Source organism: Thalia democratica, chromosome 4 (genome assembly GCF_965202585.1).
Source record: "Thalia democratica chromosome 4, ktThaDemo2.hap1.1, whole genome shotgun sequence".
Taxonomy (NCBI): domain Eukaryota; kingdom Metazoa; phylum Chordata; class Thaliacea; order Salpida; family Salpidae; genus Thalia; species Thalia democratica.
Window position 1 is genome coordinate 41,080,277 of NC_139168.1, and position 115,353 is coordinate 41,195,629.

General features: G+C 25.6%; 4 protein-coding genes and 1 pseudogene across 4 annotated transcripts; 2 read left to right on the forward strand and 3 right to left on the reverse strand.

The window, feature by feature from the left end:
- Nucleotides 1-3,876: 3,876 nt before the first annotated feature.
- LOC145833365 (cytochrome c pseudogene) lies at nt 3,877-5,084 on the reverse strand (annotated as a pseudogene).
- A 6,025-nt stretch (nt 5,085-11,109) lies between these two features.
- LOC145834558 (succinate dehydrogenase assembly factor 2, mitochondrial-like) lies at nt 11,110-18,566 on the reverse strand. The gene is made up of 4 exons (XM_082942011.1): nt 18,412-18,566; nt 14,216-14,355; nt 12,048-12,194; nt 11,110-11,435 (listed from the first exon to the last, which is right to left on the reverse strand). Exons 1-4 carry the CDS (start codon nt 18,547-18,549, stop codon nt 11,372-11,374), a joined length of 489 nt encoding a protein of 162 aa, XP_082798137.1. The 5' UTR covers nt 18,550-18,566; the 3' UTR covers nt 11,110-11,371.
- Nucleotides 18,567-38,157: 19,591 nt separating this feature from the next.
- Nucleotides 38,158-69,838, forward strand: LOC145834178 (DNA topoisomerase 2-binding protein 1-like). The gene is made up of 35 exons (XM_082941551.1): nt 38,158-38,258; nt 40,360-40,462; nt 40,997-41,169; nt 42,738-42,919; nt 44,243-44,436; nt 45,153-45,278; nt 46,732-46,821; nt 47,491-47,572; nt 48,081-48,284; nt 50,449-50,546; nt 50,932-51,103; nt 52,255-52,439; nt 52,774-52,898; nt 53,406-53,531; nt 53,700-53,856; nt 55,564-55,705; nt 56,437-56,645; nt 56,863-56,972; nt 57,177-57,305; nt 57,489-57,632; nt 58,786-58,912; nt 59,086-59,409; nt 59,822-59,889; nt 59,973-60,077; nt 60,298-60,453; nt 60,716-60,795; nt 61,004-61,058; nt 61,604-61,742; nt 62,025-62,170; nt 62,514-62,642; nt 62,706-62,859; nt 63,324-63,487; nt 67,394-67,561; nt 67,945-68,146; nt 69,285-69,838. Exons 1-35 carry the CDS (start codon nt 38,181-38,183, stop codon nt 69,434-69,436), a joined length of 4,998 nt encoding a protein of 1,665 aa, XP_082797677.1. The 5' UTR covers nt 38,158-38,180; the 3' UTR covers nt 69,437-69,838.
- Nucleotides 69,839-73,710: 3,872 nt separating this feature from the next.
- On the reverse strand, nt 73,711-75,351 carry LOC145833366 (uncharacterized). Its single transcript, XM_082940546.1, has one exon. It carries the CDS (start codon nt 75,349-75,351, stop codon nt 74,359-74,361), a length of 993 nt encoding a protein of 330 aa, XP_082796672.1. The 3' UTR covers nt 73,711-74,358.
- Nucleotides 75,352-97,082: 21,731 nt separating this feature from the next.
- On the forward strand, nt 97,083-99,882 carry LOC145833754 (calcium homeostasis endoplasmic reticulum protein-like). The gene has a single exon (XM_082940927.1). The coding sequence runs from the start codon at nt 97,105-97,107 to the stop codon at nt 99,490-99,492; it is 2,388 nt and encodes a 795-aa protein (XP_082797053.1). The 5' UTR covers nt 97,083-97,104; the 3' UTR covers nt 99,493-99,882.
- The last annotated feature ends 15,471 nt before the right edge of the window (nt 99,883-115,353 follow it).

Below are 115,353 nucleotides of genomic sequence, written 5' to 3' on the forward strand. Positions count from 1 at the left end.
AATAAAACTAGATATCATTCATCTACTACTTTATGTCTAACTTTTTTTTGTAAAACTAGTTGTTGTTTAAGATGGATTAGAAGAAAAACGTTCGTTTATATAAGGTAATTAATAAAAGAATATGATAGTTCTGAAACATTAAATTATAATAATACAATCAACTTGTTGATTAATACTTTTTTAATTAAGTAGCAATGTTTTGAAAAGCTGAAACGTTTTTGTCACCATTGAATAGTTACTAGACTGCACTGCACGATCAATAACAACAATCCAAACTTTGTCCTTTGCATTTAGGTATAAAAACTTTTAGAATTAAAAGTTAAAAAATATGTACAGCAGTAACACAATAAAGTTACTTTTGCTTAATAACTAAATAACATCAATCATAAGTAGTTAAAGAAATGTATTAGTATTATAACGGTTCCCCGTGTTAGTTTTATGATATAGCTCTTCAGAATTAAAATCGGTCACAAATATACTCAAAATATATGTTAGAAAAATTATAAACATACGTTTTTGCAGCTAACAACCTATACAAACAAAACATTACTAACTATGATGTTTTTACAAAAGTAAATAATTAGGTGATCAGCTAGTAAAAACCAGTATTAAATAGATATTAAATCAACTAGCAATAAACAAATAAATGTGTGTTGTTGACTATGTATATTCTAATTTATTTTAGGCAACTTTTTTTTAATTTAATGCAGTATTATCACTTAAGAATAAGATAATTTAATACAACAAAATATTCAACTACTACTTTTTGTTCAACCTACAATGCTTCGTTGTAATGACAGCTTATCAGGGTGTAAATAACATTTTTTTAGATAAGAAAAGCTGAAGTGATTAAATATAAACAAATTATAGCTAATCAAAACAAAATAAATCATTAATCATTTAATATTGCATTATAAAATTAAGTTTAAATAATTTTCTTAAAAAAAAAAAAGTTAATTAATACATTTGGCAAACAAAAATAAAAATACAACAATAAAAATTAATTATAGTAACTGATAACATTAATAACATTAAAATTATTAACTGGATAGTGGTGTTGGCAATAGAGGCTAGTTCATTTCTGATGTTTAGAGATATGTTTTTATTAGATTCAAAAATTGCCATTATTTCCAAAAAAAATAGTTGAGGACAAATCAGGTTTTTTAGGTATGTTTCGTTAACCTTGTTTAAAATTGTCCAAAAAAAATTTTTTCATCAATATTATTATTGTTTACAAAATTAGGTAAAGTTTTTTGAAACCTTTTGCTACCATTTATACAATGCTAGTACTTTTATTTTATACTTGAGTTTTTAAAATAATAATTTTTGCTATGATAGAAAATTCAAGCTAGAATATTAAAGGCTTTTTTTTGTCTAATTATAATTAAAAAAGTTAGACTTATAAAATAAAATTTTGTGAACAGTTACAAATAAAAAATATCATAAGGTGTACACACTTGATTAATAAGTACTTTTATCTTTTTACTTGTTAATACCTTAGTTTTGATAAGTTGTATTTTCTATGCGGTATTAATTCTAACGCTATATTAAATTTGTTATTAATAACAAATTTTTGTAAAATTTAACACTTGCTGGTGATTTGATATCAAATGTGTTTTAAAGAGTTTGAAAATAATTAAAAAATAACCTAAACATTTTTTTCTCGTTGACAAAATGTTTTCATAGCACATAAAATTTGAATAAAAATAGACTAACAAAGAACTTAAGAAAAAAATTATTTTAGCTGTACTGAAACCAAAGGAGGTTGGAATGCCAACTTCCAAGGGTTTGTTTAGAAGGGTAGGGGGGTCAATGGTTGACTCATGGCTAAGAGGTCTTCGGCTCTGAATGCGAGCACTCTTAGCCCGAGTTTGAATCCTAGTGTCTGGAAGACACTCTGGATTTGGACTGACCCGTGACATAGTTTAAATATACTTTAACTAAAATTATTTAATAATATAAAATACAAAGCAGTTGGGATAAATTTATATACTAAAAACTTAATAGTAAACCAATTTGTAACAAAATATAAAAAACTTAAAATGAATAAAGTAGTTAAAATTAGACAAAAATTACAATAAAAAACTCAGGTATGAAAAAAATAATAAAATTTTATAAACTGTTATAAAATTTTATACAATGTTAACAAAATTCAAGAAAATACTTAAATTTGTCTAAAAACAATTTAAGTATCTTGCTTATAAAAAAAATCAATAAAATTAGTCACTAGCACACAGGAAAAGGTGGTTCTACTGGAAGACAATAAACTTCACTCCAATTCTTTCCTCAGAACTCAGACTACTCTCTCTAACAATGCCCCAAGCTTACAATAGTCCTTTCTTTGACTGATGACTGTTGTTATAGCAACAATTTCAAATTTCTTGTACTATAACTTGTCAACATCTCATTTGTTGTTGTTTTTAGCTTTCCCAACAAAAAAGTGTTTCCAATTAAAAAATAGAAAATTGTAATTAAATAACGTATCGTTACAGTACATTTTTTTTTTTGGATTTGTTAACTTAATAGTTTTCTACGTAAGAAATATTATTCATAACTCCCATTAGACAATAAAAAATCATATTACATCTTTTATCAAAAATATTTACATATAAATATTTGTTAATATATGATAACTGTTTGCAAATCGTTTACCATAACTCTCTTCAGCTGCGACTGACTAAAAAGTTTCAATTAAAATTTGTTGTCAACAAATTAGGATCTGGATAATTCAATCTTACCTAAGTAACTAATCATGAGTTATACTCATAACAATTTTTCTTTTTGTTTATAACCTACCTATTATTAGATTCTTACTAAAAACTAGATAATTTAGTCTAATAATTCATGTTTTACTATTTTTTAGCTCAATCAACTTTGTTTTAAAACATTTAATAAAGTATAGGAAGGTAAATTTGTCTAAGTGTACGGACTTTAAAAGTACAAGAAAATAATGAACAAAAATAATTTTTAGTCTGCTATAAAATGAAGGAATAAAAAATGCTCTAAATCAGTTAACTTGTTTTATTACTCTTTTAATTAGTAGAACATATGCCAACAAAGTACTAATTGTAAACTTACCTTTTTTTTAGTTAAATATTTTGTAGCTTCTAACTATAGCAACGAAAAAAAGAAAATTAACCTTTACAAGTCATATTCTATTTTTGGAGCTACTTAATCGTGTAGATTTGTTTGTGCTTGGTAGTTTGCTCAGAGGTTTTGAATTTTGTTAAAACATTAGTGTTATTACCTTTTTAGATTAGAGACCTTCCGGTTATACATAAAAAAGTTTAACATGCTCTTGTCAAACAATTGGACCCGTAATATTTTTCCAAAATAAGATCGGACCCCATCTGGTTGATTAGTAAAGTAAAACAGTCTTTTGAAAACTTGTGGTCCGTTGCTTCGAGTAGTGACGCAACACTCCATTTTTAATACTACTATTTGAATATTAAGCCCGATATTATATTTGAGATGCTTTCCATTTATATATAATCTACCAAGAAAGAAAACAAAACTTTAAATTAGGTGTGATTTTGTTAAAGTGTATATGACAGGCGAAGTAATAAAATGTTTTATGGTAGACTATTTTACTTTTACTCTATTTTTTAAACACTAATAACTTGCAAAACATTTATATAAGTTATTTTAACTTCTTTAATTTTATTGTTATTAAATATAATTAAACTAAATGTACTACAGTTTTAAATGAAATATGTTCTACTTTTTTTTATCAATTTGCAACTTAGTTATCATTTTCTGTTGAAATTTTCTGTTAATCAAACATAGTATTATCAACTCATTTATATAAAACATACATATTATATCTTTATTTTGAAAACAGTTTCTTTTAATAAACTATACGCCACTTTATTTTAGTTACAAGTCATTTTTTCCTTTGTTAGTCTTCAAAAACTCAATCAGGTCTGCCCTTTCCTGTTTTGTTTTCAACCCCTTAAACCACATTTTTGTTCCAGGTATGTTCTTTCTTGATTCGCCCTTCAAAAACTTTGATAGTGTTTCCTCGTTCCAAGTGCACGAGTTTTCGTGCATTGCCTGTAAGTTGAAAGCTGATTTTTATTTTTTCCAACATATACCATTGATGAAATTGCTTGAATTTATGAAATGCATTTATGTAATAATTTTTTTTAACATGTGGTAAGAAATGCCACAAATTATAAAAGTAATTGGAAGTAGTTTACACAAAGTAAACATAGCAATTTACTCTGTTTTTGTTTGAAAACTATTTTAGGTATTAAAATAATGTTACTATTATAAGACTATCTTTGTATTTGTTTAATGTCTTCGTTTTTTTATTGGTATATGTACATATACTTCCGTTCATATAACTGTAATAAAATTTTACTAATGCTTTTTGACGCATCAGAGTAAAAATTGAGTACAAGTAAAATTTAAATCGATAACTTTTTTGAACTTGATTTTTATAGTTAACGTTTTTTTTCCTATAACACCGTATAAAATAAAAGTATTAAAACATATAAAAAACTATTTTGTTCAAAAATTTAACGTGTGAAATATAGTAAAGTAGTAAAACATTAACATTAAACTTAAATTGTTTAACTACTGACGCTAAATATTTTAGCTTATGCATGTCGTATATGAAATTATTGAATGAAAACAAAACGATTAAGCTTTGTTATAAAAAGCGAAAAAAACACGTATTAATAAAAAATTGTTTAGTATAGTGTTCTTATTCAGTTTTTTAGCATACTTCTTTAAAAAGTTAACAAGTTAGTTTTACTAAAATTATACTTTTAATAACAAGCAAAAGTTTTTGTTGACAATAATTTGTCAGTGTTTCAGCAAATCACTTTACCAGCTGTATGTATGTATAGTTTTATGATTATTAATTTAACAATAACCTCGCTATAATCGTAATCTGTGCGAGAAGCAGGCTTTTTACCAATTATATCGAACAAATTCGGTCCGTTTTTGTGATGCTCTCCGTCTTTTTTATGAGTGTGACAGTTGGCACATTTCTGTTTGAACAACTTTTTACCCTTCTCTGCAGATGGTGGTTCGATACCAATTGTAGGCATACGTGGTTGAAATGGCAACTCGGACATATTAACACAGTAATGACAAACAGCAACAGAAATAATAAACTAAATGAACTACACAAAAATATACTGACAATTCTGCAGATTAGAAATACGTCATAGAGTAAGTTTAGACATTTAAAAAAAATTGTATCGAAAAAATTTAATAATAACAAATTATACAGTATCATTCTTTTATTACACTAACACATGTTTCTGTGTGTTAACGGATTAACACACTTCAACGGAGCTCTTTAAAAAAATAAATACTGTAAGAAAGAATAGAAGCTAAAGTAGGTATATAGTAGGTATATATAAGTAGGTATATATACTATATACATGTGTACATTAAAAATAAAAGTAATTGCTATAGATTTTTATAGGTAAATGGTTAATAATAGATAAAATACTTAACATTAAATCCGACTGTCGGATATAAAATTAAGTATTTTATCTATTGTTAACCATTAACCTAATCCGACTGTCGGATATAACATTAAGTATTTGATCTATTATTAACATTAAAACATTATTAACATTATTAACATTAAAACCTATAAAAAAAAGATAAAAACTCGAAAAAAAACTGTAGAAAAACTAAACAACATTTTTTTCAAGTCCTGTAAATTGTTACAATGATTGATTTTAATAAAACCATATTTTTAATTGGTCAACATATAGAGTAAGTACTAAAAAATCTTGATATTAACACATTTAATAAATATGTGTTCAAACTAAAGCTAAATTTGTTGAAAACGAATAAAAAACACAAATTAGGTTATTAATGATATTTTTTGAATAAGCTTTTTATTTTAAGATTATTTGTTCTCAACAAAAATTGTTAATAAAAATCAAAAAAAAAAATTTAATAAATAACCTACAACTAAGTTACTAATAATCTCAATTTTAAAACCTTTTTGATTTTTTAGTTTTAAATTACTTTTTATGAATAGATTTATGCTTCCCGATTTGCTGTTTACATAAACAATAACAGTAATAAAATTTAATAAGCAAAAAAACTTACAAGAATTTTTTGACAAATTCATAAAAACAATAAACTTTTCAATCAAACAGTTTGTGCCTTTAACTAAACATCACAGAAAATCAGAAAATATAAAACATTAATATAAAATAGTGTTGAGAGAAAAACTAAAACTCTATAAACAGTGTAAATCAGGTAAGCAGATGATACAAAAATACAAAAAAAATTCAAATGATTTTTAAAAAGCAGTTAAATGTTTACAATGGAACATGAAAATAGATTTTCCGGAACATAAATGCATCAAAAATTCACAGCTATGTAAAATCTAAGCTTATGGTAGCACCTGCTTTTTCTGTATTGCATGATGAAAACAACGCACCAATAGTATCTGATTTTGATAAAGCTTTTTATTTTTTAAAGGCCTTTCAAAAAGCATTTTTTAAAGACGAAAACATAAATTTAGAACTTATTAAATATAGACTGTCTAGAAATGCAAAAACTTTTATAAGCGATGATGAAATAATTAAATCTGTCAATAATTTAAAAAATAAAATAACAAGAACACCAGATATTATTTCTCCGTTTTTTATTAAACGTACTATTTATTCTATATTTTTTCCAATAAAACTAATCTTTAATTGTTCTTTGTCTACATCTTTTGTACTAAACAATGGAAAGTTCATATGTGATACCAATATACAAAAAAGGTAGAAAATACAACCCTTTAAATTACAGACCAATTTCTTTGACAAATGCTTTTGCAGAACGTTTGAATTTATAAATTCTATAAAACACTTGATCATCTTTTTTTAAGTAACCTTATTTCACCTAAACAATTTGGTTTTCTCCGTAACCAAGCATCCTGTTTTCAATTATTAGATTTCTTACAATCTTGGTTGGTGTCTTTTTTAAACAATAAGTCAACTAAAGTAATTTATTCAGATATCAAAAAAGCTTTTGACTCTGTCTCTCATATTAAATTAATTAAAACATTATCGCAATAGAAAATTCATAGCAGTCTAGTTAGTTGGTTCAAAGAGTTTCTAAACGATAAAACTCAAAAAGTAGTAATCAATAACACATTTTCAGGTTTTTTACTTATTCTTAGTGGAGTCCCTCAAGAAGGAGTTATTGGCCCACTACTATTTATTACTTACATAAATGATCTAGCTTCAGAAGTTGATGTTCGCAGCAACATTAACCTCTTCGCAGATGACGCAAAAAAATTTAGCCAATCGAGCACAATTTTACAGAATTCCTGAAATAAAATTCACAATTGGCTAAAGGAAAGAAAATTAAACTTAGGCCCTAGTAAATATTATAGTTTATTGAACAACAAAAAAAAGACGCTCAAAATATTTGGTCCTTGGACCTGGTGCAAGTCGCACACCACGGATACCATTTAACGTCTTGTCCAGGATTTGATTTTAAGTTATAAATATTCTAAAAACACTACTATCTCTACTTTTTACTTAAAACTAAACAATACAAACTTATCTTCAACTAAAGTTTTAAAGATCTTGGAGTTTTTGATACTGAAAATTTAAAATGGAACCACCATATTAATTACCTTTACCGAATTGCATCAAGTACACATTTTCAAAGTTTAAAGAGCTTTAAGTTTACGGATATAAACATCATTAAAAAGTTGTTTCTCATATACATTCGTCTTAAGTTGGAATATAACACACTAATCTGATCTCCATACTTAAAAAAAGATGTTAAGAATATATTCAAAGAAAATATATTAGATTGATCTTAAACCGCTGCAATATTTTTATACGATTACCTTGATAGACTAACAAAACTTAATATTAAATTTTTAGAATACAGGAGACTTGAATTCGACCTCATTACTTTTTAAACTAGTTAATGGTTAAACTACAATTAATATACAGTCAATTTTTAAACCTTATAGAACTAATTACTTACTGAGAGGTAATAGAAAAAAATACATGCAAACATCATTTCAATAATGAGGCTTGGCATAATTTATTTTTTTATTGGTCAGTTAAAATATGGAAAAAACTTCCAAATGAATTAGTTTTTTGTAAAAAAGTTAAACAGTTTTGACAAGTTAAAAAAGTTTGATTAAAATAAAATGTGTTCTAGTAAAATTAATATGTAATTTTTTTCAACTTTTTATTTGATTTTGAGATTTAGATTAGTCCATAGTTCAATTTTGATAGCGGCGCCTTTCCTTTGATGAGTCCTTTTTCAATATGTTTAATGATTATTTATCTGGCCTGTCTATTGTTAATGTGCTTAAAGCTTTAGGTTTTTTTTGTTAGTCAATGCATTTAAATAGGCATAAGTTTGTGGTTAAAAGTTTTGCTTTTTATGTTAATATAATTAAATTTTATATGTATTATATGAAAATATGTTTTTGTTTTAAAAATGAACTTTTCATGTTATTCTTATTTTTGATTTATTTTGTTATGTGTCTTTCTGTTTAAGTGGCCTAGGTTTTGGTGCCCAGGTCCATCATATGCACAAAAAACTAGCAATAAAAATGATAAATATTTTTATATTAATGAATTTAAGGTAACTTTGTTTAGTATTCACAATATTGACATAAATTTACATCTATCAAAAGAATATTTTTAGTTGTCTAGGTTGTTTAAACTGTAAACATTTATTTAAGATGCATAAAGTTTTTCAAGAACAAAATAAAAGAGTTGCTTAATAAGAAGTTTTTTAGCGACTATAAGTTATGTTTATAATAACACTTGCTAAGTTTGAATCAACTAATTTATCATTTTATAAAAATAAAAAGAACACTGACTTATAGTTTGTTGTATTTTCAAAAAAAATTTAAATAACATAAACCTTGATTTCATAACCTAATAACAAATTTAATAATAAGTACTTTTTAGCACAGAATTTTTAATATAACTAGCTATCAAGTTTTCTTAAACATGGTTAAATTTTTTTGAACCATTACACATAAAAATATTGAAACCACCAAATATTTTTATACTAGTCGCAATTTTTTTAACCATCACAAATTTCAGCTTTTTTGATGATTTAGAACTTATTAAAGATAAACGTTTCACTTAATATTTAGTGTTTTGAACATATTTCCAACTCTACGGTAGAAAAAATGCTATTAATTTAACATTTGCCGTCATTAGATTAATTTAATGTCACCTGTGGTTTACTGTATCGGTTAAATAATCTTTTTAAACTAGCAGTGTAAAACTAAAGGGTCTGTGATTACGGGAATTTTATGCTCTTAAATGCTGTGGTCTTAAACTGGTCTGCGTGCCTTACAATACAAAATTTAAAAATAATGCGGGTTTTACTTACTAGGAACTTATGGTCATTAATACATAGTGACATTATCATACAATTTGTTAACAAACTAATAACTATGATAAGTGATTAGTCAAAGATACTGTTATATATCACTGCAAAAGTAAAAATAAAGTTTTTAAGATTATAAAAACAAACGACTAACAATTTCGACAAGCTAGTTGTTATGAAAGACCTCACGATGATTGTTTTACTTACTTAGAGCAGGTTCATAAAAATAATTAAATGGTCGTTTGAAAACCTAGATATTTTTTTGACTTACTCGGTAAAATATTTCGATTTGAAATCAAAAACTTCCTCATATTCAATAGTATTAAAAACTAACCTAACAGCACACCGGGCTTTATCAACTTGTGATGCGTTTACAAACGCCAATATATACGCATTGAAAAGAATGTTAACTCCTTACTTTGAAAAGCTTTACTTATTAAGACAACTCGTCTAAGAAAATTTAAAAGCTGTGTTTACTTGTTCCGTTATTTTTAGCTTTCTTTTAAATCTGTAGAAATAGTTAAGCATTACCAGCAAAAATTCGGCTACCTCAAAAGAGGTTGCAAAATGTCGCGTGAGATTGTCTTTAATGGTCGTGCGGTGTAGTCTAGTGCTTATTGCATGATGATAAATCATCTCTTTTCTGTTGAAGACTTCCGAAATATTGCTACTGGTTAGTTTATAAAACAGACATTAACTGTGATTCCACATTTAAATGTCTGGGTTAGCAATGCACGACCCGCCAACAAAAATACTTTGCCTGCGACGTGTATTTTAGTTTTAAATTCAACTTGTGAATATCAGTAAAGTATTTAAGTATAATATATTTTCATTAGTGCTCTTAGTTTGATTTTTACAACTCTGTAGTGTTTAAAACAAATATTAAGTAATAATTTCATTGTAATGATTTTTTTAGTATGTACAGTACAAATAATAAATTTCTAAAAAACTAAACTGCCTGCTAGGACTGTTTTTGAATAAGTACTGCCCGCAAATTATTTTTCTTGTAGATCTAGTTTGCCTTTTAAAAAATTTTCCCACCCCTTAACTAGATGTTGAGTTGTGAACGATTTAGTTGTGTAAATTTTTTACTGTACCCACAAACGGATGGTTCAGGGCTAATGTTCTTGATTCCGCTAGATTAAAGTTTAACAGCCGTTAAATTTGAATATATCTGTTTAGGGAGTCCTAATAAGGACAAAACCAGGTCGCATAATGCCACAAAAAATTGTTTTGGATGGTCGTACATGGCAGTCTAGTTGTTAACGCTTTTTATCACTTACCTGTTTCTGAAACATGATTAATTTTAAAAACTATATCCACTTAGGTAACACACTTAATTAAGTTGTTAAATTTTCTTTACCAATAAATGGTTTTGTGTAGATCTATTTAAAAAGTTTTAGATTTAACAATGTTTAAGCATGATTTAAACTTTGATTTTATTTATTACTCTACAATACTAATTTCTAGAAAATCTGTGCACAGTAGATCACTAAAAAAACTAAGTTGTGCGCCCACTAGATTATGTTTTAACAATTATATTAAGAAAAGTTTCAATAGAGTTTTGTCACGCCTAATTGAAACCTTATTTAAGTCAAAGTATGTTTAAATAAAGTTTCAATTAGGCGTGACAAAACTCTAACACAACTTTTTCATGTGATATTAATTTTAATTAAGTTAAAATATGTTTAATTAAAATTAATATCACATGAAAAAGTTGTAATTATTATTCTTTTAACTTAAAAAACAACAATAGTGCATATGAATAAGTAGTACTTTTTATTATAGGTTGTAAATAACTGGGGTGCACAGGTTTACACCGCTAACACCACTGATCTAAATATCAACAAAGTGATTTCTTTAAAATATAAAAACATAATAAAACTTTAACTGGTAAATAAAGAGGTTATTTAACTTAAAAAACATAAACTAAAACTGAAGAAACATTTTACTTATATACAAGATAAAAATTTACTGTTCTATTAAAGCTTAAAAACTATATCTAACTTTTTATTTTTTATAAAGCTTAACAATTAATCATTTTTTCAGGCAAGTCTGGTTGTTTAAACCTCTTCTCTCTGTCTTCATTTCTAAAATTAAAGAGTATATTTTACATACAGTTGTTTTTTGTAATTTTTTCTTAAAGTTTCTTTTAAGTAAGTAAAACTTATAAATACGTTAGTATTACTTTCATACTTTACTTTTGTGAGATAAGTAAGCAATAATAAAACATAAGAAACCTTAAAATAAACAATAAAAATATTTAAATTTATTAAATATTATTGATGAATTCAAAATATAAACTCAAAATATTTAGAAAGATAGTATGAAATTTAAAAGCTATGTAAAAACATAAAACATATTTACTTGATTGTAAACAGTATCATTTAAGCCTTTTACTTTAATAATATATTTTAATTAACTTATTGTGTTTGCTTAACTAACTTATGATTAGATATATTTATATGTACTCGATCAAAATAAAAGTATGAAATAATTCATATTCTATGCTTTATAAACTTTTATAAGTTTATAGCTTTTTTTTTTAAATATGAAAGTATTTCAAACCAAAATGCTAAAAAAAATGTAGTAAGTTATAAAATATTCTTCTTAATAAAAAGATTTAAAAAGTGTTACAAAACTACATATCTTGATCTACAATTACACTAGTTTCATTCAAAATACAAGATATAAAAACTTACTGCGCATGTTTTATAAGCATGTCCATTATATCAGTTTGATATGCTTTTGGAACTTCTTTAGTTCCAACCATCCAATAATACAAATCCCACTCATTCAAATAATCATTCAATATTCTATCATACGTAACTAATTGCTCATCATTCAGTCTATATATGAATGAAAATTAGTTTTAAATATCAAATTTAATTTGTTTAACTAACTTTGAAAAGTGAAAATAAAACAATATTCAAGGTTGCCAAAGGTTTTTCGTGATTTTTCCAGGTTTTTAAAAAACATGTTTTTTAGTTCATTTTTAGTACAAATTTAAACTTAAGTTAAAACATATATTTTAAACAGTATAAAAACATAAAAAAGATACTATGTGTTTTCGTATAATTTTTCTATGTAATCTTTATGATCGATTTTTTGTATCTAATCGAATTTCCTTATTTTACATGTAAAAATCGATTAAAATTCCAGGTGTTTCCAAGTAGTTTTTGCCAATAATACAAAATTGTCAAACTTAAGTTTTTCCAGGATTCCAGGTTTTTTGGCAACCCTGAACATTAAACAAACTGTTAGCTAGATAAATGAAATAAAATTTGTAGTATTGAAGTAAAAGCACTGTAACTAGAACATAAACATTACAAAGTATTACTTGTTTCATTTGGTTTCACATACCACAAATTACCTATAATTAGATAGCTTTAAGTTAGCAAATTAAAAAGTAAAAAAAGACTAATTCATAAAAATCTATCTGCTAAAAATAGTTTAGAAAATAACTGTAATACAAAATCGACCAATTTTAATTTTACATGGATTTTCGTTTAATAGTTATTATCAATGTGAATATTAAAACAATTTTTAAATAATTAATTTGTCTATTAAAAAAACATAAACAATAAAAGGAAAACTTTAAAACTAAGAAAACATACACAATACCTTTTTATCTTAGGAAACTTAAAAAAATTTATGAAATACATAACTATAAAAAAAAACGTTCAGTTTGTTTTTATTGCTCAAATTAATTGTAACAAAAAGTTTTAATTGTTCTAAAAAGCAAAAATTCGATTAAGAAATACAGTGTTTTATCATTCTTTGATGAAAAAGTTCTAATTAAAATAAATCAATGAGTTTAAACTTTTTTGTTTACTCCTAATTAGAAAGATGTTTAAAGTAACCACTAGTTAATAACATTGAAAGTTCAACTATATTAATAAAAGATAACTAAAAACTTATTGTATATAATACAAGTTGCTTTTTAGAAAGTATAAAATTTTGTATAACTTTTGAGATATAGTAGGCTTTATAAAAAGGATCCACTATAAATGTATGACATTATTTTTGGCAGTTTCTCAGAGTTTTAACAACAAATAAAAATCTATCTTCTCTTACTATTTTGAAGAAAATTAATTCAAACTTTCAAGAAATGTTCATTGTAATATTTAAAAAAATTGTTGAAACAAGTCTGAAAAAGAGAAAAATTTTAAGACAAAAAAAATTTAACAATAATTAGTATTTTCTTTAAATAAGTATTGAAAGCTGTGAAAAGGTAGATCAAAAATTGTTACAAATTATAATACTTCAGCCAGATTGTAACTGATCTTCTTTTTCAAATGTTTTAGAGCATTGAAAAAAGCTGTCGAATTGAAATATACCAACAAAGTTAATTAAAGTTTCGTAGTTTATTAAGACATTATTAACAAAAACAGATTATTTAGATAGTTTACATTTAAAAAAATATTCTAGTTGGATACACTACTTTTCATAGATATTGTCTTAATAAACGACGAAAGTTTTGAATAACATTACTAGGTTTAATTTTATTTAGACAGTCTGTTTTAAAGCTCTCTAAAGCCTTTTCAATTTTTTAATTTGCTCAGTTAAAGTTCTAACGAATTGTTTAAAATTCTATAAAGTTTAGACTGAGAAAGTTTGAAAACAAGAAAACAATTTTATAAAAATAGTAGGAGAAAATTAATTTATAGTGAAATATTTTTAAGAATTCTTACTTTGTGGCTTTCGTATTAAAACTTTTTATTTTGATTGCTCACCATGTCATAAGAAATGAATTTTGAACAATCATAAAATGCAACTGGTAGCTAAGTAAGTAATTTAAAAGATAAAACTAAATTTTTCTTCCTAATAGCAACAAAAATTTGAAAAACAATTTTAATTTAAAACTTACGTATCTAAATACTTTTCACTGAAAGTACCAAACAACAAGCAATTTTCAGCAATTCCACGTTTTCTGCTCTGCCATAACAACCTTGCTCTCTTTTTTTCTGGACTTTCATTAAATTTCAAAACATGTTGCTCGTACTGTTCCTACAAATATATAAAACTATTGTATAAGTAATTAATAAATTAAAGCATTTTTATCAACTTCTATATATATTATTAGGGGAAAAATATCTGATGTATTGAAAATATTTAACTATTTAATTTAAAAGCAGTCATTCAAAATTTACAGTAAATGAAGATGGTATCTTTTAGAAGTTTGACAAAAACTCAGCATTTGTGGTACTTCCTAAAGCAATTTTTTATAAGTAACCTTATTTAACTGCAAGTACAAAGTTTTATATTTTTATAAATTTAGATAAACATGGTTGCCATGCCACTTTTTGAGTCAAAAAACCTATACTGAATGGCTAAAAACTGTCTCGAATGATCGGAAACTATTCTGAGTTATCTCAAGTTTTTTAAATCCTTAAAAAAAAACTTTTTCATTGGTACAAACTACTTAATTTTATGTTGTTATTCTTTATAATAAAAAGAAAAGTCTTATATTTAATTACATAATAAACAACAGTTTTATACAGCTGTTTCATATGTAAGATATTTCTATCTCATATAATCCTCAGTAAAGCTTTAGTTTATAAAACTTGTTTTGTAGAAATTTAGTATTCAAAAATTTTATGAAGTAGTAATAATGAAGGTTTTTGTGCAGTAAGTTAAGTTTGAAAAATGCGCTGCTTTTAGTTTTTTAATTGTTTAAGAATTTTTGCATATTAAAAAGTTTAAGTAATAGATAAATAAATTTTGTAACGTATGGAAAGGAAAGATTATATTAGAAAAATGTTTTAGACTGCTCGTGTTGCTACTTATTTTTACTTTGATTTAAATTAAATTAGGTTTAATTTTGCTAAAAAAGAATTTTTGGTAATGAATGCATATATTTTGTTTTTTGCTTGTCTGGTTCAGTGTTATAGTCTTGTCTGGTTTATAACTTCGATTTTTTTTAAGTTAAAAAGTCTGCAGCCGAATTTAGTACAAAATTTTGATTTCTTTTTGTTTAGTATTTCCAATTTAATTTTATAGTCTTTGTTGTTATCTTTTAAATCCAAAATATAGTTTGCCAGTTCTGTTGTATGTCTTTTGCTAATGTTGTTAAATAAAGATTTGTGATTCCTACATCTTTCTTTAAAACTGTTTTCCGTAAATCCCACAAACTGTTTGGTTGATTTATTGATGCTCTATGGATTATATCAAAAATTAGGCATTGGTTGTTTAAAGGGTAGGTTTCTTTGCAGAAATTGAAAAGCTATCTTTTGTGTTACTTTTATGGTTTTATTGTTTTTGTTTAAAATTTCATTGTTGTGTGCTATCATTTTCCTTTTAAAATTACTTGTACAACTGTATGATATTTTAATTAAGCTACAGTTGAAAAGTCTTATATATGCATCTACAATTGATGCTTACTAAACTAATAATAAATACTGTTTTCAAATATCCATCGTTTAAAATCTAAATCCATTAAGAGTTTTTAAAAACACTATAAATATAAAAGCATCTGCAAAGGCTAACTAAAAAATTCTCTTTAAAGCATAATATTTCATCTACAATTTCAAATATTTAACATCTGAAATAATGTTATCTGAAAGTGCCAAGTTTACTTTTTTGATGTGCTTAATCTGTTCAATTTTAAACAAAATCTATTTGAAAATAATGAATAGAAAGAGTAGTGAAGAGCTAGCAGCAAGACTACAGATTTTTATATAAATAAAATTAAGTTTTTGAACAAATTGTTTTATTCATAAAATAACAAAATAATGAGACTCAATCAAGCAAATCTCAATTAAAATATATCAAAAACTCAAGAAATGAAAGCTATCCTGAGTTTTCACAAAAAGAAAAAAAAATCCTGAGCTAGCATGATTAAAAAAGAAAACCATAATATTCTGAGTTGTCGTGGGTCATCCTGAGATTTTCAAAACGTTTATTATACCCAGAGTTATTCTGAGTGAGTGGCAACTCATGCATAATTAAAATATTCTTTACTAATTACTAGTTTTTTTGCAAACAAATGACATGCACAAAGAAGCTTTAATAATATAAAAATGATGTTATTAAACATTAAAACATAGAATACAATACTTTAAGTATTTGAGTCGGTTAATGAAACATATCACAGTAGACTAACAACTAGAACTTGGAAAACAATTCGTTTAAAAATTTTCCCTTGAAAACTAGCAGTCAAAAACGCAAAGATTCTTAAAAATTTAAAAATTCAAACTTATAAATCCCTCAATTATAGAAGATATTCCAATTAGCATGACGCTATATGTTGAGTTTGAGATTAAGTGAAATATGGATGGCTTTATAATTAAAAAAAGTAAAAAGTAAAACAGTTTTTAAACTGCTTTCAATTTAATATATCTAATTTAATTATAAACTAAAAATAAGATTTATAAATAAAAACATATTTAAAAATTTTGTTTATTGTTTAATGAGTATAACTAGTAAAAATTTTTTTTTCAAAATAATGGGGTTCTTCAAAAAATGTTGTGTCCAATTTAATATCTTTAATTTATTTATAAACTAAAAATAATATTTATAAATATAAACATGTTTAAAAATTTTGTTTTTTAGTTTAATGAGTATAACTAGTAATTTTTTTTTCAAAAAAAAAAGGGGTTCTTCAAAAAATTTTGTGTCCAGTTGCGCTTATAACTAGAAGAAACAATGTAGCCTATTAGTTTAGCTGTAATGGTGTAGCCTATAAAAAATTAGTATTTTTAGTAATTTTTCTATTTCTTTAATTTAAGTTATTTAATGATCTATAGCAACTGAAATATATTTTGAGAATTTAAGTTTCTGAAACTTGAATTGTTATGTAAGTGCTACAAACATATTTTATTTTCACAGTGCTAGGTCCCTTAATCTTAAAACAGCTTTAACTACAGCAACACTGATACTTTTACTTTATAAGACACCCCTGTCACTGATTAATATAATACTCACTTTTTTGAAAATATTCCATGAATGCATCAAAAGTACATTACTGGTTTTACCAGTAGTTTTTTCAGTCTAAAATCAATCTTAATTGAATATTAAAAAAAAAATAATTAAACTCATCTTTTATAAACACTATCTAATTTTTAATATCATAAACTATTTGATACAATTGCCTAAATTGAAAAAAAAAAAATTATAAAGAAATTTGCAATTTAAAAATTAACCAAAAAAAACAATCATTCTCTTTTTTTTTGATAATTGAGAAGTTTTAAGTTATTTGAAATGACTAAACCTGACATTTTGCAAAAATTTTCAAAAACTTTAATTTAGCCTAAAGCATAAGAAACATGAAAAAAAAACTTCTGTTTTTTTATTCTCAACCTAGTAAAACCTTTAAATATTGTTAAAAATCAACCAACTGATACTTTATAAGTATATATACTTTGAAATTTTCTGGTTTTTTAGTTAAAATTAAAAAAAAATTAAAACAGTATCTATTAGCTGTTTTTGAAGAAAAATTTTTACACTTTTTATACTTTTTTAGCCCATGTGAAACCATATACACCTTTTGTTTAACTTTAATCTTAAAGTTAAGTTAAACTTGTTTTTTAAAATGAAAGCTTAATTTCACAGCATCTACAAGCTTTTAAAAAAATTAAACTACAAGTTTAGAATGTTTCTTTCAAATTTTTCATGTGTTAAAATCTATATAATTAATAAACAAATAATCAATATCTAATAAAAACTTGATGACCTTATTTTTAAATATGATTTTTTACATGCCTTAACAACTTTAAAACAAATTGTTAACTTAAAACCACATGAAATTAATAATAGAAATTTTGACTAAAACTTTTAAAAAATTTTGATCTAGTTATTTAAAAAACTGGTTAGATTTAAAATATTAAATCTCTATTTCACTAAATTCTATAAACTGTATTTACTTCTAATGAAAAAATTCAACTTTGGCTATTCTCTGCTGTTTTAGAAATACGTTTAATGCATTATATATCTAACAGAACAAATAAAATAAACAAGTTAGTATCTGCACAAAATATTTAATAAAATATTAGTTGTTTATAAAAGAATATAAAATAACAATGGAGTTCTCTATATCTATTAGTAAATCATAAAAAAAATTCTTACTTGGATTCTTTGTTCAAGCTGAGCAGATTCATCATCTATTTTGTTGCTATATGATTGTACTCTTACTGTAGAAACTGGTAGTTTTAATGAGTGTCTAGTTAATGAAAATACAGACTTAAAAAGTTTTTGACAATTCATTTTACTATTTTTATTTAAGAGCTGTAAAACAATTGTTAAATTTTAAAATATCTTTAAAATAATACACCTTTAAATAGTTAGTTAGTGCAAGTCAAATAAGCAGCACAGCTGATTTTAGTGAATTATTCTTTTTTTCAGTAGTTGTGTTTCTATTTTGTATATTATTTTTATTGTTAAATACAAACTTTTTTTTACACCAAACTTATTTTTTATTGGTGTTTTTATTCAACAATCAACTAATAAAGTGTTTTTACACTATATTAGATTTTGTAAACTAATTTTATTGGGCAATAGTCATTTCTTGTTATTAAATAAAAATGAGTTTCACACAGCATACTTTATTATAGTTTATTGAACGACAAAAAAATAAAGCTCAAAATATTTGGTCCTAGGACTTGGTGCACAAAGAACCTTTTGGTTATGAAGTTGCACACCACGGATACCTTTTAACGTCTTGTCCAGGACATACATACCAATGATTGCATGGTAAAGCCACCAGGACCATCATACTAAAGTATAATTCTTAGCAGACTATCAACTTAGTTGCAAGCACTGCTTGTTGAAGACAAATAGGTAAAAACTAATAACTGAAAAAAGGGGACAAACTACTAATATTCTTCAAAATTTAATATCATAAAAATTGTGTATAAATATGCAACGTTACATTATGGGAAGCCTATTATTGATCTGAAAAAATTGATAGCTTTTAAATATTATTTGATGAAACTACTAAAGAATTATAAGTTATCATATAAAGATAATAAAATCAAAAGAATAGACTAAGAAGGAGACATGAGATTAAGGTATAAATTTATTGAAAAGAAGTTTTCAAATAAAGCTAAAAACTTAATTCAAAAAGAAAAAAAGATATCAATAACTGCGAAAAATTGCAAGTATAACGTTCTCTAAAATTTTTTTTTAAATGTAACTCCTTGTAAAAAAATTTTCTACATGTTTGTATAATACTTGTTTACGATACTTAAAAGTGACAACTTAATGATATTTATTTTTACAAGAAATTTAATATTTATTTATATTCTTTAAATTTATATAAAGAAATGTTGATTTAATTACACTATTATTTTATGAAGGTTTTTTTTTTTTTGTTTTTAGATGATTAGCCAAACTGAAAAAAACTTCACAGAGCCTCTTTACAAAGTTTTTTATTTAATGTTCACCCTAGTGGCCACTGGTTTTTTAGAAATTTATTCAAATTTTAAGTAGAAGTTTTCTTTTCTCTATTAAGTAAAAAAATATAGTTAGGTTTTTAAAAATTGGTAATTACCTAGAATGATGTTGCACCAATATCAAGCTGAAACTATATTAGATTTGATGTCTTTTTTAGCCATAATTTTAGGCTAAAAATTTATACTTTGTAGATAGAAAAATAAAATTAAACTAATTTATTATAAACTAATTAAACTTAAAAATTTAATTACTTTTATTTTACAATATTAAGCAATTATATCAATACATTAATTTATATTAATTACCATATTGTAAAATAAGATTGATTAAACATTTTAGTCTATATAAAATAAATTTAATTTATACTGTGTATATATATGGTTTGTTTAAAACAAAGTATCTTTTTACATGATACATATAAGGCTTAAAACATTGATTTTTAGCTCAAAACTATGCTTAAAATAGACATTGAATATAATATAACTTCAGCTTAATATTGGAGCAACATTATCCTAGGTAATTACCAAGTATTGAGATTGGTTTAACTATAATATAATTAAACTGGTCATTTATAATATAACTGTTTAAATTTTCAGTTTACCCTTGAATTAAGTTTTTTTTATACTCAAAAACTGTCATAGTCGTTTTTTCGCTGGACAAAATCTGACTGGACAAAATTTTCAGCTTGATATTCGGCTAAAACACAGTGAGTTCAAACAAACTAAACTGGACAATTTTAAGAAGGACAAAAAACTCACTGGACAATTTTGGAAAGGACAAAAATCTCACTGGACAATATTGAAACAATAAAGCAAAATAAAGAAATAATAAAAAAAAAATTGTTTGTATTTTTTATAATATTTTAAAGCTTAAATAACGTAAACAATGTTGCAAATATTGAAAAAAAATGTTATTAAATATTAATAATGTTAATAAAAATTTTAAATAATAAATATTAATGAAAAAACATTTAATAAAATTTTTTTAGATTAAAAAATATTAAAAATACTCAACTAAACAATTCGAAATTTTGTATTTGTGTTTTACAAGTGTTTGTCTATGCGCGATCGAAGTGAAATTAACTCAAACTTATTTACTTTTGTAATTAAAGACACTTAGAATATTACACAATAACACTAGCATAGTCCTTTTTCGGTATAAAAGCATATCCTATATCTCTTCTTAAATCTAAAATACTCAACTAAACAATTCCAAATTTTGTATTTGTGTTTTACAAGTGTTTGTCTATGCGCGATCGAAGTGAAATTAACTCAAACTTATTTACTTTTGTAATTAAAGACACTTAGAATATTACACAATAACACCAGCATAGTCCTTTTTCGGTAAAAAAGCATATCCTATATCTCTTCTTAAATCTAAAATACTCAACTAAACAATTCGAAATTTTGTATTTGTGTTTTACAAGTGTTTGTCTATGCGCGATCGAAGTGAAATTAATTCAAACTTATATACTTTTGTCATTAAAGACACTTAGAATATTACACAATAACACTAGCATAGTCCTTTTTCGGTATAAAAGCATATCCTATATCTCTTCTTAAATCTAAAATACTCAACTAAACAATTCCAAATTTTGTGTTTGTGTTTTACAAGTGTTTGTCTATGCGCGATCGAAGTAAAATTAATTCAAACTTATATACTTTTGTATTTAAAGACACTTAAAAGATTACACAATAACACTAGCATAGTCCTTTTTCGGTATAAAAGCATATCCTATATCTCTTCTTAAATTTAAAATACTCAACTAAACAATTCGAAATTTTGTATTTGTGTTTTACAAGTGTTTGTCTATGCGCGATCGAAGTGAAATTAACTCAAACTTATATACTTTTGTCATTAAAGACACTTAGAATATTACACAATAACACTAGCATAGTCCTTTTTCGGTATAAAAGCATATCCTATATCTCTTCTTAAATCTAAAATACTCAACTAAACAATTCCAAATTTTGTGTTTGTGTTTTACAAGTGTTTGTCTATGCGCGATCGAAGTAAAATTAATTCAAACTTATATACTTTTGTATTTAAAGACACTTAAAAGATTACACAATAACACTAGCATAGTCCTTTTTCGGTATAAAAGCATATCCTATATCTCTTCTTAAATCTAAAATACTCAACTAAACAATTCCAAATTTTGTGTTTGTGTTTTACAAGTGTTTGTCTATGCGCGATCGAAGTAAAATTAATTCAAACTTATATACTTTTGTATTTAAAGACACTTAAAAGATTACACAATAACACCAGCATAGTACTTTTTCGGTATAAAAGCATATCCTATATCTCTTCTTAAATCTAAAATACTCAACTAAACAATTCGAAATTTTGTATTTGTGTTTTACAAGTGTTTGTCTATGCGCGATCGAAGTGAAATTAATTCAAACTTATATACTTTTGTCATTAAAGACACTTAGAATATTACACAATAACACTAGCATAGTCCTTTTTCGGTATAAAAGCATATCCTATATCTCTTCTTAAATCTAAAATACTCAACTAAACAATTCGAAATTTTGTATTTGTGTTTTACAAGTGTTTGTCTATGCGCGATCGAAGTGAAATTAACTCAAACTTATTTACTTTTGTAATTAAAGACACTTAGAATATTACACAATAACACCAGCATAGTCCTTTTTCGGTAAAAAAGCATATCCTATATCTCTTCTTAAATCTAAAATACTCAACTAAACAATTCGAAATTTTGTATTTGTGTTTTACAAGTGTTTGTCTATGCGCGATCGAAGTGAAATTAGTTCAAACTTATATACTTTTGTCATTAAAGACACTTAGAATATTACACAATAACACTAGCATAGTCCTTTTTCGGTATAAAAGCATATCCTATATCTCTTCTTAAATCTAAAATACTCAACTAAACAATTCGAAATTTTATATTTGTGTTTTACAAGTGTTTGTCTATGCGCGATTGAAGTGAAATTAGTTCAAACATATATACTTTTGTCATTAAAGACACTTAGAATATTACACAATAACACTAGCATAGTCCTTTTTCGGTATAAAAGCATATCCTATATCTCTCCTTAAATCTAAAATACTCAACTAAACAATTCGAAATTTTGTATTTGTGCTTTACAAGTGTTTGTCTATGCGCGATCGAAGTGAAATTAACTCAAACTTTTTTATTTTTTTAATTAAAGACACTTAGAATATTACACAATAACACCAGCATAGTCCTTTTTCGGTAAAAAAGCAGATCCTATATCTCTTCTTAAATCTAAAATACTCAACTAAACAATTCGAAATTTTGTATTTGTGTTTTACAAGTGTTTGTCTATGCGCGATCGAAGTGAAATTAATTCAAACTTATTTACTTTTGTCATTAAAGACACTTAGAATATTACACAATAACACTAGCATAGTCCTTTTTCGGTATAAAAGCATATCCTATATCTCTTCTTAAATCTAAAATACTCAACTAAACAATTCCAAATTTTGTATTTGTGTTTTACAAGTGTTTGTCTATGCGCGATCGAAGTGAAATTAATTCAAACTTATATACTTTTGTCATTAAAGACACTTAGAATATTACACAATAACACTAGCATAGTCCTTTTTCGGTATAAAAGCATATCCTATATCTCTTCTTAAATCTAAAATACTCAACTAAACAATTCCAAATTTTGTATTTGTGTTTTACAAGTGTTTGTCTATGCGCGATCGAATTGTAATTAATTCAAACTTATATATTTTTGTAATTAAAGACACTTAAAAGATTACACAATAACACTAGCATAGTCCTTTTTCGGTATAAAAGCATATCCTATATCTCTTTTTAAATCTAAAATACTCAACTAAACAATTCGAAATTTTGTATTTGTGCTTTACAAGTGTTTGTCTATGCGCGATCGAAGTGAAATTAACTCAAACTTATTTACTTTTTTAATTAAAGACACTTAGAATATTACACAATAACACCAGCATAGTCCTTTTTCGGTAAAAAAGCATATCCTATATCTCTTCTTAAATCTAAAATACTCAACTAAACAATTCGAAATTTTGTATTTGTGTTTTACAAGTGTTTGTCTATGCGCGATCGAAGTAAAATTAATTCAAACTTATATACTTTTGTATTTAAAGACACTTAAAAGATTACACAATAACACTAGCATAGTCCTTTTTCGGTATAAAAGCATATCCTATATCTCTTCTTAAATCTAAAATACTCAACTAAACAATTCGAAATTTTGTATTTGTGTTCTACAAGTGTTTGTCTATGCGCGATCGAAGTGAAATTAACTCAAACTTATTTACTTTTGTAATTAAAGACGCTCTTAAATGATTGCTTAAATTGATGCTGTTGGTTTCACCGTTAGTACGGTTACTCGACCAGTACGCCACGTTGAGGCCAGCATCTTGTACTTGGTTAACTTTTTTTATAGTGGAGTGTCACTTATAACAATATAAGTCCTATAATCCACTTGTACACGTTTAAATACATAATCCACACTCATAAATTTTAACTTGAGTGCAATTCTTCAAGCAGGGAAGATGAAAATATCTTTCGCATTTTCCACAGCCATGCTAAAAAGTTGTTTTTTTTTATGTAAAATAAAGGTAATAAAATGTAAAAAAAAAATTTCACTCACCCATTCTATTCCTTTTGTTGAATTTACTGACTCAGAAACATCATATTCATCTGTGCCACACGAAAAACAAAAGTCTGATAGTTTTGATTCATTTGTACTATAATCCCTAGGTCCTATATGTATACAATAAGGTTATAATTATTTTATAAAAATTTTAATTAGTATATTTCGGTAACCTCCTCTTTTTAAAATATCTTCAGCAATTTGAAGTTTGAAACTATTGTAATCTTCTTATTATTGTAATAATGATTGTGAAAAAATTAAATATAAAAGTTAATGCTCAGTATTACTTATAGCATTAAAAAAATTCTATTTTTTCGTTTTTGTAAAAAGAAAAGAAATCATAAATATTAATTAAATATCAAATAAACTTGTCTACCTTATATAAACAGGAGTAAATTTAATTAAGTTCCATCTCAAAACAATAATAAATAGCTTTTTAGGTAAACAAAGAACTAAAGAAGCTAACGTCTAAGGTAAATATATAAACAAAAACGTCAGTACTAATATAAAGAGGTTTACAACCCTAATTTATAAAAGCCAGGAAAAAAACACTAATAATTAAGTTATAGGTTTAATTTATTATTTAATAATATATGTTACAGAAAAATTATTACTTGTTCACATATAATCCAACAATACACAAGAACTAACCAGTAGATAGTGTTATTGTGTAATATTCTAAGTGTCTTTAATTACAAAAGTAAATAAGTTTGAGTTAATTTCACTTCGATCGCGCATAGACAAACACTTGTCAAACACAAATACAAAATTTCAAATTACTTAGTTAAGTATTTTAGATTTAATAAGAGTTAAGCATATGCTTTTATACCGAAAAAGGACTATGCTAGTGTTATTGTGTAATATTCTAAGTGTCTTTAATTACAAAAGTAAATAAGTTTGAGTTAATTTCACTTCGATCGCGCATAGACAAACACTTTTCAAACACAAATACTAAATTTCAAATTACTTAGATTAGTATTTTAGATTTAAGAAGAGATATAGGATATGCTTTTATACCGAAAAAGGACTATGCTAGTGTTATTGTGTAATCTTTTAAGTGTCTTTAAATACAAAAGTATATAATTTAGAGTTAATTTCACTTCGATCGCGCATAGACAAACACTTGTCAAACACAAATACAAAATTTTGAATTGTTCAGTTGAGTATTTTAGATTTAAGAAGAGATATAGGATTTGCTTTTATACCGAAAAAGGACTATGCTAGTGTTATTGTGTAATTTTCTAAGTGTCTTTAATTACAAAAGTATATAAGTAAGAGTTAATTTCACTTCGATCGCGCATAGACAAACACTTGTAAAACACAAATACAAAATTATGAATTGTTTAGTTGAGTATTTTAGATTTAATAAGAGTTAAGGATATGCTTTTATACCGAAAAAGGACTATGCTAGTGTTATTGTGTAATATTCTAAGTGTCTTTAATTACAAAAGTAAATAAGTTTGAGTTAATTTCACTTCGATCGCGCATAGTCAAACACTTGTCAAACCCAAATACAAAATTTCAAATTACTTAGTTAAGTATTTTAGATTTAATAAGAGTTAAGCATATGCTTTTATACCGAAAAAGGACTATGCTAGTGTTATTGTGTAATATTCTAAGTGTCTTTAATTACAAAAGTAAATAAGTTTGAGTTAATTTCACTTCGATCGCGCATAGACAAACACTTTTCAAACACAAATACAAAATTTTGAATTGTTTAGTTGGGTATTTTAGATTTAATAAGAGTTAAGGATATGCTTTTATACCGAAAAAGGACTATGCTAGTGTTATTGTGTAATATTCTAAGTGTCTTTAATTACAAAAGTAAATAAGTTTGAGTTAATTTCACTTCGATCGCGCATAGACAAACACTTTTCAAACACAAATACAAAATTTTGAATTGTTTAGTTGAGTATTTTAGATTTAAGAAGAGATATAGGATATGCTTTTATACCGAAAAAGGACTATGCTAGTGTTATTGTGTAATATTCTAAGTGTCTTTAATTACAAAAGTAAATAAGTTTGAATTAATTTCACTTCGATCGCGCATAGACAAACACTTGTCAAACACAAATACAAAATTTTGAATTGTTTAGTTGAGAATTTTAGATTTAAGAAGAGATATAGGATATGCTTTTATACCGAAAAAGGACTATGCTAGTGTTATTGTGTAATATTCTAAGTGTCTTTAATTACAAAAGTATATAAGTAAGAGTTAATTTCACTTCGATCGCGCATAGACAAACACTTGTCAAACACAAATACAAAATTTATAATTGTTTAGTTGAGTATTTTAAATTTAAGAAGAGATATAGGATATGCTTTTATACCAAAAAAGGACTATGCTAGTGTTATAGTGTAATATTCTAAGTGTCTTTAATTACAAAAGTATATAAGTTTGAATTAATTTCACTTCGATCGCGCATAGACAAACACTTGTCAAACACAAATACAAAATTTTGAATTGTTTAGTTGAGTATTTTAGATTTAAGAAGAGTTAAGCATATGCTTTTATACCGAAAAAGGACTATGCTAGTGTTATTGTGTAATATTCTAAGTGTCTTTAATTATAAAAGTAAATAAGTTTGAGTTAATTTCACTTCGATCGCGCTTAGAAAAACACTTGTAGAACAAAAATACACAATTTTTAATTGTTTAGTTGAGTATTTTAGATTTAAGAAGAGATATAGGATATGCTTTTATACCGAAAAAGGACTATGCTAGTGTTATTGTGTAATCTTTTAAGTGTCTTTTACTACAAAAGTAAATAAGTTTGAGTTAATTTTACCTCGATCGCGCATAGACAAACACTTGTAAAACACAAATACAAAATTTCAAATTGTTTAGTTAAGTATTTTAGATTTAAGAAGAGATTTAAGATATGTTTTATACTAAAAAGCGACTGTGCTAGTATTTTTTGTAACATTTTAAGTATTTCTAAGTTAAAAACACAAATACAAATGATAAAATGGTTTATTAGATTTTATTTTAACTTGAGACAAATTTTTATGTTATTTAATATTTAACAATATTGCGTACCCTCTTTTATTTTCTATATTTTAAAAATATAATAAAAGTTTTAAAAGAGTTTTTATTGTTTTCTTTTAATTCCAATTACCTCTTACACATTTGCAATCTTAAAATAATTTTTTTTTTTTTTTAAACACTTATATGTTATTGCAATATTGCGTATTTATACAAATGTATAAAAATTTTAAAATCAGTTTTTACTATTTTAATTTGTTTGTATTTATTATTTACAGAATTATAAACTTAAAACGTTTTTTTTTTAATTTAGACGGTTTTATTCTTATAAAATGTTCTCATTACTGCTTACGTTTCTTTATAATTTTTTAAGTTTTTAATTTTTGTTATTTTTTTTTTAATTTTGATTTTTTTTATTAATATTTTTGTACTATTGCTTACGTTTTTTGAGCTTTAATAAGTTTTTAACTTTTGTTTACTTTTTTTTTAATTTAGGTTTTTTTTTTATTAATATTTTTTTATTAATATTTTATTAATATTTTTTTATTAATATTTTATTAATATTTTTTTTATTAATATTATTATTTAAAATTTTAATTAATATTATTAATATTTAATAACATTTTTTTTCAATATTTGCAATATTGTTTACGTTATTTAAGCTTTAAAATATTATAAAAAATACAAACAATTTTTTTTTATTATTTTTTATTTTGCTTTATGGTTTCAAAATTGTCCAGTGAGATTTTTGTCCTTTCCAAAATTGTCCAGTGAGTTTTTTGTCCTTCTTAAAATTGTCCAGTTTAGTTTGTTTGAACTCACTGTGTTTTAGCCGAATATCAAGCTGAAAATTTTGTCCAGTCAGATTTTGTCCAGCGAAAAAACGACTATAAAAACTGTCATAGCTTATTGATTATCAAGATAAAAAACATAAATGCTTAACTATGCTTTTTTTTAAACCTTTTAGTTCTGATTCATTGCTCTGTATTTAACAACCTAGTACAAACACAAAGCAAATCAAACATATTAGGCAAACATACTATTCAATTAATTCCATCATTTTCTTACATTGAAGTTTGTAACATTGTAAAGAGTTATGCAATTAAAGAGAAATTAACCTTATATGAAACTATTACTACTTGTGTTTATTAAAAGTTGTACAACACCAGGGGTTGGTAATTGGTATGGTACTTTGTAGTCTTTCATGAGGAATCTCAAGATTTAATGGTAAAGTATTTTTAAGTTTTTTAGCTTAAAAAAAAATTTAATAAATAATTACTAAAAAAATAAAAAGTTAATGTAGTTTAATATAAAATACAAAAATTTTCAATAAAAATTTTCTTTGACAAAAACGTAATATAAAAAAATTATTAAAAAAAAACAAAACAAAGTATAATCCTTAAGAATATAGAGCTTGTTAAAGAAACTTATGTTTTTTTTTTATCAATTGTAAAACTTATTAATTAAGTTAATTGATTATAAATATTCAGACAAAAATCGAAAATTAAAAAAAAAAAATTTCAAACCTACTGAGTCAGTTTCAGTTCAGTACTAAAAAAACCTATTCTATAAAAATAAAAAAGACTTTCTATAAGAGAACTCTTCGATCAAAGGTTAGATCAAAGGTACTTGGCAGAAACACATTGAAAGCTGCATTTTAGTTAAATGAAACATTTTCTTATAAAATTTTACTACAAAATAATATTTAGTTTATTATACGATTAGGTAAAATTTAGACTTACTATGCTATACGAGAACGTTAAATTTTATAAGAAATGATAGCTATTTTTGTAAATTTTAATTTTTACATTAAGAAAATTCAATTTTAAAATGACAAGTAAACTTTTTTTCATCGAAAAATAACGCTTAAAAGAAGAAAAAATGAACTAAATATCTCTTAAAAACAATAATTTTGGTAACTTCAGTTAACTTTAGTAACTATTTTAGATTACTAATTAGATAAATAATTAACTTTAGTAACTGTTTTAGGACATAATATACTAGAAGTTGGCAACGTTTTTAGTCAGCTGGCAAGAGTATTTTCTTTTTTTTTTATTCACGAAAATTAATCAATTATCCAATTCATTTCGACAAAGTAAAAACATAATCTAACTTTTTTTTTACTGCTATATCAAGTCTCAAACGCAAACCTCACGTAAGCTGTTTTAAGAAATTTTGGCTATTCATTTCAAACCCAAAAAGATCTAACGCAAGTTTCAAAATTTTGTTTAGTTGGTCAGATTTAGATGCTCGAGGGCCGTAGTTTTATTTATTGAGGACTAATCTCCACCTAATACAAAATTGTTTTCACTCCGTGGGCAGGATCCGGTCCACGGGATGTACATTGCCCACCATTACAACACGCTATACTAAATTGTATTAAACGAACATTTATAACCGCTGTTTTGAAAGTATTAAAACAGCATAAAAACTAAAACAGCTAAAAAACATATATTAATAATTTTGCAAAGTTTGTAATAATTACAACAATATTGTAGTATTCATAAAATTCAAACTATTGACTAAGTATAAAAATTCTATTTTTAGAATGTTTTTTAATGAGCTAAATGACAAAAATAAAGGTTTGCTGTACATACTATACAGATAATAACTATTTTGATTTAAAAATGTTTCTTTTCATCCGATTCTTAATGTCATCATTGAACGATTTTTGAAATATAAATATTAATCGAATTGGCAAGCCGGTTAGGCAGTTCATACTTTAATCAAAATTATTTTATCTGTAAGATGAGTGGTATGATTTTGTTCAAAAACAGTAACTAGTTTTATTTGTTCGCAGAAAATATTTGATATAGTACATTGGTTGGTAACAAAATATTGTTTCACGTGCTGATTTTTGATCTGCTTTACATAAAATTTCTTAGTAATGTTTCATTGAAGCAAATGCTTGCCCTGTATATAGCATTAAAAAGTAGCCGTAAGTCGTAACTCGTAGTAAGCCATTCATATTTATTTTTTTATTTGTAATTATCGTTTAATGTGAATGTTATAAAAACAATTAGAATAATAGTAAGTTAGACATAGAAACATTGTATTTTTCCAATGTTTATTTTATAATTTTGCAGCATAACTACTAAGAAACATTCTAGCAGAAAATTTCGAAACCATGAAAATAAGGCTGCAATACCACGTATTTCTCTTTAAAAATTAAAAAGTTACCTCCGTATTTAGAGGTCGATGAAGTGTAGAACTATCTATAGTTTCGTTTAAACATCTGTGATGATAATTAAAACAATGGTTCTAAAAATAAGTAAACAATTATGGACTGAATACCAAAAGTTTTCTAAAACTAAAAAACTAAAAATGATAAATTTGTTATCACCCCTCTTAAAAATTAACAATTTATAAAAAAAAAATTCTATTTGTTTGTGAAATGAAGTAATGAGTATTAATTCTAAGTATATATAAGCATTGAGTTGGTAACATCTAATCTACGTAAGAACCACAGAGCTAAATAAAAAGGGTCATTCAAACATTGTAAGTTTTCTTAAAAGACAACTGTTCACATTAAAAATTATAAATATACTTAGTTAAACTTGTTTGTAAAATCAGTTTACTTACTGTTATATTATATGAAAACTTTTAATCTATTGTTTGTAAACTTTTCAATCCAAAAAACTTAAGTAATTTTTTAGAGTAACAATTTAATTAACCTAATATTTAATTTTTTGTAGCTATATACTAATACTCAAATAAATTTATAGTAATGATGAATTATTTTATCTACTGAAAATTGAAACAGTAACTTTTAGTTAATGATAAAAGAGTTAAATAGGAAAATACAAAAACATTCAGAAAAAAGTGTCACCCAAAGAGAAAAAATATATATTTTACAAGTAGTAGTAAATATGCTGCACAAGGTGGCTTAAAATGACTGTTTGAGTTAGCTTTTTGTTTTCGAAAAGAATCTCTTTTTAAATTTTAACCATTCACACAGTTTTTTAAAACTTTAAACTGTTACAAAGTTAAAAAAAACTACCGAGTTTAAATAAGCATTTGAAAGCATGTTATAAATTGTCAAAAGGTTTATTGTCGACGTTTGTATAGAGACTTCTGTCTCAATTATTAAGCCTCAGTATCAGAATTCAGAAGTCTGTTTTTCACCACTATTTGTTACTCGTCTGTAAGTGTAATGTTTTAGTAAAGAGATTCGTTTTATCAAATTCTAATGTCTAAATTTATGTTGCTTTTAAGTGGATTTTTTAAGTCAAAAACTTTGCTAAATTTGTTTAAAATATGTGTTTTCAGCGCAGAGTATTAGAAAACGCATTTCATTGTTATCACAGTTGCGTTTACCAAATTTAATTTGAAGCCCTTATAAAAATTTAATAATTGTACCTAACTAAGAGTTTAGTACTTTAAATAATGATAATGAATAATAATTAAAGATTGTTGTTGACCTGGCTTCTCAATAACTAAAAGGTTTTTTAGTATATTAGGTCTTAGGACCAAACATTTTGAGAGCTTTTTTATTGTCGTTCAATAAACAATATCTGTTTTCATGTATTTGAAAAAGTTTTTGTTTTTGGAACTGAAATTTTTAAATTAATTTTCGTGTCAGGGGGTTACATAAGCATAAAATTTGAAAGTGCATCTAGCAATGATTTTATGATGTTAAAGATAATAAAATACCAGCATTAAATTAGCTTATTTAGCATTTTTTTACAATTTTTAGAAATGTGTATATTTCTTTTATGAGGGATTTCATGTTCAATAATAAAAATTTAATTATAAAGTGCATGGGTTACGTCTTACTAAAAAACAGCTTAGATAAAAAAAGATGCATGGTCCATTTAAAATAGTCATAATTAAGTGTATTAAAAAAAAGTTTTTTTTTTTTGCTTCTGTGACGGTTGGAAAATTGAGGTTCTTTGAAATTTACAATCGGGTATATTAATATATAAAATTAAGAATTTCAAAAACAAATAACCAACCCATGAGAACACAGCATAGTAAGAATATTAAAAAAACTTATATTTTGGCTAAAACATTGGTTGGAGTAAAAAATAAAATAAAATTTTTTTTTCAAAAGGGCACCACACAAAAAGTCAAACGGCAATACAATGAACTTTTTTTTTTTTAATTTAAGGCAAATGAGCGTTCTCTAGAATAAAAAAAATCTTAGTTATTATTAAAGATAAGGAAAATAATTGGTTTGAAAGTTAAGACATTAAAAAAAAAAATCCTAGTCAAGCTAAGTTAATGCTCGGTGTAAAAACTGTATTAAATTTGTAAAAAGTAAAATAAAGCCTTGAAGAATAGTGGCTGTGAAATTATTTAGATAGATTTAATGTTTAAACTAAGTTTAATGACAAATTTAAACAGTACTCTTTCTTTATTAAGGAAACACATGTTTCTGTGTGTTAACAAGTTAACACACTTCAACGGAGCTCTGTAAAAATAAATACTGTAAGAAAATAATAGAAGCTAAAGTAGGTTTATATATGTGTTTATTAACACACTTAGTATAAATCTGTTTTTTTATCAACTCAGGATAACTCAGACCAGTTAAAAAAAAAAAACTCAAATAGTTTTAAGATTTCTGTAAATCTCAGAGTATTTTTCCAGATTTCAAATAATTTTTGTTTGATTTAGTTTCAATATTTTGTTATTTTATAGCCAATTTTGTTGAAAAACCTGACTTTAATTTTAAAATGTTAAATTGCTTTTTTGATTTAAAAAAACCCTGGATGATTCAAGACAGTTTAAGGTCATTCAGGACAGTTTTTTGACTCATATCATTTGCAACCCTAATGATATATACAATAATACACTGTAGAGTTTCTTGATGAAAAATGAATCAACAAAGTTTGAATAAGAGCATAAACTATATTTATTAAGATTTTATGATTTCAATTTTAATTTATAACATGTGGAGAAAATAATAAAAGGCAAGAAAGTGTTTCATATATACCAATTGTTAATGCCACTTTTTTCACAACTTTATATTATTTTTGTAGAGTTTTAACAAAGCTACAAGTTAATTTTTACAGATTTTATAAATTCAAAATATTTTTTGAGATATAGCAGGTTAAATTCAGAGAATATAATATGAGAGTCCCTTATGTAGTGATCCACAAGATCCACAAATTTTTCATATGGACAGATTGAATTCTGAATATTAATTTTAAATTAAGATCTAGCTGAATTGCAATCCCTATATATTTTTTAAACTGAAATCAAGCAAAATCTGGATCTGGATATTTTTTTTGCAAACTATCCAAATTCATATATTTTGTAATTGGGTTAAAATTCCTTGTAATGGAAATGTAATATAAGCTTACTATGATAGAAAATAGATTAGCCAAAAATTCAAGCAGCAAAAAACTATTTGACAGTATAAAAAAAGAATATAATGAAGCGTTAAAACTAAATGGATACAGTCATGACATAAATTATACAAAAATAACCAATGAAACAACTGTGAAAAAGAGAAAAAGAAAAAGAAAACGTATATGGTTCAACCCACCGTTTTGCTGTTCAGTGAAAACAAATGTGGGAAACAAATTCTTAAAAATAATAAAGAAGCATTTTAGCAAAGAAAGCAAACTAAATAAATATGTCAACAGCAACTGCATAAAGCTAAGTTACAGCTGTATGCCAAATATCGAAATGACAATCAAAAGCCACAACAAAAAACTGTTGAATAAAGAAAAAATCACAGATGAGACATGCAATTGTAGGGACAAAAATAAATGCCCCCTGAAAGGTGGCAATTGTAGAACTGAAAATGTCATATATGAAGCTTCAGTAAGCGCAAAAAACAAAACCAAAACATATATTGGAATAACAGCAAACCAATTAAAGAAAAGAATCTCAACGCACAATACAACAATCAATTGCAAACCTGACAACAGAAACTACAATAACTACGTTAATTCAACAGAACTATCAAAACTAATTCACAAATTAAAAAACGAAGGAGAGGATTACAAATTAAATTGGAAGATCCTAGAAAGAGTAAACAAGCACCAACCAGGAAAAACAACATGCAAGCTTTGCTTGAAAGAAGCCCTCAAGATATTACAAGCAAGTAACAACTGTATCAACAAAAAATCCAAACTTATGGGCTATTGCAGACATAGGAACAAATTTCTGTTAATGAATTGGAAGCAAGCAATTAGCTAGTATAACAAATGTTCAAATTAGGGTTTTGAATTTTGAGTTTTATTTGTTTATTTGTTGTTTTTTATTATTTTGTTAAATGTTAAATATTCCGTTTCAACTTAAATTCATGCATTGTGTTTAATTATTACTAGTTAATATGTTGCTTTTTAATGTTTTGTTTTATTTTGAAGTATATTAAGAATTAAAGCCAATCCTTTTGCCAAAACCTTTAACTATAATCAAACATTCTGATATTATTATTATTATAATTACAATACAATATATTTTCTAATTGCTAACTTAATCTAATCAAAACAATTAACAAAAAGGATTTCTACTTTCTCTCTCTTTTTACTTTCATTTACTTTCTTTTTACGCATGAATAGCAGGGTTGCCACTCGGTCAGGAAAAGTCAGGAAATCAGGAAAAGTCAGGAAAAATTTAAAAAAATGACAAAAGTCAGGAAAAGTCAGGAAAAAATGGGGGGTTTTGAAAAAAAGTCAGGAAAAGTCAGGAAATTTGATAAAATTAAAAAAAAAATCAGATTTTGTCAGTTTAAATTTACAATATTCCTTGTTTTCCAAAGTCTTCAAATGGTAAAAATTAATCAAAAATCCTTTAAAGTCAGAAAAGAATTCCAAAATTTTCCTGGAAATTACGAAAATATTTAATTTTGTTTCCAATGCCTTCACCTGGTATAAATTAGTAAAATATCCTTTATTAAACTGCAAAAATTTTCTAACATATTAAACAAGTACCCTACTTGAACAAGCAGATTTTGTAAGCTTTTTAGTATTGATGATCTGTAGCAAGGACACTTCCATAGTGAAACTGTGATATATACACAAAAGTTTATCCAGCATAATTTTAGAATCAAAGTGTTTTTTGTTTAAATAGTTGAGTTCTTTATAACTAAGCAGTTAGTTTAGTATTTATGTAACAAGATGTGTATACTTTACCTCTTTATAGTTTTTTCAAAGTTGTTTAAATTTATAAATTAAGTTATAAGAGAGGTATATGCCAAGATTAAGTTTACTTATCGTTTGTATTTTTTGTAGAGTAACTTAAGTTTTTAAAGTAAATAAGAGTATATTTACTTGTTACAAATTTTATGCTAAATAATAAGAGGAAATATTTTATACAACAAATATATAGTTTACTTTTTTATGTTTTTTTACAGTTACTTATGTAAATTCTTTTTTAATTGATTTTTATTTTAAGGATTTTATATTAAATAGTTTGGGTAGTATTTTATTATACTAAGTGAACAATTTATATAAGTAAAACTGATTTAGAAAAGTCAGGAAAATTTTGGTAAAAAGACAGGAAAAAGTCAGGAAAAGTCAGGAAATTTTTCTCAGCTTGATCAGTGGCAACCATGGAATAGTTATTTTGTATTTATTAATAGTTGCCTAAAACGTGCTTATTCTTATTTTGTTGAAGCCTGAAGAGATTGACTATCTGTCTTTCGAAACAGCTGTTGTTAAACAAAATAAACTATAGCACTCTATTTGTAATATAAGCTTACAAATAATGATTATTTACTATACTATTACTTATTTAGTAAAACAAGTTTGATCAATAGTTTTAATGTGTTTATAAATAAGTCCATTGTTATTATTAGAAGCGTTTATTAAAAAAGTATTAGTAAGAAGAAAATATATCAAGCTACATACACATTATTGGGGTTTAAATTTTTTGAAATGCATGCAGCCACAATAACAATAAACTTGTATTTTTGTTATTGAAGTTCAGTAAAAGAATCAAATTATTGACTTTAATAAATGCTTGAAATAGAAAACAAAGTTTAAATATTTTACTCTCAACTTAAAATTAAATTTTACTATTACCACAAAGAAATTAGAACATTTACTTTTGCAAGTATTTAAAATTAAAAAAAACAAAATACAATTGAAAATAACATAGAGTTGTCAGATAATTAAAATATAGTATTAACTATAGTTAAGGCCTAAAATAGAATATAAACTCTAATTGTAATAAAAAGTCTTTAGATTCTGTTTAGGATTTAGCTTTCATCATTACAAAAAAGAAAAGTTGCAATGGAGAAATAAATGTTTTTCACTGAAATTTGTAAGCAATAGATTATGCTTTTGCTCGTATAAGTTACCAGCTTCAGATAATAATCATTCAGAATACACAGAAAATGATACTGGGAAAAATATTTCCTTTTAAAGCTGGCAAGATGCGGGTATTTTGTTTTGTTTAAGTTCCATCAATTTAAGACTTTAGCGTTTTCAGTTTCTGCCTTTAAATTTTCTTCTGATTGGTAACTGTGTTTGTTTCTGTTTTAAACAAAAATTAGTAATTTGAAAACTTCAGATCAAAATATGCAAAAGGTTTTGGTTTTTAGATGGCAATATAGGATGATCACTTGTTTGATTAGGCTCACAACAAATATGCATTTTAAGATTTAGTTTTAGCACTTTAAATTATTTTAGAAAAATATTTGTTAACTTTCTTATTATTTTATTTCTAATAAAATCCAAAGTTGAAAACTGTATCTAAACTTGATATTTGTAATGTTTTGAAACTATATAAAATATATACTTTTAGTTTTTAGTTACCTCCTTTCTTTCCAATTTATTTGAATCTGTAAAGTTTTTTTTATAGCATATGTATTATTCTATTAAATACATTATTAAAAATTTTTCTAATTTTTAAAACTGTAAGATTCAATAACAAAAGTGATTTTTCAACTAATAAATTGAAGTATCTAATTAAAGTGCAGTAAAGACTTATACACTCTAGAGTTTTCTAAGCTATAAAATAATAACTTAAGTATAAAAAGTCTAGTGATCTGAATCGAAACACTTCTGATCTGGTAGATCACTAGTTATAATATTGCTATCACAATATAAGTATAAGTGTACATATAAAATTATTTACAAAATTAGTGTATTCACAAAATTAGTATTAAGTTGTTAGTATTATTTTATTAGTCATCTATGTACATTTTTGTTTTGTCAAAAAATGTTTGAAAAACAATATCTTTCAATAAGCTATTTAGTATAATAAAAACATTAAAATTGTTAAATTTAAACGATAGTTAAATAGACATAAACTATACCTTAAAACTAGACAAATAAGACAAAAGAACTACAAGTAAGAGACAAGAATTAGAAAAATAAAAAACTCAATAATTATTAAATGTTAAATTTTTGACAGTTTGGTGGTTAAATATTAAAAATTAAAAAAGATTATTTAAAAATCCTTGGTATAAAAGATCTAGTATATAATACCTTTTGAATAAAACTTGAAAACTAAATTCACTTAGTTTTAATTAATCACACTTAAATATTATTATTTAAAATTTTTTAATGGAATATTTACTGGTCTTAATAATAGTAGTATAAAAGTATCTTTAAATGATAAAACAACATAAAATATTTCACGTAAGCAGTTAATTTAAATAAAACATTGAATTTTCACTATATTGTTTTTGTGGTCAAGTAGTTTAAATGACATGTTCAGTTTTTGTAAACTTTGTTTTTACTATCTTTCTATATAATTTTTTTGCTCATATTCAATACAAATTTCTAATTTTGTCATAAACCTTGGACTCTGGCTGGCTTTTTTGCCTAAAAGAGTGGCAACCATGTTTAATGTATATTGGCATGTATTTATAAGTTAAGGTTTTTACTTTTGAAATTTTTTCAGAATTTTAGAATTTAACTATAAATGCTTATGGCTGGAAATGAGCTTCGACTTTTATGTCTGAATGAAGAGTACAAAAGCAGACTTTGCAATACTGAAGAGGTTTTTTTCAAGCTACTATATATATTAAGAAAAAAACTGTATTATGAAGGCTATGTATAATCAAATTGTTGAAAATAAAATTTTGAACTTATTTTGATTACATATACTAAAATATTATTTATAATAGTAACATTTTAAATATAGGAATTAAATATAAGTCCTCTTTGCTATATTTTACTTCATATGATAAATATTTTTAGTCTTTTGTTTAGTTTTTCGATTTATAATATCTTTTACTTATTTGTTTGACAAACATTTTTAGATTAAATTCATAATTACAGTGCTCCACTAAACGAAACATTTTATTGTAATAAATATCTGGTAAGATACAATTTTATAAGTACTAAAAATACTAAATAAACTATCTAACATACATGTTCAAACTTTTTAGTTTTTGCTAACTTTTTGTGTGTAATGTTTAAAAAATGATTGCATAAGTTGCTGGTTTTTGAAAAGTTCTAAGCATTTCTTTTACGACTGAAATTTGTTTTTTTGTTGTTAATTTTGTAAAAAGTTTCTGATACAAACAAAAGCAAACTTGTCTTTGTTAATTTTTTCAAGTTCATTCTGTTTATTTAAATTCTTTTTGGTTTTTAAAGTTAACAAATTTTGAAAACCTTTATTGCAAAACAACTATGACAAATACATAAATAAAAAAGCTTTTTTTGACAAACAAAAAAAAAGTTATATTTATATACTATTTCTATTGTTTTTAAAATTTATTTTCAAACAAAAAATATTATATATCAATTTTAATTATTAGAATAAGAAAAGACAGATAAACTTTGAAAACAGTTGTGTAAAAGTCTATAATGTGTTGAACATGTGTTGGCCATGGGGGAGGGTCCAACACTTTTTTTACAAAAAATAATTTTGGTATTTATATGAAAGATTTAAGTACAAACTACAAGCCAGTTTTTTTTAGAACTCAAAAATATAATTTAAATTTTGAGATGTTTTATTTTATGTAAAAAGAATCTGATACAAACAAATGGACCATAAATTTTTTGAGGTCAATCTTCTCAGAAATTTAAAAAATCACTAAAAATCTATCTTCTCCTTCATTTTTCAAGCAATCTTCTTCAAATTTTTAGGAAATGTTCCTTACATTACAAGATAAAAAACTTTACTTATGAATTTTAATAATTTTGAAAAGTAAAACACTAATGAAAAAAAAAAAAATTAAGATATTTTTACTTAAAGTTTTTTAAGTCCAAAGTAGCGTTTTTTTAATATAGTATACAAATTAGACTGTGAATGTTTGAAGAAGATTACTTGAAAAATGTAGGAGGAGAAAGATTTTAAATGAAATAGTCTTTTTTTGCTGTTTTAGTTTTCCCTTCTGATAGGGAACCTATTATGCGGCCTAATTTTGACCGGTCATATCTAGAAAGCTAATTTGAATTTTTCAAAACGTTAAAAAGCAACTTAAAGCTTAGTAAAAACTCTATAAAATAAGATCAACTTGTAAAAAACATGGCTTACCTTCCCTATGGCCTTAAATTTCTTATTTTGCTTATTATAATTATAGTATATTAAACAAGAAAAAAGCGCTCAAAATATTTGGTCCAAGGACCTGGTGCACAAAAAAACCTTTTGGTTATCAAGTTGCACAATTAAATAAATTCCTTTAACGTCCTGTCCAGGACTATTTGATTTGCTCTTACAATAAATATGTTGAACTCTTTAAAATTGTACCCTTATTAATTAGCCTTAACTATGGTATGTAATTTGTTTATATTTAGAATAATTATGATTTCGTATATTCTCTGTTAATTTTATATTAATCTTACTAAAAGAAGTGTTTTCTTATTGATATATAAACATCACTTCTTTTAGTAAGGTTAATATAAAATTAAGCAACAAAATATATATATAAACTTTATTGTTTCTTTACAATCAGTAGTTTTCAAGCTTTTTTAAATACTAGAAATTAGTTAAATTTACTTTTTCTGTAATGAACAAAATTGTTCAATTGCTTTTAAAAATTATATTAAAACTATAAAATTAAAAAAAACTATAACTACTTTTTAAATATGTAGCTTTTTACTCAAGTAGATAATCAGTCACAGAAGCAGATTAATATAATATATTTTTAAAGCTATTGAAGAAGACAGATCTAAATTATAAATGGATAACAAAAGAAGAAGCTAAAAGTTGTGATTATGAAAATGATGTAATTTATGTCGTAGAACCAACTGAAGGTTTGTTAACTCGCTTAGCTTAGAATCTTAAAACTGTTCATAAAGTCTAATTGTAAACCCTGTAACTTTTGAGTTTGATTTGTTTTATATGATACAAAAAACTAACGCATGGGATTTTAGTTTCATATATAAGTTTCATGTATGTAATTATTTTGCTTATTATGTTATATATATTGTTTAAACAAAATAGTAAAGTTAGGTAACTCATTTTTTGTTTAATGCTTGCATCTTGTTTAGTACTAAAAATACCTATGAAGTAAAGTTTTGTTTTAGCTAATTTCTTTTGTATAAAATTACTACTAGTTTTAATGACCTAATCTCATAAGCTTTAATCAGCATTTTTTATAGAACTCTGTTATTTGTAATTGAAAAAATAAGTGAAAATAAGTATAAATAAGTATTTTTTAAAACTTTTAACATATTTACTTCGTGACAGAAGCATAGGTGATAATACATCTTATACTAGCATTTGAATAATTGTCTATAAAAAAGACTTAAACTACTTGCTATGTAAAATCAAAAATAATGTTATAGGAATCACAGTTAAAGTTTTAGTCGAAAAAGGATGTGCAGTAATGAGTAGCCATTGTGTCTCAATGGTATTAAACAAAAAAGTTCAACTTAACAGAAGTCTTACTTTTCCACTTGAATCGCTTGTGATGATTGACACATTCATTTGTTTTTCTAATATTAAACCAAAAATAAGAGTTAGTATTGAGATATGTAACAAAATTAAAAAATTATATAACAAAGTTTAAGTGTTGCAATTTATGTTTTTCTAAATTGTGCTAATGAAATAGAATTATTTATATTAGACAGGGTGCTAACTTTGCAGTATCTGTATAACTTTAGGCAGCAATTTACAGCTTTCATCAGCATCAAATTAAGGCCATAGGGGGGAGGGGGGTCCAGCTTGATTTTTAAAAGTTTAAAATTATTATGTATCGTTTTATTTGAGCTATCAGACACTTTTAAACGCTAAAAGATCTTAGTAATTTTTGAGATATAAGCGATCAAAGTTTGGATGTTCAATAGGTTTCTAATGAAAGACGCAAACTAAAAACGCCAAAAAATACTATTTCAATAAAAATCTATTTTCTCCTTCATTTTTAGTCAATTTTATTAAATTGTCACAGAAAGTCCATTGCTATTATTTATATCATCTCAATGCATACTTTCTTTTTAGCTTTGAAAAATAAAGTTTTTGTCAAAAAAAACTGTTGTTTTTTTTTATGTAAAATTTTAATTTTTTCAAATCCCATAATAGAAAGTCTTTTAAAATATGAAAGGGATGTTTCCTAAAAGTGTTAGGTCTCTAGCTCAAAAAATGAAGGATTAGTTAGATTTTTAGTATTTGTTTTTAGTTTCTTAGAAAACTAACTTTAACAAACTTACAATCCATATGCATGTATCAAAAACTTTTTGCAAAAATTACAATGTCTCAAAAGATAAATAAAACTTTTAAATTATATAAAAACAAGCTTGTAAAGTTTATACTGAAAGCTTTCATATAAGTGCCAATGTTATTTTCTATAAAAAAATGTTGGACCCCCTTATGGCCTTAATAGCGCGTTTTTTTATTATCATAAAAAAATGTTGTTATTTTGAATCTGGCCTTGTGGCTGTAGTTTGCTGACCATTAAATTATTGTATTAAGTCCAACTTTAAACTAAAGATAAGAAATAATATCATCATTAGAAAAAATATACCAAATTTATCTTTTAAATTGATAATAAACAATGGTAGTATTTATATTGGTTCATTAACTTGTCTGTTATTCATATGAATTTTTCTTTTTTTAATAAAAGTTTATAAAACTATGTTATTCTTTGAAATTTTTTAGCTAAAACTATATTTTGTGCACGTCTTTATTAGAATAACGTTACATTAATAGAAATATTTACTAATATTTTAAATAATTTTACTCTTACAAAAAACTATTGAATTGTTCTGAAGTAGTATTAGGCTATATAACAAAAAATTTGACTCTGATATGGGGCTGAGCTCTTTGTAATAAGATTAGTATATTGACTTCTATAAGTGTAAATTTAATTAAAATTTCAAATGATCTTACAACATTTTTAGATTAAGTCATTTGGTCTAAATAGAATTTTTTAATAAATGTTAAAGTATATACTTTTGAATGATAAGAATATGTAAAGTAATCTAAACTTCTATTAACCTATTATGTTTGAAATTTTTTTTGATTTTTTTAAGTAATCTCTTTGAATTATATTTACAACAAAAAAGTAAATTGTTTTATTTATTTTACTAGAAAGAGCTTATAAGTAAAGTGAAAAGAATGGGCGGTCGTGTTGATCAAGAGCTTACTTCTTCTATAAGTCATTTAGTAGTTAAGGAAGTTGGTAGTAGCAAGTATTTTGGTGCTTCCCGTCATAAAATACCCATCATGACTGTCGAATGGATAGAGCATTTATGGGAAAAGGGCAAGAATATGTTGGTTGTTTTGTTTATATATCTTAGATTTTACTTTTTGTTTATTCTTTAGAGGAAATATAATCAAAATTAACAGATAGCATATGCTGCTTTTTTTGCTTAATTTAACTGTAGATAGATTTATTGTTTAGTTTTCTGACTACTTTGGAAAAACTTTAAAAATAATTGTAAATGTTACTAAAATACTTGTTAGGTTTTTGCTACATTTTTTAGTAGTTTAATTATTTTAAAAAATACACAATAAAACTTTAACATTTTTGTTTTGAAATCTTCCATTAAGTAAGTTAGGCCATAGGAGGGAAGGTAAATCATATTTTTCGTAGATTAATTTTAAATTATCATTAGTTTTTACTGTTTTCAAAGCTTCGAAGTAATGATTGAAATATAAGCGACTAAAGCTTAGTTTTACAGGTTTTTTTTATGGATGGTGAAAACTAAGAAGCCAAAAAAGACTATTTCACTAAAAATATGTTTTCTTCTACATTTCTTTTAACTTTTCAATTTATTCTCAGTGTAATCTCTACCAAAATTTTAAAACCGCCAGAAGGAAAATTAAACTATTTTTTTAATAATCAAAATTTTTTTTTTTTTGATCATGATTTTTAAATTTTTTTTAAAGTTTCTTAAAAGCTTTAAAATTTCAAAGAATATTGACAATAAAAAAATTGAGGTCCAATTTGTATTATAAATTTAATACAAAAATGAATACATATCAATAGTTAATTTTAATTTTTTCGTGTTTCAAAAATTGATTTACAGCTTTCATTTATAATCCAATTTTGATTTTTATATAAATGAAGTATCACCTTCCTCTAGCATTTGTAAAATAAAAGTGAACTTTACCTTTACAAATCAATACGATAGGGTTGCTAAAAAACCTCGAATTCTGAAAAAATCATGGTAACTGAGAACTTCTGAAAAAAATCTCGATAAACCTGGAATTTTGAACAAAAATCACTAAAAAAACCTGGAAAAAATTCGTATTTTAAAACAATTTTTTACATGTAAAATGATGAATTTTTGATAAATACTTCCTTGTTAAGTACAAAAAATCTATCATATAAAATAACTTTTTTTGAATCATCTAGAATAATATTTATTATAAAAGACATTTAAAGTAATATTAAACTATCTTTTCAATATTTTTATACTTTTAAAGAAAGCTTTTATTTTAAACTTAATTTATGCTAAAAATTGATAAAAATTTGTACTTTCAAAACCCTTGAAGAAATTTAGAACACCTTAATATATTTTTTTAAACCTTTGGCGACCCTGCTAAAACTTTTATGCAATTTTGCTAAATGTTAATAACTTTTTTTAAAGGTTTTTATCGGCAAAGGACCAGAATTGGGATGCCTTCAGGTGTCCGATGTTTTTAGGTTGCCATATCACTGTAACTGGGTACAATCAGCAAGAGAGGAAAGAAATAGAAAAACTGGTTGTGAAGAATGGTGGTAAGTACAGCGGTTCAATGCACTTGAACGAAACAACTCATCTTATTGCTCTACGACCTGAAGGTATGTTGGTGTTAACAAGTACTTTTGTTGTTTGATATTACAAGTTACCATTGTTACAACATATTTAAGCTTGTAGATAAAATTCTACCAAAGCAAGCTGCTTGTAGACTGCAATGAATAAAAATAAATCGATACGCTATTGAATAAACTTTTACGATTAAAAAAAAAATTGTTAGTTTACTTTTAGGTCAAAATAGATAAATTAAAAGTAAATAAAACTTCAAAAAACAAGTTCGTTGATTTTGTTTGACAGGGTAGAGAATTTTCTTTTTAAACTTAAAGATAATGATCTAAATAAAATAGTTATGTGCTCTAGTTTGCTGCTACAATTCTAGCTAGAACATTACTAATAGTTAAAGGTCGTTAAAATTTAGGTCATTTAGTTTTTTTCATAGATTTTCTGATTATAAAAACTAAAATAAAGGCACAGTTTAGAAAATCAGGAAACTGTGGTATTTTTTGTTTGTAAAAATTTGTAATTAAATAGTTAGAAGTAAACGTAATTTTATAAAAACCCCATAAAGTTTTTTAATTTTGTTTAACTAGATGAAGATAATGGAAAAGTTTTAAGTTTTTTCTTCTATTTTAATCTAGCTATCTTTTTCAATGCTTGTACTTCAAAACTTGTAAAAATACCTTTACATTATATAACTGGAATATATCAGACTGTTAGCTTATAATACACAATAGCAGTAATAATACGTTTTTGAACGCAGGACAAAAGTACGAAATGGCAGGAAAGTTTGGAGTAAAAGTTGTTAGTAAAAGGTGGTTTGTTGATAGCATCAATAAAAAATACTGTCTGGATCATAATAAATATCCTGTGAAGAAAACTGAGGAAAGTTAGTTTAATTTCTATTGTTAATAAAAGGTTATGGTTAATAAAGATATAAATTCTTATGTCTGAAGGATAAAGTGTAATAAATTTATTTATAATTTACTTTTGCAGTATTTTGCAGAAAGAAAGAAAAAATGGTGTTTTTTAACATAGAAATTTGATATTATACATTTTTGTACAGTTTTTATAATGTACAACTTAACCAACTCATATCTCAATTGCTATTATTATAAAATAAACAGTTTTATTCAACAAAACTTGGTAAAAATCAGGTAAAAAAAGCAAACATATTCTATTTAATTTTTGTTGATTAAAACTTAAAGATATTAATGACCAAAAATTTTCAGTTCATCATGAACAACTATGAATTTTGTATTCTTCATTTAGTTTGTTTAATGTGCTTTCTTCAAGTATAAGGATAGGTTCATTGTTAGTTTAACTTTAAAACAAATACTTGTTTAACATACATTTCTTAAGGCCATATGGGGTCCACCTTGTTTTTTACAAGTTGATCTTATTTTGTCTAGTTTTATCTTAGCTGTCAGAGACTCTTAACTGCTTAACGAAGTTCGAAGTAATTTCTGAGAATCTAGCGTTCCAAGTCAATGAGTTCAATAGGTTTGTTATAAAAGGTCCAAATCAAAAAGACGGAAAAAAATATTTCACAAAAATTTATATTCTCCATTATGTTTTAACCAATATCTTCAAGTTTTTTAGTAAGTCCATTACTAATATTTTCAATGTTTTAACTGTAGGATAATTATCAACTATAAAAAACAATATTTTTTTCAGATTTTTTTTAGTGCAGGTTTATTGTTTTTAATATTTTCAAAATTTTAATATTTAAGGTTTTTGTAACTATATAACAAATGTTTCCTAAAAGTTTGAGGTATCTTGCTCAAAAAATTAAGAAGAACATGGGTTTTTAGTGAACTTTAAGTTTTAAAGAAAATTGACAATGAAAATTTTGCAGACTATACTTTTGTATGGGAAACTTTTTACAAAATAATAATACTTAAAAAGTTAAATAAAGTTTTTTTGTCTTTTAAAAACAGTTTTATCGTTGTAATTTGAGCTTTCAAACAAGGGCCAATGCTAGTTTTTATCAAAAAAATCTTGGACCTCTTACGGCTTAAAACTATAGATTTGTTTATCATTTGTTGTAGTTTTACACTTTTAACAAAATCTGTTTACTAATGACTTAATGACATAGAAAAATTTAGTAAAATGACATCAAATCAGTTTAAGGCGCCTACATCAGGCAAATCTTTAAGAAGGGAAGTGGTTTAATAGATGAACCCCTGAAGTTGAAATATTCCTATCTTTAAAATAATTCTGACTTTACACTTTTATTTTTATTTCAAATTAAATTAATAAATAAGTTAGACTAATCTATTGTATAAGGTATAGTTTTTTAATTATATTGAACTTAAAAAAAGCAAAATATTTGTTATTAGGTAAGGAAAATAATCATAGAGCATATCTCAATTCCACACATTCATCCCAATCATCGTCACAAGCCAGAAAACACGCCCAAGCAGCTATAAGTAAGTTATTTTTATTTATTTACCTCTCTTTTTAAACATAAAATAATTTAAATGTTTTAATTGTCACTTTTTGTTTATTTTAAGTATCAATTCATAGTATTCTATTTCATTACGCTGTTACTCGTAGAAAAATGGTTTGTAAAGATTATGTGTTTTGATAGTAATGAATATTTTCATAAAAGCGAAGGCAAGGGTAAATTTGAAAGTTACAATTATTACTATCTAGCGTTGAAGTAGATCCAAGCTCTTTACTAATCGTTTAGTTATATTATTTGACTTAAAACTAATATGTTTTACTTCTTTTAGTGTCAATTAAAGTAATAAAAGTACCAATAAATTTAAATTTTAAACGAAATGTGTAAAATAAATAAAATTTGTTAATTCTTATGTTTTTTCTATTCCTCAAACTATTTTTCTATTTTATTGTCTGTTCTGTTTTTAAACTTAAAAAACTATTTAGCTTTAATAAAAACAGTAATAATTTTTAAAGATATTATGCATAAGAACATTAAAACAAGTTAGCACTTATTACTAAAGTCATTGTTAGAAATATAGTGTCTTCAACTTTTTAATAGATTTCATAGTGTGATTGATAATTTTAAAATATAGTTTTTGGAAATTATGTTATATAATATGGGAAAAATTGTTGTCTTATTTGAATTTTTACAGTTGCAGATATGAGTTGTATCAGCATGGTAGCTGTAAATGAGACTGAGCAATCTATAAATGTTTCCAACTTTCCTACTCAAAGGTAACTAAAGATTTCATCTTATGTTAAATATTAGCTTGTTTTTGTTAAAATATATATGCCAATTTAGGAGTCAAATATTGTTTTGTTAATAATAAACTGTAAAAAAAATATTAGATATATTAAAAACCTTTAAAATACATATTCCAGTCAAAAATAAAGTTTAAGTTTAGTTACTATGTATTTTGTGACCGTTAGTTTCTTAAAACTCGACTAAAAAATTGTAAAAAATCAAAATTTCTATAATGCTATTTGGGCTATTTATTAGTTATAATAATTACTTTATTATAATAATATTACAACAAGGTTTTTTATATAGTAAGAAATTTTATTACAGGTCTATGCTTAGTCTTCCTAAAATAATAAAACCGCAAAAAACTTATCAATTTCTTATACCCTAACAAATTCGATTATAAGTTATTTTATTACTTTAAAACTTTAGTTTATTAAAATATAAAATAACATACAAAACTGTTTCCATTGTAACATTAAATTAAGCTTCTAATTATAGAGTTTCTGGTTTCCAAATGAGTCAGAAGTTTAAAAACTTAAAACCTACCAACAATCGCGATCCGAAGTTAGAGTTGATGCAGTTTGACTTGTCCAACGTAGATGAGATACCAGATTTTGACAACATTTGCGTGTTTTCTGCAGGCTTTACATTGGTTGAAAATGAAAAAATAAAGCAAATACTTAATTCTGCTGGAGCTACTAGGTTAACATTATATTTTTATTTTTTCTGATTACATATTTTAAAATGTAAACAACTGTATGACTTAATTATTGTTTTGCTTGTTTTTGGAAATAGTTTAGATGTTGTCCTTAGATTAATATGAGAAAAAAGTCGAATGATATATATGATAAACTACAATTTTTAACTATTTTTTTATAATTATTAATGTTTGTAGTGCAGTTGTAAACAATGTTTTGTAATAGAAAAACAATAGAAACATTTAAAGTGCTTTTAATATTATTTAAATTATTGACTTGCTAAAAATTATATGGACTTTTAAAGTAGTCAGTACATACTGACCTATAAAAATACATATAGAAATATAGGGAACGGGTCACTTTTGCACGAGAGGACACTTTTGCACAAGTAAAAAAATTTGCACAGTGACTCTTTTGAATGGAGGGTCACTTTTGCAGGAGGGGACTTTTCTGCACGGCCACCCTTTTTCACTTTTGCTTGAGGGACACTTCTGCACGGCGACTGTCTTGAACGCAGGGCCACTTGTGCACGGCAACAATTTTTTCACGACAAAATTTTTGCACGGCGTTACTTTTGCACGAGATCACATTATTACGGCGACATTTTTGCACGGAACATCACTTTTGCATGCAGGCCGATTAAATGTTTCTAGCTAGTAACGAATCTGTTACAAAAAAACATCAAGTAAAATCTGAAATACCTTGAAAATAAATTAAATAAACAAGTTTTTTATTTAATAGTTATTTAATTAAAATAAATATAAAATATTTTTTAAATAACTATTTAATGCTAATTTTAACATCGAGAGAATATAAGTAAAAATCAGTCTCAAGATTCGTGTTTTAAAACCCTACTAGATTAAGTTTATATTTCTGTTTAAAAGTTAACAAAATTCAGTTTGTTTTTATTCAAAATATTTAGATTTGTTTTAATTAAAAAAAAAGGTAATTATCTATTTTATTGAATAAAATATGATTAAAGTGATTCGTAGTACGTTGTTATATTGTTCTAAGTAAAATTTCAAATAAAAACTTAACGTTAAAATTTCATAAATAAATCACATTTATTCTAAAATAATTTACGTTTAAAAGCGAATTTCGTTTAAGTTGATGAAAATTAAAATTTATAGTTAATTTATTTAAATTTTTATTTCAGAAATAAAAAATTAAAAACGTGCAAAAGTGAAGCCGTGCAAAAAAGAAGCTCTATTCAAAATTGACCGATTGTTCAAAATTTTTGCAGTGCATAAATATTTCTGTGAAAATATATTGCCAAAGTGACGCCGTGCAAAAGTGTCCCCTCGTGCAAAATAAAATATTTTAAATATTGTAAATAAATATAGTACTACTATCATTATAAAAAACCTCTAAAATACGTAAAGTATTAAATAGCCTAATTGAGTATAACAAAGCTAAATTATTAATTAAAAAAATGCTACATTAGTTGAAGATTTATATAAGGTGTTTTTTTAGCTCTGGTTTAACTTCATGTCATACATCATACAACCATAAAGTATTATTTTATTTCAGTCTTTATTTCGCATAAAAATTAAATAATGTTTTATTATAGATATACGCGAAAATACTTTCATATACTTACTAAATAATAAAAGGGTTCCCACTTCCCTATAATGCCCTAGAAATCTCTAGAAACTTGCAATATTCAGAAAAATCCTTATAAATCCCAAGAAAAAGTTTAAAAATATTTCAAAATCCCTAGTAATTACAATTTTTTGCTTGGTTATTGCAATTCGAAAGCCAAAACAGCTACACCGCGTGGTGAAAAAACACAAAAAAAAATCTAATTATTATCTTAACATCAAAATAATTGTAATTTCAGAACAAAACTGTGACTCTATTGTACCACCTAGCGGATAAAAAATTTAATTTTCTAATGCAAAACACAACATATCTGAAGTTTGCTTATTTAACTAAATTAGAGCTCAAAAACCCTCGAACTTTCGTAAACTTCTTATTAAAACTGTGCTTATAAACGGTTAATGACATATTTTATTTTATGTACCTTAAAAATATGTTTAAAACGTTTAAAGTTCATTATTTTTTTCTGAAAATTTCTCTATAGATATGCTTTATTTTAAGGGTTTTCCTATGATTTATTTTAAAATTTTAGTTGGAACCCTGTAATAAGTTTATAGCAAATTTTATAGATCGACATTGTTTACAACTCAAGTAACCCATGTTCTGATAGGTGATTTCAACCAAATATTAAAGAACGATGTTTCAGAAATTAAAAACAAAGTTGAAAGTTTGTTTTCGTTTGTTGTTTTATTTTTGCACTGTAATAAGCTATGATTGATTTTCCATATATTATTATTAACATGGAGTTGATCAGTAAAATAAATTTAAATTAAAAGTTGTCTTTTTGAATTATTTAATTGTATACTTATTTTATAGGCAACATCTTTAAAAAATTGTTAATAAAAAAACTTAAGTATAAACTAGTTAATATGTTACAGCACTTTAAGTAAAACATATTCACAAGCTTTGTAAGTACGATTAGTACTAAAAAAATATACCTTATTGTTTTATCTAAATTACTGCTTTTATAACCTTATACAACTTAAATGATACAAACAACTTTTCAAAAAACTATCTTAGTTATATTTTGTTAAATTGACGTTAACACATAGGTGGTGAAGAAATTCAAGTTGTAACTTTCAATTGGCTTTTGGAATCGGTACGAGCGAGGTCAGTGGTGGACGAATGTCACTTTTGGCATCCTAGTTTCGGAGACAGACCCATATGTAACGATACTGTTGATATGGACCAAACGCATTGTCCTGACCAATCTTTTCAACAACAGTAAGTTAACGTTTTTTTTTCCTATCAGTAAAGTTGTATAAGTATTACTTTAGCATAAAAAATTAGACGGTGAGAAGATACAAAATATAATTTAGTATTTTTATGTATGTAAACAAGTTTATTTGTTATAAAATGGCTTTTGATTCATCCTTTAAGTTATAGTAGTTGGCGGCAGAGAGTTTGTTGTTTTGGTTTTTACAATTTGTTGCAATAAAAAAGTTGTTAGACTTATATTTGAAAAAGATTTTGAGAATTATAATATAATAGTATTTATTATTATTAGTATTACAGTGCGTCCTCGCTAATCTGGTCGGTTCTAGTCGAGAAGTAAACTTAATGAACTGAGCTAAAGTCAATTTATTCGCTTAAAAAATTAAAATCTTGTGTGCAGATCGAACAGTGTGAAAAAAAAATGAACAGTGTGCTGATTATAAATAATATAACTAATGCTATAACTTGTTGTAAAACCAATTGCAACTTGCAAGAAGGCAAAAAATTTTGATTAATGAAAGCAGTTTATACTTACCTTATAGTTCTAATACTTTTTTAAACTTAAAGCTATAATTCACAGTTATCACTCAGTTTATATTATTAAATAGGTTGATTAAAAAAAGACAATTTTTTGCTTTTATCCGTCCATAGGCTAACTTGTCTATAATTACAAAAAAACTTTTCCAACATGGCTGCATTAAGTTGGTTGTACAATACTATTGCGATTATTAATTGTAATAAATTAGTTACTTTATAATTTTTCACTGGTACTTAATTAAGGTACTTAATAAGTAAATGATATTGTTTTAAATTAACTATGTAATATGTATATTTGATTGAACCATAAATCAGAAAAATTCAGGCATAGTTTTGAACTTTAAACGCTTAAAGTGTTTAGCTAAAAAAGAGAGGTCAAATCCCCCTAAATACTATTAGACGGGACCAAAAAATACTTCAATAACAAATTAACATTTAAATTAAATTAAAATAAAATAATCTTTCATTTTTATTAATTTCTTATATAATAGAAAGAATAAAAAACGCATTTAGTTTTGGTCCTGGTTCAAATTTGATGAAAATAATTTGGACTTTGTGGTGAAATTGTTTCTCCAATAAAAAACAAATTTGAAGTTGAAATAAATGTTTTATAAATTAATCAGAATTCAATCTGTGCAAGAGACGAAAAGTGCAGGAGATTTACCACCCAACTATAAATTTCCTGCAATACCGGACAAACCACCTTCGAACTTCCATAACCTTCCACCGATAGAAACTGGCACGATAGGTGATTCGACACTGTTGAAAAACTACGAAGAAGCTGAGTGCGAAAACAAAACTGCTTCAGGTTTGTAATTTTTATGTTTGTTTACTTTCTAAAAAAAATATAACATGTTTTTATCAAATGTTTATATATATTCAAATTTTTATAGGGTTAAATTTGTTGTGTAATACATATATATACTAATGAAAAGCTTGAGTGTACAATTTTGACCAAAGTTTAAATTAAAAATTTAAGTATTTACACTTAGATTGTCCATTTAGTCTAAAATTTTATTTGCAAGAACTGAGTATTTAAATTGTGTTAGAGTGATATAAATGTGTTGTATCTCAACATTGAATAATTTTAAATTATGTATATAGCAAAATAAATCATGTACATATCAAGTTTAATTAAACAGGCGTAGAGTGTAATGAGACGACCGTAATGGACTGCTCTAACATTTCACAGTTTCTTAAAGGAAAAACATTTCAAGTTGTTAATTTATCACCGACTCGTAATGAGTTTTGCTGCCAAAAAATTGAGGTATTTCATTAGAAATATTTAGAAATTAATTTTATCGACCAAAACAAATGAACTGTAATAAATCTATTTATATAAACTACTTTTATCGTTTAGTTATATTTTAATATATTTTCTGGACGTAATATACACATTTGAAGATTAAAAAGTTCAGATATGCTCATAACAACTTTTAAAAGCATTTTCGAGATATAGTATTTTATTAAAAAAATTTCCGTACAAGCTGAAAATCAACCAGAGATATATATATATATTTTGTAAGTTAGTGTGTTTTTGTAAAATCATTTGAGCAACATGTAGAATTAAACATATTTTTACAGCTACTTTTCAATTATTTTGATTAAATATACTATTATATTTTATTTACTATACTATATATAAAAACTTAAACTCTATAAATTATAAACTGAATATTTTTTATATTTATTCAAAGCTAACTCGTAATTTATTATTACAATTTCACACATATGCGGTGCATATTGTTGTTTAGTACTGAACAATTTTACACAGATGATGGGAGGTGTTTTGGTAGAATTTGCTTGTAACACTGATTTTCTTATCGTTCCTATTCAGGGACTCTCGCCTGACCAACTCAGCAAGTATAACTGTAAAAATGTTGTTACTGGATTTTGGTTGGTAAGTTTTTAAATTTTTGTATAAAAATATTAACCATAGTTTGTGTTTTAATTATTACTACTTTCAAACTTTAGTATTTTTTTAGTAAAACATCCATGAGGATTAAAAAATTGTTTTAAACTTTTTTTGTTTACTAGTCAAAGTGCAAATCAACACATTTTGTCACAGGATATGTGCTTGTTGCACGGGAGAGTGGGATTAGATAGCCATCCACTCAACACACCATTTCAATCTAATGGCTTTCCATTATCCGGTTGCTGTGTTTGTTTGAGCAAGTACGATGAGAATGAGAGGTTTTATTTAGAAGAAGTTGTGCACTCTCTAGGTACGTATTGCAGATTTGTTGAATTAGAGTTGACGATGATCTTATAAAATACTAATTTGTACTAAAATATAGCCAAATTAAAATACTTATGTATACAGAGTTATTATTTGTTCCTACCAGAGTAAACAATAGCAACTACTTAAGTATGAAACATATTTTTTAAAGTTCATGATTTCATTTAATAACAAAAAATTTACAAAGTTTATAAAATTTTACTTCAAACAGCAACAAAAATGAATGAAACAGGTTATGTTAAGTATTTAGCTGTCAAAAATGTAGAAGGTGTTTAAGCAAAGTTAATGGTATGTATTACAAACTTTAAGCGTTTGAAAATTACATAGTTTCTGTAGTAACATTAACTAGCTATATACCATCAAGTCTAAATAGTTTGTATCCAAAATCGTTTAAGTTAGTTGAAGGAAAGAAAAGGATTTTACATGAGAAACTCCATGAGGTATGATAAAAGTTTTTTGCTTCCACTTACAAAAAGCATTTGACCTTTAATGATTTATTACATAACGAAAATTGTGTTTAGTACAATAAGAACTCGTTCACAGCTTATAGGTTGTTTAAAATATAGTAATTGAGCAGGACAACGTTTAACGTTTAGGATCACCATTTCAAACTTGTACAATCTGGAAAAACTTACGGCCTAACAATAAAAACTAAAGTCTATTAGTAGAAAAACTAAGTGATTTATTTTTTAATTTCCATAAAGTAATAATTTATTAAGCGTTAATGTCTATTTAATATTTTCTCGAAATAGTTCTTGGCTAAAATAATATAACTTCTTTTTTAATTTGTTTAATAATAAGGTTTTGTACTTTGTATCTTAGTACTCGTAGAAATTTACTATTAGCTTATAGTTAATACCTATAACTGTCAAAGTAAGTGGGATTTAAATAGCTACATTTTTTCTATAAATAAGCAGTAATTTAGATAACTAAACCTTTTGCGTTGAAACAATGGGTGTAAAAAAAAGTATTCTGCAAACCACTTAAAAAAGTACACCGTATTATTATTGTATATAATTTCAACAAAAAATTTTTATATTTATTGTTAACTGGTTTATTTAAATTTTAAAGTTAATAATGTGAAAATTTACAAAAAAAAGTTAAATAAATCTTAATTAGCAACTTTTACCTTTTTTTATTCATGCTTTGAATATTCGAAATCTGTATTGTATTGGTATAAATAACTGTACACAAACTACTGTGCACATACCTTTACTTTTAAAATATTTTGATAAAGTGTTAAGATGTTCGCTAAAACTTTTGATACTTGATTATTGACAGTAGATATTTTAATGAGTTAATAAGTTGAATTATTTAATTTGAAGTGCAGAATCGTCAAAAAATATATACAGTAAGGTCTATAGTTTTTTAAAGGATTAAAAAAATGTTTAACTGTTCATCAATAAAGAAGTTGGTCACAAAAAAATAATCTAAAGTTTAAGTGAAAAAAAATCTTAGCCACTATTATAGTTATATATTATATTATCTCAAATGTCGTCTAGTTATGTAGATTTCAATCAAACTATTTTATAGCTTGTATTGATAAGCTTTTTAAGAAACAAAAATTTTCTTAGTTGTATTTGTATGCTGAAATTTGAACCAGGCAAAGTGAATTACAGGTATATAACAAACGAAAATACAGCCTAATGACATTAACATTTTTTTTGTTGTACTTATTGGTTATAAAATGCAGGAGGGAAAACGCAGTCGAATTTAGTTAGAATGGATCTTTCCGAGGACAATTTAATTGCAACTACTCATCTAATTATAGAAAAAAAAGTTGGTGAAAAATACGAAGCAGCTAGAAATTGGGGCATAGCCACTGTAAATTCAAAGTTCGTTTTCTAGTTTTAACTTTAAAGAAAAAATTCAAATAACTTTTTTTTTTAGTTTTTAATAATTTGTAGTTTGTCTTTTAATTATTAGGAAAATTAATTTGTTTTGAGAAAAAAAATTGCAGATTTTTTATGTTATATGTAAAAGGTAATTATACAAATATTTTACTTAAATGTCTTTATTTCGATGACCGAACTGTATTTCTGTACACCAGGTTCTTTGACAATATTTTGAGGTTCTACTTTTTATCGTGTTTAATTAACTTACTTACTTGCTAGCGAAAAAATTATTGTATGTATCATAAACTATGGAAGTTTTTTGAATTCATTTCGTAATATATAAATTATGATTTTTATAACAATCTTTTTAAAGCTGAATATTTACGGTACTTTTTTCTTAAAGCTTTAAAAAGTTATGGCTTTTCATAAGTTTTCAACTGAAAAAAAATTATTATATAATTAGTTTTTTAGATACAAATAAAGTTCTTAAAACTCAAGATTAACAAACTATAAAAAAACGTTTTCTGCAGGTTTTCAAGTTAATGTATTATTATCACGACACCAAGTAAATTTTAAAACAACTTATTCAAACATTTATAATTGATATCTTTATTTTATCTTATTTTTTTGTTAATATCATCAAGTAGTATAATAATTTATTGATGTATGTTCATTAGATTACAAGTAAAATTTCAGCCTAATGAAAAAAGTTTAATTTTGACAAATTTTAGATGGTTGTTTGATTGTGCTGAGCAAGGAACTTTACTTGATGCTGCAAATTATATTCCTTGCACTTTACAAGCAAGTTCGCTTGACGATCAGCAATCAAAAACTGCTGATGTTACCCACATGTCATCTGTTGTAACTCCTTGCAAAGATAAACTTTTAATGGCCCCACCGAGCTCAGCTGGAGTAACTAAAAGAACTTCTTCGAAATTATGTAAGATATGATTTAGTTTTAGTTTACGAATAAATGCTTAAAAAAGTGATTTTAATTATAATACATACTCGTTTTTATACATTTATTATTACTTTCTTAGTCCTTAGATTAATAACTTAATGAAATTTTATTTTGAGAATGATCATATAAGAAAGTTGAAAAAGCAAAAATATTATTTTATATCCAAAAGTTTCGTTTACTATGTTATTATTTTTAGTTCCAACTGCATCTAATACTGCCTTAGAAGTAACACCAATAACTAGAATTAGAAGACATTTAGAGGAGGGCATAAAAATGAATGCAAACGAGACACCGTTTGTTGAAAGGGTGACTTAAATTTTACTAATTTTATTTTTAGTAGTTGCTTAAGGTGGTTTTTTGAATATTTGAATTTTTGTAAGCTAAACAAAAGGTTAAAATTACATGAAAACTATTTTAAGTTTAGCTCTAACTAATTTATTGTCAATTTGACGGTTTTTATGAAATCTTAAAAGCTTTAAAAAATAATGTTTCACGATTTAAGTTTTTCAGGTGATAAGAGACGGAAATCCAGGTACTCCTTCAGGTTATTTCAGAGTTGAATGTCCTGACGTTTCATTGGATCTTCAATCTGTTATGGATATGTTACAAAATGATTCTATTAATGACGATTCGTTTGTAGTAAGTTTCAAATTATAACTAAAGATATGACTGCGTTTCCTATGTTAACTGAATTTTTATACAAATAAATTATAAAGTATTTTGTACAAATTAAAATATCAATATATTCACAGTTTAAATAGTTCAACAGTTGTAGTGTGACCACTTATTTAAATGACCACCTTTCATCTGATAAACTTATAGGCTGAGAATTGCAAAACGCTGAGACATACTGCAAACACTGCATCTAATAGTGATATTGATCTTAGTGACATGCTTGAAATGCTACAAACTCCACAGAGTCAGCGAAATAAACTGCTCACTCATATTTCAAGAAATCCTTCTACTGTTAGTGTTTTTTTTTTCAAAATAAACTATCAATTAAAGTAAATTCAATTACATTAACGGATATGTAAAGCTCATTTACATGCTACATTTGTCAAATTTATCATTAGTTTTTTGTTTTCATAGTTTATAATACACATATATAAATTTCTTCACATTAAAGATAGACAAGGATAAATAATAATTTATCAAATTCATTATGAGTGTATTTGAGTTTATAAAGTTTTATTATTTTTTCTTATAAAATGTAGTTAAAAAAATTGTATACAAAGTTTAAACTAGGGATTTGTTTACATGTTACAAGCTTATGAATATTTATTGAGTTTAAATTAATTAGAATACTTTTTATAAATAATACAATAAACTTACTAATGTTCAAAATCTTTCAAGTTAAATTATTTATAAAAAAGTTATATTTAAATTTTATAATTACTGTTAGTTGAAAACAGTAGGTAGCTATCGGTAATTAAAACTTACTAATACGGATTTGATCACATTATCAGATTATATTAACTAATTTTTAACTGTAGAGCCACTGGTTAAAAACTTCAGGATGTTTTTTATTTTAAGCATCTTAGAAACTGACAAACTATATATGTTTTTTGAAGCGGAAAAAGTTTCAAAAATCAGTAACATGTATTTTTCAAAACAATTAATAACTGTTTAATTTTTCAACTGAAGATAAAAGTTTTTTTATGATGATAGATTTATAAATATTATTATATATTTTAATTATTTTAGTTAAAGGTAAGGTAAGCAAGGTTAAAAAAAAATTGGCAGCAATATATTCTTTACAAATCTAATTGAAAAATCATATTATCTTTAATTGGTCTGTAAAACAGTTGGTACTTGAATTTTTTATCAGAATTTTTATTTATAAGTTGATAAGGTTTTTTTTAGATAACAATCTACAGTTGAAATAAGGTAAAGCACATATTCAAGCTTTAAAACTAGTTCAAAAATTTTACTTAAAGAGCTTTTATTAAAAAAAGTTTAGAATAAAAGAAGTAATAAAATAAAACAAGTTCTAAAAAAAATAGTTAGGTATTTTTTAAAAGAAGATTAAATGTTAATTTTTTATAAACTATTGTTAAAATTACGGTAATTAACGTTTTACTGACTATTTTTTGAGGTTTTGACTAAAATTTATTTGTAGCCGCTCAGTGTTTTTGTACGCCGTTTCCACCAAGCTGTGAATTTGAAACCTGAGCTACTAAATGATAAAACTGCTGTTTGCAATTTAAGTGAGAAGTTCAAGCAACAAATAAACGATCTTCCTCATGGTTTGTTGCTATTTATTTTTACTCAAGCTAAAAATGAGGGTATTTTTTAAAAGTATTATAAGGTAAACTGGATGTTTAAACATATCACATGCAATAGATCACTCATAGTTTTTAAAAGCTATTACTAGTATTACTTGTGCTGACATCTCTCATTACTTTTGTTACAAAAATAGATGAGTTTTTCACCAACAAACCGTCTTCTTCCAAAAACGAAATGAGTTTCAATGGAAGCTATTGCCAAAATGTCGAAGCTGGTGAAAATGAATCTGAAACATTATCTTGCACGGGAGGTCATGTTGGTGATGGCAAGTCCATAGCAACTACTAAAACATACGTAAATGATGACGTAACAAAGGATGAAATAACAGTCATCGAATCAAGATGTGAGGATTTGATTACTAGCAATGTTGTTCGTCATTTGGAAAACGTTGACTTTACAGAAGCTTGTGATGATGAGCTTTTGGATAAAACTAAAGTCGAGAAAGAAGAAAATAATGGTAGTTGATTTTCTTAATTTAGTTTTATTTAGTAAACATAACCTTGACAAAAAAAGTATTATTTGTTAAAAGGTCTATTTTAAGGTTATTTTTAATTTAAAGATTTGTTATGATTAAAACATTATTTAGACTTATAAAATAATTATAAAAAGTTAACTAGCTGAGTTGTTGAATATATTGTAGTGAACTGTATCTTTCAATAAGGCGAGTTAATTTCAAAATAGGTACTAAAGTTATTTGTTTTCAAAAGTTTCAATTTTCTAGGAAGAGAGATAGATTAAAGTAAGAATATTTTAATTTCATCAAGTACTTTTAAAAATTAGTCTTAATGCTAAAAACCACACATGATAACGCGACATAGACGTACGGTAATTTTGTTTTGTAAAAACTGCTTAGAATAAACTTTTTTTAGATGTGGAAAACGAAAATAGCTTTTTGGCTGAGAAACCTTTCAATGAAGTGTTTACTTACATTGCAAAGGTAAGTTTTATTTTGTAAGAAATAAAGCTGGATTAAAACAGTTTTGATGCGCTTATGTTGTTAGTTTAAATATTACTTTACAGAAAATTCAAAAAGAATGCAATGATTTACCAGAAAAAATTATAGGTCTTGGTGGTGAAATTGTTTACTCTTTGGATGACTCTAAGTGTACTCATTTCATATTTACCGTTAGCATTTGTTATTGAAATTAAACTGAAACAGTTAGCACTATGTCAAAAAATAAAAATAAAATAAACCTTAGATTTTTTTTAATAAAAATCATGTAGTTAGAAATAATACTTATGTATTAGGTTTTAAATAACTTCTTAAAAAAAATTTTAACTTAATTTTTTTTATTATATAAGACTTTATAAATTCTAATTCACCAACTCCGAATAAATTAACCAGGGAAAAGAAAAAGACATGAATCGTGAGTTTCGAGCTGCAAAGAAAAAACAAGTGAAAATAGTTTCACCCCATTGGGTTAACCAAAGTTACGAACAACACAAATTGCTCGATGAGCTACAATATCCACATAATTTTGATCCAAATAAATCAATCGAAGTAAGTTTTAGTTGTTTTTTTATTAATATCATGTATATGTTACAAACTGATGTATTTTAATTTCTACTTTTAAAGTATGGTCTTTAATGACATTAAATGGTTTTGAATTTTTGGAAAAACTAATAGCTGAGAAAATACAAAAAATATAAATTTAAAGTCTAAACTTTAGTTTTCAGTCTTCTTGACTTAAAACAATTTTATATTATCTTAAAGTTTTTAAACATATACATAAATAATGCTAAGTTCAAAAAACATCTAACAGATGTCTGGATTAAGCCAATTGTCGTCAGTTTCATCCAGATTTTCTCAAAAATCGAGAATTTCTAAAAGAAGTTCAAGAAGGTTACTATTTAGACTTAAAATATAAACTATGATAAAAAGTTTAGGTTTTAGTAACATTTAATTTAAAATAGATCTTTAATTTTTGTTTTTCAATGTTAAACAAAACAATAAATTTAAAGCTATCTTTTGCTTGAACAGGTTTTAAGTCTTTATTGTTGTTCTAAATTACGATAGTGTAACTTTTATTTATAATTGATTATATCTTTAGCACAGCGCCTGTTAAAAAGAACTTGTTGACTAAAGAACCTTCCTCTTCTATGCTTGTTAGTTGATTAAACTATGTTTTCAATACTAATGTTAAAACGATTAAAAATTTATTAGTTTAGATCAAGGTTTCCTAAACTTTTTCTTCAAAAAGCCCCCTTTAAAGAAATAAAAAAAGCTATGCCCCCTTCCAACTAGATTTATCAAAAAAATACCATTAAAAACGCCTAAGACCTTTTTTTTGCTCTTCATCGTCAACTCCAGAATTTATAGTGTGAGTTTCAAATTATGGCCTTGTGGCTCCCCTTTTACGGCTTGTGGCCCCTATAATTTCTAATTTTTCCCCATAATAAAAAAAAAATAATAATAAAACTGCCATTTAAAAACGACTAAGACCTTCTTTTGTATTTATTTCTTTTTGTCGTTATCATCAATTTCAGAATATCTAGTGTAAGTTGCAAATTAAAACCCCTTTTGGCCCCTCGGCTGCTCATGACCCCCTAAATTTCTGTAATGACCCCCAAGGGGACTTTTGGCCCTGTTTGGGAAACCCTGGTTTAGATATCAAGGTAAATTTGGTGTTGATCTTTTAATTTTATTTCAGAAAACCGAAACCGCTCTTGAAATTATTAAAAAAGGAAAAATACCTGAAAATGAATCTCAAGAGGCTAGGGAAAATATTAGAAAAGCGTTGCAAAATGCCCAATCTGTTGGGCAAAAGCTCAAAGAAGAAAGACAAAATCGTTAGCTCTTAAATGTGATATTTAAAATAAAATGATTTAGTTTATAATTATTATATGTAGATTTAAAGCATTTTGTATTTACTACAACAATTATCAAATGAATTAACGTACAGTAAACAAAACGTCAATACCAGACCGATCACAAAATAGAATGATGTGTAGTTATAATTATAGCATATATATTTGGTTTTATGAAATGATATATAGCAAAGTATATATAATGCACTAGTTCAAATAATCGAAACTAACTTTTTTTTCTTAAATGTTGTTATTTATTTTCAGTGAAGCGGCCTTCCTCCTCTTTTGTATCTCCACCAAACTCCAGCAAAAAGAAAAGGGAAGAAACTCCTGATACCAACAAAAATGCAAACAATCATCAAAATTCATCATCAAAGAAAAGCACTACCGCTCCTTCACAGCGAATGCAGGTAACATTTCTTTTATAGACGTTGCTGTAAACTTTAAAAACAAAATTATTGATATTAAAACCAGCCACTGTGTAACGTACATTTGTTCAAAAAAAATCAATATTGCAAGTGTTTCAAGTTTTTTACGCCTTAAAAGTTAAAAAAAATTGTATGTAAAAGTTTACAAAGTACTTTAGGATTTGAAAAACATTTAAAACTTTCTATTTAACTAATTATCAAATAAGTGTAAAATTTTGATAAGGTTTTTTTGTAATGCAAAAAAAATTAAAGGATGTTTTTTTTTTGTTTGTTATCATAAGAAATATTTTTGATAATTTTCTTTACAAAGCTTATTTTGTTTAAGGTACTATATGATGACCCAATAGCTCGTCAAGAACGGGAAAAGCTTATCAAAGAGAACAGGATTTCTTTGAGTGGCTCTCTTATGGAAGATTCTGATTCTATGGCGAACCTTGTAAACATGTCCACACAGGTTTTTTATACCTTTTCTACATCAATGAACTAAGAATCTAACACTTTGCAAATAATTTGTTAGATGGAAGTTTCAATGACGGAAGCTGAAGAAAACCTTGAGAAAGATGATCAATACTTATCACAAATATTGAGAAGAGGACAGAAGCCAAGATTTATTGTTTCGTCTGTTGGAAACACATTAAAAGCAGAGTTTGCAAAAATAATTGAAAAATTAGGTTGGTATTTACGTTTTAAAGTTATCATAGTTTTTTTGCTCTTATATTTTTATTTCTAGATAGTTTGTTATGACAGATTTGACTTATCAGTAAGTAGTTAGTGTAAACAGAAAAACTGTTTTATTTTTAGTTTTTTGTCATAAATTTTTTTTATTTTTTCAATATGTTCTTATAGAATTTTTTAAATGTGCAAAGGAACGTTTCCTAAAAATTTTGAGATATTTATCTGAAAAATGAAGATTTTGATTTATTCGCTATTTTAGTTTTCTTCTCCCACGAGTAACCTATTGTACTCGTTTTATACTTTTTTGCACAAGCTACTTTAAGTAAAAGTTAAATTGCTGGCTAGAATATTCTACTCGGCAAGCCATAATTTTCCTAACACGCTTTTAAACTTTAAAAAATATAAAAAAACAGTTTAATATTATATTGAAACTAACTTCAAAACTCCATAAATTTTTGAGGTGGTAGTTATCTGAACAAGGACTGCTTTGACGAAACTTGCACTCACCTGATAGTTAATAGGCCATCAAGAAATGAGAAATACCTTGCATCGCTTGCCAGCGGGAAGTTTGTATTGTCCTCTTCATATATAACGGCGTGCAAAAAAGCAAACAGACTTGTCAACGTATGTTTATTTTTCTTAATTTGGTTGTTCTACATCTTAAAAGTTCTGGTTTTTTTCTTTTATGTCAGTAGTTTTAAAATTTTATTACTTTTGATTTTTAATATACTAAGTCCACCAATTTTATCAACTATATTATTATGGGTTACTATGATTTCTAATCCGTTCATTTTTAACCCGATCGTTTTTAACACGATCACTTCTAACCCGATCATTTCTAACCCGATCATTTTTAATCCGATCATATTTAATACGATCATTTCTAGCCCGATTATTATCGTATATAACCTGATCAGTAAAAGTTTGTTGTTTTAGGTATATTTTTATCAGTATTTATTTTTAAAACTAACAAATGCTAACAAAATTGTTATAAAATTAAAACATAATTTTCTTTGTACTAACCAAAACTTAATGTTTATACAGTTTTAATTAAAATGAGTTTTTGTTAATCAATTTATTTTAACTTATTATACTTTTAAATTACTTTCCTTATATTGAATTTTTTTTCTTTATATAAATCTGCCTAAGCCAAGCTTTATTTTTTTATTGAAAAAGATTTGACTTAAAAGTTGAATTGTTACAAATGTAATATTCAGATACAAAGATCCTCATTTTATAGTCTAGATCAGGGTTTCCAAAAAACCTTTTTGCAAATGGCCCCCTTTAAATAAATTGAAAAAGCCATGGCCCTTTCAACAAAATTACTCATAAACTATGATAAAAAACACCGAAAACCTTTTTTTTTTGCTCTTCATATGCAACTCAAGAACATCTAGTGTAAATTTCTAATTATGACCTCATGCAGGGTTGCCACTCGGTCAAGAAAAGTCAGGTAATCAGGAAAAGTCAGGAAAAATTTAAAAAAATAACAAAAGTCAGGAAAAGTCAGGAAATTTGATAAAATTAGAAAAAAAGTCAGATTTTTTCAGTTTAAATTTATAAAATTCCTTGTTTTCCAAAACCTTCAAATGGTAAAAATTAATTAAAATTCCTTCAAAGTCAGAAAAAAACTCCAAAATTTTCCTAGAAACTTGGATAAATATCTAATTTTATTTCCAATGCCTTCATCCTTCTATAAATTAATAAAATATCTTTTATAAAACTGCAAAAAATTTCTATAAACATATTGAACAAGTACCCTACTTGAACAAGCAGATTTTGTAAGCTTTTTAGTATTGATGATCTGTAGCAAGGACACATCTATAGTGAAACTGAAATATATACACAAAAGTTTATTTAGCATAATTTTTGTTAAAGTAAATAATTGATTTCTTTATAACTAAGCTGCTAGTTTAGTATTTAATGTAACAAGCGTATATACTGAAGCGGAATGCAAACCAGATGAAGGAAACCATATCTTCATTAGATGAAGAGGTTGAAGTGCTAATAAAAAAACGGAAAAATTAAATATTAATACATACACTTAAAAAAAACAGTATTTGATAAATTTCTTTGTTGTTTTAATGTTTTAACCGTAAAAGTTCGTTATTGTTTTAAGGTTTGAGTTGTGAAAGTTCCTTGTTGATTTAAGGTTTAATTGTAAAAGTTCCTTATATGTCGTTTCGTTTATTTAGATACATTTATGCTAGGAAATTCTAAAAAGTTGTGTTCATTATTATTTTAAGGTTTCAACTGTAAAAGTTTGTTATTGTTTTAAGATTTTAGTTGTGAAAGTTCGTTATTAATTCAAGGTTTTAATTGCAAAAGTTCCTTATATGTCGTTTGTTTATCTAGATACATTTATGCTAGGAAATGCTAAAAAATTGTGTCTTTTTTCAGACTAGCTATGTTTATAAGGTAATAATACAGGTATTTTGCTGATAGAGCTGTTTAAAACAAACATAAATCATACACAGATGGTTTAAGTGATGTACTAGAAGTTCAATGATAGAATTCAGCAAAAAACTTGTTTTTAACCTGTATTAAAATTAGATTGAAAGCTTTATATAGTTTCAAGTGTTAGATTATGTATTTTAGAATAAGTTTAATTTAAGAGTTTGATTTAGAAAAGTCAGGAAAATTTTAGTAAAAAGTCAGGAAAAGTCAGGAAATTTTTCTCAGCTTGATCAGTGGCAACCATGCTCATGTCATGGCCACTTTGCTCATGTCCCCTCCCCTCTTACCCCTTTGCTGCTCGTTGCCCCCTGAGTATCTGTCATGGCCCACTTTGGGAAACCCTGGTCTAGATGCTATGCTGTAAGTCAAGCGCTAGCGTGGTATAGTTGTTGACTAATCTATTTTATTGTCGGTAAATTTCCACTTCAAGCTAAAAATCTTGCACTAGTTGTTCTACAACTTCTACAGACCCATTTAAATTATTTGAATTTAAACAAACATTAAGCGAACTTAAACACTTTTGTTTTATTTATTTGAAAATATTTTCTTTTAGATATACATATTAAACAGACTTGTTTGTTATTATAACAAGCCCGAGAGTTATTAAATATCGGCTAGTTAATCTTCATAAAAACTTTTACTTAAGTTAATATTAATTTAATAGTATTTAAAATTTTTAATTACGACTTAAATTAGTACTTAAGTTGATGTATTTATTATTTTACAATTAAATTTACTTTATGAAAAAGAGTTTTAACGAGCATTTCTTCGTAATTATACTTAATTTAACCAGAGAATTTTTTTAAAGCTCGTTTTTCTTTTGCTGAAATTTTAATCGTGCTTACGTTGCTTTAGCTCTTTTTAATGACTCGTATTAATTTTTTCTCACAAACTCAAGCTAGTTTTATGTAAATTAGGCTTTTCTGTTTTGAGGAGTGGCAACTAAGAATAAATTCATAGCGATTGTATTTAAAGTTTTTTTTTAAGATATCGTATCTAAGAAGACAGTTTTTATTTACAATAACTTTTTTACCTGGAATATATTAGCATTATCATCTTAGTTTAAATTTTATCTTATAAAGCTTATCTAATTGTTTTAACTCTTTATATTTATCTCAATCAGATTTTTTTTTTAAATAACCGATGTAACAGACTAAATTTTTTTTATTGAAATTTGTGATATTTGAGCTAAAAAATAGTTCTTAATTTAACTAGACTAAATTTACTTTTATTAATTCGATTAACTTTTGTTTAATTATTTTTCATTATTACTTAGATTTGATTTCATATAAAGCTGTAATCTAAAGGAGTGGTTATAATGGTAAGTTAGTTATTTTTAGGCTAATGGGGTTTAAGCTGTGGCCTGTTGTGTGTGGGCTTTGCTGCGGGTGCTGATAATATTGCTAATATTAGAAACACTTAGCGTTTTGATAAACAAAATATAAATATTCAACAAAAAGTAATATAAAGTAAGGTTACTAACAGTACTCAAAATCTTTATGAAAAGTAAACAAAATATAACCTATAAGTCTTTAACGGTTTTGTGCCAGTATAAAATGATAAATAATACATCTCCGCCTTAAAAACTGCCTTTAGGGTGTATCTCACAATGAGCCTTACAAAACACTGACTTCACCTCGTAAAAACGATTTCTTTTATATATGTAATCACAGGTGTTTTTTTATATGTTTTGTTTATGGATTTTAAAAATGTCACTTACGTGCTTGAAAACATGTTTTTACTATCTTTCTAAATTTTGAATGAAACAAAAGTATGGTCTATAACAAAATAAACTAAACTTAATAATTTTTTGGTTGACTTTTAGGCTAGTTGAATTATTTAAACTAAATTAAGTTAATTTTTTCTTGTAAACAAACAAAATGTTTTAAATATCTGTATATCTTTTACTCATAATAATTTTAATTTTCCTACTCCACTTATTACAAAAATAAACAAGTTACTTCTAATTTTTTTAACTACTGTTAAAGTTTACCCCTAAACTCCTGCATTTACTGCCTAAAAGATTATAAACCTCTATAGAGACAAATACACTTTAAACTTTTGTAATCGTAGGAAGACGAATACGAGTTTGGAAATCCGTTGTTTTGCGAGCAGATTCAGCCTCGGGATGAAATGGAAAAGAGAATATTCGAAGCTCCGTACAGATGGAGAAACCGGTTGTTCCAACTGAACAAAGGCAAACGCGATGATGAAAAAATTCTTGCTTTTAGTGGATGGAAGGTATTTATTATATGAGCACTAAATAAATTTAGTTATAACATTTATAGAATTACAAAGAATGTATAGGTTGTTTTTTTTTTTTTTTTGTAAATTTTTCATTTACTATCTATATAGAAAAACTTGTATATAGGAAATTCTTAGTAAACGATTTATGTTTGTAAAACTCTACAAGCTAGTTCACATTTTCTTGTTCTTAAAATTTGTTTTTCAATGCAAAGCTTTCTATATCATTAATGTAAATGAAAACTACAAACTAAAAAGCTGTCTAAAATTAGCACTTCAAAACTTTTCTGTGTCTTTAATAGATTTTGATTTTTTGAAAACATTACTTATCTTTTATTAATTTATGATTTTTAAAGTTTTTCATTATATTCTTGCAACAGGTTGACGTGTTAGCAAGTCCTCGAATAGCTGTCAGTTTGATCCGCATAGTGGAAAGCGGCGGTGGAAAAATTTGCAGCGTAATGAATGATGATGACATTACTCATTACGCTGTTACTCAAGACAAGTTAGAAATGGTGGACGACCAAAAAGTTAAAAGTTTAGTAATGAAAGGAGCTCACGTGTGCTTTACTGATTATATTGGTTCGTTATAGTTTTTATTTACTTTTTTTGAGCATTTTTGTTAAAAGTTTTAAATCACAGTAGACTACCGCTTAAGTACGCAAATTGAACCCGACCAAAAAGTGCGTACTTAGCACGGGTAGTGCGTACTTTTTGACCACATAGTATAATATGAACTTTAGTTGTTTGTTTTCATTCTTACAACTAGCCACCAAATAATTAAGCCAAATGAACAAGTCTTTTTATTTTAAATAACATTTAATACATATATCTAACCTGCAAAATTTTTTAATATATTTTTAATATGATTTGTTTTTTCTATAAAAAGTTTCTACATAATTAATACATTTAATACAGAAAGTCAATGTCAGTCAACGATATAAAAAAGGATATTAAGCCATATTTTCCTTATTTTTTTTGTTAGAGGGAAAGTACCAAACTACATTGTGTTTACCAAAAATTTTGAAATTATCAATGTGTGTACATTTAAATTGAATTAACTATGTTATGTTTGTAGGTTTTTTTAACTTTGTCATCTAGATTTATTTATTTTATAGTATTACAGTTCAAATATAATTATTTTTTTCACTTTTCTGCAACAACTACATAAGTATTTAGTTTATTAACATTTAATAACAGGGCTGTCACAATCTCAGGCCACTTAGACTACTCAGAATTACTCACCCTAGTTTAAAAGTTGTGAAAGTATTAGGCTAACTCAGCAGGTTGGCCATTCTACCTGGAAACATAAAACATATAAAAATTTATTAATTTATTTTGTCTTTCTGGATAAGTGCGTACTTAAGGCGGGGTGCGTACAAAAAAAAAGTGCGTACTTAAGCGGTAGTCTACTGTAGTTATTTATGATTCAAATCTTGCTAAAATTAAACACAGTTTACGTTTTGTGTTGTTCAAAGATAATTTAAATTTTAAACTCATATTTAAGTACAAATTTTATAAGTTTCTAGATTTATACTTTATTTTTATCAAAAAACAGGATTTTTAAAATTTTATTGATAAGATTATTATTGGCAATAGTTATGCTAGATAATGTACTAAAACTTGAGAAAATTTAAACTGTACGTAAAAGAACCTCTTGCAAACATATTTCATTTTCATGTGTTTTTTACTTATACTGACATCAAACAAAAATTTGCAGCTGAATTCTTACTGGTAGACCCGACACCTCCTCCTCAAAACAGATACATTCCCTCCGCAAAAAATTATTATGAAGAAGTACTCCGAAGTAATAGTAACAATAAAAATGAGTTGAGGAGAACAACTAGGAGACGAACCGCAAAAAAATATTAGTTGAACACGATATATTATATATGATTACAACGTATTGAAGTATTTTCATCGGTGTGTTTAGTTTTAAAATGGTGGTAATGTAATTCATTTAAGAAAGTTATCAAATTAAGGACTGTTCATTATCTCTATTTTTATTTTCCAGGAGTGTATTTAGTTAAGTTTATATAATGAATTTTAATTTAATGGTTTTTAAGATTTGTTTCTTAAACTAATTATAACAAGTAAAGTTATCGAAAGTTATGTAACAAGGTTTGAACTTTTTTTTTTATTTTTGTGTTTTTTAACTTTGAATTTAAAATTTGCTTCCCTACATTAGGTCTTGAAGATATTTTACGCCTGAATTATTTATTTAACAAACTGAGTGTTGATTTTTTTAATTTCTATCAAACGTTCGTACTCAAAGGCACCCAATTTATTTTCTGTTTTAGTAGTATTTTTTATTTAAAAGAAAAAAAACTTTTTATTCTCTAAAGTAAGATATATAGTTTATATTTTGAAATACTCTATGTTATTGTCTTATAGTTATAAAAGTAATATTAGCTTATTTTAATAGTTGAAAAATGGTTTGTTATGAACACATGTCAGCATTCTATACATACTGATATATAAAATTTATTAACTTGTGTTGTAAAACTGTCGATTGTTGTCAAATAATAAGTTAATTAAGTTGTGTTCAAATGAGCTTTTGTATTTCTTTTTTACTTACTATTTTATTATTTTTACAGATTTTCCAATAAAAATTGGTTTTAATAAATGTTGAAATACAAGCTTATACTTGATTCATAGGCGCTTAAGTTTACTAATAAAACTTACATTATAATTACTGCTTCGTTTAACAAAAAATCTGCAAATAATTTTTAGTGTAGTTTATTAAATGTTAAATTACTTAGCTACAACATAATTATTAAGCTTTAGTAGTTTGGTTGTTGTACATAAACTTAGTCTACAATAAAAACTACTCCGCTAAGATTTGTATTAATAAGTTTTAAAGAAATTTTTAAGTAATTAAGTAGATAGTTTACGAGTTGATAAATTTTTTTTTTTATAAAGCTTCCACAACCAATTAAAACAACAGGTGTCCTTATACTATTTAAATATGTTTTTATAATAATACAAGTTTTTATAATACTATTTATAGCGTACCACTATTAAAAGTAGTACATACTTTAAATTAAAACTAATATTTATATATGTTGTTAGACTTCTTACAATTTTAAAGGCAAGTATAATTCAGTTAGTCATAATATAACTTTGAACTTACTGAATTAAGTTGTTGATCTAAACTTAAATAAATACGAAAAAAATTATTAGATTTTTACCAGAATTCACATAAAAACAGATTGCAATAAAAGATAAATGATTCATTTAATTCCACAATCAAGACTAGTAAAAATCTCAACTGTTTAAACTATGGCAGTATAAACAGCAATAACTTTAGATACTAAGTCCAAATAAAGTGTACCAGATATATTTTGAAAGTTTTGAAACATGCTATAATTGTTTGTTTAGTCGCTTTTAGATAACATATTTTAAAGTGCTATTGTTTTCGAATACTTGTTATTATTATTGGATTTTACGGAGTGGCTTGATGGCATAAAATGACGGCTTTGGAAACTCTCTGGTTTGAATGTTGCAAGATCAAAACCGAGTGGTCGACAAAAAAATCTTTATTTAATCTTTGTGCTGCTTTTTGTTAAGGTCATAAGGGGTAAATCACCTTTTTCACAATTTAGTCTTATTTCATTTAGATTTAACTAAGCTACAAGTTGATTTTTACAGATATTTTGAAATCAAGATAATTTTTGAGATACAGCCGGTCAAAGTCGGAGACTACAACAGGTTTCATATGTGAGGCGCAAACTAAAGAGGCAAATAAATAGAAATTACTAAAAATATATCTCCTACGTTTTTTTAAGATAACAACTTCAAACTTTCAGGATATGTTCATTGCAACACTTAAAAAACTCTGTCGGACCAAATTAAAAAAAAAACTTAATAAAAAAATAAAAATTTCGATTTTTTTCAATATTTTTTTTTTAAATCAATTCCGACTGAATTTTCTGAATAATTCAAGAAACGTTTACTGAAAGTTTGAGGTAGTTATCTCAAAAAACATAAGAGAAGATAGATTTTAAGTGGAATAGTCTTTTTTCGCAGTTTTAGTTTGCGCCTCCCATAATGAACCTATTGTTGCCTCCGATTTTGACCTGCTATATCTCAAAAAATATTTTGAATTTTTTAAACCTTTAAAAAGTATGTTGTAGCTTAGTTAAAACTCAATAAATAAGATCAAATTGTGGAAAAAGTGATTTACTCCCCTCTCCCTTAACTAATTCAATGTTATACTTTATCAAAATGGTCATTGATAAGTTGTTAGTTATTGCAAGAAGTTTGTAAATTGTTTAGTAGCTTCTTTTAAGCAAGCGTAAACACATTCTCAGCTCCAATTTATAAATTGTGTGTTACAGAAGCTGATTTCATGTAACATAAATACTGAGACTTGTAGTTAGTTTTTGCAAAAAAGCGTATCTTAAATTTTAAAAGATAGTTTTATTAAGTTGCTCATTCTCCATCTATTATTTACTTTAAAAATTTAGACACTAAACACACCTACAATTATTTTCTTAATTTTTAGTAAAAGTGGGTACTGTTGCAAAGTTTGTTACAAAGATTTATTCTACTTTGTAGAAATATAACTTTAATTGAAAACAAAATGATTATAATATCCAAATTTCAGGTAATAAGTTGAATGCTTTTTTAAAGTTTTTTGTGATTTTAATGATCAGGAGGTTTATTTTGTATTCTAAGTTCTTAGTCCAAATTTTATTATTCATTTTGTTTTTTGAAGAAACATTTTATTATGTTGTAAACAATTGTCAAGTTTTATGATTAAAATTTTTCAAGATATATATTTTCTTTTATAGTTAATCATCGACAGCGAATATTTTCACAACATCTTTAAAAAAGTGAGTTTTGAAGTTGGTACGTGTTGCATTTTTCAAAACAGCGTTCAACGTCTAATCTGCCAAACTAAGTGTTATAAGCATTATTTATCAACATTTTTACATTAAACGACTAATAAATCGGAAGTACAATATTCTTTACAGAATAAACATTTACTTTACAGTACCCTGCCACAAAACTAGAAAAGTTAAACCTACAGGGTTGCCACTTTACCTGAAATTCGACAATTTAGGAAAAAAAAAAACCTGGAATTTTGATCAAAAGACCTGGAAAAACCTGGAATTTTTAATAATTTTAACATTTTCAGTACTAAAATTTCAATTTGATACAAAAAATCTATCATATAAATAAGATTTTTTTGTCATCATTAAAATTTTTTTTTATTAAAAAACACATTTAAAGTAACTTTACAGTATCTTTTAAATGTTTTGTACTATTTAACAGTTTCTTTTAGAGAAATTAACTTAAAACTAAAAATAGACCCAAAAATGTTTACTTTTAAAAACCTAGAAGAAATTTGGAAAATCTGCAAAAATTTTAGAAAAAACGAGTGGCAACCCTTCACCTAGCAAAAGAGCGTGGTTTTAGTCAACCTAAATATTTCGTTATAAAATTATGTTCAACAGACTTTTATGCCATTTTATTACCAAAATACATTTTATTAATAAAAGTTAGAACATAAAAACTTTTTTTCCTACTAGTAATAAATATATTTATTTTAAAAACAAAAACAGTAGATAAGAATTTAAGTTTGCAAAAATAATTTTTTTAATAGTAAAAGTTACCATACAAATCAATAAATACAATGTATCATATGAAATTTTTATATTCTAGAAATATACTACACGACTTAAGAAAAAAACAGTCTTATATCATAAGTGATACAAACAATATTTAAAACCTAAAGAGATAAACTATCATGTTAGCACATACAGTTAATAATATTTTTAATAACAATAAAACAATAGTGAACATAAATCATGATTACTTTTAAAACTTGATTTCACAGTGTTTCGAATTACTGTTTAAAAAAAATAATGGCGGAAAAAGTTAACAATTGTGTAAGTATCTTTTTATAAACATAAGTTGTACCAAAAATCCTGAAAACGTCAATTTAAAACATGACAAAAAACCAAGGAAAAAATACAATAAATATCTTAATAATTTTGTTAGTACGACATTTTTTAAACACTTTACAATATTTACTTGTATACCTCAAAAAAAGTCTAGCCTTGAAAAACTATTTAAGTATTACTTTTTAATTAAAATGATAAAGTATTAAAAAAGAAACTTAAAGAACTAGTTGTTTGTCAAGTAGTAGAATACTAAAAGATTATAAGCTAAACGTGTTTTTTTTTATTAACTGAATTTCTATATCACATCTAAATTGATTTTAATTGTTTAAAAACAAGTTTAGGAAAAGTTAAGTTAAATATTGATACATTTTTTAGTTCAGTAAAGAAGATTTTAGAAAAAATTGTAAAATATATTTTTAGATACTTAAATTTTTCAAACGGATTACCAAGTTTTAACTTTATATTTTATAAAACCATATACTACAGGGTTTCTTAAACTCATTTTCATAAACGCCATTAACATTTTAAAATGATTGCCTTTACTTGTTAAAAACCCAAGAATATCTAGTGTAAGTTTTAAACCTCTTGTAAAATGTGCCTAAGACCTTATTTTTGCTCTTCAATAAAAACCAAACATCAAGTTTTAGTTTCAAATTTTTCATGAATTGTACTTAAGTAAACCTTTACTGCCCCTTTGCAGCTTATAGCTTCCTGACTTGTTAAAATGGCTCACTTAAGAAAACCTTGATACACTATAAAAAACAGATTTTTAAACGCAGTAAAAATAAATAAAATACATATAAATTAATAATAAAACAGCTTCTTGAAATACAAAACTGGTAGCTTATAAAAACCCATCTAATAAATTATATTTTATAAAAATCATCTTCCATGGAAAACATCATGAAGCTCATGGTCACTTTTAGTTGGTACAATGTAGAGTGAGCCAGCAATAAAAAGAGACCCAGATGGTGAAAAAAAGCAAGTTGAAGTTTTGTCCATAGACTTTTGGCATAACTCCATGTTTTCACCATTTAGTACGTTCCAAACTCTGACTGTGCCATCTTCTGATGCTGACACAAGCTCAAGTGAGTTGGGGGAGAAACAAATTGCACTAATCCATCCATTATGACCTTTAAAAGTTTTAAGCAATATTGCCTTACTAGAGTTCCACAGTTTAATAGTGCAGTCCATTGAAGCACTTGCTAAAAAACCTTCTTTTGAAAGCAAAACTGTAACTACAGGTCCACCGTGACCTTCTAAACTAGCAACTCTAACATTTTCATTTTTTTGAGGCACAAAACCATTGATCAAGCTCATATCGGCTTCTACTTTAGTTAATTTTTTTCTGGTAAACTTCCACAGTAGAACTAAATTATCCCAGCCCCCTGTTGCTAGCAGTGGAAAGGATTCTTTTTCCTGGTGAAAGTTTAAAGAAAAGCAACAAGATCTAACTCCAGAGGAGTGTTTATAAAGTTTATGAATTACTTCACCTTTTTCAACATCCCACAAGGCAACAGATTTGTCCCAAGAGGTAGAAGCCAGGTATTTATCATCTTTTGAAAATGATACACATTCTACACTTTTAGTGTGACTTTCAAGTGTTTTAAAACAATCACCTGTGTTTAAATCCCAAATTTTTATGGTAGTATCTAAAGAACCACTAGCTAGATATCTGTCATTGTTAGATATTTTACAAGTAACAACTGAAGCTGAGTGACCTATCAATTGACAAATGATGTTTTTTTTTTGAAAGTTGTACACATGAAGAGAACAGTCATCAGAGGCAGTCACAAGCAATTTTTCATCTGATGTAAAACAGCAGCAGTTTATTTCTTTGTTGTGTCCATTGTACAAACTTACATTAACTGTCATCTAAATACTCATAGGTTAAAATTACTACTATTTTAAATCAAATGCTATGTTTTTCTATACAAACAACATAAAAAACAAATTTATAAAAACTAAAAAAACTTTTAACAAAAAAAAATATATATTAGTTTATTGAACAACCAAAGAAGTGCTCAAAAAATTGTTTTAAGTATATGGTCTAAAAAAACCTTTTGTTTATCGAGTCATATACCACAAATATAGTTTAATGTTTTGTCCAGGATGCAAATAATTGATGTTTATCAAAATTTAATTAGAATTAAATATTATTTTTATTAAACTAAATAAATTAAACTTACTTTAAAATTTTATTGAGTTCTTTTTTATATCTATTTTTTGAAAGTTATTACAATTAACAATCACAATATAAAAAGTATCACTTTTATTTATATCTCCCTTATTAATTTTAAACTAAAATATTTAACAGGTTTGTTATTTGCATATAATGTTACTTTTCCACAGATTTTAATAAATAATCCCTTTACCTCTTACTTTTACCTTCCACTTCTGAAAAATTCTAGGGTTTAACCTTTAAAGCGTAAATATTAATTTTTTTTGTGTTATAGTTATATTTATAACAAAGGTTATATTGTTTACATTAAATCTAATACTCTAAACAACAAACTGGAGTTAAAAGGTGTACATAAAGTTAAAAGGTAATTTTTTTAATTGATAATGTATGTCTTGATAGTGTAGGTGTATTTTTTAAAACCATCTGAGTTAAATGTTTCAAGATCAAAACCTGGTGGTTGCTACATTTAGAAAAAAAAATTACCATTCATTATTCTAAAAGTATTTAATTTAACTTCTTTTACACAATTTAACAGTATTTTAGAATTTTTATCATAATCATAAGAATTAAACTCATGCCTAGATATTTTAAACAACTTGAATAAATAATCAAAAAGGAAAAAACCTACATTTGGAGACTAAAAATATTTTGGCAATCACTACAAAAAATATACATATCTGTAAATGAAAAACTATCTTATTCAAATTTAAAAAAATATTTAAGTAAATATTTGTTTTGAGCATAGTAAAGAAGAATAAAAACGAACTTAACATAAAAAAGTATAATATACTTATTTATTAAATGCTAAGGTTCAAATAAGTTTAAAAATAATAGGGAAAATATATTATTAGTTATTTAATAATTTACTCAAAGTATTTATAGTTTAATAGTTTTATTAAGTTTAATTTTATTTTATAATACTTTGGTTTACTGTTTGTTTCAATTTTAAAGTTAATATAAGAGTTTAAAAATTTTTATAAAGATAAAAAATAAAGTTTTATAGAAACTTGATATTATGTGGAACAGATTTTTTTGTAAGCTTCACAATTGCTAGAGAAAAAGTGGTCGGAAATAACATTTTTGCAGATGTTTAGTACAGTGGTATACTATCAAAATAAACCTGCGTTCAAAATCCATTAGATTTTTTTAATATTTTATTTATTTATAAATTTATTTTGTATATTTTTAGTTATTTATTTATTTTTTCATTATCACTGTTACCTCTAATTCTTACCCTCAATCGGTAAGCAATTCTAGAATTTGAATGGGTGGATTTTGATCGCGGTTGGATTTTGAAGGTGTCCCAGTACAGCATTCAGCAATCAGCATCCTTTTATAAGCAACATAATAGCCATCCACAAAACAGACAAAATCTTTCACATATTGAGATTTAAGTTTTATTTTGCGGGTCTTCCTATAAATTCTTTTTGTTTTAAAACTATTTACCACTCTTTTTAGCATTTCTTATTTTCAGTTGGATAAATAATTGCATGATTCTTTGAAAAAATCTCCAAACTTTTTATTGTACATTTAAGTTCAAACGTATTCAAGATTTTACTGTCTTTGTCAATAAACTTTAAAATATTTTTAAAATTAAAAAAAAATTTTGCAAGTAAGTAAATAAAAAAGAAAAATGTTTTATACGTATTAATTCAAAACTGTATTTTATTAGTTTAAACAGGTATACCATTTTTTTGCATAAGATTACGATATCTTTGTTTGTAAAAGTAAGTTTAAATGAAATGAAAATTAAAACAAAATCTTTACTAATAAAAATCTTAAAAAAAACTTTCGTAGTAAAAAGCGATTTGATGTAATCTATTAGTCTTAAATAGTTACTTTTGAAGATTATTTAAAGACTAAAAACCTTTCCAAAGCACAGTTTAAAATAAGCATAAAAAACCGGTCTTATTAGGATACTATTTCAAAATAATTTGTTTATAAGCTACTAAAACATTTTGGTTTAATTGTTTTCTTTGTTAGTTTTAAAAGTTTTGAAAAATTTGTCGTCAAAACATTTACATTCTTGTTAATTTCTCTTGCCTTCTTTATTGATGGTCAAAACCAGTTTTTACGTTTTGCTTTAATTAAAACAAATTTTTAACTTTAGACAATTAAAATTAATTAAAACTTTTAACAAAACTTAAAACATTTATCTTTTAAAGCCTTTAGTATTTCTAGATAATGACAGTCACGTTCGCACAATCTTCTTAGTCTAACTGAATTTCCGAATATATTTGAATTGGAAATGGAGCGTGGATGGTGCAACAAGTACACGATTTTCTGCCGTTGGTTTTATGTAATCTTTACATAAAATCCTTTTTTTTTACTTTTAAAATAACTTGGTTATCCAAATACTCTAGTTGATGACCATCATTTTTGTTAGATTTTTTCTAAAAAGAAGTTTTAGATTGTTTTCTTCAAACGCAATTTTCAATTGGATTTTAACATTATCTGATTATCTGTAACTTCTGATGTCTCAGATAAAAACAGCGTTTGGAGAGTTTTATTGTTTCTATTGTAGTTGAAATCGGCATGATAATATAGTAAAGTGCAACTGACACTGAGTTGTTGTCACCAGATATAATTCCTTTAGATAGTGTGTAGCAAGAATTGCCGTGTCGAATTACAACATTTTGAAAAAGAAGCTTGTGATATTTTTTAGAATATTGCTCACTACTTTCGTCTGTTTTGTGGATTTTCAAAAAGCGTTATTGTCCTGGACAAGACGCTAAAAGCCGATTTCCATAGTGGTGATAAAAGGTATCCATGGTGTGCGAATCAATAACCGAAATGTTTTTTCGTGCACCAGGTTCTAGGACTAAATGTTTTGAGCGTATTTTTTGTCGTTCAATAAAAAATATGTATATTAGATTAGAACTACTTACTTTTATTAGTTTTTAAGATAAGTTAGGGTACAAACCTTGAACGTCTGCAGCTATTAAGTAAAGAGTTTTATTTTTATTTGTTGTTTTATTTAAATTATTTTTCCAATTAGCTAGTTTTACGTTTTGCTTACTTTACAATATTCATTAATTTATGTTTTAAAAAGTATTAATAGCCTGGACAGATTTGAGTGTTATATTCGATATATAAATCTTGTGTTATTATTAGTTAAAAATGTTTTTGCAAAACATAGATAAAAAAAGTATAGAATACTATAAAAGGTGGCATTTAAAAAAAAAGTATTGTAACTTAAATTTTTTTTACCGAACTAGTCATATTTCATTAATTCTTAGTTTAGAAAATTTAGTCTAGAGGTAAGATAATTTTTAAATTTAAATTAGAAATAAAATAGTCAGTCTTGAGCCAGCTGACAAGTTTTAAAAAATAAACGTATTATGGCTTTTAACCTGTTAAATTATAAAAAAGTTGTAGAACAATCAATTTCAATTACATTATAGATAAATGTTAGAGGTTAAAAATACAACTTCTTTTGAAAATAAACCTTAAATAACAAAAACAATCAAACAAAGGTAATCAGTAAATAGATTGTAAATTATTAAATGATAGCCTATCTTTATTATTAATTTTGATATTTTAAATATTAATTAGTAATTATTATATCATTAAAACTTAAATCTAGTGTACAAAAACGTGTACTAATAAAAAATAAATTTCAGAAAACTTTTATGATCAAAAAATACAAAATAAATGAAGCCAAAATAAAAATTTATTAGAAAAATTAAAATCCAATTATAACAATTGTTTTTATGGTTCGAGGAAACAGTAGTTATTTTTTATGATCAAACATCTGTCTTTATTAGCCTCGGAAATATTTACAAAAACTCGAGAAAACCATCACACAAGTACTCGAGTATTAAAAAATAGATAAAAACATATGTTTAGCATTAAGAACTCTTTTTTATATTTTTGCAACTATAGCTTCAGCTAATGCCATTCTCTCTAAAATTTAAATTTAATAAATATTAATTCTAATGGGTTTAATATGTTTGACATTGTGCAGAAGTGACTTATTAATTTGGCTTCTATTAGATTGGTGTTGATTATAACTAATTTCTGATGATCCTTTTTTTGAAGTGATGTATTCTTTTACATCGATTTAAAGAAACGGTGGCTTTAGAAACCTCTTTATTTAGACATTCTAAATGGTCAAATCATAATTTTCTGCAATTACGGCTCTTTAAATGTATTGCAATTAATGGTTTTTTTACTATGCTATGCGCACTAATGAAACTTCTCTTATTGGGTATTTCCATACGACATGTATAAAATTTTAATGAATTTTTATACAACCTATCAGCAGACTTATTTCAATTAAATATAATAACATAAAAATTATAAACAAAAAAAAAGTTTTTTTTATATTTAGTTTTTAAAATTTGAATTTACTAAGTTGTATTATTTATTTCTATAATTTTAGCTACATATTAACCAAACGTATGTAATGAAGTTTTTAATAAGTAGTTTAAAAACTTTAAAAAAAAGTAAAAAGTATAATTAATTACTATTGTATAATTATAGTCTAAATTTATTGAAAAGCTAAATGCTTATAAAGATAAAAAGAAAATAATCATTTACAATTTTTTTTGATTCAACTACTTTTTGAAACTACTTATTAAAAACATTTTATTACATACGTTTGGTTAATATGTAGCTAAAATTATAAAAATAAATAATACAACTTAGTAAATTAAAGTTTTAAAAATTAAATATAAATAAAAAACTTTTTTTAGTTTATAATTTTTAGGGTAAAGTGTAAAATGTATCTAAATATGTTTTTATTATCTTAAAATGTATTATGCTTACACCAAGTAATCTAAAAAAATAAAAATAAAATTATTTATATGTGTTTCAGTAAGTAACTATAATGAGGTTTTAATTTATTCATAGGGTTTTTTTAAAGTTACGACGATTCAAGTTTTTATTACATAAGACTTTTGTGTATAATATACCTTAAGTAAAAATTTTATTTGTATATATAAACTCAGACCATACGTACTAAAGACAAAAATCATAAAATAAAGTTTTTTTAGCTCGTTTTGCATATATTTTATCGTCTTAAGTTCAAAATAGTATAATAGTATGGAGTCGTATACGTTTTAAACGTTATACGACTAAAGTAAAACATTTGCTCTTAAAGATAATTAGCGGCTTTTAGTCACAATTTCAATAAACAAAGTTTTTATATTTATTAATTTAATATTATTAATTTAATTATTTGATAATATCTAAAAATTTCACTTGGTTGTTTTCTTTTACTTTTTTAGTAAAATATATCTTTTCACGTAGAAAATTTTATCTTTAAACTATAGCTTTGTTTTCATTTTCTGTTTGGATATAATTAAACCGTTATCAACGTATCTAATGTAGACAATTTGTGAAAACAAATCTTCAACAACTTAATATTCTAAATATCCGAAATTAATGTTTGCAAGTGTTAGGCAAAAAGGTGATCCCATGGCCACGCCGTCTATCTGACTGTGAATTTTTAACTGTACGTCACTTGCTGCCATTTTCATCAGGTTTGTTATCTTTGAAATATATATATCACTAAAAAAGTAGAAGAGAACAATCAACTGTTATTTTTAGATATATTGATATCAAATGATAAAACAAGTTCTTAACGAATGTTTATAGGAAAACAAATTTCACTGAGCAGTATTTACATTACCAATCTTTTTGCAGTAAGAAGCGAAAAGTAAACTTTATAAAAACACTTTAATATAAGGCCTACAAAATCTTTACTAAAAAACTCCTTCATTCTAGGGTGAAGAGAATGTTAGACTTTCTAATAAAAAATGGATACTTACCAGATTTGATTAAGAGAGTTATAAAGTAATAGGAAAACAACTTTAACAAATCAAGATATACGGACCTAAGAAGTTCTCAGCAGTTTTAAAACTACTATTTTTGGAGAATCATTACGTGTGTTTGAGAAAAGAGTTAAATATTTAACACAGAAAACGTACAATCAAGTCAATCCAAAAGTTATATTTATCTCGATACCAAAACTAAAAGTTCACTTGAAAGATCCGACAATAGATTTAAACAAAAGTTGTATAGCATGCAAGTTTAATTGTTCTGTAAAAGAAGCTATAACGGACAAGGAATGTTTACCTGCATGCGTATTAAAATCAATAGCAGAAGAACCTGAAATTAAGACCATAAAAATGCAGCTAAAAGATCCTCAGTTGCAGAACATTTAATAATAAATAGTAGAGATTGTGCTAGGAAATATCAGATATCTAGATTTAAAATAACTAATCATTGTAATGGTGCTTTTGTCCTCGTTAAGTTAGAGGCTACCTCTATGTTTTTAAATAAAGCAGAACTGTGCAGACAAAAAGAATTTGAAGTGTATTTAATTGAATTACAAAGCGTCTATATTTACTTAAATTAATCATTTCGCTTTCTTTAATAGTATTTTAGTTTAATTTAATGGTTACTTTACAGTGATTATTTATTACGCTCATTTCTTACATTGTTACTTTTTGTTGTTTTTGTTTTTCGTGAAACACTATTTTTAATTCTATTTTCTGTTCTGTTGTGAATTTTCGAAAAAAAAGTAGAGAAATATATATTAAACTGTCACAAAAAATTTTATTGAGTGCTATTCACTTGTTATGTACCTGATTAAAAGCAAGGAATGTTTGAAACTCATAATAACTTAGCTTGGCTTAATTTGTCCTGGACAATGAAGTTAAATGTATTCAAGTTATGTACGACTCGATAACCAACCGAAAAGTTCCTTCGTACACCAGGTCCGAGGACCAAATATCTTAAGCGCTTTTTCTGTCATTCAATAAAAAGTACTTAGTAATCCTTTAATTTTTATTTTTGATTGAAAAATTGAATTGGTAAACTACTTTAAAGTAGAAAAAAATATCTTGACAGTTTGTTTCGTATTATGAATTTAGCATCAGTTGCGTAGCGTGGTATTTTGTTAGGGGGTACGAAAATTTTACTTTAAAAAAAATCTCCCAACTGAAAACTTTTGTAATAAACTGTATAAAGATCTTTTTCTAAATAATTTAGTTTAATTAATTTTGTTATATAAATTAATTTCGAGGTAACTGTTCTAATAAGTACTCAATTATTTCAAAATTTAACCAATTCTATAGCTACTTTTTAAAATGAAAAAAATAATTAAAATTTTCTGTACTTGCACAAATATAAACTTACTAATTTGAATTTCATTTTACTTATTACAATAAACGATATATCTATAACAGTATATATATAATAAAACAAAAATATTTGTTTTATTATCGACAATTGTTTCGACAACAAAATGTAATTCTCTTCAGATTACAATAAACAGTTATAACAGCACCTCGTTGCATATTACATGTACTACACAAAATTGTTCTTGAGTGAAAGAAAGTGTAATATTATGTATGAAATTAAATAAAATTATAACAAAGTTAAAGTGTAACCGTCATCAATTATGTTGTTGTTAGGTTGGTTTAGATGCTCTTAAATAAGATAACAAGAAACGGTTATTTAAAGTATTACAGACGTTCAGATGGAACGCAGGCTTAATTTAATATACTAGTACTTACTATCGGAACAATGCTAAAATACTAGTTATAAGTGCACGTTATATATATTTACAAGATTAATAAAACATTGTGAAATAAGTGAATAAGATGTAAGAAAACAAAGTGGTATAAAAGTTTTACCGACAATTTCTTTAAGAGTTTCATAGGCACGCTAACCAAGTGTTGAACATTCTCTTGAATATGTTTAACATTGAAAATCGACTCGACGATAAAGTTTCCTATCCTCGTTTAATTAACACAAATATTAAATAAGCTTCATTCGCCTTGACGGATCACTCGCCTCTCCGTCGTTGTGTGCGTTCTCTCCCCCGGTAGTAATCCAACCGACTCGCGTCTGCAAGCTAAGTTTTAAACTCTTCCTCTCAAATTTACTTCACGCTTCTTTTTCTCATGTTCTATTCTCAATACCAATTGTGACGTCACTTAAAACATTGAAATTCTTTAACTTTAACTCTTCTGAAATAAAACGAAACATAAAATGTAATGAGTGGTTCGTTATAAAAGCATGATGAATTTAAAATTATTAAGGTCTAATAAATTTAAATCAAAAGTTGTGAAAACCGTTTTTAAAGCAAGACTTAATGACAATAGAAAAAAAACACCAAAAAACTTATACTACCGATTTTGTAAAAAGGAACAAAGTTTATTGTTGGAAAACAATACCAAAGTTTTAATATCTAGTAGCGAATTTTTTTTATTTAAAACAGTCAAATGTTTTCTAAGATATTATTTTGTCTAAATTTTGACAACGACCCTTGAGAACACAGCAAAGTAAATATATTTAAAGAAATATTTTTTTTTTTTTTCTTAGGCTAAAACATTTGTTAAAGTGAAAATTATTTGGTCCAACTTAAGAATTCAAACCCCAATCTAATGGATTTTTTTAATTAAAGGCAAAAGAACGTTCTCTATAATAAAACAAAATTCTTAGTTAGCTTTACAGATAAGGAAAATAATTGGATCTAAAGTTTGGACATTTTTTAAAATTGCAAAAAATGCTAATCAAGCTAGGTTAATGGTCGTGAAAATTTATTGTATGTTCAAAAACTGAAGCTAGACAATAATTTTACAAGTAGCTAACTACAAATATGTTGAACACCTTTCTCGTAGTGGTGCACCGTGTCAAAAAAATCAATAAGTCATTTTAATTTAAAAGCTATATAATATTTTTTGATAAATATTTATAGTGCTGGACAAGACATTAAACTGTTTCCATGGTGTATGGCTTGATAGCCGAAAGGTTTTTTCGTACACCAGGTCCTTGTACCAAACTTTTTGAGCGCATACGCCGTTCAATAACCAATATTATATCCTTTTATTGTAAAAAAATCTTAATACTTAGTTTTTAAGATACATGTTAGAAATTTAAATGAAAAAAAAATAATAATAAAAATGTATTGTGAATTAAAAATTGTGGTTTAAACCTACCTATGACCTTAATTTTATTCTAAAAACTTATATTTGGTTCTTCCATACTAGCCAAATATATTTTTTCAGTTTTTTAAATAAAATGAGGAAATTAAAAAAAAGAATTAATTATTAAATCAGGGTTGTCAGACACTTAGGATAACTTATGCTAAGTAAAGTTGAACTATTTGAAGGCTAACTCAAACTTGTTTGAAAACTTTTGCCTAAGTCAGGCTAGTTTTTTTGACTTAATCTTGGTAACTATGGTTAATTCTATTATTATATTATGATGTTACTATAATTCTTTCTTTAAGAGGCAGCAGTTGTTCTGTAACGCTATTCCAAGTTTAACTTGAAAATCGTTTTTTTTTAAGAGAAAATTAAGAGTTATTGCACTTCCAATTCTTGCCCGGGCAAGTCTGATGAAACAAAAAGTTAGAAAGAGAATAAAGATAATGAGATCGCACTTTTCTTTTATGACGTAAAGAGAATAAAAAATATTGAGAGCGTATTTCTCTCTTATGTAACTGACTGATAAAATTTTTTATGTAATGTTTTTGGTCACAAGCTGATAAGGTGATACTACAGACTGAGCTGTGTAGACAGAACCGCCAGGAGCTGTAGAGACTGTTTACAAGAAAGACACTTGAATATTGATATTGAGTTGTTTTATAAAGTTTTATATATATATTTATAATTGTTTTTGTTAGCTTTAAAGATTTTTATTTACAGAAAGTTTTGTAATTCTCTTACTGTACATTTTATAGCTCTTTTGATTTCAACAAGTGATTTACTTAACGCATTTTTTACAGTTTCTAATATAAAGCATTTTTCACATAAGTGACATACTTTTATAGTTCTTGTAGTTTTCAACACTTGGTTTAGCATTTAATATTAAGTATTTCTTTAAATGTTATTGAGTTTTTTATAGTGGTTAATATACAATATTTTAGTACACAAATTACATATTTAATAGTTCTTGTGATTTCTATAATTGGTTTTGTGTTCATTGAAGTTCGTTTAATAGAGAAACCCACTCAATTGTTGTGCCTGGCTATCTATAGTAGTATTGATATCTAGTAATACTTAGTCTAGGGTAAAGTTATAATTATGTCAAATCCCAATAGTAAAGTAACACTCAAATTAAGCCCTAAGCGTAAACGTTCTAGGGTAAATGAACCTTTGGATGTTGGGTCACCAACACCCACTGGTTTCAGTTCAATAAATTTTTAAACTTTTCAGAGGACTTTTTAGTATACTGAACTGATACTATAATTGTTATTTCAACTCTTATTTAAAACATATTAAATATTTTTAGATTTTAAAATAATGAGTTCCTTATATAATATTTAAGTTATTTAATTGCCATACATTGAAATTAAAGGACATAATTATATTTTTAGTTTTTACTAAGTTTATAATAAAAACCATTATTGCTATATTTTTAGTTAACACTATTAAAAGACGAGGCTTAAGTTTCATAAACATTAAAATTCAAGATTATCAACACATTATCATTTTTTACTTATACAGTAACCTCTCACTTATTTACGCACATTGTGTTCACGGAAAAAATGCGTAAAGATACAAGAGGTACCAAATATACTTACTATAATGGCTGTTTTTTGATATTACTTCTAGTTGAAAGCAGACTGGGGACTTTCCCACTTTTGACAATTTGCTTACTTAATTTATAAATATGAAAAAAAAGATAAAACTATACATACATTGAAAAAAAAGGTGCTGGTGAGCATTACGAAGAATTGAAGTCAACGTCGGAAAATTTCAACGCTTGCTGTGCAAAGCAAGTGTAACAGAAGAAGAACTTAAACTAAAAAAAAACGTCAAATGAAAATTAGTGATATGTTTACTAAAAAAAACAATTAAGTTTTGTGTTAAGTGTAAGCTCTATATTTATCAAGTATCACTGCTACTTTATGCTAGGTAGTTTCATTAGATTTATGTTTTAAATGTTTATTCATATATGTGACAAGAGTGCTGTATTATTTATGTCTTAAACTCTCATTATTTCATTATACTTTCATTATTTGACACAGTCATATTTCTTTCAGAACTTTATTTTAATTTCTTGTTGTTAACAAAAATTTCTTATATACTGAGGTATTACTAAACGTTTATCAATTAGTCAAGAAACATAAGTTTACAAAGTCTAAAGATATGGAGAGGTGAGTTAGCATTTAAAAACATATTTTAAATTAAAAATATACAATAAACCTAATTTGTGCAATATTAAAAAAGTTGAAATTAAAATTTTTTGAATTTTTTAGAATTCTAAAATGTGTAACTAAACGAGAGTGCGTAACGTCACGAGTACATAAAGATACGAGAGGTTACTACAGTCATTACCGCACTTTTAAACCGCCCGTAATCACATTGGAGCAATAAAACTCCAGAACCTTGTTCAATATGCGTAGAACTAAGCATAAAAAAAGATTTAACTTTCTACTATAAAAAATAAAATAGTTACGGTACCCCGAAAAATACCAAAAATAATAATGAAAAAATAGAAGAAGCCTAGTGAGCGCACTTTAAAACCGCTCGTAGTCACATTAGAGCAATGAAACTCCAGATCCTTGTTCCATGTGCGTAGAACTAAGCACAAAACAGGATTTAACTTTCTACTATATAAAAAAAAAACAGTTACGTACCGCGAAAAGTACCAAAAAAACCAAACCTAATAAACACACTTTAAAACCGCCCGTAGTTACATTAGAGCAATGAAACTCCAGAACCTTGTTTCTTGTGCGTAGAACTAAGCTCAAAACAAGATTTAACTTTTTACTATCAATAACAAAATAGTTACGGTACCCCGAAAAGTACCAAAACAAAAAAAAAATCCTAGTAAAAATCATTGAAGCATGTAATTTTAAGCTTGCGTGAAAAAAATAGCTATTTATTTGAAATTAAGTGTTTCGTATCCCTACTTTAACATCGTCTTAGTTTTTATAAAAGTGTTGCAATCAATAATATAAATTATATAATATAAATCGGTATGTTGTAGATGATATTTTATTTTAATAAATCAAATTATCTTTTCATAAAAAATAAATAATAAGTGTAAAATTTTGAGTGTTCTATCGACGAAAATGGCTTCTAGTTAGAGATAAAAGTGGTTTATTGAAAAGGTGAAAATGGCTTTTTCGTGATGTTCGTGATGTAACCTGCGGATGTAGAGTACCTTAAATAAAAACTTAAATTATACTAAATGCTGATGTTAAACAATACTTAGGGCTACTCTGTATAAAGCTAGAAATGATAATGAATGAACATGTTGTATTAAAGAACAATTTCGAACACTAACACATATTTAAATAGCATTATACTTTAGAAACTACTTTAAATGTAGTCAAAACTTTACACACGATTTAATCTAACAAGAATACACTATAAGAACGTATAAAACAAAATAAGATTCAAGGACTTAGGATTTAAACAGAAATTTGTTACAATAAATTGTGGGTTACATGCTATTGAGGTTTAAATAAACAGTTTAATTTGTTATTAAATTTGCTTAGTCTAAGTTATACCAAAAAAAAAACAAATTAAGTAAGAGTTTAAACACGTAGGCTGGAGAACAAATCGTTCAGCATTACCCCAATTTACCAGATACGATTACTCTAACAACTAAAAGTGAGAAAAGTATAGTACAAAAGCGTACAGAAATAGGTGAACGACTTCTCCATGAAGGATGTAAGTTATAAAAATGACTTAACAGATAACATTGTATTTGTATATAGTTTGTTTCTAAATATGTATATTATTTTAGTTGTTGATGTCAATTTCTGAAACGTTTGTTTTTCGCCATTATGCGAGTTCAAGGCAATTAAGTGGTTATCTTGATCCAGTGCGATAGGTAAGTAACGATAAAACAATTTTAACATAATTTATACTTCTATATTAATCTCAGTGGTAACATTAACAATTTGTGTTCTTTAAAGATTCGATACGACATTTGCAGCATTTGGTTTCATGAATATTGCCTACAAGAGCAGAATTTGAAAATTAAAAAAAAAAACCGAAGCTACTATTGCGATTTGTGCGAATAAGTTCAAAGTCTTCTTGAAGATTGTTCATACTGTTAATAGATAGAATTTATTGTTTTTTTTATTTTACAAGTTTAATTTTATGCACAGTTGCACATGGTTATTTAAAATCTTGTTGCAAAACCTATTGTTTTTTTAGTTTATTTTGCATTAAAATCTTTTGCAAATATATATGTTCTTATTTTATTTTAAAGTCAACTTTATACAGAAAGTTATTAAAAAACTTATTGCAAAATCTTCAAACATATACTTTTGTACCAATGCTTCTTCATACAGTTTTTTTTTCGTGTGCATTAAAATTTTTTTCAAAGTTAATTTTGCGTTAATACTTACTATAAATTTATATGTTCTTACTTTTTTTAAGTTGTTAAAAAACTTTTTGCAAAATCTTTAAATTTGTTTTTGTACCAATGCTTCTTCAGCATTATCATACGGTTCTTTATTCGTGTACATTAATAAATTAATCTTTAGTTACTATGTTGTATGTGTGATAACATAGATAAATTGCTACTTTATGTTAGAAATTTTAAGTGCATTTGAAGGTACTGTAACTATTTTTTTTATAGTAGGAAGTTAGATCTTGTTTTGACTTTAGTTCTACGCATATAGAAAAAGGTTCTGGAGTTTCATTGCTCTAATGTGAATACAGGCGGTTTTAAAGTGCGTTTAATAGGCTTCTTCTATTTTTTCTTATTATTTTTGGTATTTTTCGGGGTACCGTAACTATTTTATTTTTTATAGTAGAAAGTTAAATTCTTGTTTTGTACATAGTTCTACGCACATGGAACAAGGTTCTGGAGTTTCATTGTTCTAATTAAAACTACGGGCGGTTTTAAAGTGCGTTTACTAGGCTTTTTCTATTTTTTCATTATTATTTTTGGTATTTTTAAGTGTACCGTAACTATTTTATTTTTTATAGTAGAAAGTTAATTTTTGTTTTGTACATAGTTCTACGCACATGGAATACGGTTCTGGAGTTTCATTGCTCTAACCCTAACGTGACTGACTACGGGCGGTTTAAAAGTGCAGTATTGTCTATAATTAAAAAATGAGAATGAGTTGAGAATCTTGAACTTAAATGTCTATAAAACCTCAGCCTCTAATAAAAGGAATGTAAACTTTCTATTGAATAAATTTCAAAAAAAAAAAATTTTGTGGCTACTTTTTGCCTAACAAATAAAATAATTTTAATACTTTCAGTATTAATTAAACTTGGGCTAATTAAGGTTTATTCGAAGTTTTTTGATGTTACTTGAAGGACTTCCTATGGTTTGATACTTTTTGGAAAACTCCTGCATTTTTTTTGTAAAAATCTAAAAATATAGATTGGTTTTAAAAACTATTTTATTTTTGCTTAACTTGTGTTCTATTACTTAAAATGTTAGCTTGATAGTGTTGTTTTCATTTAATAATTTCTGCTTTCTAGCTCTAATTAAATATACCATTTAAAATTTTATTTCAGTGCACAAAAAAGATATAAGAATGATAAAATAGACAATCTAGATAAGTTATTGTTATTAGTTATTATAGCTTATTTTAGTTAAGTTTAATAATTTTCTTTACTGTTACAGACTTTAGTATCATTTAAATAAGTGTTATATTTATTTGATATTTTTTTTAAATTTGAGTACTGTTGTATAAAAATTAAACTTGCTTACATCCAGTTCTGAATACACACTGTTAAAAATATTAAATTTTAGGTATTTAAAAAATTATTTTATTCATACAAAAAATATATTTTCTAAAAAAATAGTTTACAAGCCTATATTTATAATCATGCTATTAGTGAGTTTAAATTTATGTACAACAGTATAATGGAAAAGTAAATTAAGTTTGAGGCACAAAACTTTTTTATAGTAAACTTAGGCAGACCCTGTACTTATTAAAACCAGGTGAAAAAGACAAAGTTTATTTTTTACTCAGGGTCCATGAAAAACATTCTTTGAATTTGAGAAACTAAATAAAACATCAAAAAACACAGAATTTTGATCAAAAATCACTAATAGACCTAGAATAACCTTGAATTTTAAACAATTTTTACATTTTAAATAACAAAATATGATTAGGTACAACAAATGTACTGTACAAAGAATGTTTTTTCTGTATTATTTATGTTTTGTTTATTTTAAAACACATCTAAAGAAGCAGCACATTAACTTATTAGTATTTTTATACTATTTAAATAATTTCTTACCTTAAACTTACTTATATACAAAAAATGGTAAAAAAAAATTTTTATTTTCAAAACCTGACAGAAACTAAAAAATCTGGAGTTTTTTTTCAAAAAACTTTTGCCAGTTCTTTTTATTTATCAAACCTTGTCTTTTATTATTACTATCTGATACATGTCATAATATATACATAGTTATTTTTGTTCATAACATTTTAAAAACTAATTATTATCTCACTATCTAAATTAAGTTTTTCCCAAACTCATTTTCATGATTGCCCCTTTGGCATAAGTTTAAAATATAATAACCTCTTTTTATTAAGTATTGCCCTAATAATTAAATAATTTCTGGTAGTTACCTAAGACAATGCCGCACCAACATCATGCTGAAATTATATTATATTCAATGTATTTTTTAACAATTATTTTAGGCTAAAAATCAATGTTTAAGCCTAATATATTTAATCTAAAAAGATACTTAGTTTTAAAAAAACTTTATAAAAACATAGTAAGAATTAAATTTTATTATTAGAAACTAAAATATTTAATCAACTCTATTTTACAATGTTGTAATCGATATAAACTATTGTTCTGATATAATCACTTTATGTATCAAGTAAAACTAAAACTACTGAGATTGATAAACTCATTAATAGAGCATTAAGATGCATTCATTCCAAAGGTTGGAATGAAAGTGTTAAAAGTATAAAAATAGAAAATAAAATATTAGATGTTAAAAATATGTTTAAGTATGAGGTAGGAGTTTTTATGCACAAATTTAAAAAAGATACTTTGCCAGTTAACTATAAGCCTTACTTTACAAACTTTAATAAAATGCATAATCATCTTACAAGATTTGCCGAAACAAACTATTTTTTTCCCAGAGTAAATAGTCTCTTTGATCTAAAAACATTATCTTACCTTGGTTCTAAACTATGGGAAGAATTGCCTAGAAACTTAATAGATCAGAGCTATCTTGGAGCATTTCAATATGGAATGAGAGAGAACTTACTTAAAAGACAATCATAAAAAATATCAAGCTTAATCTTTACCAACAGTTAAACTTATATCTTTGTATTGGTGTTTGTCTTGAACATTTTTTTTGGGCTGATTGCTGTTGGTCTTATAAACTGGGTGAAGGTAGAGCTGGATTGGTATAGCTTGGTTTTATTATTTTTATTATTTTATTTATTATATATACTTTTTTAATTTGTTTCTTGTACATAAAATTTGATAGTATTTATTTTGTCCTCATTGACAGTGTTATTAAACGAGTAAATGTATTATTTTTCTTTTTTTAACTCTATTTGTAGTTTTTTGTTTACTATATATTAATTGTCAATTTGTTTTAGAAGATGAAGATTTTAAGTTTAGAAGTAAAAACTTCATATTTTTTAGACATTCTGGTTATTTAATTTTATTTGTTAAAAATTAGTTTTAGGTTTACAAACAGTTTGTTTAACTCAATTAAATACTTTTATTATTACTTTATTTTTTTCAGAATATTTGTGAAGTTTTATTGTTTTGTTTTTTAAATTTAGCTGTTTATTGTTAGAAGTGATTTTATTTTAAGTAATTTAAATAAGTTCTATCAATTATTAGTGCTAGATTTTATTGTTTAAAACTGAATTGTTTACAAATCTATAAAACAGTTAGACAAATTTTTTTTTTTTTGCTCTATTTTTATTTACCTACAAACACATATACTAGAAATTTAAAGACACTTTTTTAAAATACATGGCGCTCTTTCAGTTTTATGACATTACTGAATATTTTATGTATACTGACATTACTAACTCTCCCCTTTTATTCAATTTTGAGATATCTGTTGCATTTTTTGTGGTTGCTCTTGTAGAAAGGGCAACAAGAAAAATGTGAATGTACATGATCATAAAAATAGAAATCTAGGGGAGGAGACGGTGTGGAGCCCATGGTAGACTATGGTTTCCATGGTCAATATTGGCAGTAATGGGTTAAAAAAGGGTGCTTACCATTTTTAAACTTAACAAAAAAAATTGTATATACAGTTACTTTCTAAGTTTTTGTTTTTATTTTTTCATTATTGTTTTACGGTTAGCTCAAAGAATTAGTTTCAAGTAAATGGTGTGCAGCTTGATGACCAAAAGGTCTTTCTCCACACCAATCCATTGACCTTAGTTGTGAGCGTTCACATTTTTCTTCTTCCTTTCTTCTTCTTTATGTTGTAAAATAAAAGCAATTTAATTTTCAAGTTTTAGTTTATGATAAATACATTTAATTCTATTTATACATGTATAAAATAGAAATTTTTAGCCTTAAATTATGGTTAAAAAAGACATTGAGTATAATGTAATCTCAACTTGATATTGGTGCAGCATCATCCTAAGTAATTAAGCGAATTTCTTGCATGAAGATTTGAAAAATAATATATATTTAATTTTTTGGTTGCATTTTACAGGGTTAAAATTCACTAAGAATTATTTTAAACCTGAGCAAAACTTGGCTTACATCGACTAGCTAATAATAGTTTAACTTTAAAATGATATGATTTAGCAAGTTTTTTTGTAATTTTATACTTAGGTAGTTTTTTATTAATAAAAGTTCTGTATTTTCTAATATGTTTAAGGGCCAAAGGGATTCAAGACATTCTTTTTATTAAAAAGCCTTGTATTTGAAAGCTTATAAGAATGATTTATACTAGTATGAATTTCTTGCATAAAGATGAAATAAAAAATATTTTTAAAATGTTTTAGTTGCATTTTATAAGGTTATTATTCACTAAAAATTACTTTAAACCTTAAAATAAAACTAAGGTCACATTGATTAGCTGATGGTAGTTTTAACATAAAAATAATATAATTTGGCTAGTGTTTTTAAATTTTAAACAAAAGAGTTTTGTTTAATTTTTATGTGATTTTTTAAAATAAAATTTCTGTTTTTTTTAATATGTTTAAGGGTCATAGGGGTTCAAGGCTTTTTTTTAAATAAAAAAGCCTTATATAAGATTACTTATAAGTTTTATTTATAGGTTAGTTTTAAAATAATATATTGTGTATCAAATTTATGTTTAAATTTATTTATTAGAATTTAAATATATTTAATTAACTCTTAAATTAGGATCACTTTTGTCAAATGTTTAAAATGCAAACAAATGGACCGTAATTTTTTAATTTTCAATTTATAAAAGAAAAGTAAAACAAAATTAAAATCTATGTGCTTACTTATTTTTATAAGCTAATAGACTTTCAAATTAAGAAGAAATGTTGGTTTTACATATCTTACATACTTGAATTTGAAAAATATCAACAATTTGAGAATTTTGACAATAACAGAAAAAGGAGGTAATCTTTTAATGAAAATACAGATATAAAAAATCTTTAGGTAATTCATTTAAATATCAGTAATGTCATTGATAAAATCTAACTGATAATAAATATAATTAACTGTTAATAACAGATTTTCAGTGAAAAAGTCTTATTTTGCCTTATTATGAGCCAATTGATTTTTTTTTCCTATTCCTTGTATCCCAAATGTTACTTAAAATTTAAAAACATGTTTGACAGCTCAAAATTTACTAAATAAAGTCAGTTTGTAAAAAACAAAATTGACTCCTAATGACCAAAATTTCATTAAAGGTCACTTGATATTTTATATATATTTCTTTATGTCTACACCAGGGTTTCCCAAACTCATTTACTAAATCGCCACCTTTTCAGAAATTTCAAAAAAAAATTTTCCCCCATGATTTTATAAAGTTTTTTTTCTTGAGTACACACTTTTTAGCCAAAAACGTTGTATTCAAAATGTAACTTAGTCTGGAACTTCTTTGCATGCACTTTTGGGCTGCGTTCATAGTAATATACAGGGTTTGAAAAAATAACTTTTTTATTTACAGTTATTTTCTTATAAGCCCAGTAAAGTGTATTAAAATACTTAAATATTAAAAAAGACCTTTGTAATCTGTAATCAATTCTGTTTAAATATGAATTGTTTTGAAACTAATGAAACCTTTAGGTTAGTTGAGGACAACTTTTGTAGTCACAAGTCATTTTTACTAATCTAAATAAACTAAAATTGAAGACCTTACAGAAAATAATGTCTGCAACTGAATTCTAATCAAATGTGAAGGATGAGCTACATGACTGCTTGCAAGTTTTTCTATAACTGGTTCTAAAACAGTCAAATAAAAAAGTCTAAGAAAGTTTCCTGTAAGTCAACATTTACTTCAAAAAGATCTGCTTCAAAGAAATCCATAATCAACTTTGGGACATTTAATTGAAAAACCTCAGTCTACCGTTTATCAATATCACATTAAGCTGTTCCAGATGAGAGGAAAATACTTCTACTTCACCTTCACTTGTTTGAAGTTTTAAGTTTTCCAAGCTTGCAAACTATGAAAACTGATTATTTTTGAATTTTTTCCATACAGTTCAAGTTGATTTCTGAAACTGGTTATCTTACTTTTGACTTTTACAAGATTTAAGTTTTTACCTTGTAAAGTTGTATTCAGATTGTTGATCTTACCATATAAGTCTGACATGTAAGCAATGTCTATTTTTCTTTTAACAAGATTGTCTGCCGATACCTTATCCTTTTCAGAAAAAAAAATCAATAACTGAATTAAAAACTTCTAAAAACTTTCTAAACAGTTTCCTTTTGATAACCATTTCACTTATGTATACATTATCGAGTTATTAAAAACCTTATCATTGTCATTGCACCGCTGTTTAAACAGACAACTTTGTAAAGCATGCCTTTTTATTTTGTTGACAGCTTTTATCACAAAGTTTAATAAGTAATTTAAATGGATGCTCAAATTTTTGAAACTAAATGTTGCAATGGTTAGTAAATATATTAGGGTTTAACTCTTTGTAATATGTTTAATTCACGATACTTTCCTATCATAGACGGAGTATCACCTGTTGCAATTTCAATAAGATGTTTTGAAGGTATTTTATTTACTTCAAAATATTTTTTAATTTTTCAAACACAAACCTTCCTGAGCTATGCGTTTCAATTAGTTAGGAGAACGCTAGTATGTTGTATCATCAACTATTAAACGCACACAAACAAGAAAAATATATTTATTTTCCGGTAAAGTGGACTTGTCAACTTGCATCAAAAAAAAATTACTGCATATCTTTCAAACTAACTTTTGTTTAACACACTCTGAAATTTCATCTATACATTTTTTCACAGTGTTCTTGCTTAAACGAATTGAACGTAAAACATTACTGATATTTTTATTTTTCACCAATGGTGTGAGGCAGTCCTTGTTTAGCAACTATGAGAGACATATAATAAGAAGCTAATTGTCCATCTTCAATACTTTGTGTAAATTTCTTGAAAATTTTGTGATTTTGCGCCGTTTTGTTTTCCCATCTTGATGTTTTCTAAAAAACTCTATATTCTTTTCTACATGTCCGGAATGAAATCTATACTTTACGTAAACAAAATTGACTTTTTTTGTTAAATTTTACCTCAGGGTCAAATATTTAATGGCAAGCTAAAAATAAGTAAAATAACAAAATAGAAAGTAAAAAAATTATGACTACCCAAAATTGAAAAATCGCCCCCCATTCGCCCCCTTACTAGTTATCGCCCACTTTGGGAAACCCTGGTCTACACTAATAAAATAAGTAACATTTACTATCAAACTTTTCAAAAACTTCTAAACAAGTTATGTTGTACCTTTTCAGTTATTTTAAAAACTCACAATGACTCAGGCAAGTTTGTGTCCACAAGTACAGGCAGACATTTTCGTTTCAATCATAAACTTAAACAATTTAGTTCTATGTGATAATATATAAAATTACAAATAAGAACTAATGATTTATGGAAAATAAAAAATTGAAATTTTATTTTCCAACCATGTTATATTTTAAAATTACTTTTTGCTTTTAATTTTTTAGTGGTTTTATTTGTACTTCAATATTTTAAATTTTTACCATAACTCTGTTTATTACTTGAAAAATAAAATGTTAAATGTATTTGCAAGAAAGATTTATCAAATTTTAAGCTTATTAAAAATTTATTATCTTAGCTATAATATAAACAACATTTGCTGTTTATTGTTACTTAAGTTTTGAAATAATTAAAAAATAAATGCCAGCTTTAATGTTTTTGGAAGTTGCTAATATAATTTAATGATTAAATAGTTCAGTAAAATCATGTCAAAAAATATTATCTTAACAAATTTTATAAATTTAACTAAACTATACAAATTTCAATAATATTTCTTATTATAAACTTATTTCAATCTGTTAACTTTTAGCAAAAAAATTAAAAGGCAGATAAAAAATGAACATGCCACAACCACCAGAAGATGAGGGGTTAAAAAATATTATTGAAAAACTTGCTCAGTTTGTAGCAAAAAATGGTACTGACTTTGAAGATATGACTAAAAACAAGCAAAAGGATAATCCAAAGTTTCAATTTTTGTTTGGCGGTGAATTTTATGATTATTACCAGTACCACTTGGCAAGTGCTAAAGCTTCAATGGAGCAACAACAACAGCTTGAAGTTCCACCTTGGCAGCAGCAAAATCAGTTTCAACAGAATCAACAAGCTCCTCCCTGGCAGCAGCAGCAACAGCAAACTTTTAACCAACCACAAACTTACAATCAACAACCACATTATGATGACAGTTTTCAGGCACAGCAACAGCAGCACAGTGGTCCTCAGCCTCTCATGGCAAATCCTCAGAACCCTACTGGTTTTGTAAAGGAGCAGAGTGACTTGGAAGAAGAAGAGAAGCGTGTTAAAGAACAAATTGCAGAGAGTGAAAAAAATTTAAAACAACAGTATGCTGCTTTGATGGCCAAGCAAGAGGAACAAATTGAAGCTGAGACAATGGAAAAGGAAGAAGGAGAGAGACTGCAAAAGGCATCTTATTGTGATCTTGATCTTAGCTATTTAAACAAAGTTTTGGGGCCAATTATGGACTCTTGCACTAAAGATTTGATAGGAGCCGGAAAGACTTGGATACTTGCAAATAGCTCCAAAGAGGAAAACTGTGTTTTAATTTCTGAGCAGCTTTTGAGCCAAGTAATGAAGACTGCCAGAAATGTTAAGAAAAAAGGTGGAGATAAGAAAAAAGTATTTACTGTGCATCTCCACTCTTTGTACCTCATCAATGATGTTCTTCATCATGCAAAGCGTAAAAACCTTGACCAGCTTGTAAATGCAATTGGAAACATTATTGTTCCTCTTTTTTGTCTTGCCAAATCAGTTGCAGAAACTGATCAAGAGCAGGAAAAGTTGCAGAAGCTTTTAAGCCTTTGGACTAAATACTTTGAAAATGCAACTTTCCAAAGGTTTGACAATCATACTGCTGCCTTGAAAGAATTTAATCAACACAAGTTTAGCAAACACACTGAGATTGTAAACAGAGTATCTAATGAAATACAAAAGAATTACAGAGATTTTAAAAAACAACATCAGGAATATGCTGATCACATAGCAAATTTATTGAAGGAAAAAAAGCAAGACTTAGAAATGCGTACTAATGCACATAGAATTCAACAGGAATCTAATAATAACAATTCATCATGGAATTTACAGGAAGGTCAACAGAGAGAAAAAAGAAGACCTAGTAGATTTGACAAAGGTCCTAGCGAAGTAGACAATAGACCTTTTATTAATCAACATCATCAACAGTCATATCCTCCTCAGCCTAATTTTCCTCACCAAAGTGGTCCTCCTAGAATGCCAGGACCTCCACAAATTGTCAAACCTGATAGACCATACTTTGACTTACCAGCTGGTTTGATGGCACCACTTGTAAGACTAGATGAAATGGATTACAAAGAGCTTGACCCAAACATGATAAGGCTTCCTATGCCCATGCCCCCAAATGATAGACTTCGTGCTGCAGTCGATGCTTTTTATGCTCCTCCAAGCCATGATAGACCTAGAAATGCGGATGGCTGGGAAGCTAATGGGCTTTTTGAGTTTTTCAAAGCTAAAATGCAAGCAAAAAAAGATTTGGAATCAAACAATAACAGAATGCAACAACATAATAGGCCCCAACGCAAAAACATGCGGTCTAGATTTTCGTCTACATCTCCTCATTCTACTGGAAGACGGTCTAGATCCTCTAGTTCACACTCCAGATCAAGAAGTAGATCCAGGAGTTATTCTCGGTCAAGAAGCACCAGCAGATCTAGATCACGCAGTCGCTCTAGTTCAAGAAGTCGTTCATACTCAAGGTCACCTAAAAGGAATGTGGGAGAAAACAATATGGGAATTGACAGAACTAGTCCTGACAGACATGTTAATTTAAACAAAAATGCTCCCACTCCTCCACGGTTAACGGGAAACTCAAGTCAAAGTTCCTTAGATGCTGCAACTGCATTTCAGCAAAAGTTGGTGCAAATGGCACAGCAGTCTGAACCATCAGAAGCTCCTCCTGGAAAATTTGCAGGTATGGGACAAAACAGAAGACTAGGGGGTAACAACGTTGGGGCTATGATGATGGCTAAAATGGGTTGGGGAGGTGCTGGTCTTGGTGCAAAAGAACAAGGAAGGCAAGATATAATAAAGGCAGGTGAAGTGCGAGATAACTACGACAAGTTCAAGGGGCTTGGAAATGAAGTTAACAACCCTTATGACGAGTTTAGAAAAAACAGGAGTAAGGGGTACATCAATCGTATTAGGAGTAGGAGGCACTCACCTAGAAGAAAGTAAAAGTTTTTAGTCTAGAAAGATTAAATGTAACTTACTACCTGCTAGACTAAAAACCTATGAGTTATATTTTATCAAAGTTGATGTATAATGTCATCAGCAGTAGTTCTCTGTTTAACCACCCTTGTATTATATAATGTTTAATACTTGCTGTAGAAAAAAAATGCTGATACTTATTACGTAAATAGCTTGTATTTTTTATTGGTTTTAAAATTGATTTCTGCTATCTAACATGTTAATAGGTAATTTAGGTTTTAGTGATGAATATTAATATTTTTAATCATCAAGTAATTTATTAACACTTTTTGTGTGTTTGATAGTCACAAAAATACATATAAACCAGAGAAAAATAACATTTTTTATTTTATGGTTTTTATTTTAATAAATTGCTTGTAATGTTTTGACTTGGTGTTTTTTTTTATATTTACAGAATTAGAGGTATTTTTTATTTAAAGTAATAATTAAGTATAGTTTTAGATTCGAAGCTGTTAATATTTAGTATGGAAATTAATTAACTTGACTCATAAGTTTGTTTTATTTGTGTATTAAAACGTGAATCTCTTGATCTAATTAAATAAAAACGTTCCTATATTAATACTTAACCAATTCTTCATTTGATTATATAGTATTTTTTTAATATTTTAGTACAAAAAGTTATTTTTATGAAATACTAGTATGAACAGCACCCCGCTCCATTTTGTAACAAGTTATATCACAAAATATTTACAAATTTTATATAGCTTGGTACTTTTTTACCTTTTTCAAACTTTAAACCAAAATTTGGTACCAAAAAACCCAAAAACACCACACTAAATGATATTTTTGTGTAGCACATACAAGCATTTGAATTTATATTATACTGATATTCATTTATATCTATGCAAAGTTTTATCTTTTAGTGGATGGTTTAAAACATACCACAATTTACAATAAGATAAGTTACAAACTATGATAAGTATATTTCATTCATAAGATTTTAAACAGTACATCAAACTACTATAAACAACGCTGTTTATTAAACACTTTTAAAAACCAGTTAACTATAGACACTTTCAGCCAAATATTTTGTACTACATATTGTAGTTTTTGGATAAAACACTTAAAATCAGTAAATAAACTTTTTTGGTTGTTTTTATGTCAAATACAGTTGTTTAAATTTTTTAATCTTTATTCAAAAACACAATTTAGTTAGTTTAAATAGATGTAATTGGTAATAATGATTCTAAGTGTAAAAATAGTATCATTCTAAAAGTAAAAAAGTTTATTCCAATTTCTTAACAAAAGTAATATTTTCATTAACTATCTAATGTAAAACTATTTGATTACTATTTTTAACAAATTGTTTAAAAATCAATTAGTACTGTACCATCATACTCAATAACTTACAATTTCCAGTACATTTTAACTATTTTTAAACGTGTATTTGAGCAAACTATTGAACGCAGAAAACTTGAATCGTGTATAAAACAAAAGACTTAATTTTAAGTTAATTTTTCAACCCTATCAATTAGTAGATGTTGATTTCTGTAATGATAATTTATCCTTTACAATACTTAAGATAAATTTAAAATAGAGCTTTATAAAAAACTACAACTAATGAAACTTTACGAAGTTCTTAACATTCATGAAGATAAAAACTTAAATAATCATGATTTTTTTTTACATAACAAAATTTTGCATTACTAAATTTTATAAAAGTAGTGAAATTACTAGAAAAAAAGTGGTTTACTATCATTTCTAACTCGCTATCATTTCTAACCCGATCACTTCTAACCCGATCACTTCTAACCCGATCACTTCTAACCCGATCACTTCTAAACCGATCATTTCTAACCCGATCATTTCTAACCTGATCACTTCTAACCTGATCACTTCTAACCTGATCACTTCTAACCCGATCACTTCTAACTCGATCATTTCTAACAAGATCACTTCTAACCCAATCACTTCAAACCCGATCACTTCTAACCCGATCACTTCTAACCAGATCACTTCTAACCCGATCACTTCTAATCCGATCACTTCTAACCCGATCACTTCTAACCCGATTTAACCCTATAATTTCTAACCCGATCATATCTAACCCGATCATTTCTAACTCGATCGTTTCTAACCCGACAATTATTAATCCGTTCTGTATCAATATGTTTATGTATTATTGTATTAAAGTAAGGAATTGTTTTAAAAACAAAATAATCTCAAATAAGATGCTTTTTTTTATCGAAATTTAGTTTATTTTGTTTAAAGTAAAACTTAATGTTTATATAGCTTTAATGTAATTTATTTTTTGATGTTTATTGCTATTGGAAGTTTTTTTTTTTCCTACGCTAGACACATACATAAAAATCTTGGCCGTTTAAACTAAATAGCACATAACGAAGAGAAAGAAACTATATATCTTAAAATCAAAAACTACAGTTTAAATATTTTTAATAGATTAACAGCAAAAAAAATCAACACTTGTATGAGACTAATTAACTTTTTTATGATTCGAAGGAGAAATATTTTAACAAACATGGTTTTAATTTTATAAAAAGCAACTTAAATATCAACCTTTTCAACGATCAGTGAGTTCCAATAAAACAAAACACAGCTGCACAATCTTTTATTTTAGAATTAACTTCCAATTTCTTTCCAACAAACAACTTTCTCTGCGAAATTCAGCAATACATACTGAGATAATTTAGTAAATTTTTTCTATGATTTTTGTTCAGCAACCAGCAAAATAGTCAGAATCACGCACTTCTACATTAAAATAAGGTACAGGATTACTTTTATAAAATCCATTTAGAATATACTACAATGTCGGAATTCAAAAAAATTACAAAAACTTATGAACAAAACTTCTTCTTGCTTATACATCTACCAGATATACACATCCTAACTTTTAGAGTTAGGTTCTGCACATTTGTTTAACCGTTTGGTATTTTATTGTTTTTTCTTATCATTTTTTTTGTAGCTTTGCCCAAGCAAAATCGAAAAACTAAAATAAACATTATTAGAATTAAAGTACAGACAATTGAAAAAAATAATCAAAAATTCAAATGAATCGACAACCACTAAGTTTAAACCTTAAGTCCAAATCACGTTAACAATACAGGTCAATTAAACATTTATCGGAAACATTGAAAAATTGTTTATTATTTACATAGGAAAGGCAAATCTAATAATATCAAACTGTAGAATGAACAAAATCCTACATATTAATTCATAAATTTAAAATTTGTTAAATTACTGATTGTTTCTAATATAGAGTATATTATTTTAATCAAGTAAGCTTTAATCTAATTTGTTCAACTTTATGAAAAGATTAGTTTTGTTTAAAAGCTAACTCAACATTTAAACGGAAAGATACTTATGACTGCATGCATTCTTTGATTTATTTTCGTGGTAATTAATTATTTTAATAGGGTTCAAAAAGTTATTATAAGTTAACTGTAGTTTTCAGATCTAAAAGCATTAGGAAAAGTATAAGTCTTCTGTATTCTAAAGATTAAATTTTAAGTATTAATAGTCGTCAATGTAACAAATATAATGATCATTGCAGCGGTTAAAGACTGTTCTTTACTTTTTCTTGAAGAGATTCTATATGGTTAGTATAAACTTTAAGTATGGAAACCAGATTGGCAAGTTGCATTCAAATTTAGGGCAAATTTATACGAAATACCATTGTTTCAGAGTATGAGTATATATGAAACTCAGAATTATACAATTAATAAAATTTATTAATTGTAATTAGTATGGTAATTTCATTTAAAATTGTTATCATTAAACTCTAAGTTCTTAAACAAAAATGTATAGTGTTTAATACAAAGTAAAAAGTAGTGGTAAACGTATATTTTATTATAAATAGACTCTGGCATTTACTAGAACTTAATTTATATTTTCTTTCTTTTGGTCAATAGTAAATTATATCTAAAGATTTAATAAGAAATATTATATAATAAACTTAAATATAAAAGTTAAGTGTCGAAAACTTATTATTTTGATTTTAAATGTTTCTTTTGAAAATGTTGTATATAGAGCAAAATAAATTTACATTTTTAATTAAAATTTAAAAGTTAAAAAAATTTAAAGTTCCTTAATTAATTTTACACGATTAGTAAAAACTTTAATATTTTGCTTGATATCATTTAAAAATTATTATTTCACAGATTTCCAAAAACACAAAAAATTTAAATTATTTAGCGATCATGATATATGAATTATAAATATAAGTCATTAGATTAGTTTATACAATACAAAAAATGAGTTAAAAAAAGAAAATTAATATTATGTTAAGTTTATACTAAAACACAAAAATATACAAACAACATTTTTTAAGTAACACATTAAATCGTTATGTTTTAGAGAAATTAAAAATTGAACTTTTATTAATTATTTTAATAACTTTATTAAGATTTGTTTGTTTTTGCTTAAAATCCTAAAAAAAAAATAACGTAAATAAACAAGTTATATAGGTTATAAACGATCGGGCTGGAAACGATCAGGCTAGAAGTGATCGGGTTAGAAATGATCGGGCTAAACTGGGTTAGAAATGATCGGGTTAGAAGTGATCTTGTTAGAAATGATCGGGTTAGAAGTGATCGGGTTAGAAAAGATCGGGTTAGAAGTGATCGTGTTAGAAGTGATCAGGTTAGAAATGATCGGGTTAGAAGTGATCGGGTTAGAAGCGATCGGGTTAGAAGTGATCGGATTAGAAATGATCAGGTTAGAAGTGATCAGGTTAGAAGTGATCAGGTTAGAAGTGATCAGGTTAGAAATGATCGGGTTAGAAATGATCGGGTTAGAAGCGATCGGGTTAGAAGTGATCGGGTTAGAAATGATCAGGTTAGAAATTATCGGGTTAGAAATGATCGGGTTAGAAGTGATCGGGTTTGAAATGATAGCGGGTTAGAAATGATCGGCTCCCAAAAAAAGTATAATATATACTACAACGAAATAATCCATACTCGGTCACCAGCCTTATATAAATAACGGTCAAATTTTCCTAGCAAAGTTATTCGAGGCTTTAACGAAAAAAAAGTCTGTGGGCTGCAGTTGATTTAAATAACCTTGGTAAATACTATTTTGAAAATAAAAATTCTAAAACAAATAAATTGAGCAAAATGCACTGTAAGTATAGAAATATAAAATCGAAATAGTTGATCCTAGGACCTTGTATAAGAAAACTTTTCGGTTATCTAGTAGTACACCACCTGGATACAGTTAAACGTCTTGTCCACGACAGTAAATTAAAAGCCTAAAAGTAATTTTTTACCATAAGTCTTTTATTATTGTAGAAAAAAAACATGTTTTTACTTGGAATGTGTACCAGGGCCTGCATAGTTTTACATTGAGGGCCGCAGTTTGCTAACTCCTGATCTAAAAAAAAGTACAATTATTTCTTGCCTACTTAATTAAGGTATTAAGATTAAATAACTAGAAAAAAAAGTCAGTACACAGTAAGCTGAAAAGGAGGGTCAAGCGGTAGTTGGCTATACAAAAAAAAAATCTTAGTGAATAGAAAATGAAAACCAGGTTTTATACATAACAGACTGAATTTCTTGTTTTATAAAATAGTTTTGTTGCTTTTTTGTTTCAAGTGTTTCAGAAATTATGTAAGTTTACACGCAACAAATAGTTGCTATTTTCAGCTCAAAATTTGTTAGAAATTCTTCAAAATTAAAAAAAAGCCTTAAAAAAGTACATCCAAACAACTAAAACTTTTATTATTAAGTTTTGTAAAGCATCTATAAAAAAAAACTCAGAGATTTAGAACCTATTTACATTTAAAAAAAATGCTTATATTACAAAAAAAGTAAATATTGTTCAAAATTTTTATATTAAAAACCTTAGAAATAGTATATCGTCTTACGATTAAAATTTCCGATTTTTTAGCCTCTCTTTTGTATGGGCTTTAGCGTGCGAAAAATTTAAGTGAAGTTTCACTAGGGTTTCTTAAGTTATATGATCCTCAGTATTCCCTAAAATTGCCTTAAAAACAACTAGAGTTTTCAAAAAAAATTTTGAAAAAAAAACTTGTTAATTTTCAAAACACTCATGTTAATTATATTTAGAAATAAACCATATCAGATATAAAAGTTAGTAAAATATATATACAAGTACTTAATTTGTTTTTATATAAAATTAAGAAACATTTTAAGTGAGTTTTAAACAGAAGCTTAACAAAATTGGCCGCACATAAACTCCCATAACTTCTAGAAAAGTTCAATCGGAAATAAACAAAACCAGTTTTAAAAATAATAACTTCACTTTTTTTTAAAATGGGTTATTCTTAATACCATTTTCTAGTTACTAATAAGAAAATGCTGCTTGCTAGCCCATTGTGCAGTATTTGCATTTTCAGTCTTTTTGTTGCAAAAAAAGAAATGTTAACTTAATAAAAGTTCTACATCATAGAGTACACATGATCTGTTCCCTTAGTTTACTTGAATTATAAAAAAAAAAAAAATAGAATGTTTATCCGGAGTATATCGTCAATAAATTGTTTAAGTTCTACAAGGAGAGCTTGTCTGTAAATAAAAATAATCCCTATGATTCTGAAAAACTTCGTGTAGTTTTCAAGCTACTAATCACAGGCAATAAGCGCTGCTTAATAAGAAATAACGTCAGTCGATCACAAAATCTACATACTATGCAAGAAAACCTTGAACCATTTCGTTTTTAGCCTGTTGTAAGTTTCGAAGTAAAGGATCGAATACAAAACTCTGAAAAAGTTATAATGTTTACAATTTTAATGGTTGTTGTGACAGGACCATTAAGTTTGACAGACTACGCATCATTCTAAGACTATAATTAAAGGAACATTTTTAGCAGATGAGAAGGTCAAAAACTAAAAATAGTAATAAATGATGAAACAAAATAATCAACAGGTGAGCATTTAACAAACCACTTAAATTTGTGTAAAAAAGTACGCGGCTAAGGTTTAAAAATATTTGAAGGTATCTGTAAACTTTTTATCTTTTTAATAGATTATTTCCAAAAGTTTTTATGTTTATAAATCGAATTAAGTCTAGTAGTTTTTCTATAATAAAATAAAACTTAAATTCTTAAACTTCTGGTAATTATAATTGTTAAGTTACTCCTGAAAAGTTTATCTAAAAGAATAACTTCTTTTTAATCATAACGTTATTTTTAATATATAGTTTTTTTGATTCTTTTACTTTTAGAACACCGAATTATTAGGAATAATAAAACTTTTACTATTTATTGCTTTACTTAGCTATGTGGTTTATGTACTTTAGGTACTTATCTAACTATCTTTGTATTTCATTGGATATTTAAAGATAAATACTTTTCCGATTTAAAGTTTTTCTATAGTTTATGTACCAGTTTTTTTAAGTCCTTATCTACAAATATACTTTCGCAAAGTTTGTTTATGAAATTATTCAAATAAATTTCGTCTGCTGCATTTTAGAAAAATGTCACTGAAGTGCTCGTTTTAATTTAAACCTTAGGTTTTTTTTTATGATTTAGATAATTATTTATTTGCTACTTTATTGTATAAAGTGTTCGGTGGTAATTGAAAAACTTCAGGTGAGTGACACGTTAATTTGATGTCGAGTTCTAAATTGTTTATTATAAGATAATAATTAAAAATCAAGATACAAGACTTGAAACTCAATTGACAATTTTTAACAACATATCAGTTTTGCCTTTAAGCTTAAATATTTTTACTGTAGTATAGCGTTTGGCAGCGTTTTTTTTAAGCCAGATTTAGTAGACATAGTCTTTTGCAATTTTCGTATTTTAAGTTTTCAAAAACTAAAAAGTTGATTAAAGGTAGTTTAACAATAAAATATTAACTAAATAGCATTCGAAAAATTACTTGCGATAAAACTAAGATCAATTATTTATTTTTGTATAAGTAAAACTAACACAGCTTATTTTTCACAAATTGTTATAAAAAAGTATAAGTTTTAGACAATAAATGTTTTTCATACTTGCCAAAATAACCCCGTAGATTATGTAATTAGATGACTCCTGATGTGACGGTAGAAAATGTATTGACCATGCTTTTAGACATGTTAAGTCTAAATTATTAGTTTTAGAGCAAATACAAAAGAAAATGACGACACAAGCTTTGAAGGTTATTAGTATAAAAATAAGTTTAACTCGCATTCTGTCATGGACATGACATTAAACTGTTCTGGTGTACGACTCGATAACAAAAAGCTTTTTTTTACACCTGGACCAAACTTTTTGAGTGTATTTTTTTGTCATTATTCGTTTAAATTAAAAGCTTAGTAAGTTTCATACCGACATTTGTAAAGTTTAAAACAAATAAAATAAAGAAAAAAAAACAATTTCAAACAACAAGAGTTTACTAATTTTATATTCAACAAGATAAAACTTTGACTAATAAAATGTAATTTTGATGTTTATTTTCTTTAAATAAATGTTTTTTTATTTTGCGTAGGCGACCCCTTCTAGACATGAGACTTTAAATGTGTTTCAAAAATTAACTTTTATAGAAAAGTACATAATTTTACTCAATTAATCTTGGTTCTTATTTTCAATGAAAACAAATGGCTACGGAAAAATGTATATAACGATAAATGTATTAGTTAGTTGAACTATTTAAAAATCGACCTAAAAAACTTTGGTCAATGGGGGCAGCATTTAACAAAAGACAGTATGACAAATAATTTAGAAAATCTTAACATGAAAATAGAATTAAAAGTTAAACATTTTTTTGATTAGTATGATAATCTTAGGCCTCTTGACTTGTTTTAAAATGTAAAGCAATTAAGATCTAAGTGTTTGCAGAAAATGAAATATTCTGACTATGTTATTTTGAATAAAAAACGATTAATAAAAGGTACACCTAGAGTATTTATTTAAGACTTAAAAGCTTTGTATAAAGTTTTGTTTAACTAAAATAGCAATAACCTGTTGCGTAACTTCGTATTGTACTGCATTCTACTAATCAAATTGATACGAAGTAAAAAGTGTAAATATAAATGACATATATAAATTTTTTTAATATTTATGTATTTAAGATCTAACACAAGAATAAAAGTATTTATTAAAAAATGAATGATTTCTTTTAATTGTAATGCTATATGACAGGTGAATTTACGTAGTATAATATTTTCTAAACTTTCTTGATTGACTTTGGTAATTCAAACAGCAAACATGGTAGTGTTTTTCGAAAATTTGCAAGTATCACAATAGTGTGTACAAAACTTTTTTAATAATAAAGAAATAAAGCTAAAAAAATGTTCTAAGTCTTTAAGTTAACTCTATCTGAAATAAGTTATCAGTACTTTCTAAATTTGAAACAAGCTTTTTTTAAAAAAGTAACTTGAAAAAATAATTATTAGTACAAATTAACGAAAAAAAAAATTAAAAACACACTTTTTTATTTTGTTTTGTAAATACTTGTTTTCAGTGGTAAATCTAACAAAAGTTTGACTATTGCATAATTTTTTAGTTTGATACTTTTTTAGATTAAATAAATTTTTTTTACACGTTTTCAAAATTATTTTGATAACATAAAAGCATTAACTTTTTTTCACCGTAACGAATAAAATATATATAGAAAATTGCATATAAATTAGTTAATCAAGGAAGTTTACAAAATTTAAATAAGTTGCTAGTTCGGCTTTAGTCTATAGCTATACAGTAATAATGATTGAAACGTATATGTAAACTAAGGACTTCCTTTTTAATCTATGACTATAGTGTTTATAATGATTGAAGTAACAGTATTATATTTATATTGCTTACAAGTTAACAATAGTTATGAATGATATTTATAGAAATTATAGACTGTTCTATCGAGTTATTGACAATTTCAAGTTTCAATTGAAATTTATCATAGAACAAGTTTTATCAAAAACTGAACGATAATTAGTACTCTATAGTCACTGTTTTTAAATGGCATGAATAAATAATAGTATAAACGAGTTATTTTAGCATAAGGTAAACTAGAAAAAGATACTTTGAATATTGTTTTGCTTTATAATGCTTAATTGATAGCACTGTTATTATCGTTGACAAAAAAAAAAACAATAAATTAATGCTATGACATCGACTATATGTATTATATAGGAGTTACTTCGAAAAAACCTTAGTTTTTAGTTTTTAAGGATACAATATAACTTTTTTAACCATTACTAGTAAATAAAAAGTATATTTAATTTTTTTTGGACAACTTTAGAAAAATTACTTAAGTTTTTAATCACTTTAGAGTTTAAAAAAATGGTTACAGACTTCTTTAAACATTAAGCAATGTCAAAGTACAATGACTTTATTAAGAGTTGTATTAGTCTTAAGTTTATGATTAAAATAAGTTTAATAATTTTTCTATTTATTATTTAACTTTAAAATTTAGAAATTTGAAATTTGGTGTAAAATAAATATTGTTTAACTAATATAAGGATGTACAACAATACTAAGCTTATTTAGTTGTGCATAATTATTTTAAGCTAAAATAAAGAACTGTACTAGATATATTTCTGAATTGTTGATCAGGTTAGTTAAAAACCAAAAACAACCATAAATACAAAAAAAATGGTAGGGTTTTAAAACAGCGTAACGTAAATGATTAAAAAAACATACTTTCTAAAGTTATTTGATAGTCGAAAAAACAAATAAAAAAGTTTTTAAGCAGTAAAATAATAACTACAAAACATTAAATTTGTTTGAAAAACTACAAAATCTCCGACTTATCATTAGATAAAGTACACTTTAACTAAAAAAATCGTCATTATTCTTGTTTAATGTGCAACGTTGAACTCAGGAATCAAATTCTAAATCTCCTAAACAGAAGACACACTGAAAGTAAAGAAAGAAAAGTAATTAGCTTTAAATACTTAGCAATTATTTAACTTTGTAAAATAATTTAAGTAAAACAAAAAAAAAAAACGAAATATAGGTTAGTACGGAATTTACAAAAAAAGAAAACTAAGTATACCTAATAAAACATAATATTCTCAAAAAACTAAATAACTACAAATAGTACTAAAAATCAGAACGAAGTTTGTCGAAATAAGTATTAAGGTTAACTAATCTAAAAAAATTCTAAAATATTTAGAAGTTTTACATCCGAAACAAACTGTTTTCTGCAAACTGATAAAACGGTTAAGTATAATTAAAGGAAGGCGTAGGGAAATATTCTATTATTAATATTTTAACACTATCAATAAGTCCTGGAAACGACGTTAAAAAGTGTGGTGTGACTCGATAAGCAAAAAGTTCTTCGTTTATAAGGTAGGACGAAATAAATTGAGCGTATTTTTTTTCGTTGTTCAATAATAATCAATTTAGATAAAATTTAGTTTTATAGAGTATTTTAGTATGGTTATGATAATTCTGTTTTTACTTTTTTGGTGCTTCCTAAACTTTACAAAGACTATTTTATTCAAACTAATTCCTTAAAGTTTTGAACGGAAGTGATCTACTTTCTGAAAAAAACTACATTTTGTGCTAATTTATACCTCAAAATCATTGTTCTGTTTGAAAATGAGTTGTACCACATGCTACTTTCAAAATCATGCTTGTATTTTTTAATTGTTCCTCTTACTAAATTTTTTTTTTGACAAAATTTTAAATTTGAATAAAAAAGACTTTGTATAGACCATTTATAATTCTTTAGAGTTAAAATGTCAAATTATCATCTTCTTTATTAAAGAGACTTTAAGTTTAGTTTTTATGATAAAACTTATGTAAAGCTTATTTGTAATTTGATAAACAGCTCGGATATTCTATTATGTTAGTATAAAAGTAACAGCATAAAAAATAACTGTGTATAATTAGTATTTATAAAAAAAAGTAATGACATTTGAAAATTTAATAAATAACAGATATAATTATTCTTTTCAAAAGAAAGAGAAATGTTATCTCAAACGCACAACAAAAGTTAAAAAAGAACTAATATCTATTTTATAAAAACTCCGTAAAACTGTTTGTTATTTCAACATAGAAAAATGTTAACAAATTTGAATATAAAAACAAAAAATGGTTAGATTCCATTAAAAAACCGCTGTCTAAGACTTTTACAAAACACTAACATTCAAAAGATCTTTCGTTTATTAAATAAACATTATCAATTCTTATTCAAGTAGAACTGATAATGTTTGTTTGATAAAAGAAAGATCTTTTCAATGTTAGTGTTTTGTAAAAGACTGAGACAGTGGTTTTAAATGGTTCCTAACTATTTTTTATTTTTATTTAGTCAAGTTTTCAAAAATTGTTAAGTTTTCAAAATCAAAAGAGGTAGACTACCTTTATTCTATCATTTTAATTTTGAATATATTAAACGTTTTTCAAACTGTTGTTGTTATACATACTCAAACGAATTTTTTTCGTTCGAATTTATGTTTAGCAAATGTTATTAATAGTTAATAACTTTCGAATACTTTTTATTACAAAGGACATATAAAATAAAATACTATTTATGTTTTTCATCAACGTAAAAACTAATTTTTATCACAGTTTATAGAAAAATGACCGTTTGAAGTTTAATTGAAGAGAAGAAAATAATTCTCTCAAAACGAATTGTATAGAGCTGAAATTGAGAAAGCTGAAGTACATGAAAAAGTAAAAAAAATATAGTATAAAAATGAAACAAGTATATAATTTACACTTAATTAAATAAACTCTTTTAAATAGTTAACTATAGAATAGGATTAGTATTTAATATTAATACTTTTTGAGTCTACTCATTTTGCTCATTTTTCATTATTTGGAGCTATATTTGATTTAATTTTTAATATACGAAGTATTTTTAAATCTATTTGAAAAAATATAAATTATTAGCTTTTTTCTAGAATACCTCTGTTACAATATTTTTTAATGAAATACTATATCTTAAATAGAAGTAAGTAAAAAAGCAACATTTTTTTATGTTATGTGTATTGAGTCTAACTTATTTTAAAGGTTCGTAGAACCTTTATTTAAACTTTAATTATAAGGATTAGTTTTTTAACTACAATTTTCTATAGAATTTTTGAAAAATATTACTAAAAATAAAATACACACTTAGGTTTGGCCAAAAGTTCTCAGAATAGTTCAAAAACGGACTGTTTAAAAAAGAAAAAAAAAAACATTTTTGTAAAATATAACCAAAATAACAATACGTTTATACTTTACTTTTGTGTGATGTCTATTCTTTTCTATTTGGAGTTTAATTTCTTTTCTGGAATTATTAACGGAGGTACGCAGTATTTTTTTAGATATTTTGTCCATTCTCACAGAAGACATCAATATTCAAAGTATCAAAAAACCTATTGGATTAAACACGGCAATGAAGGAGGCTACACCTCCTTACTTAAAATCCTTGGAAAATGTCATTCACATTAAAGTTGAGAATAATTTATTTTTTATAGATTTTAAATAAAGAGATGTAACCTTCTCGTATAAATATTTTGAGTTTATCAAGTTTTTGTTTGGTCTACGTTGAGAGCAAAAGTCAACTTTATTGTTTATCCAAATGTAGATGATTTTAAGACATCTAAAATTAAATATAAATTTTTGCCTTTTATTTTTCGCATGTTTCGTTTTAAAACAACTCCAAGGAATTTTTTGGCTCGCTCTTTGTATATAGCTGCACATTTTAGTAAGTTGGTGATAAACACTTGAACATAAAACTTGAAAAGTTGTAATCTGTTATAATAGTAGTTAGGAACTAAAAAAATTGTCTAAATGAATGTAGTACTGATATTTCTTAGGTATACTGAAAATGTCTTTGATAGCTCATTTCGATCTTTTCTAATAGTGTTAGATGTAGTAAAAAAAAGTTGGTTATAACAACAGGGTATTTTCTTTTTTAATTATGTTTCCAAGGATACTTGCTTTAGTCATAAAATAAATATATGAAAAATAAAAAATAAAACCTTTAGTTATAATTATAAAAAAGACACTTATAGATTAACTTACTTTAGTTTTTAAAAATGATACTTATTAAAACAAATCAGTTTATATATCGTAAAACAAACTTTTCTTATGCACTTATACTATTGATAGTAATTAAAATAAAATAAAATCTTTAAAAAACTACTGCTTTGAATTAATACATTATTTGTTAAATTTTACAGTAAGTTAAAATACAATACATCACAAAAGAATTAAAACCATAGTATACACTTGATTTCAACGAACATCTATCAGCAATATGAAATGCATTTAAGACAAATAATAAACAAAATAATAGTATTTGTTTAAAATGATAAGTCTGTACTTTTACTTACGAATAAAAAGATTAATGTTATACTAGACTTATTCAATTTAACAAGATTTACCAAGTAAAAAGTATTCTTAAGTAGGCAAGTTAAGCCATTAAGATACAAATTAATACTTCGTGTTATAGAATTTTAAATCTCAACATTGTTTCATACAATAGAGATATTAAGATTCGATTGTTTAATTAGTTATAGTATTTCGTTTGTTTTACATTAAAAAAATGTTGTTAAAGAGGAATTTATGAAAAAATAAAAAAACTCGGTTACTATTACTTTAAACTTAATACTTTTTCATCTTAGTTAAGATAAACACTAAATTATGCACAACAAAAATAAATTGCTATTTCTTTATGAATAAAATCAAATAAATTTAACTATAGAAAAACATTAAATTACATCTTTAAACAATGTCTACAAGTAGAAGTTATTGCATAGAATATATTAGAAGCAAGTGGAAAGAATGTCATTTAAGTGATGCAGAAGTTACTTATATTATTGGTTAGCAGTTCTATAATTAAAATTAGTAAAATTTTAAGAAAAAAAAAACCATACTTATTGTGTTCTAATAATTTTATTACTGTTTAGTTTGTATGACTCAGTAAAATTTATAAACGAGCAAAATTATTTTCTTTACTATCATGTAATTTCCTGTTTGATCTAGTTTTTAAAGCTTGCTTAAAGTTAGCAAATAAAATTGAAAGCAAATGTTCTAATTAGTAAAAATTTTAAACTAACTATGTTTAGTCCAAACAACAAGTGTGGTATGACTTACTAACGAAGTTACAACTTGGTGTTAGTAATTAGCTTTGCTATATATTTAAAAATTATTATACTTCAAACAAATCAACAAAGCATTTATTTTACACTCATTATTAGATTTGTTGGTTTTTTCGAAGTATAATAAATTTATATACAGCGATTAAAATAAAGACACTAAATCACAATAAACAATTGACACACTAAAAGGACGATTTGAGAAACTTGAATACTATGAAAATATTACTGATAGTAGTATGTTAACAAGTCTGTTTTATGTGTTTTACACCTTAAAAAAAATTATAGATACTTTTTTAGGCAACTTGTTTAAACAACAAAAAAAAATGAAGAGATTCAAAAGTTGTAGAGAAAAATTAACTTGCTAAATACAATATACTTCTTCAGTCGCGTAGAGTTAAGTTTACTATTTTAACTTTTAATGCATAATTGTCAAATAATGAAAAAAAGTGTCAATGTACTCTGCATTTAGCATTATTATTTGATTAAAAAAATACATTGCAGAAAATAATTTGGACCTTGAAGAAGTAATGACAATGAAATGCGAGGTTTGTGATGACAAAGCATCAGGAGTACACTATGGTGTTAATAGCTGTGAAGGTTGCAAGGTTAGTAGCTTCAACAGCTAAATATTATTCACATACTTGAGGAAAAAAAAAGATTTTTTATTTTAAATTTTTGAGACATCGGAATTAGATAAAATAGTTTAAAACATAAAGACAATAAAACTAGAGCTTTTTACGATAAATTTTTTAAAACTCTGTATGATAAGCTTGTCAACTCAGACTTAACAGTTTGTTACTGCTTTAGAAAGTGTAAACTAGCTTTTTCTAAAACTACAATTTAAAAAAAAACATAAATTTTATAGTTAATAAACCAATATATGTTTTTGAAATACTCA

What these genes read in the sequence shown, in the direction of transcription:
- LOC145834178 (XM_082941551.1), top strand. Translation starts at nt 38,181, where the DNA reads ATGCTTATGGCTGGAAATGAGCTTCGACTTTTATGTCTGAATGAAGAG. An exon ending in ATATTAAACCAAAAATAAGA is followed by an intron (nt 41,170 to 42,737) that starts GTTAGTATTGAG and finishes TTATTTTACTAG; the next exon opens with AAAGAGCTTATAAGTAAAGT. An exon ending in TTTCAAGAAATCCTTCTACT is followed by an intron (nt 57,633 to 58,785) that starts GTTAGTGTTTTT and finishes ATTTATTTGTAG; the next exon opens with CCGCTCAGTGTTTTTGTACG.
- LOC145833754 (XM_082940927.1), top strand. Translation starts at nt 97,105, where the DNA reads ATGAACATGCCACAACCACCAGAAGATGAGGGGTTAAAAAATATTATT.
- LOC145834558 (XM_082942011.1), bottom strand. Translation starts at nt 18,549, where the DNA reads ATGAATTGTCAAAAACTTTTTAAGTCTGTATTTTCATTAACTAGACAC. An exon ending in AGCTTGAACAAAGAATCCAA is followed by an intron (nt 14,356 to 18,411) that starts GTAAGAATTTTT and finishes ATATATTTGTAG; the next exon opens with GAACAGTACGAGCAACATGT. An exon ending in ATGCTTATAAAACATGCGCA is followed by an intron (nt 11,436 to 12,047) that starts GTAAGTTTTTAT and finishes CTTTAATTTTAG; the next exon opens with AAATGAAGACAGAGAGAAGA.
- LOC145833366 (XM_082940546.1), bottom strand. Translation starts at nt 75,351, where the DNA reads ATGACAGTTAATGTAAGTTTGTACAATGGACACAACAAAGAAATAAAC.